This window comes from Myotis daubentonii, chromosome 17 (genome assembly GCF_963259705.1).
Source record: "Myotis daubentonii chromosome 17, mMyoDau2.1, whole genome shotgun sequence".
Taxonomy (NCBI): Eukaryota; Metazoa; Chordata; class Mammalia; order Chiroptera; family Vespertilionidae; genus Myotis; species Myotis daubentonii.
The window spans coordinates 31,670,899-31,815,077 of record NC_081856.1 but is presented as its reverse complement, the minus strand read 5'-3'; the positions used below and the strand labels follow the sequence as shown (position 1 = coordinate 31,815,077).

At 40.3% G+C, this 144,179-nt stretch overlaps 3 protein-coding genes across 4 annotated transcripts in view; 1 reads left to right on the top strand and 2 right to left on the bottom strand.

Moving 5' to 3' along the window:
* Nucleotides 1–27,315: 27,315 nt before the first annotated feature.
* EIF3H (eukaryotic translation initiation factor 3 subunit H) lies at nucleotides 27,316–111,481 on the bottom strand. Of its 2 annotated transcripts, XM_059671865.1 has the most exons (8): nucleotides 111,314–111,480; nucleotides 94,636–94,792; nucleotides 43,014–43,181; nucleotides 41,444–41,543; nucleotides 40,104–40,253; nucleotides 32,950–33,070; nucleotides 29,416–29,548; nucleotides 27,316–27,538 (listed from the first exon to the last, which is right to left on the bottom strand). In XM_059671865.1, the coding sequence occupies exons 1-8, from the start codon at nucleotides 111,443–111,445 to the stop codon at nucleotides 27,441–27,443; spliced, it is 1,059 nt and encodes a 352-aa protein (XP_059527848.1). In that variant the 5' UTR covers nucleotides 111,446–111,480; the 3' UTR covers nucleotides 27,316–27,440. The 2 variants fall into 2 exon arrangements, with proteins under 2 accessions (XP_059527848.1, XP_059527850.1); XM_059671867.1 differs by lacking the exon at nucleotides 40,104–40,253 and having other exon boundaries at nucleotides 111,314–111,481.
* Nucleotides 111,482–121,939: 10,458 nt separating this feature from the next.
* On the bottom strand, nucleotides 121,940–126,268 carry LOC132220132 (E3 ubiquitin-protein ligase RLIM-like). The gene is made up of 2 exons (XM_059673063.1): nucleotides 126,031–126,268; nucleotides 121,940–124,086 (listed from the first exon to the last, which is right to left on the bottom strand). The coding sequence occupies exons 1-2, from the start codon at nucleotides 126,266–126,268 to the stop codon at nucleotides 121,940–121,942; spliced, it is 2,385 nt and encodes a 794-aa protein (XP_059529046.1).
* Nucleotides 126,269–141,588: 15,320 nt separating this feature from the next.
* UTP23 (UTP23 small subunit processome component) overlaps nucleotides 141,589–144,179 on the top strand; it is a 6,791-nt gene continuing 4,200 nt past the window's right edge. The window contains exon 1 of the mRNA XM_059671864.1: nucleotides 141,589–141,892. Coding sequence (XP_059527847.1) covers nucleotides 141,705–141,892 — 188 coding nt within the window. The 5' untranslated portion in view covers nucleotides 141,589–141,704. The remainder of the gene's footprint in view (nucleotides 141,893–144,179) is intronic.

The following is a 144,179-nucleotide window of genomic DNA, read 5'->3' as shown; positions in this document are numbered from 1 at the left end:
GTACTGAATGCCAGAATATGGGGAGCAAAAATAATTAAAACTACTTAAGAGCACACGGATAGGGAATCAGTCAAATAAATTATGTCATAGCAACATGATAAAATGCCTTGTGATTGTTAAAGCAGTAATGAAAATTACTATATTTAAAAATTAATTTAATTTAATTATAAAATGAAAAATGTTGACGATTCCAATGAGCTACTGTTTACACAAATTGTATCTATGGCTTATTCTATTAGAAATTTAAACTGAGAATTTTAAAAAAATATTTTATTAACTACTTTTAAACTAACAATAACGAGTCCCTTAAATGTTAAATAAATAACCTATAGTTGATTAAAAAAGAACGTTGCTTTTCTAAAACAAAAAGATAGTGAAAAGCATGGTATTGTTTTACATGTCTACAAATCTCTTAAAGGTCTGGCTACATAGCAAACAGCTAGATTCTCAAATCTGCTTCTGCACTGAATCTGTTATGATATCCCACTTCATATAGGAAAATGTGGAAAACTCCCTTGTAAATCTGCGAAACCATGAGGCATCATGAGCCCCTGAGGAGGTCTCAGAGACGCCCAGGGGTTCCGGGGCCACACTTCAGAACTGCTGTTCTAGCAACACCAACTGCCTGCGATTGACTGCACACAACATTATTGTTCACCAGATCGGGAGCCGCCTCCCCGCGCCCCTCCTTATGTAGTGAGCTTAAGTTTCATTTAACACTCAGACAGGGCTTCTTCCAGAAAGTCAGCCCCAAGCCCTGCAGGCTGAGCTGGGCGCTCTTCCTCTGGCTTCTGGGAGCGCACCCTGGCTCTCCCTGGCTCTTGCTCTCGCTCCGCTCACATTGCCCATCAGCCCGGTTTTCATTCCCTGTGTGGGAGTCCATCCACCACCGCGTGGTGATACCTGAGGATGAAAATCATGTTCTGTTCGCGGTGGCCCCAGAAGTGCTGTGCTATAAATGTTTATTGAATGTAAAGTCAATGAGTCCCTCCTTCTGGCAACGTGAGCACCTGGCATGAGGAACAGAGCACCTGGAGGGAGCGGGGCAGCGCCTGCTGTTACAGACTTCCTCTTTCCATCTGGCCCAGCCCCAACCCAAGACGCTTACCGCGTCGCTTCCTGGGGCGCAGGCGCTGGGCCTGCAGGATTCCGGGCTCTGGGGAATGCTGAGCAGTCACTGGGCAGAAGAAGTGCTCGAGTCTTCACATCTCACCAGATGCTCTGCAGGGCTCTTTGGATGGCACGCGAGGGGCAGAGTCCACAGCACAGGACACAGGTTTGCAGCCCACGCCTGCCCTGCAGCCTTACTTAAGGGAGCAAGCAGAGAAACGTATGGAGAGGCAATGGCGAAGAATTAGCCCCATGCTTGTCTTTGGACTTTGCCTAAGATCTCACTTTATACAATTTCTAGAAAATGTCAGTGAGCTTACCCAGAAAACCTGTTGACTTGCCCCTAAACAAATGTGGAAAAGACGGGTAATGTGGTTGCTTTGATTCCATGGTTGACATTTAGGCCACGCCTATCAGGTGCAAAGACTGGACCCCTCCCCATCAAAGGGCACCTGGATCGCTTCAACTGCATGGTCAGTCCCCGCACAAAGATGTACCTATCTTGCCTACTTGTCTATAAAAACACACATAAATTACACAGGAGTGTAATTTAAATTACTGGTGCAAAAGGGCGAGAAGAGGATCGATGCCAGGTATGGCAGCCGTGAGAATGTACCTCGTAGACCTCTCACTGCAGGGAGCATAATTGACCACGGGGTTCAGCTCTGAACTCCCGGCTGCATTTGCGCTAAGGCCACACTTCCCATGGGCTGGCCCCTCCTGTGTCAAGGACACGAAGGCCAACCTCTATCTGTGATGGCCAACTGTGGTTCAAAGACACCAACAGCCTTGCGAGGCCTTCCTTGTGCTATGCAGCATCTACAACATTTCAACCCAACTCTCCCCACCCTCTCCTTCACTTGGTGTCAGAGTTGCATCATGGCCTGCCAACTCTCCCAAGCTTTTCTAGTTCCCTCCCCATTTTCTTCTAAGAAAAGCCTCACATATTTAATCCTGTCTTGGCATCTGCTTCTTGGGTAATCTGGACTAACACACCAGGCAAAGCCCATCAAAGTGGAAAGCAGAAAACCCAGATCCTTGTCTCAGCTCTTTCTAGCAGTGTCAGCCCATTTCTAAAAGTCTCATGGTCTCATCTGCCAAATGGATTCGCTGGACGAGGTATGACTAAACTCTCTTCTGCCTCCAACATCTCAGGTTCCATAGTTCCCATCCTGCCATTTCTGACGGCAGGGTTAGTGGCATCCTAGGAGACAGTGCCCCCAGCAAGGTGATAGCTCAAATGAGGAGTCACACTGCCATACACTCCCCTTCACCGGGACAAAGCACAGAGGCGTCCTAGCCCTCCCAGGTAATGTATGGTGTCCTTGGGCTGGGCCCTCCTAGAGAACCAAGTAAGTGGACCATATATTTTGTAGTCCAAGTTGCTGTGTAACTAGGAGCTCACCTTGACACCAGAGCATTGGCATGCTACCAGCTTGAAGGGATTCTACCCACCTCAGAAAGAGATGAGATGTGCCCCTTCTGATCCCTACAATCCTGTGTCAGACCTATCTCCAGGCCCTTCGACCCTGTACCTCACAAAGAAAGACCTTGGGGTCTGACACAGTGGTGGCGAACCTCTGACACGCGTGTCAGAGGTGACACACGAACTCATTTCTTTGGTTGATTTTTCTTTGTTAAATGGCATTTAAATATATAAAATAAATATCAAAAATATGTCTTTGTTTTACTATGGTTGCAAATATCAAAAAAATTCTATATGTGACACGGCACCAGAGTTAAGTTAGGGTTTTTCAAAATGCTGACACGCCGAGCTCGAAAGGTTCGCCATCACTGAGTTAAGATCATCAGTGAGCCAGTGAGAGTTTATATCAGTCAAAACTAGGTATGGCATCCTGTGAGAGAAAATTCAGATGAAGAGTGGCTTCAACACTCAAGATTTTGTTCTCTCACAAAAAGTGAAGCTCAGCAGTCGACAGCCCAGAGCTGAGAGAGTGACTCCACAGGGTCATCAAGGACCCAGGTCCATCCACCCTCCTACTCCACTATCTTTGGGGCCAACATGGCTGCTAGGGCTCCAGCCACCACATCTGAGTTTCAGACTAAAGGATGGAAAACAGAAGAAGGGACCGCCTTCTCCCATTAAAAAACCTGGCTGTGTCCCAGTGAATATTTTTTTAAAATATATTTTATTGATTCTTTTATAGAGAGGAGGGGAGAAGGGTAGAGAGTCAGAAACATTGATCAGCTGCCTCCTGCACACTCCCTACTGGGGATGTGCCCACAACCAAGGTACATGCCCTTGACTGGAATCAAACCTGGGACCCTTCAGTCTGCAGGCCGACGCTCTATCCACTGAGCCAAACCGGCTCAGGCCCAGTAAATATTTTTAAAGCCACCTGCAGAAAGAAACTATTCTTAAAATATAAACAGGTTTGAACTATTAAAATCACTGTTATTCAACATTTCTTTGCTAACCATGCGCTGCAGACACAGAAGTGAAAATGACACATCTCTGTATTCAAGAGTAATCCAAGAGGAGGCACAGACAGTACAAGTCATGAGATGTAATAATAGCTAAATAAACAAACAAACAGTGCTGTGGGAACACAGATGACACCCAGGAGAGAGAGCTTCCCACAGGTTCCATGTCAGGTCCTTGTGGTGCTGGCTGCTGCTGACCGGCTTGCAGGGGGGTTCCAGCAGCAGCAATGGCAGAGGTCTCAGTGTCCAATCTCGGACTTCAGGGAGGAAAGAGGTGGAGTAGGGGAGGTCCATGTTTTGCAGATGTGGATCTGGAAGCCATGGCAACAGTCTGGAGGCAACGGTTGCCGTTGTGATCCGTTCCTGGACCCATCAATGGCTCTGTCAGCTTCCTGATTCCCCGGCTGCCAAGGGGGCAGCCCCCCACACGGGCTGCTTCTGTAATGTTCCTCTGGAAGGCACTCCGAGGCTGAGCCCACTCTTCCCGCCATGTAAGGACCTTATGAGCGCCCAATTCCCTTTCTGATTGAAAGTAGCCAGAGCGGTTTATGATAGCTGCAACTTAGTCCTGTCTGATAATGGGAAACATTCAGGGGTATTAATGATTTAGCCAAAGTCTCATTGCTGAGTTACATTTGTGGGCAAGGCTGGGGCTGGAACCCAGTTCTTTCAACACTCAGTCCTTTGTGCTATTCCGAATGCACTCAGCTACATCCTGTGCTGGAATGGAGCGAGGGAATTAAGCCTCAGGAAAGAGCTTAGGTTTGGGGTGAGGCTTGGTGCCCGAATCTTCCTCCCAAGCTCCTCCTCTCCTCTACAGTTCTTGACTAAGGAAGCATTCACACAGAGAAATGTCAAATAAAAACAAAATATTATTCTTGTAAACGCAGAACAAACCCCTAACACTCCCATAAAGTGGAACCCTGTGAGAACTTGGGGAGGAGCGTGAAGGCTAGGCTTCTGCCCATTCCAACAGAGGTGCGATCTGTGCGCAGACCCCAAGCTTCTGGCCTGAGCAGCCAACTGCAGGAGGATGTCCAACTTGTAACAGGGACCTTTGGGTGCCGTTACCACATGGGAGCAGGACCCGCAGGAGACAAGAGAATCAGGCAGAGAGAAAAAGGAGGATGAGGTCCGTCCACGTCTCAGGCGCTGACCACCCACACTGGCAGTTCTTTCTCTTGTAGTGGAGTGAGGAAAAGGGCGCTAGGAAATGGGTGAAGAAAGCAATGGACGGGCAGACAGAATTCCTCACCCCCTTTGGGCAGAGGTGAGGCCATGGGGAGAAGACCCTGAGCATTCTCCTCTCCCCATGGAGAGAAGGCCAGATGGCGAACTCCCGGTCCTAGAGCCTAGGACAGTGATGGCGAACCTTTTGAGCTCAGCGTGTCAGCATTTTGAAAAACCCTCACTTAACTCTGGTGCCGTGTCACATATAGAAATTTTTTGATATCTGCAACCATAGTAAAACAAAGACTTATATTTTTGGTATTTATTGTATATATTTAAATGCCATTTAACAAAGAAAAATCAACCAAAAAAATGAGTTCGCGTGTCGTGTCATAGGTTCGCCATCACTGGCCTAGGGTATCTGGACAACCTGGGACACATGAGGGTATCGTGTCCTCAAGAACTGGGAAAAGATTCGAGGGGAGGAAGGTGAACAGAAAGCCACCGGGCATCGCAGAGATCCCATGGGCCCCTTCACCATCTCGCGCAAGATCTTTCAGAATTTAGAGCTCGAACATCAGCACATAAATGCCTCCATGAGCACCTTCTCCAGACTGATGGTGAGCCATGCAGAACTCCGGTGCCTCTTGATGGGCCAGCTTGGCTCCATTCCCTGCTAAGTGACACTTGTTAATAAGTTGGCATTCATCTTCCTCTGGTGAGTTTATTTTATCACAGGCTCACCGAGGAAGAAGAAAAAAAAGCATCGCAACTTACCACAATAAAGTAAATATCACAAGACAAATGACAACGTTGGAATGGAAACCACTTAGGGACGCGGAACGGTCAGATGCAAACAGTTTTCTAGACTATTAGCTGTTAAAGGTTATGCCTTGTGTCACCCAGAAGGGTTTCCCCCTGGATTTAGAGCCTGATCTCAGGGAAGATTGATTGTCATCTTAATTTTTCCCCCGCTTTTAACGTCGTGAGCCGTCATCCTGGAATTCTTCCCGAGTTATTTAGCAATGAGGAGCTGCTGGCTTGTAAGAAATGCTTGTGGTACATTTCCTGCATTATTAATGTCCTTATTATGAATCAGATTATAATGCCCTTGAGTAGGAACCAAATCATCTCCCATCTGCCTCTCCAGATTCCCTCTGTAATGCTTTCTACCTGGCTCTCTGGCCCAGGAAACTGACCTGGGAAGACACAGAATAAGCTCTCTTGCCTTTGGTTTCTAGTTAAGGATGGGCACAGGGAGAACTGGCCAGTGTTGGGGGAGGAAGGAGTCAGGCTTGGGGCATGGAGTCCCCCAGATGCTAGGTGCTCTGTGCTCCGTGCTCCGTGCTCCATGCCTGGCTGCACCCTGGATGCATGGTCACAGCTGCTGTCAGGCAGGCAGACCACTCCTCACAGTCCTCTCTGCCTCCAGGTTCCAGTGACCACTCCCTCCCTGTCACAGACTGCATCCTCTGCTCATAGATCTTCTTCTCTCAAGGCAGCCGACAGCCCCCACCCCACTGATCGTGGATCTGGCCATGTGACTTGCGTTGGTCAGTGGAACACAAGCAGGCACGGCATTCACCTCAGCAGAAGGGAAGCAGCGTGTGTGGCTCTTGCGTGCTCTGGCTCTGCCCTCCACGGTGAGAACAGCATGTCCCAATCTGAGTCAGCCTGGGCTCACTGATGAGCTCAGCCAGCCAAGCAGAGCTAAGCCCCGTGGAGCCCACCTGAGCCCAGTGGGGCCCAGCAGAGTGGAGCAGAAGCAGGGCTGGCCCCCCACCTTCGGGTAACATGCACAAGAAATGAACGTTTGTTGTCATACGCCCCTGAGGGTGATGGTAAGCTTAGGTTTGGGGTGAGGCTTGGTGCCCAAATCTTCCTCCCAAGCCCCTCCTCTCCTCTAAGGTTTTTGGCTAAGGAAGCATTCACACAGGGGAAAAATACCAAATAAAAACAAAATATCATTCATTCAAAAGCAGAACCTCCCATAAAGTGGAACGCTAAGGTAACGTGGGAGGAGCATGAAGTTGAGGCTTCTCCCCATTCCAACAGAGGCAGTTCGATCTGTGAGCAGACCCCAAGTTTCTGACCCAAGCAGCCAAATGGATGAGGGTGGCCAATCTATACAGGGACCCTTGGGTGTCCTTACCACGTGGCTGTTTGTTATCACAGCAAAAGTCAACTGGCACACTCTCGCTGCCCCTTCAGACCTAGGGGTATTACCAGCACCTAGTGCTCCTAGTTTCAGAGTTTTGCTATACCCCTTCTGCTTTCCCCACATCCTTCCCAAGCCTTTCTAAATAGCTCCTTTATTCAAGACTCCTCAATTTACCCAACATGATCATGTCTTCTGTTTCTTGCTGAGACCCTGACTATACCTGTCACGTTTAGAACTAAGACTTAGGATAAACCACAAAGAGGCTTGATATCATGTTTTCCAAACTCTAAGAATCAGTGATCATACGGATAAAAAGAAGAGTGGGAGGGAGAAAGAAAAGGAAGAGGAACACAAGGAGGAGGGAGGAGAGAAAGGGATGAAGGAGGAGGAGGAGGAATAAGAAAAAGGAGAAGAGGCAGAAGAGGAAGAGAAGGAGAAAGGAGAAGAGAAGGGTGAGGAGAAATAACGGAGGAGAGAGGAGGGAGATGCAGGAAGGAGGAGAGGGAGAGGAGAGGAGAGGAGAAGAAAGCTGTTATTGCAGGTTTGTCCACTATGTGCCAGACACTGTGGCTGAGAACTTGAAGATAATCTGAGATGATAAATACTAGAGTGGGCCAACGACCCACCGTCAGCTGGAGTTGGGTTAGAATCCTGTCTTCAGCACTCACAGCCTTGCCATGTGTCCTCTGGGCAAGCTGCTTAAGCATTCTGAGTCTTCGTTTCCTCGTCATTAAAATGAGGGTAACAACGCCTACACCTACACCTGTGAGGGGACTCACATTGAGATAACAAAGGTAGAGGCCCTCGCTCTGTTTCTAGAACTCCATAAACATCCATCCAACCTCCTCCATCCCTAAGTGCAACCTCAGCACACGAACATGTGTACACACACCCCCACCTCTCATCCCGTTTCCCCATTCATTCCCTGTGGGCCCGTTGTCCCTGTCTTGTCCTAACGTTCAGCGCTGACACTGTCCCCAGCCCTTCTCTGCACTCCCGCACTTTCTCTCCTGCTGCCCTTCTCTCTCACCAGCACCCGCTGCCCCCTGCACGCACACCCAGACATTCCTCTTCCTCTGACACTTTCCCTTCCTCCTTCCTCCAGCAACGACCCTTCCTCTAGCCACAACCTCCTCGCCTGCATCTGTAATCGTCAGTGAAATGCTGAGCACAGCCGGATTTTCAAAGCCAATGGTTCATTGCAGGGAGCTGAGGGTGACCCAATGGCAGTTTCAAGTATTTGGAGTGTGAAATAATGAAGACGCTGGTGAGCAGAGAGCCTGAAAATCAGGGTACAGCCCCCCCAAACCGCATCCAAGGGTTCTGATGAAAGCGCCTTTCCCCAGCTGGTGAGGTGTGGGTTTGAGCTGGGAGGCAGACAAGGAGCCAGAGACACCCCAGGGAGATGCGGGCAGGGAGAGTACATCCTCAGACCTGCAGAAGGATTTTGAGAGCTTCCCAGTTACCATGGCAGCTGGGCTCAGAAAGGATCACACAGGAACTAAGCAGCAAAATCTTTAATGAGGCGGTGACCTTGAGGTCCTGGGTCTGCCCTCGTCAGCACAGTGCTCCCTGAGCCCCATCACCATTAATGAGTGGCCCCACTAACACCCCCTCCCCAGGCCTTACGATGGATGAGAATGGAACCTGATCAAACATGTCCGAACCTCAGCTCAGTGTTCTGAAAACCATGGGAATACCCAGTTGATGCCCCCATGTCTTCCTATGCTGAATCCACAGTCCAGGCAACAGTGGCTACATCAATACCCAAGGAGACCACTCTACAGGCCTTTGTGTGTTCCATGGGTTGGAAGTTTCTTGAAGAATCTTCAACTTCTAAAATGAAGCTTTTTTTTTTTTTTTTAAGTCCTTACTCTGTGCGAGCCCCGGGGACAAAGCAATGAAAAAACTAGGTCCCTGCTCTCAAGGAGTTTATAGTCCAAGGAGGAGAAACACACACACACACACACACACACACACACACACACACACACACAAACACCACCAACAACAACAAAAAAAACCACACAAATAAAACCAACAACAACAAAAACCAAGCACTTTAACAGTGAGGCAAGCCTAGCTTGTGGGTAGAGGTAAAAAGTGTTTATCATATGACAAGTGCTTCACAAAATATTTACCATAAATAAATTTGTTAATGGTGGAAATAATCAACAAATGGAATCAACACACCAGGCACCTTTCTACACTTGTACCTGCTGCTTGTCTCTCTGGAACACTCTTCTCCCAGTTACATGTGTATGAGTTTCTTGTTGCTGTTGTAACAAACTACCATTGAGCAGCTTAAAAGAACAAAAATGTCTTCTATTTCCATTCTGGAGGTCAGAGCTCTAAACTCAAGGAATCTGCAGAGCTGTGTTCCTTCTGGGAGCTTCAGGGGAGAATCTGCCTCCTTAGCTTTGACAGCTCATAGAGGCCACCTGTATTCCCGGCTGGCTGGCTCTTCCTCACATCACTCCGACTTCTTACTTTGGTCATCATTTCTCCTCCTGCCGACTCTGACCTTTTTACCTCCCTCTTATAAGGTTCCTTGTGATGACACTGAGCCCACCAAGAAAATCCAAGATGATTGTCCCATTCAAATCTTTAGTCACATCTGCAAAGTCCCTTTACCATGTAAGGTAATACAATCACGGGGATGAGTTCTAGGGGCTTATTTAGCTTGTCACAGCCCTTGTGACTCCTGTCTTTAAATTCTCTGCTCAGATATTATAGTTGACTCTTAAACAACATGGGTTTGAAACATGGATTTTTTTTTCATAAATATTGTAAATGTATTTTCTTTTCCTTACAATTTTCTTCATACATTTTTCTCTAGCTTACTATGTTGTAAGAATACAGTATTTAATAAATATAACATATAAAGTATGTGTTAATTGACTGTTTATGTTACCAGTAAGGCTTCTGGTCAACAGTAGGCAATTCGTAGTTACGTTTTGAGGGGTGAAAAGTTACACATGGATTTTCAACTATGTGGGGGGATTGGCACCCCTAACCCAGCATTGTTCAAGGGTCAACTGCACTTCTTTCTGAGGTCTTCTTGGCCAATAATCTACCAGAAAATACACACACTGCCTGTGCCTCTGCCACTCCTTGCCTTCCTCACCTGATTCATTTTTCTCCACTTCTTACATCACCATCTGAAATACCATTATTTGATCATTTATTGATTTATCTCCCCTCACTCCCAACTAGAATGTCAGCTCCACGAAGGGAGGTATTTGGTTGATTCTTAGGCACCAGAGCCTAAAACAGTGCCTGGCATTTAACATGAAAGAATCCTACCTATAGATGAGATGGCACTGAGGATGAGAACTCAGCCAGGTAAAAGGGTAGCAAAGAGAAAAGGGGGCTCCAGGCAGAGAGCAAACATGGACAAGGCAAGAGACCTGGCTCGTTCCAGACGCAGAGACTCAGTCTCACTCGGAGGTGCACACTTTGGCTGCCCACCAGTGCCCATTCCCCCATTTCCCTCTAACAGAACCCCAATTTTGAGCATATAGCCACACTCATAGGCACATACACAATGTAACTCAGTACACACTGACCCCATGCTTGGTTCTTTACCTCACAGGCCCTGATCCTTGTGAGCTCATTTCCCAGGTTCCCATGGCAGCCATTGGCTTGACCCATGGGAGGCCCTGGTAGGAGAGAGGAAGTGTTATGGACTGAAATGTGTCCCCTGAAAATTCCACAGCTGAAGCCCTGACCCCCAATGTGACTATATTTGGAGATAAGGCCTCAAGGAGATAATGAAGGTTAAATGAGATCAAAAGGATAGGGCCCTACTCTGGTAGACTGGTGTCCTTATAAGAAGAGGAAGAGATACCAGACTCATTCCCTCCCCACCCACCCCGCTACACACACACACACACACACACACACACACACACACACACACGAAAGACCATGTGAAGAAGACCCAGCAAGAGGGTGGCCATCTGAAAGCCAGGAAGAGAGGCCTCACCAGGAACCAACCCTGACAGCACCTTCATCTTGGCCTTCCAGCCTCCAGAACTGTGAGAAAATAAATGTCTGTTGTTTAAGCGCCCCCGTGTGTGGTATTCTGTTCTGGCAGCCTTCCTAAGAAGGTTAGAAACAGGGGGGAGGGGAGGGACACACCTGCAGTATTTTTCTCCCTCCTTCCCTGACTCAGAAAGCTCTGTGTCATCAGTGGCTCCGGCTGGACAGGCTCATGCGGCTCCTGCTTCTGCCACGTAACAGGCCCCACCAGTGACCTTGGTCCCTCCACCTACGCCTTCGTGCTTGCGAACCGCTGGGCGCCACATCCCCTGCTGGCTTCTCCGCTCTTCTTTCCTGGTCTGACCAAGTCCCTGCATTTAACCCTCTCTGTTTTAAGAACGTGCAGGGTTATTTTCCTGGTTGGACCCTGTGTGGCACCTCCTATGGCACATAGGTGTGTCTGTGAGGGAAGCATTACCGAAAGGACATTCAAGGGTATTGCAGGGGCCAGGCCACCAAATTCCTTGCCTATCCCATGGCAGGGGCAATGGGGGAGCCACACAGAAGCATTTTCAGCCAGGAGGGCGGGGGACGGGGGGGGGGGGGGGGCACGGGGCCTCTTCAGAGTTCCATTTTAGGATGATCAAGTCACAAAAGGCATCTACCTGCAGCCCCTGGGAAATATCCCGGGGAGGTCACCCTTCCCACACGGTTTCTCTAATGCTGTGCAGACAACGCCCAAAACCTCTCTCTTCCCAAAGGAAGGAGACACACCCAAGTGGAGAAAGTGACTAGAAGGCGGGAGCTGGCCGCCCAGCCTGTCTGGGTCCGGGCATTCTGGCTCCTGTGTTGTGTCTGAACCACAATTCACATGGCGGGGCGTGCTAGGAAACGATGTGAGCCCTCACCCACCCTCCTTCCCTTTGTAAGGCCCTGGATTCTCGCTGCTTAAAAGCCAGGAACACGGGGGCTGCAGAGGCGAGCCAGAAGCACCCGGGCAACACGTTGAACACAGGACCTATCAGCTCCAAACACGGTGTCCCGCGGGCGACACAGCAAGTGCCGCTGGTGGCTGCAACGTGAAGGGCCAGCATCTTGGTCCTCCAATCACAACAGGCAAGCGGAGGTCTGGTTGCTCTTTGTCATTCTCCCACAGAACTTCTGTGGTTGTTTTCTTTTTCAATTTGCTTGCTTCTCTCCCTCCCTTTCCTCTTCCCTTTCTTTCCCATTAAATATATGTATATGCCCACGGAAGCACTTTTCTGCCCGTCACTGTCACTGTCAGCGGCTCCTCAGGCGGGGTAGAGCCGCAGCAGCTGCACAGTGAGATGAGGAGGCCGGGAAATGAGCCGGGGGAGTGTGGGTGGGAGCGCTCCTCCCTCCAGCAAGAGCCGATAAAACACTCGAGGCCAATACAGCCCAAGACAAATCCTAATCTAATAAGAATCATTCCTCAGGCGCACAGACGGGCAGAAAGCGGAATGGAGCGCTTCATCACGCAGAACTGATTTCTTCCCGGTGATACCAGCAAATGCTCTCCTCCTGCAGGCGACGGCCGCGGAGATGATACATATTGCTAATATGTTTAAGGCAGAAGCGGGAAAGACAACCGTGTCCCATAGGGGCGCGGGCACCAAACAGAAACAGGCGATGTCAGGGCTACAGGTGGGGGCCCCTGTCCCGAGAGGCCAGGAATATTTGAGCTGCTTTCATGACAGGTGTCCTTGCTAATCCAGATCAGAGGGGCCGGCTGCGGTGGTTAGGTGAGAGGAAACAGGTTTGAAGGAGGCTGGCCTATTTTAGAAATCAGCGGTTTCTAGTGTTTAATAAAAGCTGGGCATGGCTCAAAGGTGGAGCATCAACCTATGAACCAGGAGATCATGGTTCGATTCCTGGCCAGGGCACATGCCCAGGTTGAGGGCTCGATACCAGTGTGGGGCGAGCAGGAGGCAGCCGATCAATAATTCCCTCTCATCACTGATGTTTCTTTCTATCTCTCACCCAACTCCGACCTCCAGGAATCTGTGGGTGCACAGGAGCCACCCTCTGCCATCGCCAGGGTGACCCGGGGACGCCCAGAGCCGCCCACACACTGAGGACTCCACAGGGCCCCTGGCTGGGAGGCAGTGGGGGTTGGGTGGGCAGGACACCATCAGCCTCATGCTTAAGTTCTTACCGTCAGTCTCCAAACATTAAAGTGACAGATTGTGTCCTCCAGGTACACTCCCAGGACCGATTCTGTAACCTGTGTCGGCGTTTCACCATGTTTTCATAGGGTGGAGGTGGTTGGGGCCGCTCCTCACACCGACAGCCCTGGTATCAGTGACTGGTAGTCTTCATCAATAAGGCAGCATGTCCCCCAAGGAGCAGGTAAATCCAGACTCCCTTGATAGTTTATGTACAAGGGCTCAATCGGGTCTGAGAGTGTGCACTTGAGGGAGTTCAGGGGAGTGGTTCTTGTTCCTGGAAAAATAATGCAATCATGGAATCTCAAAGGAAAGAATATCAGGAAAGAACAGAAATGATCTTTCTAAAGTCTCTAGAATTTCTCTACTTCTATGACAATTTATCAGATGTCCCCAGAATTTCTATATTTCTATGACAATTTATCAGATAGCAACTTTGCTATCTTTCCTTCTCCATCTCCTCTCTCTCTCTCTTCCCCCCCCCCCTCTCTCTCTCCCGCCCTTCCCCCATCTGAAATGCCCAGGCCTCACTGCCCACAGGCTATTCCCAGCCACCAACTGAAGACAGCACCATCAGGCCATTCCTGCCAGATGGGGACTCCTGACAAGCCACCTCTCTCCTCCAGCCCATCTTCACCTGGCCAACTCCCACCTGTCTTCCCAGCCTCAGCCCCAGGAAACCCCTTTCTCCAGGAAGGTTTCCTAACCTTCCCTACTAGCAGCAGGTTCTCTGCTCACCACCATGGCTCTCATCACAACAGCAAAGCACTGACAGCTTGTCTGATGATTTGTTTAATGCCCGTCTCCCCCTCTAGACTGCAAACTCCAGCCCTAAAACATGCCACTCAGGTCCCCGGCTGCAGGGAGGGTAAATGACAGCCGGGCCCAGCTGCTGTGCTCTGCATCCACCATCGCACTGTGCCCAGGCCTCACTGCCCATGGGCTATTCCCAGCCACTGACTGAGGACAGCACTGGCCTCAGGCCATTCCTGCCAGACGGGGACTCCCGACAAGCCACTTCACATCCAGGGCTCCCCAACTTCCTTAGAACTGGGCTGCAGTCGGGGACTCTTGCTACCTGACGCTCGGTCCGCCCTCTCTCCTTCACAGGGTCATCTGCAGGCCCTCCCCACCCCTCCAGCTCCCTCGCCTTTTTTCCCTCCAAGGGCACCTGCTTCCCTAAGGACCCGGGCATGCGCACTGATGCAGGCAGTAATTCCTGCTTATTCCCCACTGTTTGCCCAGGGCTGGCACAAGTCCCGGTGTATAGAGGTGCTCAATGAATATGCACAAAATGAATAAATGCAGGCATGGTGAGGACCGGTGAGTGTGGATGGATCAGAGCAAAGCTAACTCATCCCGTGGGACCAGCTCCAAGGACGTGGCCCACGACTCCAGACCAGAGCCTCTCCGTTGGAAGAGTGACCATACTGACAGCGGAAGAAGAAAGCTGATACTGTGACTTTAGCATCAACACAGCCACCTTTATGGTTAGGCACTGACTACAATTTGTAAACACCCTTTGTTAAATTCTCACAGAACAGGATGAGTTACTCTGACTTCCATTTTGCAGAGGAGAAAGTAGAGGTTTAGTAAATCACAACCATTTACGTTTTGCTATGGCGACAAACCCTCCCCAGATCTTGGTGGCTTAAAGTCATTGTATGAAAATATGGGATTTGTTCTTGACATCCTTGTGCCTCCTCCCCTCCTTCCAAAGAAGGAGCTAATGCACCTTTAAACCGCTCCAGGTGCTAAGAGTGACCCCCACTGTAGGGCGCCACTACAGGTTTAAGCCTCCGACTGACCTGTTGGCAAAGCCACAAACAAGTCCCAGCTTAGAGGGCACAGTCCTCTTAGCACAATTAGGCTTGACCTTATGACGCTCCCTAGATCCTTCCTAGGTGGCTGATGGGCTGGGGGAGGTGCAGCAAGTGCTGCCCAAACAAGTGAAACTCACAAGAACATTGTAACTATGGTGACCACTACCTTGTTTACCTCTGGCTATAAAATAAAGGCTTAGCTTGCCTCTGGATCTGTCTCTGTGGCCTCAGCCGGGCACAGGAAGAGCCACCTAGTCCTAGGCCCAGCATATTCTCTCTGTCTGTCATTTCTTCATCCTTTCGCCAGCCTCCCTCAGGCTTGCGGAACCCTTGGCTGAGCTGGCTCAGCACACCCCACATCCTGACTTGGTGAGGTCCTGCTTAGCTCGGACCTCGTATCACCCAGGGACATCCACGACTTCCCTGCTGGACGCAAGCTCCAGGGACCTGGGGTCACAGCGATAGGGCTGCTCTGGACTGGCACCCTGGCTCTCACCAGGCTTGGTGAACCCAAACCAGTTGGCTTCCTGACGCAGTGCAAAGCCACTTGCTCACCATTATTGTCCCTGAGGAAAGCCGCCTCAGCCCTTTCCTTTCTTCTCTGTAGTCCTGACATGACTGCGGTGACTGTCCCAGAATGCCTTGCTCTGGACTTGTTGTTTCAGCCAGACCACTAGAAAAGAGCCTATTTTTATTTCGGTTTTCCTCTTTTTTTGAAAGAAAAATAAACATTTAAATCTTCTTTTGATAAACATTAAAATCTCCCAGCAATTTTTAGAATGACTGGTCATCCCCAGTGGCCCTGAAAATTTGATTGAGCTTCACTCTTGGAAGCGCAGTTTTGGCAAAGGCAAGATAGGCAAATTACAGTAGGTTCTCTTTCTCAATTCCCCCAACACAAAATTAAACCATGCTGTTTAATAAGCTTGTTCAAGCCCCCTGGACCTCTGTGGCAGGTTCTGATCTGCCCTCCTGGTTGGTGACTACCACCACAGACTGGGGAGAAGGAATAAGACATGTAGCTCCAACTCTGGGCGTGCTTAATCATTTAAAACTGGCCAGCCGGTGTGGCTCAGTGTTCGACTTATGAGCCAGGAGGTCATGATTCGATGCCCTGTGAGGGCACATGCCCAGGTTTTGGGCCCAATCCCCAGTGGGGGGGCATGCAGGAGGCAGCCGATCAATAATTCTCTCTCTTCATTGATGTTTCTATCTCTCCCTCTCCTTCTCCCTCTCTGAAATCAATAAAAATATATTTAAAATAATAATAATAATAATAACAATAATAATAATAATTTAAAACTGAAAGTGAGAAATGATATCACAACCATCTGAACAGGAATCCCTTTTGGTTCCAGTATATTTCTCCATGGAGAGACACCTCAATATGGGCCATTCAAGGGGCAAAAGAAACCAGCCTGAGAAAGGAAGAGAGACGGTTTCCACACTGTCCGCTCGTCTCTGACACACACAGCCTCCAACTCGCAGCAGATGCTGCCAAAATTCTCGCCCTGACCCAACATCTGGTTTCCTGATTCAAGCCTCTCCTTTGTCAAACGGGTTCTCCCCAGCAGGCTCGCGAGTCCCCCTAGTACTTCTTAAGCCTAATTGGAGTCGGGGTTCTGAGAAGTCCCAGGTGCTCAGAGAGCAGGGAGGCCCAGGGAGGGAGACCTTGGTCCCATTGCTAGGACCTCCCGTTGTGTTGGCCAGAGTCCTGCCGCAAGCAAGCTGTGATCTGAGCCAATCCCATCACCAATTTCCATACCTCAGTTTCCCCACCCATAAAACTTACCCCTGGGACTTGGGAGTCTTAGTGAGCATTGGCCTTTCCTGGATAAATTAACCAGGTGCCGGAAACATCTGTGGCTGGAAGCGGAGTCCCCTGTATAAACAGAATATAGTATTCTTGCAAGACTGTGCAAACGTTCAAATACCAGCGTGCAGAACTTCATCCCAAGTCCTGTTCAGTAAGTATCCTGGGAGAAGGCCCTCTCTTCTCCTCTGGACTAGGTTCTATTTAAGGAACTTCCTTTCTCATGTACCTTGTTCTGTTCTACTCGGGACAAAGCATTTTCTGTAAAAAGTGGAAGGATCAATGATCTTACAGCATACTTTCCATTTAAATCACATAACAATGCTCCAAAAATAAATACCCCCAAGAGAATGTATACACCATACGGAATGAGGGCAACATCTGTCTTACTCTCCATCACATCCCCAAGGTACTGGTTCAGAGGGGATGCTAAGAAAGAATTTGTTGAACGAAGGAAGAACCGCACAGTTAACGGCACTAGGAAAATACCACTATACACTTGCATAGGTTTTAGACTGCCTTATAGCATCTTCCTCCATGCTACCCTCAGTTTCTGAGTTTATTAGGACAGAAACTACCAAGCCACTTGACAAGCCAGATGAGGCTCCAAGTCAACTTCGTGAAGATCTGGAAACAAAACCTAGGTTTCCAAACATCCAGTCCAATCTTCTCACCTTTACCACTGACTGCTTTCTTGGGCTAAAGTCAGGATCTGAGAACTATAGGGAGGGGGCCAAATCCAGACCATGGCCTGCTTTTTGTAAATAAAGTTTTATTGGAACACAGCTACAAGCATTTCTTTACATATTGTCTGTGGCTGCTTTCCCACTACAAGGGCAGAGCTGAGTGGTTGCCACTGGGACTGTATGGCGCATAAGGCCTGAAATGTTCACTATCAGTCCTTTGCTGATCTCCCTCACCTCTCCCCCCATCCCCAGAATCCATATCAATCCTGGATCAACTGCTTGTGGTCATAGTTTTGGTCACACAGCCTTGCTACTTACTCTGAGTGCAAAGAGCTCTACCCACATACTTTTCCCAACAATCTAATGCACGATTACACAAATACATGGTGTGCTGATAAAATTGGGTGGAACCATATGAAATTGCTATTTTTTTCCGTAGGTCTAATACTGGCAATTCCACGGAGGTCAAGCTAATTCTTTATCTCCATTTTAAAAGTGTGGCAACAGGCCCCTAGGCACTCAGTTAAGTGAAAGGGTGCAGCTACTAACCAGATCTGTGCTCAGGGCAGCCACTAACTCAACTTTACACTTCACTAACGTATAAAAGGTTTTTGTTCTTTACTTTGGAAACAGTCTAATGCTGTTTCAGCAAGCTTTTCTCTAATTTATTTGACCAGAAAAGTTGTGGGTTCCCTGCCCCCAAGTAGCACCTATGAATATCACACAAAACTTGTCTTCCTTGGGAAACCCCTCCACTCCTTCCATCCCCATCAAAGAGCCTGCTGTCCCCTGTCCTTGGCTTTTGCCTCCCCAGAAGGCCCACACAACTGCTCTGGGCATGCCCAATTTGAGACACACTGTACCTTGCTCCACGGGCAAATGGAACTCCACTTTCACGAAAAAAACCCTGAATAGTTCATGCTGTTGCTGCGGGCTAATTCCATTTACAGGAATAACGAAGCTCCGTCCTGTGTGGCATTGGATGTGCATTTACTACGTCCACCATCCCATACCTCCCGTTTCTAATGCAAATAAACTGCCTCTTCCATCAAAACTGCTCCCTCTCCCTCCAAGTCCAAATTCTCCTTAGGATCGATGTACCAGACCAGTCAGCCTTTCCCCAATGGTAGCATCCAAAATCTGAGGCTGCCTTGTAGTGCAGGTCAATTGAGCAACCTGGTATATGCTTAGATGTCCTACATCTCCCCTCCCCCCCCCCCCCCCGCCCCCGCTTTTTTTTTTAAGAGAATAATTGCTACTCTATGTAAGGTTTACATCAGGGCTTCATTCACTGCAAATTTTCTTCGGGAATAATATAAGTCCCTAAATTGTCATAGGTGTCCTCCCCTACCCCCCTCCTAGAAATATTAACTTGGTAGTGGGGTTAGAAATCTATCAAAACCAATGACAGACATCCGTGCATAAAAATAGCAAGCCTCAAATTTAATACTTTATTGCCATATTTTTAAACAACTGGTTAGGCAGCTGCCACTGTTATCTTCCAATTACTTCTCATTTTTCCAGAGTTTGAAATGCAAGCTGTAACAAATTAAATCTAAATTTCTATATGCATACTTGAAAAAAAAAAGACATTTCAGAAAACTGCAAAAAAAAAAAAAAAAGTTTGAAGTAGAGAGGAAGGAAGAGATGTCAGCAGCAAGAAACCAGAACTCCGGTCTGACTGCCTCCCATGTTTACCGGGCCTCCGAGCGCAGACCCCCTTCCCAGCAGCCACAGTCCCCATTCTGCTCGCCTGGCCTGCAAAACCTTGCCCTTGGCTAAAAGTGCATGGCTCCTCGCCAGTTTTATAAGGTGCTCTGGAGGAACTCCCTTCACCAATGGGGGATACCCCTTGGGCTCTGGTGTTAACACTCTATCCATGGTGCTCCCACACACAAGAACTCTCCACAGATGGAATGGGCCATCTTTTGGAGATTTTCGTCCAGGCAGAACTGCACAGGCTTCGGACTGAATGAGAAGACAGAGAAGAACAGGGTGGCTGGCTCTTTGTGCCAACATCAACATGTTTTTGCCCTACATTACGGGGCTTGTGTTTAGCAATTACATTTTTGCTAGAAAAATAATACGTATTTAAATCTTCTGTTTTCTCTTCTTCTTTCAAATCTGACTCTAATTAGGGGGAGTTGAGAGTGAAGGTAGGAGGAGGCAGATTGTCTTAATCCCTCTCCCTCCTGCTGCCGGGTTACAACTCAGATCTCAGCACAGAACGCATCACTGAGGCTCCTCACTGTGCAGGGGCACACACTCCGCTGTCCTTATAGCTGCTGTGCCTGGTCCCCTGCAGTCAGCAGCCAGTAAGCAAAGCCCTGCTATCCTCTCGGGCTCCGTGCACACCTGGTTTGGGAAGCTGAGGCTCTCAAAGGGAAGGCTCGGGCACCTGCATACCAGGCTCCCGAGTAGGAGGCTCTCTGGACCTGCAGGGCATCCTGTCTTCTCCCTTCTCCCTCCCTCTCCCTTTTCTCCCCACCCCTGCCCCACACTCCCTTCCTCCAGGCCTGAGTTTCTTATGTTTTGCTGTGTCTAGATTCCCCTTCCTTCTTCATGACCTGACCTGCTACCCTCAACCTCTAATAGAGGTGGCTACTCTAAAATGCTTTATTGCATTATGTCTCCCCAAATCATCTGTTAACTTGGGGGGTGGGGGGATGATTTCCAGGCTTTATTTCACACCTGACTGTAAAAATTCCTCAGGTAATAATGACCCAAAGCCAGATTCAGGAACCACTGTTCCAGAGCAAACTTTGGCAAACATCCAATCACCTGGGGCGCCTGTGAAAGCACATGTGGTTAGGCCACACCCTCAAGGCTCCTGATTCCCTGTCTGGGTTGAGGCCCGAGAATTTGCATTTCCTACAAGTTCATAGCGGATGCTCCTCTGGGGGGCACTTAGAGAACCACAGCCCTTGGGGAAGCCCCTGTTTCAGGACTTACTGCCCTTTCATTCCTGATGTTTGTCTGCTGAGTCACCACCAGGAGGTGCTCTTACGCTAACATAGTGCAGAGGAAAACCCACAAGCAGCACCATTTTGAACCGGTAAGTTTGTGATTCCACTTTCATTCAACAGCGATGCTCCATGTGCAAAGTTGGAGCCCACTCGCCAAGTTCGACAGACTCCGAAGTCATGCCGCTCTTCCTGGAGGGCTGGCTGACTTTTCTTCCTGGAGCCAGAGCTCTAGTACATAAATAAGAGCATCAGGAGAAGAATCATCTTTTCATCGCAAGGTGCTTTAAATTGGGAGCCGGGGTTTACTGCTAACACGCATCCAGAATCCACGGAGGCCTTAGCCAGCCTCCAGCCACTTTCCACAGAGCACCCTAGTGCCACCGGTCGGTGATACGAGACAGAAGATTGTCATCTGAGATTTGCCCCATCAGGGCTTTGTCAAAATGCAAAATCAACACCTTCCCTGTCTGCCTCTCCTAGCCCAGATGACTGCGGAGCTTCTGTACATATGTGAATTCACAGAGCATGAACAGAATGACATGAACATCGCAAATGCAAATGTCTTTGTTCCTAACAAATCGCTACAGCTCTCTTCCTCCTGTAAGTTGGGGAGAGGGAGGGAATGGACTCCACACACCATCTCATTTCAAGTTCAGGACGCAGAGACAGGTTGAGTTTTCCAAAGCGTTTTGTCAGGAGTAGCGCTCTCTCTCACACACACACACACACACACACACACACACACACACACACACACCCCTCCTCAAGTATTCTTTTTCCAACACTGATTTGTACTTTCATAAACTGACATCTGCATCTCTAAAGAAATAACTTCACTGTCAAAAGAATCAAGCTTAATTTTATTTGCTTGAAATGTTTTCATCTCAGACCAAATTTAGAATCCCCGCCACCTGCTTATACCACCAATCTCAGCAAAGCAGCAGGAGCCCACCTCTCACATCCACTTCCCTGCCGGAACCGTCAGGGTGATGGGGAGGTGGGAGGGGGTTTTCATTAGCCCCCAACTCCCTGTTCCTTCTTGACAGTGTGAAGCCTTTGTGCGCCAAATGCTACAGGGAACACACCTGAACGCCACAGTGCATCCATGAGCAGTGGGCATCTCAACAATAGAAAGGCTCAGCAGGTAAGGGGCAATCATCAAACTCTAAGAAATGTGATTTGTATACCTGCAACTAATACAAAATAATAATGAATGTAAACTGTAATTGAAAAAGAAAACTTAGTCCAGTCAGTGTTGCTCAATGGTGGAGCATCAACCCATGAACCAGGAGGTCACAGTTGGATTCCCGGTCAGGGCACATGCCCAGGTTATGGGCTCAATCCCCAGTAGGGGGCATGCAGGAGGCAGCAATTGATAATTCTCTCATCATTAATGTTTCTCTCTCCCTCTCTCTCTCTTTCTCCCTTCCTCTCTGAAATTATAAAAGAAAAATTAGATTTTTAAATAATAACAATAAAAGAAATGTTGAGATGCAGAATAACACAAAAGCAGAGCAGACGATCTAGGCTATTTTGGAAACAATATTTAAAGCCCTCAGTGCCTGTTCCCATAGCTGTGAATGGGAGAGCTGGTGGTGGCCAAGAGGTCAGGCTAGGCCGCCTTCCGCTTTAAAATTCTATTAACATAATTGCAATGCAACTTTTATTCTCCCATTGCCTCCTATGGCTACACCTTCTCAAATCTATTAGGGCCTCATAGCAAATAAGCCTGGGCGCATACCTCAGTTGGAATCAGTATTTTTGAGGATGAAAGCAACAGAAACCAACATAAAGTGGCTGAAGGGGAAGACAAAAAGGCAGTGTTAAGAAGATTCAAACGTGGCTCTGTGAGACCCACGGGCAAGAATACAAACACGCCTCAGAAAGGGGCTGGAACCAGGAGATCCAGGTGTTGGGAACCGGGAAGCATCCCTCACATTCGCCCCTCTCTGCTTTTTCCTCTGTGCTCTTCACAGCTCCTCAGCCCTTGGTTACAAAGGGCTTAACCAGGGGTTAGATATTCTCAGAAGTGAGACGAGATGGACAATGGGCTCCCTCAATCTCAATTCTTGTTCACCAGAAAGGCCTTACTGATTGGGCGAGGTGTCCACGAGGGTCCAATGATACACATGGACACTGGGAACTCATCACTGGGATCCTCTGCATTTAGGGGGTGGGGTGAGTTAGGGAGTGAAACAGTTCCCCAAATTGGAAGCTATTTTGAAACAAAGTATTATTATAGAGGTTGTGCCACTTACTGGTCAGAGAACCCAAGACCTGAGCTCTGGTCCTGGCCCCGTCTCCTAGGAGTGTGTTAGCTCTAATCATGTTTTTGAAGTCTGATTTCACCATCCCTGAGCAGTAATTCTCCTCCCTTTAGTATTCTCAGTACCAAGCACATTGACTACGCAACACATTTGTGTCCCTTTCCCATTTCCTTCCAAATGAGAAATTATACAAGCAAGTGCTTTGTGAACTGTAAGATATTAATGTTGAAGATTGTTCTTAAAAGCTGCTTCAAATACAACGTAATTAGTCTATTCACTTTCTTCTCCAAGTATCAGGGTCTTCGCTTCCATAATAGGGGTCCCCCTTGGCAGATAGGAAACATCAGAAACCACAAGCCAAAACAATGGCGCCCATCCATTAAGACCAGACTGGATATTTTACATAGGCAGCACATGCATTTTGTATTTCTCTGGCCCATTGCCTCCTGAGAGTGTGTTTCTGTTATAGTACAGTGGCTAGAAGTGGAAATCACCAGCTGCAATTCCTCTCTGTATCTCATTAGAGGACTAGTTTCCCCTTAATGCACATGAAGACCTTTCATTAGCAATAATGGGAGCTGCACGCATCAAAGAGAAAGAGACCCTCACCATTGTGATCTCGGGGATGAGGTTATTGGGACACTCGCCCGCCTGATTGCAGAATTATGGCATTCGGAGAGGCATGATTAGATCAGGGCAAAAAAAATTAAAATCTTTGCAGCTATTTAAAAAAATGAAATGCAATTTAAAAACCTCAAAATAGAGAAGGGTAAAGAATCAAAACTAAGGAATCACATGCAGATTGACTTTGGGAATGAATTAAGCCAAATGACAAGATAAACAAAGGTGGGGAAAGATTACCCAGGGGATTTGACAAAACAAGAACCGTTTCCAATACATACAAAGTAAAGCACTGGCAATAGAGACTACGGTCCAGGAAGAAAAGGCAAGGACCATTTGCTGTCAGAAGTAGTAAACATTGCTGGAAGTTAAACAAACCCTCTGCCTCCATGTCCACAGAGGAAGATGGAAGATGCCAGAAACGGCTGTGCCCTGGAGAGGGGTCAATGAAAAAAAAATATTACGGAAGTAGAAGTGACACCTGAGTTTATGTCTTTGGGTTGACACAAATGCCAGAAGCAAGAATATATCCCTGCTGCAATCTGAGATGACCGAGTTATTTTACATAAGGATGCTTGGAAATGGGCCACCCTGCATTGTTACAGGTTTGAGGAAGAAATGGTAGGAACCTGGCTGTATGGCTCAGTGGTTGAGCATTGACCTATGAACCAGGAGGTCACGGTTCGATTCCTGATCAGGGCACATGCCCAGGTTTCAGGCTCGGGCCCCAGTGGGCATGCAGGAGGCAGCCGATTTCCTCTCATCATTGATGTTTCTTTCTCTTTCCCTATCTCTGAAATCAATAAAAATATATATTCTTTTTAAAAGAAATGGTAGAGTCCCTCACTTTTGTCCAAACATAAAATCAGTAATTTTTGGATTAAAACAGAAAGTCATCTTTTTACCTTTCTTTGTAGCACAAGACCAGTGGATCAGAACTTTCTTATACTTTTCAAGGGGACAAGATGCACATGGAAAGAAACTAAATATGTATCTGCAACCTGTTAAAAGGAACTTCCAAGAAGCATGGATTCAGCACCCCATCCACTATCCCTGCAGCTCACGAATGTTCCTGGGAATACTTACATTAGTGAGACCCGAGGCTGCATCCAATCTTTGGTAGATGGCTTGCCACTGATTCAAGAATTGAAAATGGAGGCCTCACAGTTGTAAGGAATTCCAACATCAATCCCATGAAATCAAATTGTGACTCTAAAAAACTTCATATGATTGAGTGGCCTATGAGAACGAGGATACAGGTCAAGAAATGTTTGGGGTAGACTAAATCCCTCCAAGGTGGTCCACACTCCCCAATGTGGGTGTGGTGGCCCTGGAAAGCCATTTCTGCATCCATGGACTGCATCCCTAAAATCACCACTGAGAAGTACAGCCATACTGGGCACTGCCAGGAGCTGTGGAACAAGCAGGCTTACGGTGCATTATAGGGAGTGTCATCTATGTAAAAAGCTCAAGGCTGTGGGAATGAGGCCACAACTGTTTGTTCCAATGCACTGTACCTCCTAGTGGCTCTGGATCTCCACCTACTCATGCCCAGTCTTGAGTAACTTGGAGTCAGATCAACCCAATCCATCCAGAGGTTCAGACACAAGCAGGTTCTCACTACTCCAGTGCAGCCCTGGGTCAGGGGATGCAGAAACCATCCACTGCTTTCCCCTCACCTGTGTCAGCATTAATATGATAGGCACACATCTGCAACCTTCCCTTCGCTACTTATCTACTAACCACCGTCAGCCCTTCCCTATATCCCAAATAAGGGAGGACGCTCTGTTAAAACAAGCCCTGTAGCTATTTTGGTTGGCCCCATTTAGTATTATCCCTTTAAGCACCCTTGCTCCATTTCTATGAAAGAACTATGATAGCAAAAGATGCCCAGTGAGAAAAGAAAGGGAAACAATTGATAAATGGTATATCATATATTTAAATGAGGCATGTTTACTATAAAAATGGAGTTTACAACTCAAATAAAAAGTTATTTCACAACATCCTGATATCCACACCAGAGTTCAATGCCAGCACAATTTGAAAGTGAAGCCAATGTAGGTTTTCTAAAGAACGTTATAAAAAGCATGAATGGAGTAACATTTTAGAAGACACTAAATATGGAATATTTAGATTCTGTAAATGAGAAATCACAACCTCCATTAATTAGGGCAATATTAGATAACCACATCTCAATTTTCAAAAATGAGGAAAAAAAGGTTTTACTTTACCTTGATATTAAAAGGATAAGGTATTTTGGGCAGTCTCAAGATTCATTATTCATTCCCTCAGGTAATTTTTAATGAAGCATAATCTGTTTTCTAAAACCTTATAAGGCATTATCAATGATTACGGGGTTAATGGCAAATGTTTTTACTTGCTTGACTCATAATTTTCGTTTAGATGAACATACTAGACTTCTCTGTCTTTTCTATTCTTAAGTGAATGATTTATTAGACCTGGTACTCAGTTTATGAGCTTTTCTCATTTCAACTTGAAGAAACTGCAAATATTTATAGAAAATGAACCACATGTATTTGTTCCTGAAAAATGTCAGAATGCAGCACTCACATCAAATGCAGAACAGAAGCTATTCCCTAACACTACATACTGTGGAAACTTAATTTCCATTGACATGTTTTCCTAAACAGTTTTCCCACCACAGTAATTCCTAATTCAAAAATGACTGCAATCTCCCATTAACCATGTACTCACGTATTACTGAGTTATGGGAATCTAAACAGTCATATGGAATTTACACACAAAAATATTTTTTTTAAATCACACCTTTAAAAAACATAATTGAATTTTGTTAAATTAATCGTACACCAGGAGGAAAAGAGTAATTAAGCTTATGTTTGAACTGATTTTTCTTCATTTTGCTGTTACTTGAAGGGTGCTTTGTTCAACTCAATAGTATGTATTCCAAGTCCAGGCGATTAGAATGCAGGGAAGTTAACCAATAGAGTATAGAGTCCACAAGGGCAGGGACCATGGCCAGTTTTGTTGATCGATAATACCCCTCTGCCTAACAGTAATGCTCAAACGGGTGTTGATTCAAATAAGAAATCACATGTGAGCAAATGTTTGGTTTCTACAGTGATCAAGGACCTGAGCTTTTTTAAAGCAAAAACCTGCTAATAACCCCATAGCCCAAATAGCCTCGAGTGGCTGCTAAATACCACCTCTGTGCTGTGTGCTTCACCCAAGCAAGGCTAAGCAACTGGTCTAAGGACACACTAAAGGGAAAAGAGCCAGACATTGATCAGGCTGCCTGATCCCAGAGCCCCTCGGTGCTTCCAAAACAATGTTGTTGAAAAAGAGAATTCTCACCTTCTTACCCTTTGTCCACTCCTTCTTATGATCTTCCAGCATCTACATCTCCAAGGTGAAAATCACAAGTAGCACAGGCACACCGCCACCAGCAGGTAAGTCTGACTGTGGAATTACACAAACAGCAGGATCTTTGATGACCTTTCAAACTCAAAATTAATAAAGTAGTTTTTCTCCAATGTACTACTGTCTTCCCAAATCTTCCTTCCTTCCCCAAAACCTGCTTTTAGCAGAATTTATATCATGGTATGAAAAGGATAAATATGAAGTTCTAAATTTAAAAATACACGCAGAAAGAATTTTGTTGTCATACAAAATACAGTCCTTTGGTAAAGTGATTTCTTTCAAATACCTGTGCCCAGTGGTCTATGGGCATGAGGACTGGCCAACCATCACCTGAGGAAACAAAAAGGTGGACCTCTGGGAAGCTCCCTGAGCGATTCCAGGCCTGCAGTGGGGTTGGGGGGAGGCCGATGGGGCGAAGACATGGAGCCTGGGATTCCAGGGGCTTGAGCGATGAAGTGCTAGGATTCACACTGGGTTCCAGGCCTCTGGGTCAGGAGTTGGGACAAGCAGTATTGGACTGTGTGGTTGAGAAGTGGCAGCTCAGGGGTAGCCAAAGTGATGGATGGAGGTCAGAGCCTGGTGAAGTTTCTGGTGAAGATTTTTATATTTTGGAAATAAACAGGTAGAAGGAAGACAAAAATAAGCAACTAATATGTCTCAATCCAAATGAGCAAGCACTCAAGATTGTTTAATCAATATTTTATTATTGACTAGAAGACTTTTCAAGATACAAATATATTTCTTCCAAGAGCTGCGCCATTGTGATCTCAAGAGTCCACATCAACTCCTTTTCTGGAAACTTCCTTTTCTTAGCTGTTGTATTCTTGGAGAGCCTGGGCCATGAAGAGTTTGCCTAAGTTCTGGGCAGTGAATTCCTTGATGTTCTGGCAGTAAGTGTTAATCTGGCCTGTGCATTTGGGAAAGTGAGAGAAAGAATTGTAATGTTCCTCAAATTATAAAATGATCTGGAACTCAAACAAGAAGATCAACACAGCACAGAACCACCAGTATTTTGTTTTGGGTTAAGAGGATATAAGAATCAATTCTATTTTTCCATAGAGATAATAAAGGTTAGAAGTTCTTAAGCAGTGGTTCTCAACCTTCCTAATGCCTCGACCCTTTAATACAGTTCCTCATGTTGTGGTGACCCCCAATTTCATTGTTACAAATTGAACATAATTAAAGCATAGTGATTAATCACAAAAACAATATGTAATTATATATGTGTTTTCCGATGGTCTTAGGCGACCCCTGTGAAAGGGTTGTTGGACCCCCAAGTCATGACCCACAGATTGAGAATCTTAAGCTATCTTCTGCTCTTGGTTACATAGAGAAGAAAAATTACAACTTTCAAAAAGATCATCAGTAGTTAAGAACATATTAGCTGTCAATCAAAATGTGCTGACTATGTAGCTGAAACCAACACTGTACAAGGTAGAAAACAGCACTGGTCTTGGTAGCAGGTGGAAAGAACAGCAAACTATGCCACCCAGCTGACCCAGGCCTGAGCAAGTACAGTGGTTTCCAGTCTGTGCTCTGGAAACACTGAGCACTCCTCCGCCCCCAAAACCACCACAGAGCAGAGCAGACAGAATCCCCATGAAGAAAGGACACACACTGCTTTTAAGTCATAAAACTAATGATCTAAACTGCTGCAATAATTACATATTTTCTGAAAGTATGAGAAATACAATTCTGCTTGCACTGGACCTTAAGTAAGGAATGTGTCTCAGTTTCCCAAATTTAATTTATGTCGGTACAAGAAAGCTTTATAGAATTTAGATTTTCCTCCACCCTAAAAATAGATCAATATAAATGTATCAATGGGAATTGTAAAAGATCAGCTTTTCTTTTTTTTTTTAAAGTATATTTTATTGATTTTTTACAGAGAGGAAGGGAGAGGGATAGAGAGTTAGAAACATCGATGAGAGAGAAACATCGATCAGCTGTCTCCTGCACACTCCCTACTGGGGATGTGCCCACAACCAAGGTACATGCCCTTGATCGGAATCAAACCTGGGACCCTTGAGTCCGCAGGCTGACGCTCTATCCACTGAGCCAAACCGGTTAAGGCAAGATCAGCTTTTCTTTGCGTAGGATTTTTACTCCAATAAATGCCTCTAACAGTATTTAACGTGTATATAGAAATAAGGTATTGAATCGAACAGTATTTAATGTTTATATAGAAGTAAGTTATTTATAGCTAGTACGATCATGAATGTTAAATATTCTAAATCAAGTCCTAGAGTAGAAAATAAAAACTCTACCACTTAAAGGAGGTGTTAAATGTTAAGTAACCCCAGAGCAAGTCCATCCAGAATTGCATTCATGTTGCTACAATTAAAGTCTAAGTAAGGGAAACACTCTGCTGTTGAGTCAGAAAACTCAATTCAATTCAAACTCCCACACAGACTTGGGCTCAGTGCTGTGCTCCAACAGGAAAAGCAAAAGGCTCCAGCTAAAGGATCTGCTACATTACGAGACTGTAAAAAGGTTTTCTTACTTCCCATGAAGATAACACAAATAAAACCTTCCCATTTTAGAGAGTTTATAATGCCATCTCAAAAATGTTCGGAGAAACACAGTGAAGCACTGAAAGGACCTGGAAAATAAAAGACTGACACATTCTTTAATTTCAGAAATTGCAGGTACTAGACTCAAATTCGTCATTCAACCATGTTAAATGCACTAGCTTTTATGATGTACATTCTGTTTTTTCAAATTTCTGCCGCCTACTTTCTAAAGAACAGAGAAAACGGCCACATTTGCGCTGGCTGACAGTACCTGCAATGAGCAAAGAATCCATCCTGGCTGGGGGCTGTGGTGGTTTGAAGAGTTTGGACAGATCCTCCTCAGGAAGTGGGGGTTCTCCTCGACTCTGGCGCTGCATGTTCTCCTGCTGGCGACGCTGCTGATACTAAAGTTCAGAGGGTAAAGGACTTGGTTATTTTTCTCTACCAGAGGAGAAAGAAAGACCTCCCTCAGTGTGACCACAGCTCTGAATTCCAATCTGGTTTATCAGGGTTAATTCTTGGTAACTCTTGCTTCTAAGAGACTAAATATTGCAATCTTAGAAGAAAATTCCTTTGCTGTAAATTCCAGTCACTCTGAGCTTTAAGAGTCTATGACTAACGATTTGGAAAAACACAACCGATTATGTGAGAAACAGGAGGCTTACAAGGCAAAGCAGCTCAGGATTAGTTAGTGCATCAAAGGGAGAAACATGACCATTTATGACAATGGGGTAAATGACAGCATTGTAAGTACGAGTCATCTTAATCTTAGTAACTAAGAAATGGAACTACCACATTGGGAATTCTTTCAACTTTATCCCTACTGACCAAAACAACAATACTGATGATAATGTTATTATACTAGAGGTACCTTGGGCTGGCCTGTGGGGATCAGGCCAAAACCAGCTCTCCGACATCCCCCATGGGGTCCCAGATTGCAAGAGGGCAGTTCTTGGGTGACGCACCCCAGAATCGGGTTCCCTCCTCTCTGGTTCCAGGTACATCACCCGAGAACCGCAGCTGCCATCACCACAGCTTGGCAGCTCCTGTGTAGAGCATCTGCCCACTGGTGGTCATTGTGCATCATAGCTATTGGTCAGACAGTCGGACAGTCGCTTAGGCTTTTATATATATACACTAGAGGCCCGGTGCACAAAAATTTGTGCACTGGCTGGGGGGGTCCCCCCCCTCAGCCCGGCCTGTGCCCTCTCACAGTCTGGGACCCCTCAGGGGATGACCACCTGCTGGCTTAGGCCCGCTCCCCGGGGGGGATTGGGCCTAAGATGGCAATCAGACATCCGGCAGCCCTCGGGGGATGTCCACTTGCCAGCGGGGAGCAGACCTATGCTGCAGTCGGACATCCTTAGCGCTGCTGAGGAGGCAGGAGAGGCTCCCACCACCACCGCTGTACTGGCAACCATCAGCCTGGCTTGTGGCTGAGCAGAGCTCCTCCCATGTGAGAGCAACCTGACCACCAGAGGGCAGCTCCTGCATTGAGAGTCTGCCCCCTGGTGGTCAGTATGTGTCATAGTGACCAGTCATTCCCAGTCTTTCTGCTGTTAGGGTCAGTTTTCATATTACCCTTTTACTATATAGGATAGAGGCCTGGTGCATGGGTGGGGACTGGCTGGTTTGCCCTGAAGGGTGTCCCGGATCAGGGTAGGGGTCCTTCTTGGGTGCCTGGCCAGCCTGGGTGAGGGGCTGATGGCTATTTGCAGTTGGTCACACCCCCTTCAGGGCGGGGGTCCCCACTGGGGTGCCTGGCCAGTCTGAGTGAGGGGATGACGGCTGTTTGCAGCTGATAACACCCCCTTCAGGGTGGGGGTCCCCACTGGGGTTCCTGGACAGTCTGGGTGAGGGGCTGAGGGCCGTTTTCAGGCTGGCAGGTGACTGAAGCTCCCAACCTCTCCTTTTTTTTTTTTTTTTTTATTCTGGGATTTATTTACCTTCTATGGCTGTCACTGGAGCTGAGAGTCGGCTTTAGCTCTGAGGCTCGGCTCCAGCTCTGAGACCTCGGCTGCTGAAAGCAGGAATCTAGGGTTTGTTTGGGTTCTATAATTGTAACACTGTTTCGGTCCTACTCACTCCAGCTCCGACGGCTGAAAGCAGGTTTCTGGGGACTGTTTAACTTCTATAATTGCAACATAGTTGCTTAGAGTGCAAGCTCAGAGGCCGGCAGCGGCAGGCGGGGAACCTTGGCTTCCTCCATCACTGGAGCAAGCAAGCCTCCTGTTCGCTTCAGCTGCCTGGCTGCCGGCCGCCATCTTGGTTGGCAGTTAATCTGCATATCTCGCTGATTAGCCAATGGGAAGGGCAGCGAAGTTACGGTTAATTACCATGTTTATTATTAAATAGGATATAGATTATTTTAGCATCATCACTATTATTATACTAGTAATTACTATTAGTATTAACAACAGATAAACCTGTGCTTTACGTCTATAGCTAAGAATGAATATTAGCTCAGATAATGCTTCCAAAACTTTCAAACTCTGGATTCCTATGATTCTCTGGAGAGAAGGTGGGGATATAAATAAAGGTATAAATCACCTACAAACTTATCACAATCAAGAGCTCATGGTTGTAGATTGCTTACAAAAGCAGGGGAAAATAACATCCCACACAGTGTCTTAAAATTTTACGTTCTTGGAGTCCTACAAAACCAAGAGAAATGACAGCTCTCCTAAAGTAGAGAAGTAACTTGCTTTGCAAAGATTCCTATACTTAGTAGGGGTTATGAATAGTCAATAAGAATAAACATCAAACACAAAAATTTAAGACAGATTAGAAATCTGAAAAATATTTGTAAGATTGGTTTTCAGAATCAATAGTCTCATAGGTGACAGATTTTTCAATTTGACAACCCAGGTTGAGTTTTTTCCCCCCTCAGTTTATCAGATATTTTCACCATCATCATCTTCACCACCATTTTTTTCAGCTAAAATACTTTATAGATTTATATGCGTGTTTACAATTCTAAGTATGGCAGAAACAAAGAATTTAAATTTCACTAAATAAATGAACACTGACATAAAAATATTTTTAATACAACTCTCTCAGAACCACTTAATCTTAGAATTCTACTATTAACATCTAGTTTAAAGTGCATTTTAATGAACACAAAATAGTTATATACAAACACTTTCCCATATAAACATTCTGGAATCCACTTATCTATGAATCAAATATTAAAAACATTGCAGAGCAATATAGCCCCAAAACAACATTCCAGGAACTGTGAAAATCATGTGGCCTTTAGCAACGCTAATAAAGAAAAGGTTAAATGGTCATAGCAGTATATGTGTATATGAGAGTCTTCAGGTAATTCTAGGGTTTTTATCTATATTATACCATCTATTTCACAGCAGTTGGTCTATTATTTCCTATCAAAATTGCTTGCTCTTAATCACAATAGCTCAGCTTTTTAAATGAACTGAAGATTGCTAACTATGCTGCAATGAGCCACTACCAAACCAATTATAGTTAGTAAAGAAATGAGCTGTGACACTCTAGAATCTCTTTGCCTCTGATTTTCTCAATAAATGTAACTCTTATTTGCATAACCTTGGCATTACACATTGAGCTTATACACTGGCTCTCTAAGACAGGTATTTTTAAGTACAACTTGTAAATAACATATTAGGAACATACTACATAAAGAATAATCTTTTTAGATATGATATAGAGCTACTCGCTTTATATCTCAATGCTTTATCAGAGTTAATTTAGGTCATTTTGAAGATGACTCTTGAAGCATCGTACTTAGAAATGAATTCTGTTTGTCAAATTTTTCTGTAATACCAACCTGGTGTTTCTGTTGCTGCTGTTTACTCGTGTTCCTCATGTATGTATTATATTTAACTATATCTTGGCTCATTTCATCCACTCTGTCCATCAGCAACTGTAGAGTCTTTCCCAAATGATTGCTGAAACGTAAAGTAAATATAATGACATGTCATGTTTTCAAGTTATGGTTCTGCCACTGCTCTGAAGAGTTCTGAGATATTAAACCTACCTGCCATTTGCTAAAAGAATAGGAGCCCAGTATACTTGAAAGCAAGGGTAGAGGAAAGAATCTGAGTCAGGTTGGTATTCAACCTTCCATATCTGAAATAGCTCAGCTTCCTACTGTCAGAGCATTCGCATGTCAGGTTAGGAACTGTTCAACACACCTGGCAGGATATTACCAATGAATACTTTCTTTACAACCAAGTTTCAGTACTCCTGAGCCCCTTTCCTTAGCATCCCCTTCCCCAAACTGTGCTCCAGAACATTTAAATCGGCAGCCATAGGAAGGAAGAACCATGCAAACAGACTAAGGCTTCTGGCACACAACATCTCTATCTAGTAGGTTCTAAATTAGCAGCAGCAGCAGCAGCATTGATTCTGTAAAGCCAAGTGAAGCAAGAAAGGGGGCTCCTTTCCTCTTGCCCTTCCTAGAATCTGTAATGTAGTCACTTATACTTCTTTCCTTCTCCAAACATTTCTACTGCATCTCATTTACCAAAACCTTCTTATAACATGATACTAATGCACGTCACTTTATGTGCGTCACTGATGTCCCAGCTAGGATGGCGACCATCATACTGATTTCTGCCTGCAACTACCTCCTGCCATGGGAAGGCCTGCTACTACATGTGTGTACTATAAAGCAACTAGCTGACAAACAGCACTCATTCATTCATTGAAGACCAATTATGTCCCATTTCAGTGTTAGCATACAGGGAGACAACAGTGAATGAGACATTCATGGTCTCTGTATTCACTGAGCTTATTAATTGATGGGGGATGAGGAGAAAGAAAGGGGGAAGTAGAGAGACACTTTAAGTAGTACGGCCAGAATATCACTCTAAGGAGATGACAGGGTGAAAGCAAGGATTAGAGGAATCAGCCAGGCAAGGAAGAATGAAGGTGGAAGAAAGCACCGAGCTGAAGGCCTGACATGGAAGAGAACTAGACAGATAAAAAGAAGAGGACGGGCATGGCTGGAGCACAGGGATAGGGTAGAGAACTCAGACAAGCACATATGGGAAGTCATCAGCTGCACCACACAGGGCCCATTAATTAACAGTGTGAATGAGACTCTTCACCTTCAGATGAATGGTGCCCTGGAGTTCTACATGTCTGTGACGTGTTTTGCCTTAAATTTTAAAATTACCACTCTGGCCCTGACTGTTGTGGCTCAGCTGGTTGGAGCATCGCCCCTTACACCAAAAGGTGGCGGGTTAATTCCTGGTCAGGCACATAGCCTGGCTGTGGGAGGCAACTGATCGAAGTTTCTCTTTCTCTCTTCCTCCTGTAAAATTTTGGACAGGACAGGACAGGAAAGGAAGAAAGAAAGAAGACCACTCTGCCTGCCATGCAGAGAAGAGACTGGACTGTAGGAACCAGGGAACCAGTTAAGAGTCTATTGTGGACCCTGGCAACGATGTAGAGAAACTGGAACACTCATACATTGTGGTAAGAATAAAAAAAATGGTGCAGCTGCTGTGGAAAACAGTTTGATGGTTCCTCAGAAAGTTAAACATAGAGTTAATAGATGACCCAGCAATTCCACACCTCGATATATTCTCCAGAGAACTGAAAACATGCTCACACCAAAACTTGTACATGCATGTTAATAGGTGCATTATTCATAACAACCAAAAAGTGGAAAAACCCCAAATGTCTATCAAAGGATGAATGGATAAACTGTGCTTTATTTGTACAACAGAATACTACTGAGTCATAAAAAGAATGCAGTACTGAACATGAGTGAAACTGAAAAACATTACACCAAGAGAGAAGCCAGATATAAAAGGCCACTTACTATAATGGTTCCGTTTATATGAAACGTCCAGAATAGGCAATCCATACAGACAGAAAGTAATCAGTGTGGCCAGGGGATGGGGAAGGAGGAGTGACTGCTTAGGGAGTAAGGGTGTCTGTTCAGGGTGATGAAAATGTTCTGGAATTAGTGGTGATGGTTGCACAACACTGTGAGTACATTAAAAACCAATGAATTGTACTTTTTAAAATGGCTAATATGGTGGGTTTTATTCTATGTGAATTTTATCTCTACTTTTAAAACTACACACGCCACCTCTCCTGTGGTAGTACAGAGACAAACAGAGCTGGCTTGGCCTAGGGTGGGGCAGTGAGCATGGAGAAAAGTGGGCAGAACTGAGCAGGGAATCAAGAATCAAGGCGGACTCCCAGTTTCCTGCTTTAAGCAACTGCATGGTTGGTTTCAGCATCCAGAGAAGGGGAAAGCTGAGGAAGACAGAGACTGGAAATACTGGGAATGAATCAAAGTAAATCCAGTTAAAATATGAATTCTATATGGATTCCATCTATAACTTGAAGAAAATTAGAAAGTTTTTGGCTCTTTCTTAAATAGAAGAGCATAGAACTGGTATGTCTGCTGGGGTATGTGTGTGTGTAAATCAATTTGCCGTTTAAACCCAGGTCTGGCACTACCTACATAACCTTGGCCAAGTGAATTAACCTGTCTAGGAATCAAGTGCTTTTTTTTCAAATTAAAGCTTTATTTCCTATTTATCTTATTTCATTGTAATTTTGTGAATCACTTTCAACTTTGTTTCCCCATAGCTAATCAAATGTTCTGGTCCATTTCATTATATAGTCACACTGTTTTCCAAGTAACTTCAGGGATAAAATTTAACAATATTGTGTTATCTCCCACGTATCCTTCCAACACGTTATCAAGTACATACTAACTTTGCCAGCACTGTTAAATACGAAGGGTTACACTCTGTATGCCACTGTTGCATTCAACACATTCTAGCGAGAGGAAGGCAAAAAGATAAATATAACACAGTGGTGATAACTGCTATAACAGAACAGAAGCATAAAAGATAGTTTGGTAGATCAGATGAGACTTTCTGAATTATGTGACTGCTGAATTTTGAGATTTTGAAGAGGAGTTGGAAATGGGAGTTGGAGACAAATAAGGAAGGCAGGAGGGGTCACTGCAGATACTAGGCACAGGCAGCATGTTCAGAGACTCCCATGAAAAAGCACAATGCACTTGAGGAACTACAATAATTCATACACCAGGAGAGCAGGAAAAGGGCAAGATCAGAGGAAATAAAGAGCAATGAAACTAAGGCAGACACAGTCACAGCACAGAGACTCTTAGAAGCAAGCACATACTAACTTCGCCAGCACTGTTAAATACTAAGGGTTACACTCTAATCCTTAATTGGAGGGAAAAAAGTTTAAGCAAAGGAGTAAGAGGAACATATAATTTGCATTTAGCAAGATCACGCCAATGAAAAAGGGAAAGGTTAAAAGCAGGATATTAGGAGACTGTGAGAGGAATGAGGAGCAGAAATAATGAGGTCCTGGCCGAAGGCAGAGATGTGGGAGTCAGATGAAGTCACTCCAGGAGTGCACACGGGGAAGACAGACCCAAGGAACACGGATATTCAGGGATGGGCAGAAGAGGGCTCACTATGGGGAATAAGGAGCTGAGGTTTCAGACTCCAAAGAAACTATTTCAGGAAGAAAGGGTTATAGTGATAAAAGCATCTTCTGGGACTTTAGTGAGAGCTCCAACAACACAGAATAGATGGAGCACTAAGTGTTGAAGATAAGTGGGAAATGAGAAAACACACAACATGTAGAAAATTCTATTAAAAAATTTGACTATAAAAAAAAAAGAAAATGAAGCAAAAGGTGAAAGGAAATGGATAATAATGGCATGCATTCAAAAGATGTTCTTTTTGTAACTTCAATTTTAAAATGAGACAGACTTAAACAAGTTTAAATGTCCTTATTCTTAAGAGATGCACTTCAAGTCTTTAGGGGTTAAGAGTCCATGTCTGTAATTTTCTTTCAAATGGTTGGGGTATGGGGGGGAATACACATTTTTAATGTATGTAGTAGATAGAGAGCCAGTGCAAATGTGGCAAGATACACAACTGGTGAATCTAGGTAAAGGGATATGAGTGTTCACTGTATTATTTTTCTGAAGAGTTGAACATTTTCAAAAATTTCTAAAATTGGGAAAAACAAGTCAATAAACATAGTAGAAAAGAAACAGCCCAGAGAAACTGAAGATATCTGAGAAAGGAGGGCAGAAGAAAAAATTCGGATACTGAGAAGGCAGGAGAGGCAGGGCTGGGGCTGGCCTAAGTTAATTACAGCATTTCTTGCATTTAATCTCATTTTAGAAGAATTGAGGGCCCCCAAACGATATTAAATGCAAGAAATGCCACAGTTAACTACACAGTTAGAGCTGTTAAATAAGTCATTTATGTCTGTAAGTGGAACCATTAAAAGAGAAAGTTCACCATCAATCCTATGAGCAGGTAACTGGGGAGGTGAGAATGGGGGTGCACATTGACAATGGAGAAAAACCATGAAGGCAAGTTACTGTCAGATGCAGAGAAAGATTTGTTTCTAGAGCTTAAATCTTGGAGGCTGACTACACTGTAGCAATGAGAAAGGTATTACTAGAATAAACCCTTCCTCTCCACCAAAAACTGTCTTTAAAGTACTATCATTATGTATTATAGGTAAATGCAATTATAGTAAAAGAACACAAACAAACAAAAAAGTCTAAAAAATCTACACAATAGTCTTTGTAAGGCAAAAGGAATTAAGTGTATTATATAACTATTTCACAGATACCAGGAAATCACAGGTCCATTACCAAGGGCAATTTTATGGGGATCTTTTCAGTACTAGTTCAACTAGAATTCTAAAACAGGGAGTTATTGTTAGGAGTTCCAATAAAATAGCCTTTTCTTTTATTGCCAAGGAAACAAAGAACTGAACACAGATAACTTAAACAGATGTCAACCAAGACATGCAGTGATAAGTCGGCTCTGGCTAGAGTATCAATTTATCTTTAAAGTATGATGCCCACCCTTCGTTTACTTTTTTTTTAAAAGCAACTAAAAACAATCATTTTTTTCATGTGTGAAAAGCTCAAGGCTTATGTAACACATTTTTAAAAAAATTAATAAAAGCTGTTATAAAATAGCTATTACTAGAACTTTCATCTAATAAAATTAGAATTTTTTAAATGAAAGGAACTGTAGTATGTTTTATTCACAACACAGGCAAATTTACCAGGTAAATCAATGAATTGGTATCCACGTATGAGTTGTGAAAAGCAAGATCAAGCAAAATGTTTAAGGAGATGCTTAAGAATAATTTCTGATGCGGTTTCTTAGAAAAAAAATTTATGGCAACTGGTCTGATTAATGTTATAAATTAAAATTTGAGATGAACAAAGTTTTTAAAGTAGTATTATCAATTTGGGTCAATTTAACAGTCCATTGATATAAGCTCTGCTTCAAGTTTTCTCTCCCAACAGGAATACCAATTTACTCTTAAAATAATGTAACATGAAGAGCAAAAGGCCTCTCTCCTTATTTCACACAAAATACAGAAGATAAACACTATCATGAAGTATTTGTCTAGAAGATCTTGGCAGCTATGGAGAATTGGGAACCTTTTCTTGGCCATTAGAGCTGACGCTTTGGATAAGCAAACATCACAGGCCACTGGTAATGTTAAAGCACAGAAGGGCTAAATGTGTTTTGTATGCTCAGTAAGGAAGCTTGGGAAAAGGTGAAGACATAAATTATATAAGCAAAAGCTTTCACATAGTAAATTCAAAATTTTTATATAACTATATACTTAAATTCATCAAATTGTAACCCTGCTGAAAAAGGTTCTTAGCCCAAAGCTTTAAATACAGGTGTGCCGAGTGGGTTTGTAAAGCAGTAAAGAAAAATATGACCTCCTTAAAGAGACGAACTGGAGAATTACTATGGCTATGTTCGCAGTTAAACGGCGTATTCTTTAGTGCCAAATTAGTCTCGAAACCTGGCTGTTTCACCTAGCACTCCTTCACCATCCAGTTTCCTTCTCCTTCCCCTGTGAAGACTTTCTGGGCCTGTGGCACAATCATGCAATGAAAAGTGGCACTTCAACCACAGTTCTGCCCATCCCAGACACTGGAGAAGACACCGGGCTCTCGGGTCCTTTGGGTTTATCGCACTTGTTTTATGACAAAGAATCCTATATTGTTCTGTTGTACAAGCTTCTATCTGGGATAACTGAAAACTGATAAATAATTGAGCTTTTGTTCTAAAATGGTTGCTTAAAAAAAAAACACATTCAAACAAATGCATATTGATTGATTACTGACTCTGTCCATTTAATTTCACTATATGTATCTGTTGTTAGCCTCCACCCACCATAAAACAATTACTAATATCACGCCTAAAGGGCTTTGAAGAGAAGCTATATATAGGAATCTATTCATATTTCTGTTAAGAGAATAAATGGGGGGGGGGGGGAACAGTAATTTCATAAAGGAAACTATCTGTTTTGGAACACTTCAGTCAGTGTTTTACCAATATAATAAATAACCTTAGCAACTACATAGCCAAAGCAGCCACTTGAAGGAAATTATGTCACCACTGTCTAAGATAGCAAGACAGTGTCAGGTCCAGAAAATTCTTAGTTTAGCTGGAAATCAAACGGGAAGCTTTCTACTAATAAAGTCTGCATCTGAACAAGGGCAAGAGCCACCAGTAAAAGAAAAAAGTACTTTTTTGTTTTTCTCCCGAGCATTATTAAATATCTAGACATAGTACCATAGCCTCTGAGGGCAATGTACAATAAATAACTCTGAGCCAAATAAAAACCCTCCCCTACGGGCATTTACCTTATCAGAGCAAAAATGATCCAGCAAAGGCAGCGGAGGGTTGCTAGAACAGGAACTAATTTGTATTCAAACAATGCTTCACTTTATCAGTTTGGCATTTTTCCTGGGATCTTAGCAAGGCAGGACAAGTACTACATGTTGTTACATGTCTTAGTAACCTCCAAATGTGCTTAAGTAATTCTTTTTTCTTGTTTGATAGGTTAGTCTAAATAAAAGAATCTTTTGCAGCAAGTGATAAAAAGGCACATTCATTAGGCAGGACCTCTTACCTGCTAGCAAGACTGAGCAATTCATGTTTATCTGCTACAGCTGACTTCTTCTCAAGCTCCCACATTAGGACATTGATTAGATGTGAATTTTTAATTACAATCGGCACTTCTTCAAACATATGCTCAAAGGTGATACTTCCCTTTTTCAATCTGTGAAGCGTGTTAAAAATACTTTAGCCTGGTGGTCAGAAATAAATGTTAAATTGACTACTTCATACATTTTCCCTTAATTACAGGCCCTCTCCAGGATCTTTGTTTCATTAGAGCTCTCTAAAAAGGGAGAGAATGTTTTACAGTCGAGCACAGCTCGAGAGATTTGGATAACTGAAAACGATCTGAGTTTGCACTATAAGCCCAGAAAATAAGATTCTTGGCAAAAGAAACTATTCCCTCTTTGTAATCAGGTATCTTCAAATTTTACTTGATAATAAAATGTGTCATAGGAAGTTATGTTATATAACCTATCTCTAAAACATTTAAAATAAATAGCTAGAAAAGAGAAATACTCAAGTTTTTGGCAAGTTCATTTTAAAAGCCTACTGAAATGGAGAGATTAACAACTAGCAGAATACTACTCATAGAATATTGCACATGAATGCTTCAGATGTAAATTTGCAAGAATGCAACTTCTCATAGTTTAGTTATAGCTACCATACCCAGAAACTCGTGAGTTAGCTTTTCTTTTTAAATTCTTTGCACCTTAATTTCAAAAGAGAAACTATCAATGAACTGTCTGTCGATCCTACATGAAGTTAAAGCCACTATAAGAAATAAAAATTCCTATAATGAACACAAAATGAAGAATTCTGAGTATTTCTTAGAATTTTTAACATAAATATTCCAATGCCATTGTGTAGGATCACAAAACAGCTTCATGAATTCTATGCATACTTGCACCCATAATATTTCCAGTAAGCTGCATTCCTTACTGAATCTTTAAAATGTTTACACACCCACCCATGAAACAGGAGCTCAGAAAATAAGACACACAGCTCACAACCAGACTGACACAGAGTTTCCAATCTGATCTGAGAGCCGATGACCGTTCATCCACCTCCCATTATTTAATCATTTTTTTCTTCAAGCCTAGTAGCTAATTAATTCCCACTCCAACTGAATCCGCCCGTGGTGAGAACAACAGATGAGATCCTCCATACAGAACAGTTTAAACATGGAAAGGAAGAAATCAAGTGGCACTCGGCCATGCAGAAAACTTCTTCCATCGACATGGCAAAAACATTTCCATGCCACCAAGGATTCAATAAATGTGGCAAACTAAAATCTTAAAAGAAAAACACCCAGCCCTTTACTGTGTGCCTTATAGGCCCCCAAACACTTACGCTTCAGGAGAAAAATCCTTCTCTTTGCAAACTTCCATCAGTTTAGGAGTCAGTCTGTATGCCTTCAGTGAGAGAGACCCTTGGGCAGTTTTTATGGGATCTCAAATGAGAAAAAGAGAAAAAAATTTACTAAGAATTTTGTCAGGACGAGTGCTTGAATGACACTGGTTCTGGGCACATTTTGTTATTTAGCATATAATCTTTACAAAATAAAGATCAAAATAAATAATCAGAACACAATTTGAAACAGATTCAAACCAGTATAGCAAATAGGAAGTGAAAATGGAGGAACTTATCCTACTTGTAATAGGTAAAATAATTTCCTCAGCTAGAACCAGCAATCATGATGAAAATCAAATATATGTTCTATACATTATATATATATATGTTATAATTAGAAGAAAAATGCTGATGAGTATTAAATATTAAAATTCAGTGCATGCAATTGTGTGGTTCTTCGGTCAAATAATTTAATTGAATAGCCCTGCAAACAAAATTTATCCATATTAATATGCATTATTTAAATTTCTTTGTTAAAGCAAATTTTTTTTTAATCACTAAAGTCAAAGTGCTATGACAAAAGTGTCTTTTTAGTTTTAGAGAAATTCATTGTGTCAAAACTAACTGCTTAAACAGTCCATGAGTAAGGGAGCTTAGCACTTGCTGCATGATAACGGCTCTGGCATGCCAATATTCGCCTAAAACCTGTGTTAACATTCATGTTGTCTGAAACTTAACACAGTGAAACTTTTAGCAATAGGTGATAAAATGAAAACCAAAATAGATTGAAGCAAGTGGAAAATTCATCAAGGTCTGATGATGCAATGTTTCCAGCCAATATAAGTACACTTTAACAACTTGTTCTTTACTGTAATCCAATTGTTAACATACTGAAACAATTTTGGGGCAGCTCATAAGATTGATCGTATTCATTAGTATTTTTTCTGACAGATACTCAGGACGTTACATTTACTTCTCAGCTGGAAACTATATGCAAGTCTGCCAGATATGGCAAACTGTGAGTGTGCGGGGAGGGGGAGGCTATAAAGCTGTTAAATTGCCTACAGTTCTGATACAGCACAGAACATCTGGTCTGGAGAGCTTGAGGAAACACCATTAAATCGGCCGAAAAGAAAAAAATCTTTGTGCTAAGAAACAGTCCAGGTTTTGTACGCTGCTGTCAGAGGTATAAAAAAAACTTGGCACGCTGTGTTATGATTGGTCAGTCACGTACAGAGCCAGACACTCCAGCAATCGGGGTTTGTTAGACATCTGGTCTAGTTCCACCAGCCCCTTCAAATGAGGGAGGGGAGATGGAGGAATAAAAATGAAGCAGCTACTCCAGCATTCCAAAATGTACACATCAGGGCTCTGATAGCAAGAAAAATAAACAGAAAGAAGGAAACCCTGTCTAGACTTAGCTGCTGCTGAGGCTGCTGCAGAAACAGGCTTGGTATTTACTTGAGAAGCCCTGCCAGGCTGCTCTTAGAGGCAAAAAGACAGAAAGCAAAAATAGTAGCAGTAATAATATTAAGGGAAGAAAAGAATAATAAAGGAAACTCCTACAAACCGTAAATGAGAACAACAGACTCTTCAATGGCATGCTGGTAGCTGAACTGAGAATCCAAGAGCGCCCTGGTGACGAACGAGCCATAGTATGTGGACTGGTACCAGCCCACGTGGAGATGGTCAATGTTGACATGGCGAAGGCTCCGCATCATCTCCATCTGATATTGGACTAAACAGGGGGGGAGGGGGATAAGAGAGAAATTATTGAATTCTGCCATCAATATAATTTCTGTACAACTATTTATTAGGTAAAGGGAACAGGTTTCCAGACTTAAAATTCATTCAGCTCACATACAAAGAAAAAAATAAGCTTTCAAATCATTTCAAATCACTGGGACTTTCCTTTTTTAATCAGTGAAAAAACATTTTGTAGAAAAGGTATTAAAAACACAGTAATACCTGTGCTAAACAAGGGATGATTTATTAAATGTAGTTTCCACTCCCCCTTTGAAAACCTTAAAAATAGTATATGCTTAAGAAAAAAAATTTGTGTAATTACTAAACTGGCTTTAAGAAATTTCATTGGAATCAATAAGTGAGAATTGTTATCAATGTCTTCTTCAACACAGCTTTGAGAACTGAAAAGTTAAAACCATTAAGAAAACTAATGGGGAAAAAACTACCACATTATTTAAATATGAACAGGATACAAGCTGTAGCCGGCTTAAAATATAAGAATTCATTTTTGCCTTCATCTGGTGCCCCCTGCTGCATATGCTAAATTTAAAAAAGAATTCCTTTTTCTTATTTCTGTGTTGCTTTGTGTTAAGTAATATATAATATTTTTATTAGACTAGAGCTTTATTTTAATCTCCATGTATGGAATAAAAAGATTGGATGACTTTTGCTTCTGTCAGATTAATAACTACAATGTATATAATAAAGCAGCATTACTAGAAAAATAGGTGCAAACTGACAATAAATAAAACGTTAGAAGAGCAATATAACCCAATAATGAATAGCAAATATGTGATAGAGTAGAAAACTTTATAGTCAATATAACATCTAAGCTCTTTCTACATAATGAAAGCATAACTATGTTGAGTAAATATATTTCTTAATTCAAAATCTAACCATTTCATTTTTAAAGCACAATCAGGTTTCAACAAAAGTAAGGTTATATGTCTATCATTTCCTTGGTTATAACACTACAATTTCACAAAGCAAACAAAATTCAGGATCATAAAGTGTAAAAGAACCTTCCTTGGATGGATACCGTCTTATTTTTCAACACTTGTTTCTAGGCAAAGAAGTTATAAATCTGCTTATTCCAAGGAAGGTTCTATACTTCATAATTAAAAAATAACAGCCAACTCATCAACTACTCAAGAATTACACTGATGCCCTAGCCCAGTGGTTCTCAACCTGTGGGTCGCGACCCCTTTTGCAGTCGAACGACCCTTTCACAGGGGTCGCCTAAGACCATCCTGCATATCAGATATTTACATTACGATTCATAACAGTAGTAACATTACAGTTATGAAGTTGCAATGAAAATAATTTTATGGTTGGGTCACAACATGAGGAACTGTATTTAAAGGGCCAGAAGGTTGAGAACCACTGCCCTAGCCAGTTTGGCTCAGTGGATAGAGTGTTGGCCTAGGGACTGAAGGGTCCCAGGTTTGATTCCGGTCAAGGGCACATGCCTGGGTTGCAGGATCGATCCCCAATGGGGGCATGCAGGAGGCAGCCAATCAATGATTTTCTCTCATCATTGATGTTTCTATCTCTCTCTCCTCCCTTCCTCTCTGAAATTAATAAGAATATTTTTAGAAAGAATTACATTGTTTTTTCCATTTTTCCTTTTATACACAGTATGATGGTCTCAAGAAGAGGAATAAAATTAATAATAATAATAATATATCAATTATCTTTCTCTTAAATTTTTGTCCCTTTAGCACACGAGACCCCTTTCCCAGCTAGTTTAACAGATTCATATCAGTCACATAAATTTAGGACAAAACCATTGCTATGGTTTCTTACTGCTTTAAAATTCCATAAGTTTTTGAAAGTAAAGTAAAATCATATTTGGCCAACAAAATTTAATCCAATTTAACTTACAAATAAAAAGTTTCAATATCACAAGTAAAGGGAGAACCAGACAAATTACCATTTATTTTAAAGGGACAGGGAAGAAGAGATGGGGAGAGATTACCAAGCAATTGACAGTACAAACATGATTTTCTAGGATAATTTTTAAACAATCAATACTTCCAAAGCACATGTTAGTGTACCATTTAGCTATAACATAGACCGAAGTTAGATTCTAGTAGAAAAGAAGAAAAGACTTGAATCTAGAGATCGAGGTTCTCATGCCAGCTCTGAGATTTCTCCCGTGGGGAATCATGCTGTCCAGTTAATGAGCCTTCTCTGATGCTTAGTTTTCCCATCTCCAGAAAGATCTGAGCTCATCCCAGGCAAAATGTTATGACTCCACACTGTTCATCAGATATGGTAACTATAAGTTATGATTTTTCTATAAACTAAAAAAGGCCTTGAGGCAGCATATATTAATACTTTAAAAAGCAATGCATTTCTCTGAAAGATATTCTGTAATATCTTACTAAGTCTCCCCAATAGCATTTTCAGGATGCAGGCAGTAAAGAACTATATGATTAGTAGCAAACCTCCAAATTCCTTCTTCATCCAGAGTCTTACCTCCCTTACAGCCCACTGGAAAAGGAAAAGAATGAAAATGAAGTGTTTCTCTCAGCAAGAGAAGAGACTAAGGGATGAGGCCTGCCATCCTATGGAGTTACCTACCATCATCCTCCATTGTATTTATTTCTGAGAATCAGAATATAGAAATAGAGAGATATTACTGGAGACAGAAGGAGACACTTCCACTTTCTGCTTCTACAGCTCAGAAAACCATGACACAGATTTTGCAATACTTTAATAAAAACTTGTTTTTAAGGTCATTAAAATTTTCATATGTCCTAAATATTATAGATGAATATAAAAATTTAACAGTTAAGATCAATGAGAGGCAAGTTGACAAAAATGCTTTTGAAAATCTACAATGCAATGATATTTCACTATTACACACACAAAAAATATGTGCTGGGCCTATTCTATGTGAAATTTCCAGACATTCTCTATCTTGGTTTGGAATTAACACCCCAATTTTAAAAATCAAACAAAAACACACGACTTAAAAAAACAACAACAAAAAAAGAAGATACAATGTCCTCTTGGAGACCCCACACGAAAAAACAAGGACTACAAGTGATCTGTGACAAGGTAAGGATGGGGTGCTTGAGCTCCAAAGTAAAGCTGGGGAGCACTGAGGGCCAGTCCTTTCCAGGATTATTCATATAAAACTCCAATAATTGCATGGTTTGAAAAGGTCATTTTGATTCAACAAAATTCTTAAGAAGTGATTTTTTTTCTATGTATATACAAGCCAAGGAACAAGAAGCAACTCACAGCCAAGTGAATTGCTTTATCTCTGCAGACTTTCAGGTCTGTGTCCTTCTGATATGTAGTCCTTGTCTTTCTTAATCCACTCAGTTTTTTCTCCTCCTCCAACCCAAGTTTTCAAAAGTACCAAAACCAAAAACCTGCAAACGAATCCTAGTAAACCTAAGTAGAGATAAGAAATGTAAACCAGTGGTCGCCAACCTATAGTCCGTGGGCCACTGGTGGTTGGTGAGGTCTGAAAAGTTGACGACCACTACACTAACTGTCTCAACAGTGTGCTTCCAGGCAGCACCATTAATGAAGAGATCTCAGCCACCACACCTACTTACCCCTCTGGCCTACAGAAGAGACAAAGAAAAAAATCCTGAAATGGTGACATGTAAATTTTATTAAAAAAAAATAAGGAATGGTCATTCCAGATTCTCATCTCCGGGACAAATGCTTGGGTGACTATGCTAGTCTCTCTCAGGAGTTATATTAAGGGTGGGTAGGTACACAAACAAGAAACCCAACTGAGGTATAGCACTAATTTCCCAGGCACGGGGTTCAGGCTCCTACTATCTGGAAGTGACTGACAATGCTGTGTCAGCCCACAGGCTCTGGCAAGTGGGAGCTGGAACTGTTTGCCTTCTCATGCCAGCCAGCCTCATGTTCCTGGGCTGGAGTTTTATTTAATAGGAGGATATAAAAGACGTGACTAGGCAGAGATAAGGTTCACTCCTATCTAGGGAGTGCCTCACACCTAAGAACAAAGAGAATCTCTTCAAAGAAACAAGAGGAAATGGAAAAATGGGGCCCTTTGACATAAAGTGCCTCAACTCCTGCACTGCTGAGTTAATACAGGTCAATGAAGTAAGAAACAAGCACTTATACGCAATTTTGTAGAGCTGGTCCAGGTTAGACACGCTTTCATTTTCGTTCTAAAGTTCTCTTATTTAACAGAAACCCAAGCAGCAATTTCAACCAATGATACTCACTTCTGAGTTAATGGCTAAATAATCCTGGGGAATTTCTCAAAGATGAACAGCAAGGGGGAAAAATTTTTAAGGGGGGACTATTTTAGAGTTTATGACAATATTCAACAGAAGGGCTCAGAATTGCATAGTGAAAAGTTTAGAAAAGAACTTTTGAAACATTCGTAGTTTAAAAAGCTAACACCCTATCGAAGTAGTACACAGCAAATGAAATCCAAAGACAAATTAGTAGTTACTACTAAGCCAATTCAATTTTCTACAAAAGCTACACTTAGATGTAACTGAGGTGGTGCTACAAAACTTCAAAGGATTGTAAAAATGAGCTGAAGTTTTAAAAATCTCTCCAACCTTTGCAATTGTCTTAATTTGTTAAGTCTCTCCGAAGCAAAGAAGAGCCTGGTTTACAAAACTAAATAATTTTCCGAAGTCTGGCATCAATATATTCATATTCACTTTTTCCAGATATCCTTTGCAAAACAGTCAATTTTAAATTGCTGAGAGAAAAAACTGTCTTAACTGAGGCAGGCTGCCCAATAACTATTCCTTTCAAAAATCCACCACAACCAGGCTCAGTGGTTGAGCGTCAACTTATGAACCAGTAGGTGAAGGTTTGATTCCTAGTCAGGGCACATGCCTGGATTGCAGGCTTGATCCCTAGTAGGGGTCTTGCAGGAGGCAGCTGATTGATGATTCTCTCTCATCACTGATGTTTCTATCTCGCCCTCCTCCTCCCTTCCTCTCTAAAATCAATAATATATTTTTTAAAAATCCACCACATTTGTTGGGCTTTCTCTGGTTTTGTCTCCAAATATGAAAACACTGAAAATAGTATGTTGTCCTATATTTAAATGCTATAGTTACTCTGCCAAACAATCACCAGGAGGACAATGGATTAGAAGCTTTTCAGTAGGAGTCGAATAATTAGCTAGCATTCTTTTCACCTTCAATTTCTCACTCTCATTTTTAAAATTATCTTTTTTATTTCATTATTTTAAGGGAGCCCTCATGAAACACAATTTCTCTCTGAAAAACAGGAACAAAGAACAGCCCATAGTTGGCCAGGCTAGGGATGAGCAGAAAGTAGACAGTTACTGGTACAGCTGCAGTATACTCTAAAACTCGAGCTCTCTCAGATCAAGGGGAAGAAAATGTTTTACAGATATCTCATTAGGGAACTCTTAAAGGACAAAGTAACCTAATCTAAATTTTATAAATTTAATGGATCTACTGCCGTAATGACTTAATACTGTATCAAATCCTAAAATGTTATAAAATTATATTTGAAATATATAGAGATAGTATAGCCTGAAGGGAAAGGGTAGAGCTAAGCACCAAGAAAGAAACTAGCACTTAGTGAGCACTTATTATGTCAGACTTCCTGCTAAGTGATCTACATATGTTATCTCACTTTATTCCTCACAATAACTCTAACGAGCTAATCACGATTATTGAAATCCTTTTAGAAAGCTGTTTCCCACAGCTTGTAAAGTGGCAGGACTCAATTTTACTTCAGAATCGGACTTCAAAGCCCAGGCAACCACCCATTTACAAAAATTCATCTCTTCTTACTGGCAAAGTATAAACTATTTCTGAAGAAATAAAGCATAATAAAGAAATACAACAGAAATCCACAATTTCTAAAGGTTTTCAGAAACCGCAGCATGTACCTGTTTGATACTACCACTAAGTTAACCAATAATTTACCAGTCCAGTAAGATTTTAAATGATGAAACTACCTTCAAAGATTTTTAAATGTCAAAGTTGATAATTATAGCAAATATGTAATCAAACTCCTAAAATATTTCATTCTATGTTACTATTTGAAACTTATGCCAAGATTGCTTTATAACTAAGAACTGGCTCAGATCACAGATGACCTGTACAAACACATCAAGTAAGGGAACAGAGACCAGATCTAGTACACACTCTTTGTAGCAGAGAAACAAATTAAGCCCAATCAAGAGATGGCTTTAAAAGCAAACAAACAAACAAAACTCCACAACTCTGAAACAAATCAATGATTTCAACAAACAGAATAGCGAAGTGAAATACATCAGAATCTCCTATGTGTTCTAGCAGAGGGCTAACCCATGCAGGACTGTTAAGAAAATAATCACAAGCCGCTTTCCCAGCAGCACCGTGGGACACCAGCAAGCACGGGGAGAGTAGGAGCTGTGAAGGCTCTGCTCCATTATTTAACAAGACAAATGATCCTGTACTTTTCTCTTCATATCAGATTTTCTGCCAAGCTGCACATACGTTTCAGGCAATGTTCAAAGCTAGTAGCAGATGTAGATTTACGCAAACAGAATGTGCATTTGGAAAAAGAATTAAATACGAGTCTTCTTTGGGTGGAGAGAACAATGGAGTACACACATTTCTTAAAACTTTCATATTATCTTCACCCAGTCTGTACCACGTATTCATCCTTTTTTCTTTCAATTAGTACATCTGTTATGAAGGCCACCCCCGTGACTGCCTAACAAGTGTGGTAACAGTTCAATTTTTCACAATAAAGTGTCCAATATAATTTCTACTCTACCTATTCCATTTAAATTGGAGTAACAAAAATACTTCCTTTCTTAATAATCGTACAGAAAATATTTAAATAGTTCATTTGTCCTCGTGATTTAATTTCTTCTTTAAAATGTTGATGAATTCTGACAAATAATCTCTTCTTAATACCAAGCTGAGAATAAGGGAATGGGAGGAAGGGGGTTGCCACTCCAGCTTTTAAACCTTTTAAGAGTTTTGAAAATTATTGGAAGTCAATAATTAATGTGTCTCAAGAAGTCTTCTATGAAATGAACTAGATTCTTCACAGAAAATAATAAAATAACACGTACAAACTATAACAAATTCATACTGTTATCTTCTTACCCAATTCATGAAACACATCCAGGAGATCCTGTTTCTTTGCGGTTATCAGAAGTTGAAATATATATGCCCTTGGTCATAAAAACACACGCACATAAGTGGATATTAGATAACAGTGACTAATTAATTGTACGATGCCATTTGAGATCTGTTTATACAAACAAAGTGAATTCACCTTGACGGTACCAAGAGTTTTAGACCCCTTACCTCTCACCACAAAGAAGTCTCATTTAAAGAATAACCTACTGGCCACTGCTATCTCTTGCAACAATTAAGAGCTTGATATATTAGAAGACCAAATGAGAATTTAGAGATTTAGAAAAATATATTTTTTTCATGCAACAGACTCTTTCAAGAGGACAGGTAACACCCGTGTCACATTTTCAGCTCTGTATCAGGTGTTAAAGTAATGCCGGCACAGTTAGGTGCTTATTAAAATACTAGAGGCCCAGTGCACGAATTCATGAACGGGTGGGGTCCGGGCCGGCCCACCCGGCCTCAATCAGCAGATTGGGGCTGGGCCTGTCAGGAGGAGGAGACAGTGGGAGGTTGGCCAGTGGGTCTGCCCCAGTCAGCCCGATTAGGGCCGGTCCAGCCGTGAGGAGGGGCTGTGGGCTGGCGGCCCTGCCCCTGAATGGGGCTAGGGGAGGGGCTGTGGGAGGTTGGCCGGACTGCCCCCGAATGGGGTGACGGGGGCCAATCAGGGGCCAGTGGCCTGGGGAAGGGGCCATGGGTGGTTGGCCAGCCAGCCCTGTCCGATTGGAGGGGGGGGGGGGCAATTGAGGACTCAGCTGGCTGGGGGGAGGGACCAAGGACCAATCAGGGGTGGAGTCGGCCAGGGGGAGGGGCTGCAGGAGGTTGGTCAGCTGACCCCGCCCCCTTTTGGGGCTAACCCTGACGGAGGAGGAAGAGATTGGTAGGTCATTAGATTTTTTTCCTCCCAACACTTAAAATTTTATTTCAACAAGCACTGGAACACTGCCTCTCAAAATGTATCATCTACAGATCATTTAATGGACATTTGACATTCATGAAAACCACCAATTTCAAGTTTTAGAAAGTTGTTACCCTAATTTTAATTATATAAGTTTTAATAAATTAAAAACAAAACAAAACTGCCGTATATTTCCGACAGAGACGATTTACATCCACCTCCAGGGTTTTAATAGACAGGGACCAAGTCAACAACCCAGGCATGTGTCCTGACTGGAATCGAATCCAGCAACCTTTCGATGAATGGGATGATACCCAACCAACTCAGCCACACCAGCCAGGGCTGATGATGACAATTTTAAAAAACTGACATCCAGTCCAGATGGCTCTTTACTTAATGAGCATTTTCAGGGGGCCTCATAGGTACTACATTCTGTAAAAGTATACACTGAATTTATCAATTCCACCTTCCACACCTGCCACTTCTATGTTTTCTCTCTCGTTGAGGGGCTCTGAGTCATCAATCTTGACTACTTCTCCCACACTAAGCTCATACCGTCATCTACCTTCTTGGAAGCTCTCAAATTTGTTTTCTTCAAGGCAAAAATCATTTAGAATGGTTCTAAAAAATATAACTGGCATGGAATGATGAGATGCTAAAAGAAAAAAGGCAGAACATAAAACTATGAATCATATAAAACCATTATGTAAGTCCTTTCTCCTAAAGAGGAAGACTGGAAAGAAATATACTAAAATGGTAATGGCAATAGTTCTCCAGGGAGTGAGGTCATATATTTACTCTTATTTTCCATGTTTCCTTTGGATGTGCGATTTTGTGTGTTTTTGGCAAAAGAATTGTGCAATACATATGATATTAAACGAGTATATACACCCATACTGATAGAATTCACTACTGCTGGCCAACTTGCCTTCTGGGTACCAGCACTTCTAAACTATGGAAGCAGGGAATAGGATGGTGTACCAGACTACTTACTTAGAATCTCAAGTTTCCAACCTGGTCTGAATACCATCTTCTATAGATCAAATTGTGACCCAACCCAAATTCATATATTAAAGGCCTAACCCCCAATATAATGGTATTTAGAAATGAGGCCTTTGGAAATAATTAGGTTTAGCTGAGGTCATGAGGGTGGAGCCCTCACAATGGGATTAGTGCCCTTATAAGGAGAGAAACCAGAAAAGCATGCAATCTCTCTCTCCCTCTCTGTCTCTCTCTTAGGTTTAGCTGAGGTCATGAGGGTGGGGCCCTCACAATGGGATTAGTGCCCTTATAAGGAGAGAAACCAGAAAAACATGCAATATCTCCCCCCCCCTCATTCCCCCCTCCCCATCCCCGCATGTGTGTGCACACGTGTATGTTTTCCCCACAGGCAGTACTGAGGACTGAAGTGAAGATACAGTGAGGAGGTGGCTGTGAACAACCTAAGGAGACAGCCCTCACCAGACACCAAATTTGCTGGCACCTTAATCTTAAGACTTCCAGTCTCCAGAACTATGAGAAATAAATTCCTATTGTTTAAACCACCCAGGCTATGGTATTTGTTAAGGCAGCCCAAGCTAAGAAAGATACCATCTTTATCACACAGTAGTTGTGTAACCTACTACAAATTATCTGAGCTTGGATCTGCTCCGTTGTAAAATGGGAGAGAAAACAGTACCTACTTCATACTGTAGTTAAATAATTCACAAGAGCTCAATACACTGAATAAACTAAAGAGCTCAACAGACTTGCAACATCACCTATTACTCAAAAATGCTACCTATAATCCAGTTTAGGTTAGTTACCAGAGTCAAAAAATTTTTGGAGAATTGGGTCTGACTACAGTGGTCCTAGAGTGTTGTGCAAACTTATCCCCTTTTTCCATCTCCATATTGGGAGTAGGGGGGAAAAATCAGGAAAATGGAGAAAGAGATTAGACACTGTATATGTGACTTAAACAAAAAGGACTATGAATTTGTAACATCCACTTTATGAAATAGAATTCATATGTACAAATGTGAATATGGTCAAAAAACAATCTACCATGAAAAGAAATTGTAAGAGGAAAAAATACTTCTTAGAAAAAAACCTATAAGCTAATTATATTCAGTATAATGAAGAAAAGATTCAATAACAAAGACAAGGTACAGAAATTAGATTTCAAGAAAAAGTAATCTTGGATGTTCTATTATTACTGTGCACATAACAATATAATTGCTTGCGCTCTGTAGGCTTCTATCTCCTGATCCTATTTATAAATCTTCCAAATAAAGGAAATAGCTCCCTGCCCTCTCCCCAACAGGTGACTTTAAAAACAACACTGAGAAGGGGGGGGGGGGGGTTTGGAAGGGAGGACTGAGCAGTAGTGCCAGCTTACCCAGAGGACTGAGTAAAGGTTATTGGAAATGCAGCCCACCCAAGTGAAGTAGCTAAACTCAAATAGATAACAAACAGCTTTATACCAATAATGGGCCGAGTATCACTAAGTGGGATGATCCACTCTGGTTGCCTCAAATATCCAAAGATAGTTTCCTTTACCTTCAAACATCAGGACAATTTGGATTAGAAAGTCAGTATTAAAGGTGCTATAAGAAAAAAGCCTGGCCTTAGCCGGTTTGGCCTAGTGGATAGAGCATTGGCCTATGTACTGAAGGGTTCCGGATTCGATTCCCAGTAGGGGCGTGCAGGAGGAAGCCAATCAATGATTCTCTCATCACTGATGTTTCCATCTCTCCCTCTCCCTTCCTCTCTGAAATCAATAAAAATACATTTAAAAAAAAAGAAAAAAGACTGAAAGGCAATCTTTTAAGAGTATCCTTAACTGCAAACAAAAGAAGAGAAAGCTAGCAAGAATTAAAAGTGACAGAGATTATAGAAAAGGTTAGTAAGGGCAAATAATTTCCTTTGAAGCATTTAAATCAGAGAAACAGAGGTACTTATAACCGCACTCTTCATTCACCCTCTCTTGTTCCCATCTTTTTCCCTACATGCTCCTCTATGTCCAAACTTATTTTTATAGGATAAGGAATATAGAGTTACCATGCTGAGAAAATGATCAAGCAGAAATCTTCACAGCAACCACAATAAATCTGAGGTTAGAAAACCTGTGGCTTGTTTTTAAGGAGGCCATGTTACCTTTCCTGTAGCAATCTCCTTTTCCCAAAACCATATGCATATGCACCTGTAGAAAAAGGATCCAAGGCTTTCACAAATTCTCAAAAGTCCTCAAGATTCAAGAGAGTAACCATGACAGATACAATGGAGAACCATCCAAATGTGGTCCTGGCTCTTAGGGAACTTCATTCCTTCGTATGTATGTGGTGGGGAAGAAGGGGAGTGGCTAAGTGTGCGTCAGTAATCAGTTCAGTTCAGCGGCAGCCAAACAGTAGCACAGACAGCACTAAGATCACCAAAGATACACCATAGAGAAGAGCAAGAACGACGGGCCAAAGGTCCAGAGAACACCCAGCTCTCAGCAGGAGACCCAACAGAATGTCACTCCTACCCTTGTCCTATCCAGACCAGGAAGTCTACCATGAGGAAGCTGGATGAAGGCTTCACCTAAATCACTCTGTGATCAAAACTAGTAATTCCCAAGGGGAAAAAGGAAAATACATGCCCTAACCCACAGGTGATATGACTGGAGCTAGCAAGGCAAGACTGTTCTAAAGGCCAGGAGTGGTGATCCTAACAGAGCAGCGATTTTCAACCTTTTTCATCTCAAAGCACACAAACAAATTACTAAAATTCTGAGGCACACACAAAAAAAATTTTTTTAAAGATTTTCTTGCCAATCTGACCCCCCCAAAAAAGGGGGTATTTCAATTCATTCACACCAAATGACTATTGTGTTGGCTGTTGTCATTTTAAAAGTTCTTGCAGCACACTAGTGCACCAAGGCACACAGGCTGAAAATCACTGCAATAGAGAGATAACCCTTCTCTATTTGTGGGAAAGTGGGTCTCTAGCAATAACGTTACATTATAAAAATATGCTCAGCACAAATGGTACTCTGCTAGGTAACAAATGCACCTTGAAGGTATAGGCTCTACAGGCACACACTAAAACCAACCTAAGCAATTCAGTAGTCCTGTTATCTTTTGAAGTTTTTACACATGTAGAGTCAGTTGTCATTAAGTAATCTGAAGCTCCTCAAGATGCTTTTCTGCGGAGGGCCTCTTGGATTAGAGAGGAAGATGAAATACAGTGTAAGCCAAGACAATTACTGCAGAAAGATGTTGGAAGGCTACAAAACAGACCAAATAATTCCCTTCCACAATTGGCAGGCAGGATCCTGCCAGATGTTTGAAATAGAATTAACCTCTACGGGCTGCATTGATAGGAATAAAAATAAACTGCACAACTATAAATAAATAAATATCTAGGGAAGCACAAATAACTCTATGGGGAAGGACTATCTTTGTTTTACTTTCACTGAACTTCTTTCAGATCATTTCCCCCACCCAATTCCACCAAAAAAATTGTCCCAGCCCTGGATGATGTTGCCAAGTGGGAGTGTTGGCCTGCACCTGAAGAGTCACAGCTTTGATCAAGAACATGTACCTGGGTTGCCGGTTCAATTCTCAGCCCTAGTCAGGGCGTGATGAGTCTATCTCACCTCCCTCCCTCCTTCTCCTCCCCCCCCTTTTAAAAAATCAATGGGAAAAATATCCTCAGGTGAGAATTAACAACAACAAAAAATTTGTCCCAGACACTAGTGTCCACAGGTACTGGGCCAGCAACTATGCTGAGGCTTTTGAAAATGTGCCAAAGGCTGATTAAACAATCCCTACTTAAAAAGCTAAGTTTAATCAGAGCATATGCAATATTTCAAAGCATTTTCAAACCAGGTAATACCACCGTAACAAACACCACCAACAACACCCTCCTTTATCTCCAAAGGATGTATGTCTGTTCCTTGCAGAGAAGATTACAACTCAGTTAGATAAAGGCATTACAAATGGCTTATAGATGTTTCCTCCTTTTATTTTGGGGAAGGAAATCTTGAACAGAAAATTCATACATTCACATGACAAGTACTGATTCCAAGCTCGTATGGGCCAGACTTTTAGGTGCTGTCCAGCACAGGATGATGAAGACAGAAAAGTTCCTGCAGCTGACATTCTAGTGGAGAGGAACAGAACACACAGAGTGACATTTCTGAGACTACGCAAATGCTTAATGTTCCCCCACCCCGCAAAAAAAAAAAAAAAAAAAAAAAAAAAAAAAATCTAGGTAATCCCACATAGCTATCTGGGCCTTTAAAGTGAACAAACTATTAATAACTACCAAGAGGAGATCAATCTTCGAAGTCAAAGGCCTGGCTTCTTACCTTGCAAAATAATACAGTGCAAAAGAGTAGTTGCAGCCTGAGAAAACAGGAGACCTGCACTGCAATTCTGGCTTTGCCATTAACTACAATGAAGCAGAACCCCTCCAAATAACCAAATTGCCTGAAAAAAATAAAGTTTCAAAATCAACCAATTTTTAATTTACCTCAAATGAAAAAATGATTTGATTGAATGTTTATCACATAGTGATGGTTATAATAGTAAATAATAGTCAAATTACCCTTGAAAGAAATCTGATATTTTAAAAGAGTTAAAGCAGGTACCAGATAAGAATCCTCCATAAATAAGTTTTGAAATTTGAGTTAATTATCTCTATTGTGTCTTCAAATACTAATAGTATAGATGGATAAATGAAATAAGTCAGTTTCACTAAAAATATGGTGTAGGAACTCTAACAACAAGGGTGGCCAGAAGAAGGGCAGCAGTAACAAGGACAAAGTTTAAGAAGGGGAAAGAGGCCCTGGCCTGGTGGCTCAGCCAGATGGCTCAGTTGGTTAGAGCTTTGTCTCATGCACCAAAATGTTGCAGATTCAATTACAGTTAGGGCACTAATGGGAGGCAGCTGATGGATGTTTCTTTCTCTCTCCGGCCCTTGGGGGGGGGGGGGGGAAGAGGGGGGAAGGGAGGGGAGGGGGGAGGGGAGGGGAGGGGAGGGGAGGGGAGGGGAGGGGAGGGGAGGGGGGAGGAGAAAAAGGTACACAAGTTCGAGGCTAACCCTGAAGGAGAAGGAAGAGAATTGGTAGGTCATTAGATTTTTTTCCTCCCAACACTTAAAATTTTATTTCAACAAGCACTGGAACACTGCCTCTCAAAATGTATCATCTACAGATCATTTAATGGACATTTGACATTCATGAAAACCACCAATTTCAAGTTTTAGAAAGTTGTTACCCTAATTTTAATTATATAAGTTTTAATAAATTAAAAACAAAACAAAACTGCCGTATATTTCCGACAGAGACGATTTACATCCACCTCCAGGGTTTTAATAGACAGCCTGGAGGTCAATGGCCTGCATTACAGTCAGGTTTCTTTTCTCATTCTATTTCTATGAAACTGGAAGCTCCTTACTCAGACTAGGTCATAAGGAAAAGCATCAAGCATTTTCAGGATCCTACATATATGGACAACAGAGACTCCAAAATTATGGAGATTTCTCATTAAATCTCTGTCCAAGGAACACACTTTACTTAAAAATTAATATTTCAATTGGAGAAATTCTGGGAACTAGATTGTAACCCTTGATTTCATTAAGCACTGGAACTATTCCTAACCTACTGCAGTATTTAGATGCAATGGGAACACTTTACTCATCCCAGTATCATAACCTCAAAGTTAAAAGTTGTAATACTTTCACTCACAAGTAATTCTGTAAAGCTACTCAGGGTACTACATGTTTGGCTAAAACATGCCGCCTTTAGCAAATTATTTGAAGGATGGAAATAGCTCTTATTAGCAATGACTGTATCCTAAAGAAGGTGTAACAATGTAATCTCTTCTCCCATGTCCATGACTCATGCAGGCATCTTTCTTCGCACAGGCAGTATGAAATAGCAAGTCATTCGATCTCCTGCCACACATTTCTCACTCGGCATAGACTTAAGGTAAATACCCTCAGAGATTGCAATTTTATTTTATTTTTTTTACTACTTCCTTCTGTGCAAAGTAAGATTAGAAAGCATAACAACATTATTTTATCAAGTTTAAAATTCCACCGAGTATAATAAAAGACAAGAGGGCTGGCAATTTTAATTATAAGATACCATGCATTAAAAATGCATCCCAATTTCATAGACATTCAGGTGCAAAAATAGGAGTGGAGAATGCTAGAGCCAATGAAGCTAGACAGTGGGGCAGTGGGCACTGGTACCAGTGACCCTTTCTTGCCAAAATATAGAACTGCCCTCTAGCAGTACTGATCCGAACAGTCCTTGGGTTACGTTGGACTCAACGTACATCGTTTCGTGGTTACATCACCATCTCCCATTTATTTATTAAAAAAAAAAAAGTTCCGTCATTTCGACGTATGTACATATGTGCTTTAAGTTTTTTATTATTTATTTTCCACAAGTAAAGGTCAGGAATTATCTTTCTTTTAAATTTTTTTTACTGTTTCACTTAATTACTGCTGTGCATGTGCTCCATGTGAGTGACATACGTAGGTGCTTATGTAAGTGGGTTCCGACTTACAAGAAAAATCACGTTGCGTCGCGCCATAGGAACAGAACTCAGACATAACCCGAGGACCTACTGCATTCTATGAGCTATAATGAATAAATAAATAAATACTCTTTTCTCTGGATAACCAAAAACTTTGGGGACTAGAGGCAAATGACTCAAAAAGTCAATAAAATCTATTTCCAGGCATGTGTCATAGTAATTCTAATTCCTATTCACTTTTTTTTTCCAATTGCTTATGTAAGTCATCACATTCTTAGATTCACCATATATAGATCCACAATCCACTTAGAATAGGGTTTCTCAACCTGGGTACTACTAACATTTGGGGCCAGAAAATTCTTTGTTGTGGGAAGCTGTCCTGTGGAGTGTAGAATATTTCCCAGCACCACCTTCTACCCACCACCTGCCAGTAACACACTCCCAGGTGGTGACAACCAAACGTGTCTCCCCAAACACTGCCTAATGTTCCAGGAGCAAACCCCAACTCTCCTCAGGACACTGATTTAGGCACTGGAGTCCTGTTCAATTGTCACATTCATGTTATCCTGGGATGTGGTGATTATGTTACCATTTTCATGATTGAATTAACCACTCTCCCCCCATCTTTGAGATGGAATTACAACACAATAATAAAAATTAAAAATCCAAATTCAACAAAAATATGCAAATGATGTAACCAAAACAAACTACCCTATTAAACTATTACCTGAGATACAATGACCAACTCACTATACTTTGAGAATTTAACCATTTCTAAGAATGTAGAAGAGTCTTCTAGGAAAGTTGTAATCAATCTTATACCTTAATATGTAAAATTGATATGTACACAATGGTTTCAATGCCTCAAATTTGAGGGTAAAAAGTGAAATTTTAAAAAATGTTTCTTTTAAGACTTAACTTATAAATTCACTACTATCTAAGTGTGATATAGCCCAAGAACAGGCAGAATTTTTAAAAGGTTTAGAAAAACCAGAAACAGATACATGTACAGTTGAGAGCCTAAAGTTGGGAACCAGTTACAGCAATCATACCATCTCATAAGCTTGTCTCTTGGTATATTACTAATACTAATCATAGAAAGGACAAGAGCCCTAGTTGGTCTGGCTCAGCGGATAGAGTGTCAGCCTCCAGACTGAAGGGTCCCGGGTTTGATTCTGGTGGAGGGTATATGCCCAAGTTGTGGGCTCTATGCCCAATGGGGGGTGTGCAGGAGGCAGCCAATCAATGATTCTCTCTCAACATTGATGTTTCTATCTCTCTCTCTCCCTCTCCCTTCCTCTCCGAAATCAATAAAAATATATCTTTCTAAAAAAGAAAGGACAAGAGGTGGGTGGACCACAAATCTGAACCATATATTAATTAATACAGCAGTACTAATATAAATGGCAGCCAAGAGAAAAGCTAAACATATACTACTCATCTTCCAGGTCTTAGCTTAGAAGTCCCTTCTTTCTGGAAACTTTTCAGGTTCCCCAAGTTCAGGTTAAGTGTCCCCACTTTGTGCACCATACAACTGCTTTCACAAGATTAGCCCACTATGCTACAGTTGCCTTGCTATAGCTACATTTTCCCAATGAAGCCACTGTGTCCCGAGCACTAAGCAAAATGCCTGGCACAAATGGGTGCTTTAGTAAATAAGCCCTTGTTAAAAAAGATTTGGATGAATTGTATAACAGCTCTCCTTATGGTACACAAGAATAATAATAAAATATGCAGATTTATCCAGAGTAATTAATTTTAAGGAAAGGAGAAAAAATATTCAAAGTAATCTGGAACACTGCAAAGATGCCAGGTTATTAGAAACTTCAATGAGCACTGCTCAAGACTGTCTATGAATTTAGAAAGGATGACTCGACATTACATAGCAAATTTTACTTACGTCGCTCTTAGAATAATGCACTGTAAAAAAATAAAGATAATATTTACAATTACTTTTAAATGAAGAATTTCACTCCATTGGGCTTATTCAAAGCAACCTATAATTCAACAGTATTTGTAATCAAATAAATTTGAACTAAAATGTGTAATTTTCACCTGAAAAATGTGACTTTAAAAAAAAAATGCCACTTATGGTTAAGATGTGGTTTAATCACAGGATGGTGTATATTTCAATATAGCTGGATCCCAGTTTACATTTGTCCTGATGTTCCACATGATTTAGCATTGGTTTGGGACTGAAGTGCCCAGATCGTATAATAAAGTATATGGTCACACTCAAATGGTACTCTCATATACTACTAAAAGCAACAACCTCTAAGGAAAAAGGCTGGTTCTGCCCGGCCAGTGTGGCTCAGTGGTTGAGTGTCAACCTATGAACCAGGAGGTCAAGGGTCTGATTCCTGGTCAAGGCACATGCCTCGGTTGCCGGCTCAATCCCCAGGAGGCAGCTGATCAATGATTCTCTCCCATCATTGATGTTTCTACCTCTTTCTCCCTCTCCCTTCATCTCTGAAATCAATAAAAATATATGTAAGAAAAGAAAAAGACTGGTTCTAAGAATAGCTTCCACCTACTGAGCATTTTAATTTATTGTATTTTAATCAATAAATCAGATATTCCCCATACTTCTTAAGTAAGGTATTAGTTAAGTGACCACCACAACTCAAAGGTAGACTTTCCTTTGCTGGGAATCAGTAAAATTTGGGGAAAAGGGACAATACCAAGTTATATTTTTAAGTGGTCATCAAAAATGTTTATAATCACAAAAAATGCTATACTACCTAATTCACAGCCATGTGTTCATACCTTCAAAAGTTTATAGTACCACTTCCACAATGGTGCTGAAGATCATTCAATAACACAATATGTAATGTAATGTGAAACAGATACAAAAGAATAAGAACATTAAAAATTTTAAAGCATATTTTAAAATTTTAGAAGGAAAAACACCAAATTATTTAACCATCATTGTGCTAAAGAGACAAGATGGAGAATTTTTCCTCTTTTCCAAATTCTCTGAAATATTGTTCTATTAAATTTTTATAATCCAAAAATCATTTAAAAAAGAAAAACTTAGCAAGGGTTAAAAGTTCAAATAGAGTACATTCTGTTCTCTAACTCATAACAAAAATCACATGCTCACAAAAGTGATAGTTAAGTTTAAAGATATAGATAAGATAGGAAGAGAAAAACTAAAGAGTGGTGCAAGAATTTGAGGAGTTCAGTAACAGAAGCATTTCAAGAGGTAAACCAGATGTTTCTAAGGAACTGCACAGAGGGTCCAAGACACAGAAATTCATAATGTCGAAGGCTATGATCTGATCAAAGAGCCTAAGAGTCGGGTCTATTTGCTGCAGAACTGTCCATTACACTGAAGGGATCAAGACACACTAAGCTCTCAGCAAAACTCAAAATTAAAATCAGTTGAGGGCTGTTAAGAAAGTACAAGAAAGATGAGAAGACTACTTCCTCAAGCATTTCATTGGGAAAAGGAAGCTTGGCAATCAGTTCAAAACAGAGAGGTCAAAAGCCTAATTTAAGTGAAAAAGTGTCTCATTTGAGGCCATAAAAATTTACTAAGAATAATTAGCAAATACACATTTTATTTGATTTCACTACCACCATGTCTTTCTCTCCAAGCATCTCTCTCCTGTTTTACTTCTACACAGATTAGAAAATGTTATAAACACTTTCTCCAAGGACTTCAAAAAGCAGATGGAAAACTTTAAGAAGATATTCCTGTCCCCAGAGGCAGCCCGGTTCAAATGTCCTCAAAACACTTTACAGGTCACATTTCAAGACGGTAGGAGATCCATGTTCTGGTTGAATTACTCATAATAGGTAAAAAGTAAAAATTATTCTAAGTGTTTGGTCTATATATAATAAATGTACCTTCCCTACAAAATTAAAATGAAATTTGATTAAGGACATGAAGAGCAGTATGAATACACTTGAGCAGGAAATGTTTGATATGGGGCAGTGAAGAGCGAAGTCTTATCTTCCAAATGCCCATTATTTCTCTTCAACAACCTCACCAAGGAGATATATAAAAATGAAATGTTGCGATATATTGTTTGCTATGGTTGTAACGCATGAACTTTTCCACAGAGACCTCTGCTTAGATGATAATCATCTGACACTGAATTATGACTAGTACATTAAGTGCCTATCTAGAAAAAAATCAACTAAACTTGCATAAATATTTAGGGTCAAAATATCTCAAAGTACCTACCATCCTACTAAACAGTAACATTTTACAGATGGAGTCATAAAACAAAAATTTCAATAGATATCTGCTCTCTGATCAGGAATAAAAGTGGTCAGAGCCATACCCCATACATTAAACAGAACACCTTTTCCTGGCTGCAATGCCCTATATAATGCATTTTATCTCCTTAATATGCCCACCATTGTTGAACTTCACTTATTTATCAGTCTGCTTGGGCTGCCTTAACATAATATCATAGACTGGGTGGTTTAAATAACAGAAATTTATTTTCTGTTTTGGAAGGCAGAACGCACAAGATCAAAGTACTGGTTCATCTGGTTCCTGGCAAGAGCCCTCTTCCTGGCTTACCTGCCTTCTTCCTTGTGGAGGGAGAGAGGGTATCAGCTCTCTGGTATCTCTTCATATAAGGACACAGGTTCTATGGAACTAGGGGCCCACCTCATGATTTCATCTAACCCTAGTTACCTCCCAAAGACCCCAAGTACCATCACATTAGGGTTAGGGCTTTAACATATAAAATAAACTTTGGAGTGACACAAACATTCAGTTCATACCAACTTCTATTTAACTTTCTCAACTTGGCAATGGTGTGTATACATAGGGTTAGATGACATAAGCTAAAAAATTTTAAATAAACTACAAAAATTTTTGAATTAAAAAAATGGTTGATGTCAATAGTTACAGAAAGGACTATAAGAAAACAATATCAAAGTTAGGCAAAGCAAAAAACATAATCTTTGGTTATCGTGAAGATGGCTTGTTTTGTAAATGCTAAGGTCGTGTCAGCACTGAGTAATGTACATATAACCCAATCAGGTTACATATATTCAGTTCTTTTTCATTTTAGCTATCGTTATCTTTTCTTTTAAGGCACAAAGTGACTAATAGCAGCCTACATTTATTATTAGCGTACACACTTCACATGTATTTATGATAATCCTCTCAATAGTTCTATGATGTGGGTACTGTTACTATCTCCATTTAACAGACAAAGGAAGTGTAAGTATTGTCTACTACAGTAGTATAATTTTAAAACACAGAGTTTAAAAGAAGAAAATAATACCTGTCTCTAACAATTCCCTGTTTTGAAAAAGGACTAATCACATATCTGTAGTCTTTCGTTTGATTATTAATAAAAGAGCCTGTCGCTGTTCTGTTTTAATCTCAAAGAGAAGCATTTATGCTACAACCACTACAGAGAGCCAGTGACTGATGGAAAGGATCAAGTTCTCACCAGTGGAAGTCTCGCAGACGTAAGGGCTTTTTCCAAAATATTTTATTCAAAACAGGAAGAACAGAGAGTGTATCTTCTGAAACACATCCACTATAAAACTGTTCTTGCTGGAAGCCTTAAAGTGAAGATGTACAGCAAACACGAATAAAGCAAAGTTCCCAAAAGAAAAGACTGTGATTCTTCCCTTCCTTCAATTATTAAATTACCCAACAGCTATTCTATTCCTTTTATTCCTAAGAAACAAGATGATACATTTCTCCTTAGATACTACTGCTGTTTTTTCAAAGCAATAATCCTTAAAGTTACATAAAACTGCTGGACCATTACTGATGGGAAGGAAAACCACAGAAATTTGGAATATCATGAAATCTCTTCCAGGCTCAGAATTATGACTAGTGCTAAAAATCAAAGATTGAAGGAAATAGATAAGAAGATACTTCTTTTGAACTATAAGCATACACTACAGGAAGTATGCATAGCACGAAAAGAACACAGTATTTTATAGTATGTATAAATCAACATCCCGCAGATGTTATGATTAAGAATATCCACAATTTGTTCAATTATGAAATGTTTTAAATTGTCAAATTAGCAAGAAACCTTTCATAGCTGCTTCAAATGCTCATTTGGAAAGAGCATGTAAATCATAAATATTTGTTGCACAATCAACAAAGAATATGACTAGTGTTTATTTCATAAGGGGTACTTCTTGAAATATATATTTCCCAAACTTTTTCATACAGAATGTAGACACAATATCAACTAGAAAAAGATTTATAAAATGTAGCTGCTGCAAATTCATTTGATATTATGCAAATCACCCAGTTTTTCAGGTTATAAAGGACTGTGACTTTTCTCTCTTATTTATAAACAACCACAGTATGTCTAAAATAAACATCAAATTCTGATTTCTTATAGTGTTTGATACAAGAAACTAACCAGAAGTTTGCCCTAAAGAGAAACAGAACATCTGGTGAATGTGTAACATGCTTCAGGATCACATCTGCTGCGAAGTTAGCATTCCAGTGTGATAGCTATAATCTCCTTGCTAAGTGGTAAAAGCATAACGGAGAATAAAAAGGTACTAAAAAGCATCTTCTTCAGCCACAGAATGCTTTCTTTTTCTAGGCAATTGTGCTAACAACTGGGCCTCACAGAGTGCTTGGAGAAATATTTCTGTAATAGGTACACACCAGTTCAAAACATATCTATTCAATATACTGCTTCTACCATGTGAAGGCTGATTACAGCCCTCTCCCAAGTATATTAATCAAGACAGGATGTATGCTATTTCTTGTCTGTGATTCATCAATCTACTTTGCTTTTATTTTTCAAATCACAATAAGACAATTGGGAGAAAAAAGAGAAAAGGAAAACAGAGAAAGTGCAGATGACCAGAAGAGATGGCATTATTAACTCAAAATAGGCTACTTTCACAAGCACACCAGACTCAGCAGCCTTTCTCCTCCATTTACTTTTAACTTTCAATGCTCTGCTATAAACAGCAACAACAAAATTCCATGCTTACTGCAGTATAAATTGCCTTACATTTGTGACACTTTTAAAAGCCCCTACTGTGCCATGAAAGGTTCCCAAACAAGGAAAGATCTGCACAGCAGGGGAGGAACCCACTTACATTTTCTAACAGCTGTGAAGGATCAGGCCCCTAGAGTAACAGAAATCAACTGCAAACTGAAAAGTGTTTAGAAATAAAATGTTTCCATCACCTCACACTATCAGCTACTTCCATTAGTACCCATGACAGAGACACTGGATTTTACCCAGCATTTTAATACAATAAACTTTACTGGCAGTAAAAAAAGAGAATACAATTACAGACTAGTTCTACTATTAAACACAGGAAGTCATCAATGAAAAGAATGAATAGATTTCCCATTTCTGCCTCTTTACTACTGGATGAAACAACTAATTACAAAAGCCTTAGAGAATAGTTTACAAAAGTTACTTATGAAACTTATTTTGGGTCCCATATTCGGAATTAAAACCATATTACTTAAGTATAAAACATTTATCATCACATCAGGAACTGATTTTATACCAAGTTCAAAGTCAATGATAAGCTCTATGGAGTTAATTTTGTATGTCTGTGGTGGTTCTGTGGATATCTTGACTACCTACTAATCAGAAAGGATAACATATCCTGGAAAATAAAAGATGAATGACCACTGGGTTCAAATCATCCATATTACATGAAAAATAGGAGGATGTGAAAAGATATTCAAAGTCATTACAGAGTGAGTCCCAACTCCAATTCCAGATGATCTCTGCCAGTATTTCCTATCTCTATTTTTAGGCTCTGAGGTAAGAGCTGACAGCCAGCTGTAAATTAAGACTCAGTCCTTGCCTTCAAGCATTTCACAGTAGGTAAGAGAGCCACATGGTAGGCAACAATATCATGCAATAAATTCAACCGAGTATAGGGTGCAGAATTAACAAGAGGACAATGGGAACTGGGCATTAGAAAAGGTTTTCAGAGGTTCAAAAAAGCCTGTGCTAGGTTTTGAAGGATGTTTAAGAGTTTGCCAGGCAGAAAAAGTGAGAGCAGTCTTCTGGTCTGAGGAAACCACTATGCAAAGGCATAGAAGTGTGAAAGAATTTTTAGGGAACTCTATAAGCAATCTCATACTATGGAATGTACACAGGAGAAAGAACACGAAAAAAGACAAAAACATAGGCCTGAGCCAAATTGCAAAGGGCTCCATCCAAGCCAGGGATGCTAAAAAGGGGGTTTAGGTAGGGGAGTGACACTCTCAGACTCCTGTTTTAAGGTATCTCTTTGGAGTCCATGAAGGACTAATAAGAAAATATTTGGGCAAGAAAACCCATTAAGAAGCTATCACAGTAATTCAGGCAAGAGATGATAATGAAAACCTGAAGTTAGTTAATGTGAACAGACTGAGCAGTTAACATGAAACATGGAATATTCTCAACAACTTTACTTGCAACCTGCAAGTTTTCAAATAAACAACTGCTACAATTTATAATTACACTAGAGGCCCAATGCATGAAATTCGTGCAAGGGGCTCAGCCCTCGCAGCCCTGGCGGCTCTCATCTACCCTCGCAGCCACAGCTTCGTCCGCAAGGTTGTCCAGCTGTCCAGTCTAGTTAGCATATTATGCTTTTTTATTGTAGATTCTTTTGTTACTATATCATCTAAAGACAAATAAATGTAGGAATTCAAGAAAATTGATTCAGCCATGTGATAGGATTTATAAAGTGTTTTCTACTTGGCTCTGATTTTTTTTTTTGAGAAGGCCAGGAGACATTTGTTTAATTGGGGCATTTTTACAGGGTTTTTAAACTGCACATTTCCAGGGTTTACCATGATTGCTCTTTCATTTCTGAATAATTTTCAAGGCTACTGAAAACCACCTACATTTGAAAAACTTCTAACTATGTACTTCATGATTCCTTCTAAAGATACTTATAATAGAAAGGCAGCCACAAAAGCAATCATTCATTCAAATAAGAAACCTAAAATGCCCAAGACACTAATCTAGAATGAATCAGCTCTGGCTACTGCCTGCTTACACTTATAATACAAGCTAAGGATAGTTAAAAATAAGTACTTCAGAAGGTCAGGGGACACATTCTGACTACAACTTAAGTGAAACACAACAAAATGTTACTGGTCAATGCAAAGCAATGAAATACAAAGATAAATATCATTTTGAGTTGGCTCAATTTAACACACAATTTCCCTCATTTTTATCTATACTAGAGGCCTGGTGCACGAATTCATGCACGGGTGGGGTCCCGAAGGGGGTGAAGAATGGGGGGGGCAGGACATAATCGGCTCTCCGGTCGAGCAGTGAGACACCCTTGCCAGCCCGGGATCCAGATCTATCCCACTGACATTTGTGCAGTTGTCAGGAACCACCTGGCAGCCGCTTTTATATTGTTTCTTCCTTGAGGAGCGTCTAGGGAAGGGAAGAAGCCATGGTGCCCGAGGCCAACTTCCAGGAGGCCAGCAGCGCTGTTGGGATTGTGCCGGTGGCGCTGGTCCATCGATGCCTGGCCCGACCTGCAGGACTAATGAGGGAGTGAGTGGCTGCTGCCGGGCTGGTGGGCAGCCAGGACAGGTCGGTCAGCTGAGCAGTGCTCCCGCTGTGGGAGCACACTGACCACCAGGGGGCAGCTCCTGCACTGAGCGTCTGCCCCGTGTGGTCAGTGCACATCATAGCGACTCATCAACTGGTCATTCTGGTTGTTTCGGTCATTCGGTTGTAACAGTTGCTTAAACTTTTATATATATATAGATATAGATAGATGGTATTCACTTTACTGGGAAAAACTAAAGAAACACCTGAACACCTGAAAGTTCCAAAAATTTTGCAACAAGCAGCTACTGTCAAACTCACCACAAACAAATTAGACAGTAGTGAAATGTCTTCTCAAGTACGAGCTCTAAACACAGAATGGCATCTAATCTCTCCAGTATTCAAACCTTAAATAAGGGTTGTAAATGGCCAACTTTAACATACAAAATGTTTTGACATGTCCAGGGCTCTTAAAAATCTAGAAATTTTACATAAAAATTGGAAATAATCCAAATGCCCACTGAGGATAGAATGAATAAATAATGTGAAATAGTCATACAATAGAATGTAGCAAGGAAAAATGAATGAACTATAGTGAGGATGAACCTCACAAATACAATGCTGAGTAAAAGAAGCAAGACATGAAGAAAGTCAATACATTTATAAAATTCAGAAACAAAATTAAATTCATAATGCATACAAACATAGCTGATAAAATTACGAAAGATTAAGCTTCAAAAAAGTCAGAATACTCGTTACTTCTAGGGCAGTGGTCGGCAAACTGTTGCTCGCGAGCCACATGCGGCTCTTTGGCCCCTTGAGTGTGGCTCTTCCACAAAATATCACATGTGGGCGCGCACATACAGTGCGACTGAAACTTCGTGGCCCATGCGCAGAAGTCGGTTTTCGGCCTGGGCGAGTCTATTTTGAAAAAGTGGTGTTAGAAGAAGTGGGGGGTGTCGGTCGGTCGGGTCGGTCGGGCAACGGAGACACAGCGCAGGCAGTGAAATGGAGAGTGAGTACGCAGATCTGCTGCTGCATAACAAGGTATGTTGGTTATCAATAGGAAACGCTTTGAAACGTTTCACTTCCTTATTAACAGAAATTAAAGCATTTCTCCTTGAGAAGGGTGTTCCCTATCCAGAACCTAACGAACAATCAGTGGATCCAAAAATTTTATTTCATGGTAGACGTTAAGTCTCATCTAAATCAGCTTAATCGTAAACTACAGGGGAAGGGAAACACGGTTTTTTCGATGTTAGAAGAAGTTATTTCATTTGAAAACAAATTATCTCTTTTTGCTCCAGATTTTCAAAGAGAAACTTTGATTCACTTTCCAAGCCTGTTGAAACATCGCCAAGAAAATAATCCTGATATTGACATTTGCTATTTCAAAACAACACTTTTAAATATGAGGGAAGCTTTTCTCAACAGGTTTCAGGAATTCAGAAACAGCAAAGTGACATTAGCCTTTGTTAAACCTCTCAATGCTACTGTAACAGAATTAAATTTTTCTTCCTTTAAAATTGACATTGGCAACTTTGAAATGCAATTGCTGGATTTAAAAAACAAAAGAACTGTGGAGCTCGAAATCTGAATGTCTTTGTGCTGATATAGAAATATTGGAGAAAAACAAATGTGAACTTAGTTCACAGCACAAGTGATCTGCTTTGAAAGACCTGGAGAAGGAAGATATGTTTATTTTTAACACCTGGAATAGTATTCCTGACACATATAATCAACTGAAAAAACTAGCGTTAGCTGTTCTTTCCTTATTCGGGTCTACATATTTATGCGAACAATCATTTTCAAGCATGAACCTTATCAAGAGTAAATTGAGAACTCGTCTTATTGTTGAGAACCTGGAATCGTGCCTAAAATTAAAAACAACATGCAAAGCTGACTTACCCAAACTTTCCAAGGAGATGCAAGGCCATTGTTCACATTAGTGTTTGTCAGTCATTGTCATGATTTAATTTTATGGATATTGTAGGGTAAATTGTAAGGAATTTAATTTTATCAATAAATAATATCGTTAGTAAGTATGATATCAAGTTTTATTCAACGTACCTATAGTTTAACTAAGACTTAAAACTTTAAGTAAAGTTTATTAAGTTCATTTTAGGGAACGTTGTGGAGTGAAAGAAGATGTAGTGTCGAGGATTGAGAAAGATATGTTGAGATGGTTTGGACATATAGAGAGGATGAACGAAAGGAGATAGACGAAACAAGTATACAAGACAAGTGTAGATGGGAGAGTTGGAAGGGGTCGACCTCAGCGAACGTACCTCAATCAGACTGAGGACGTTTTTAAGCAAAGGCCAGCTTAGGAGTACCCTAGTTAAGTTAATAACAATGTACCTACCTATATAGTTTAAGTTTAAAAAATCTGGCTCTCAAAAGAAATTTCAATCGTTGTACTGTTGATATTTGGCTCTGTTGACTAATGAGTTTGCCGAACACTGTTCTAGGGGAACACAGGGAGATGTAATCAGGCAGCATAACAGGGAGACCTCTGATGCTACCCGTGTTTTATTTCTTGACTCAAGAAGTAGTGGCTATGTGGATATTTGCTTTATAATTAGTCACCAAACTGCATTTGTTGTATGAACTTCTCCTGTGAATATATTCTGCAATAAAGATGTTTTTAAATGGTATATTTAAAAACTTTTTTAAATGAGGCAAAAAGCTCAGAATTAATAATTTTAATAGATTTTTTAAAAAATGTCCACACAGAAACATGTATACAAATGTTCACAGCAGCATTATTCATAATAGCCAAATGCCCATCAATTGATAAATAGTAAATAAAATGTGATTACTCAGCCATAACAAGAGATAAAATTCTAATACATGCTACAATATAGATGAACCCTGAAAACATGCTAAAGAAACTTAGCCAGACACAAATGGGCAAATGCTGCAAGATTCTACTTATAGGAGGTACCAAGAGAGGAAAATAGATTAAAGATTACCAGGGGCTTGACAGGGGGAGGGGTGGCAGAGAAGGAATGATACGTGACAGCTTAATAGGCAGAGTTTCTGTGTGGAATGATGAGAAACTTGAGGAAACAGTGGTAATGAGTATAAAACATAATGGCTATAATTAATGTCACTTAATTGTATACTTAAAATTGTTAAAATGACAAATTTGTTTTTGCATTTTACCATAGGTATATAAAAAAATTAATGAAGTACTGATACATGCTACAATATGGAAGAATTTTGAAAACATTATGCTAAGTGAAAGAAGTCAATCACAAAAAACCATATATGATTCCATTTATATATGTAATGTACAAAACAGAAAAATCTATGCAAACAGAAAGTAGATTAATGGTGGTTTAAGGCTAGAGGTGGAGGCTGGGAGACAGAGATGTGACAGCTAAAGGGCACAGGTTTATGAGGTGATGAAAATGTTCTAAAAGTGACTGTAGGGATGGCTGTACATATCTGTGAATATACTAAAAACCACTGAATTGTACACTTTAAATGAGAAAATTACATGGCAGAGAAAGTATACTTCAATAAAGTTGTTAAAAAATAGTAATGTGTAAAATTCATCAATACAGGTGAGAACAATTTTTCTAGCCTCAAGTTTAGAAGTAATAATGTAGATGGAACAATCCTCCAAATTATATTTGTAAATGAATATAAAATTCTGAATTAAATAAATATGCCCATCAGCAGAATGTAGGAACAAGTTACATTCTTTCATCCAATCATTAATTACAATGAGTGTTTTTAGAACAAATGGAGCCAATGAAAATAAGCTTAGTACACAAGAGCTGAGTAACACAGATTGTATATGTTCTGCTAAGACAGATACAATGTGATGCAGATAGTTACCTTAATCCTTCAAAGAAGGAAGCATTAGCTAAAACTAACTCATGGACCTGTATTCCAGCATAGTAACAGAGAGTGAGAAAATAACCGTTTCTCTCCACATTTCCTGTATTTATCCCATGATCATGTCCACACTGTCTTTATAGCAATAAGAAAATCCCATCAAATGCAAAGGTCTTAAAAACTGGAGTTAATCTCCTTAAGGCATGTGCCTAGTTGTTCATAGGCACTTTTTTTTTTTCCCCCTAAAGAAAAGGTCCATACCTTGGGAGAGAGGGGTGTGTAATGGCCCAGAGCAATGTCCAAGCCTAAACAGGGTAAGAAAGGTGGTCAACAGAGGGTGGCTGGCATGGGGAGTCAGAGATTCCGTCAAATGAAGAAGGTGGGAGAGTGGGGAACAGTCAGCATCTGAGCAAGGTAAGGCAGGCAGGGCAACTGGGCTAAGGAAGGTGGCATAGGAGATTGGATGGCATGTGGAGAGCTTGAGAAGGGGAGGAAGGCATCTGCACAGATAAGGTGCAAATGCAGACATGCATCAGTCACATAAAGGAGAAATTAACCAAATAAATAAATGTATTATAATTTGGGCCAGTATTTTCACTGCCAAAGAAGGGAATTACTTATATGGAGAGAGAGAAAACTAGAATAAACTCTGTTGTAGTACATTGGAATTGGACATTTCAGTGTGAACTCATGGTTTCAGTATAGGTAAATACAGAAGTAACATATTTATCTGTATGTTATTGGTGAACTTAAACACATACATTCCATAGGTCTGTCAGCATAAAAGGTCCAGAAGAAGTGCTACTTTAATAGCAATGAGCACACTCAGTGCCCAGTTCTTATCTCTTTTTTTTTTAAATTTATTGCTTAAAGTATTACAAAGGGTATTACATATGTGGCTTTTTTTCCCCCCAGCTCTTGACAATCCCCTGGTCTTATCTCTTAAATAGCATTCTTCTCCAGGAGGATATAGGGCTCCTCTGAGAAATAACTGTGACACAGAAAATATGAAATGAGTCCGGATATCATGTTATGTCATACAGCAAGGAAATGCTTGAAAAATTGACGGGGACATTGCAAAAGGACACAACTATCCTGAACGGAATCCTACTGATCAAAGCAGGGATAAAACAAACATCAAAATAAATAATAACTATAACAACCCATTGAATTAAAGAGAAAACCATTCGTATTTATAGGTATTTTAAAATATCCCTCCCCAAGCCCGGCCAGTGGACTCAGTGATTGAGCATCGACCCATGAATCAGGAGGTCACAGTTTGATTCCGAGTCAGGGATCATGCCTGGGCTGAGGGCTTGATCCCCAGTAGGAGGCAGCCGATCAATGTTTCTCTCTCATCATTGATGTTTCTCTCTCTCCCTCTTCCTTCCTCTCTCTGAAATCAATAAAAACATATTTTAAAAAATATATGTATATACAGATATATGTGTGTGTGTGTGTATACATATATATATCCATCCCTCTCCCCAAATACTAGAAAATGGTTCTTGCCTGACACTATTCAAACTTTTCTAGTTCTAATATCCTCCTATATAATAAAAGCATAATATGCAAATTGTTCCCTCGACTGGGAGTTCATCCAGGAGTTCAAACAGGGGACAGGGAAGGCTGGGGGAAAGGAGGGAGGCCCTGGACACAGCCGCTAGGGATCCTACCAGTGCACAAATTTCATGCACTGGGCCTCTAGTAATTAGTAAATAGGAATAATGATTGAAACTTAATAGAAGATAAGCATATTTCATGACTGCATCAAGGATCATACTCCATAGCACAGTAGAAAGTATTTCTGCCTAAAATATAGAGTTCCATGATTAGGGCTTCAAAATACTTACAATACAGTTGTTTTTTGTTAGCGTGATATTGAATTTCTATTATACACTCATATATTTCATCACTGTATCATGCTTACCCTTCTTGAGGGAAAAAAAGCAAAATAATTTGTGAGGGTAAAATCGATGAAGTGTAAATATGATTACAAAATATATGAGGCAGAACAGCCTTGCTCAAAAACAGAATGAAAAGCACAGAAACCCAAAAGGTTTAAAAAAAAAAAAAAAAAACAACAACAAATAAAAACCGTATATGCAGCCAAACACAAAGGGCAAGCACACCAAGCCTCCTCATCATATGTTCATTCATACAATAAGGGCGCAGAAGTAGTAGTGGCTTTTCCAAAGAGTTGCAGATTTCCTTAAAGGGCCTGAATAAAATTTTTTAAAAAGAAGACATTTTTAGATTTTTAGAAAAACGTGTATTTTTTAAATGCATGCCTATTTGAAGACCCATTGTTGCCTTTACAGACTCAAATGCTGGTAGTTGCTGGCTTTCCACCTCTGTTCTACTATCAATTCAAATACCTTCCTACAGACTGGAAACAGAGTGAAGTTCACTCCACCAGTGAGCTTAAATTAAACTGGAATTGTCAGGATGACCACAACCTTCTCTGTCGGTACTCAAGCCATTGTCCCATTTCCTACAAGGAGGTGAGGCTCCCCTTGCACTATGTTACAAACTTATTTTTTTACCCCCTTCTCCGGAAACCACTAGCTGAGCCTGTCCTCCTCACTGAATTAGTAATGGTTTATGTTTCTTCCCTCAGGGCCTAAACCTTTATTTGTTCCTATTAAATATCACGCTATTTAAAAATCTTCTAAATTTTGACTTGCCCTGATTACTTTGAATTATACAATGCAAATTAGTCTACTCAATAAGGCTTGATCTTGAAATTTGATAAGCATAATCTCAATTGATTAAGTTAAATTATGCTGTGGTGGGAGATAAGGCCCTATACATTTCATTTGCCTCCAGGTGTACAATAAACCCAAAATTGATGCCAAAATGTACCCAAAATTATGCATTTGTAAAAGAAAAAAAAATTTCTAGTATGCACTGCCTTTATGTTTTACATACATTTTCACTTAATTCCCAGAACAACCCTAACGGGTAAATGTATTATCACAGTGACTATCAGATCAGATACAAGTCTAATTCCAGAGCTTATGCCTCCACTACCACTCCTGAGGGCCACTATCATGACTACTAGATAGCTATGATTTCACATACAAAATAAATATAATAGTAGTTATTTTTACCATAGCTTTAACATGTTGATCAATCTGATATAAATTTGACATGACTGATTATTCAAAGAAGTAAACCATACACATTTCTTTTAAAATGAACTTATGCCAAAATTTTCCCAATCATAACAAGTCCAGTCTACAAGTCAAGTTAGGTGTCACTCACTGATGCAAATTACTGCTTTACTCAGAAGGCATCAAATTTCTCGTATCTACTCCTTCTCTTCATTCCCATTACCAATGCTCTTCCTTCAGTCTAATATTTTTTCTTAAAATAGATCTGAGTATTGTCATAATACTCACAAAAGCCTGCATAGTTGCCCACTGTCAATGGTACAAAAGGCCAAACTCTTGAACAAAATGGTCACAACTATCTCCATTTTATAAATGAGAAAACTGAAGCTTAAAAGACTAATGTTTAACATAACTTCTCATGCAGTAGCTCTTATTTCAAAACCTCTCTCTACCACCTATCTCTTTCCTCATTCTGGGAAATCCCAATTTCTCATGTCAGCTCCTACTTCTTTAATGTCGCCAACCCCTAAATTTCATTGTTTTAAGTTTTTTTTATACTGAAAGATTAAAAGACAGTGTTAATAGCAGTAGCTCATCTTAGTAAAGGACAGAGTGGGGGGCTGTGAAGAATTTGTATATAGAAATTTTGACTTGCCCTGATTACTTTACACACATATGTGTATGTGTATACACACACACGGGTGTGCATACCTAAACCCACTGAGTTACAGGTCCACTATTCTTAAATCACCCAACTATTATCATCTTATGAATTATAAACTATATATATAGTATATACGGCTTAGATGATATACATTTACATTTTATTACATAGTTCAATTTCCCAATACTTTTTGTTATCAGTAAAACACTCAACATCTGATTCCTCTAAGCTCAAAAATCTTTTCTTTAAATATCACCAAACAGTTTCATGAACACACAGGTGCTGTTATTATGCTCTTCTAAGGGCAAGGGCCCATAAGATCAATGGCAAATGACAATGCAGACTTTTTTTTTAAATGGAAACAATGAAACAGAAGGCAGAATATTTTAACAGTCTTAAGTAGCCATTGATAATCTGGCACTAGAGCAAGAACTGCTTAACTGCCCAGGGAAAAGAGCAGGTGAGAAAATTCATCCTTCGGGCTGGTGGCAATGGCAGCTGAAACAAAAGATTAAAACTCACTTATTAATCTCCTAAAATCTTCAAGTTCTTTTAAAAAATTCCTCTTCACTTTTTAGCTACTACGTAGCAAAGAAATCAGTCAATGGTCAAATGCAAGCATGACTTACTGTTTTTGTTTCCAGTGGATCAACCAACATGAAAGGAAGAAAAGGAAGGAAGAGAGGAAAGGAAGAAAGAGATTTATACAATTAGAAGGGAAGCCAATAAGGCATCCATAAGTAAAATGGGCATCCAACAGGGAAGTTAAATTTAGCACACTTAGGGTTCAGAGAGGTCCCTTTTTAATGCAATAGCGAGGTTAAACTTAACATTGGCACTTTTAAACACCTTTTTTGAGAAATAGGAAGGGATTTTCTATCACTGCTAATTTACTTAGAAATTATATGCTTTCCCAAGTTAAATCCACCCTTCTAAATATAAAGTATGCTCAAAACATTTAACCAGCTATCTTTAATCATAAAATAAGACTTCTGGTCTAAATTTGTTTTTTAAAATTCCTTTCTTCTAATCAGTTCTCCTTCAAAGCTAACTAGAAAAAACACTTTTTCTAAATACTGTATTAAAATTAAGAAAGAAAATATTCCCTAATCACAAACAAAATTAAAACAAAGGAAACTAGAACAGTAAAATTTTTTGTCATGTTATTCAAACACTGTTAATACTGTTCCACTTCCTACAGGATCAAGTTTAACTACTTTAGTTTTGTATTCAATTCACAAACTCTTTTTTTCAGTTCTAGCCATTCATCAAATATTTTATTGAGTTTTTACCATATGCCACTATTCTACATACAAGGGAAATAACCAATCAGTCTTAGCCCCTGAGCTCAATGAGCATCCAGTCTAGTAAAAGTGAACGATAATTGAAAAGATAATTAAAATGTAGTCTGATAGTACTCAAAATATTTATTACTGGGGTGTTTTTTCATACATCTCCAGAAATTGTTAGATATTCCTCCCACCAAAAGGTGCAACTTAGCTCCCTTCCTCTTGAGTATGGATGGGCTGGACTTAGAAGCTAACTCACTTCTAGGGAAAATCAGTAACTCTTCAATGAAGAAACCTGGACGTCACCCCTTAAACCAAGTGAACACGGTTAATATCACCAATACTAAGACATGTTGAGAGAATGTGATGAGAAGGCACTTCACTTCTATTCTTCCCCCAAATCCATAAACTCAACCTAATCATAAGAAAACATCAGACAAGCCCAAATTGACAATGGACAAAATAGCTAAGAGTACTTTTCAAAAGTGTCAAGGTCAGAAAAAAGAAGGATAAGACACAGATGGAAAGAGACTAAAGAGACCATGACAACTAAATGCAATATGGTATCCTGAATTGGACCTTGGAACAGAACAAACTCTAAATAAAGTCTGTAGTTTAGTTATGGTGTTATACCAATTCTTAGTTTTGACAAATGCAGCAAGGTTATATAAGATGTCAGTCAGTATTAAGGGAAGCTGGGTAAAGGTATACAAGAACTCTTTACAAACTTCTGAAGGTCTAAAATTATTTCAAATTAAGAGACTTAAATGTATATAGTCTGATAAGTACCATCAGGAATAAGCAAATAGAGCATGCAGCGAGGGCAGTCTCAAGGATCCTGGGGGGGGTGGGGGGGGGGGGGGGTGTGTGCATGTCTGAGGATAAACCGAGTCCTGAAAATAGAAGGAGTTAATCAGCAGGGGTGAAGAGGAAGGATACCATCCAGGAACAAGACAGAACAAAATGGCTTAGTACAGCTGATACTTTCCTTAGCAGTACAAGAGATAAGCTCAGAGAGAGATGCAGGAACCACATCTTCAATATGCAGCTCAAATTCCACTAGTTTAACCTAGTGCTGAAGTGACTTCTCTTCTGAAATCATTTCCTATACCAACCATTTGGCTATAACCACATACTGCCTGAAACAACAGTATAGTACTTACTTCATAAAGTAGCCACAGAATTAAATGAATGCATATTAAGTGCTCAGCACAAGGATTGGCACATGGCAAGTGCTCAATAAATGTTAGCAATTACGACTGTGGTTGTAATGTTATCGTTACCAGTAAAATAAACACTAAGGATGAAAATGACAACATTGAGACCACTGCCTCCCAGTGGTTAACTTTCAAGGCTTTTACTTTGTAAAGGTCTTTCCCAGTTAAGAAGACAGAGGAAAAAGAAAGCCTGATACTGCTCTAATAACTAGTAAAAATATCTATTTTACTGATATTAAACTCTTGATGTAAGTTGCTGTTTTATGCCATACACAGAAGAGTGAGGATAGTCAGCAGACATGAAGAGATCCTTGGAACCAATACTCAAATAAAGTTTAAGAGCTGCATAAAAGGGAAGTCAAAGGAATGTCCCTAAAACTTCAATACATCTTTTCCTAGTTTCTTAACTTTGATCCTTTAAAAGCTGGAATATTTCAAACATCCAAGAGAGACCAGAGAAGCTATTTAAGGCTATTTTAAAGTAAATTATTTCAAGCATTTTTTTTCTTCGTCTCTTAAATAAGTTCATAGGTTGTGTGCCAATATGTAGCTCTCACACTGGTAGCATACTCTGTGACAGTGGTCAAAGTTGTATTTACCCTAAATGTAAAATTCCAGGGAGTTCCTCTACTCAAAAGGCACTTTGCAGTGGGAAAGAACTATGCCAGTAACACTGCATCACCCCAGAAAAAGTTAACTGCTACACCAAATATTTCTGATACTGAAATGCTGATGAGCTACTATGAATGTTCTCCAACATCTGATTGGTATTCTGTCAGAAATGGATCCTAATCCACCTGCATGATCTCAGATACCCAAAAGTATATTGAAGATGGTATAGTATATAAGTAAAGCAAATGTCCTTCTGTATGAAAAGTTACATATTAAGGCACATAATATATAACATATACCCAAATTTTAAAAATAACAAAAAACAGACACCAGAAAAATTTATTTATGAAGGTAGCATGGATAAACTTCCTTGGAAAAAATAAACCAACCTCATTTCCCATATTTCAAATGCAACACCAAGAAGAAAGTCCTGATTAAGTTACAGAATTATAAAGAGCATGATAGTCATCAATTCAGCTAGTTTACTACATATAACTTAAAGCCCTTGAGTTCCGTAGTCTCTTGCTGCCTTAATGAGTTAAGACCCTAACTCCTATAAGGCTCTGAAAGACACAGCCCTTTAATGTCTGATTTAGCAGGATTTACAAAAACTAGCTTTCGGAGAGTTGCTGAACAATGCCAGGCTCATTCCCATTTCAGGAGTGGCCTGTACACTTGGTTTGCTTCTACTCCTAGCTTTTCACAAAGAAGCTCTTTCTTATCCTTCACTTCAAATAAATTCACTATATCCTTCGGTTAATATATCTACTAGAGACTCTCTGAGGGACCTGTTTATGGTGGGGCACCACCCATTAATGCATCTGTTTATTTCTTCCACAGTACTTAGCACAAGTTACAAATATTTTATTTGTTTAACTATGTATTATTGTCTCTCTCCTCCACGTATTCATCATGTTCTCCACTATCTGGCAAAGTTCCTAATACAGCTGGCAAAGTTCTGCTAAATGAATGAATCCAACAAGTTGCAAAAACTATCCTTAAGATGGGGCACAACAGTCTAAGGAAACCCACCCATGAATGGACTATTCTGCTGGATGAGTGAAGTACATTTACTTCACTCATTCCTATTTTTAGCAGATCTTAGTTCTACCCATTGGAGCTTTATAATAAAGATTAATTCTCTTTCTTAAGACAGCCCTAAAAATATCAGTTCATATATATATATACACACTATTCCAAACCACATATGTACTTTCAAAATGGCCCAAGCGGCTCCCTGATTTAAAATCTTTTTTTTTAATTTTTTTAATATATTTTATTGATCTTTCACAGAGAGGAAGGGAGAGAGATAGAGTTAGAAACATCGATGAGAGAGAAACATCGATCAGCTGCCTCCTGCACATCCCCCACCAGGGATGTGCCCGCAACCCAGGTACATGTCCTTCACCGGAATCGAACCCGGGACCTCCCAGTCCGTAGACTGACGCTCTATCCACTGAGCCAAACCGGCCTCGGCTAAAATCTTAAATATTTAATATTTCAGTAAATGTGCAGGAATCCCCCTGGTGGTTATCAACAGCTTACATTTTCTATACCCATCTGCTCTGCCACACATACTGTTATCACAGAACAAGTGCTTTTCACAGTGATTAAAGAGGGAAAGGGATGACAAACAGGAATTTAATTCTCCTAGAATATGTCAGATATTAAAATTACTTGATACATGAAGCCAAGCGCTCAAAATGTGTATATACCCTTGAACTCAATCTTTTGCCATTTCTTCCATATCTCTCTCTAGTATTCACCTTTTCAATTCTTATTGCTACTATCCACATTTCATCCAAACCCTCATTATCTGCCTGTTTTTCCTGCCTTTAGTCACAAAATATTGATTTTATACTATCACACCTCTGCTGGGGAACCTAGGATAACTCACAACTGCTTCAAGTTTTAAGCTTCTTTTCCATGCATCAAAGCCTTCCGTAATCTGACCCTGTTATTATTTCAGACCATTCCCCTAAACTAACTCTTTGCTGTAATCAACGTATCTTCTCATTTCTCTATGCTTGTACCACATGCTTGTTCCTAAATCTATCCCTCTGCCTCTTACATGAGTTCATTTTGCCTAAATCAATGAGTGTTCACATACCTCTAAAACTTAAAGTGCTACTACCTTATTTTCAAAAAATAAGAATGTTACAAATTCTTGGTAAACAATCTTTCCAAGGTTCAAATATTTTCCTATTTTTAATACTTTTTTTCAACAAAAATGCTGTTGTTTCACTGCCAAGGGCAAATCATTATTTAAAAAAAGACCATTTTAAGTTAGCCCTTAACAAGATTTAGAAGTTACACTGGGACATGGAAACTTCTAGCCAAATTACAACAGTTGTAAGAGTACTCAAAAATCAAAACTGAAAATTACTGAGTATGCGAATAAATCTACAAAGCATTTTACACGTATTATTCAAAATGGCACTTAATAGTGATTATCATTATGCTAGCAGTAATTTAACATCTTAAATTATTAAATATTCCCTGTCCTTCCTTTACTAGTCAAAATGGAAATTTATTTTCCCAAGCTAAAACATTTGCTTAAATACATAACAAAGATACCATTAAATACCTGTAAAACACTACTTCTATAGTAAAGAAAATTAGTGGAAAGTCTGTTGATTTTGATGACTAAAAATTTCATTCATCTATTTTGGACTAACTAAAGTATAAAATTTCAAGTTCAAAGACAAAGCAGGATGATTTATCAAACAAATTAAATTCTGTGATTAGTGTAATTCATTCATTATGGGTGAAGTAGTTAAAAATCTTTCCATAAATTCTCAAAGATGTTCATCAAAACCACTTAATATCAATTAAAGGGAAACCGATAGCAATACTATATTCTCAAAACATGAAATATATATTTTAAGTGTATACATTAATACCAAACAATAATTATACCCAACATCCTTGTAGTACTCCATTACCACATGATAAACAAAAGTGTGATTATGATCCAAGCAAAAACTAAAGAGAAGCAAGGTCAGAAGAACTTGATATTCAACTGCTATACTTTCAGTTTTTCATTTTATGTTTAACAGATTTTCTCATTCTATGATGACTTGCTTAGATGTTAACTTGTACCTATGCAGAATTTTTGACTTGGCTAGAGCCTTTCTTTTCCCTTTTTTTTTTTAAAAAATCTCTTTGCAGTGAAAGAAACTATGATCTAAATCACAAAGATGACAAGAAAACTTAGCAATTTAAATAGACAAGCCTTGAAATAATATTGTGATCAAAGTATCAAGCAGCCTAATAAAACCCAGGTGGCTCAGGCTTATCATATATGGTACTCATTACCACAATTGCACTACTTAATCTACTTCCTGGTGTCAACAAAAACTCTCTGCTATTAATTCCCCCCAGTTATGGATCTGCTTAAGTTACTGAAGGTTGCTGATAAGACAACTCTTTGTCTAAAAAAATTTTTAAAGAGAGCAGGTTTCATTTTAAATGTTTTAGAACTGGAGCCATGCTTGGTAAAAACCACAGAAACCACAATGGCTTTGTATTATTAGTCATCTATATAAGGTTATGTTAATTTCGAAGGAGGTACCAGATGATTCATAGTTAACACAGTTTTATAGGGTTCACATGTTTACCTCAAGAAGGTAACCATATGCACACAAAAAAAACTATTTTACAAGTTATACACCTCAGATTGAAATGAGATTTATCCAGTGACAAAGGAATACAACAGGTTAGATTCTGCCAGTCATGTCCTCTTATTCATACACAAATTCTCCATCATATGGTTCCCTGTTGGTAACAACTTTAAGATTTTTTAAAAGTATTTAAATGTTTCTCAGAAAACTTGTTTTATATCATAATTTGTTTCCAAAAAGATTCCATTCAGGCAAAGTAAAAATACTGTGATTATCAGATCTACCTCAACAATGGTGCCAAATACTGAAGCAATAAAAAGATTACAACAACAAAAATAGGGAAAAATAAAATAATGGAAGCTTAATCATTGTTACTGTCCCTGGATTCCCCAGTTGGTCTCAACCATAGGCACCAAGATATCAGAAAAGGTGAACTGTGTGCAACTTGCACACCTCCCAGTTATAGACAGCTAGTTGTATTGGTTACAAAGGAAAATCATTAACTGCTCAGTGTTTCATGAGTGGCACCCAGTGTTCACAGGTTCCTTACAACTAACTGATCCATTTCCTTTCCATGCTCGCTTCTCGTTTACTCTGCTTGTGCAGATGGCAGTCACAGCAGTTTGGAAGCACTGCACAACAAACCACTAACCATACTGTGTAAGGAAGGAAATTCACATGACCAGATTTATCAGTACTGTCTAAGTCATCTGCACAGCAATGGATTCTACAAACTCTTCCCGTGTCATCAATCAGACATTGATTTCTTAAATCAGATTAAACCATCTACTCAAACTGCTTATAACTGCATTCAGTAGCCTTTAATAAGAATACACTTTTCTCCTGAACCTACCCAGATCAATCTACATTTTCAATTAGTTTCTTCATTCCATGTAACAAAAAACCAGAAGCTGTGTTAACTTGCAGTATATAATTGGGTTTAGAGTATCTGAGCTATTTATACTTAACTACCACTAATTTCTGTTGAACTGAAAACTAGAATTGCCCTTTATTTTTATTTAATATTTGGTGTATATACATTCAAACTTAGGAAACTCTCTTAAGTCCAGTCTTAAATTTAACAATCATTTAATTCCAACTGTGCTGATACTAAATGATAACACCAAAAAGTAGCCTTTTAAGTTAATATATCATACCTACAAGTCACAACTGCAGGCATCTGTATCACTCAGTGATTTTGACAAAATACTGAGATTACTGACAACCCTTCTAAATTGTAGGGTTTCTAGTTCAGGATTTGCCACTAATTTTAGAGTTGGGCCTCTCGGGGCCTCAGTTTCCCACCTGCTAAAAGAATTACAGAAGTTCCATCCTGGCCGAGTGGCTAAATTGGTTGGAGCAACATCCCATACACCAAAAGGCTATGGGTTCGATCACAGTCGATCACATATCAGAGGCAGCCAATCAATGTTTCTCACATCTCTCTCCCTCAAATCAATAAACATGTTCTCAGGTGAAGATAAAATAAAAAAGAATCACAGCCCAGCCAGCATGGCTGAGTGTCAACCTGTGAACTGGGAGATAACAGTTCAATTCCCAGTCAGGGCACATGCCTGGGATGTTGGCTCAATCCCCAGTGGAGGATGTGCAGGAGGCAGCCGATCAATGATTCTCTCATATCATTGTTTTTTCTATCTCTCTCTCCCTCTCCTTCCTCTCTGAAATCAATTAAAACACACACACACAGACACAGACACACACACACACACACACACTCTTAGTATAAAAAGAATCACGGAAGTTCCTATTGTGGTTTACTCCGCGAAAGTGAAAACTGAGGCTGGAGAGACCCATTGTTACAATCAGTGGTTAGCCAACTTTAAGAGAACTTTCGCCTGAACTCAGTCTAAATTTCCTTCCCATTATACTTTTCAGAAAGTTTGCAAGATCTGTGTATATATGAATGATTTTAGGAATTTTCTCAATGAGAGCTATAATGGTATATGTGTGCAGACATCATGTCCATATATACAGAACTGGCTACTATAATTTTTTACCAGATTGCCCATAGTTTGAGGAGACAATTTGGAAACACAAATCTGGTTTGTGACAAAACATCAATCTCTGTTAGTTATGTCAAGTATCTTCTAAAGAGCAGGAAAGTAACCGAGTTAAGGCTTACAGTGATTTTTATAGTTCATGTTATGTCTATACCATCCCATGACCCATTTTATCACCAGAGAAAAGGCTAATATCCATCAAGGTATTACATTACCTCATTTCACACAACCTTTCACTCTCTTCTAGCACTGAATCCCTTTAATGTTTTGTTTTATCTGTGTAGTAATGGTGGGAGTGGTAAGAGGAAGAAAAGAAGAAACTGTAAAAGTAAGCAAAGTCTGGACAGAGTCGTTCAGTTGATTGAGCATCATCCTGTGCACGGAAAGGTTGCCAGTTCCATTTGGGTAGGGGCACACATCTGGGTTGTAGGTTCAGTCCCCAGTCAGGGAGATGGGGACCATACAGAAGGCAACTGATCACTGTTTCTCCTCCTCCTCTCCCCTGCCCTCCCCTCCTTCCCCTCTTCTTCCCTCCCCTCTACTCCCCTCCCCTATCTTTAGGCATGTGTCTTCTTGTCCCCACCCGCCCCCCTTCCTCTCTTTGGGCATGTCCTCGAGTGAGGATTAAAAAAATAATAATAAATTTAAAATAAAATTAAGTAGAAATAATTCATATTACCTTAAGAATTTTGGTAATATACTTTAAAAACTGAGTACATTTACTTACAAATTCAATTACTGACAAAGAAACTTTAAACTTTTGGGAGTCACTGCCAAGTGAGCTAAAAAATAAAAACAAAATATTCCTAATATGAAAATGAAAACATGATGAATAATTTTTAGAAACAAAATTACTTTACAAAGCAATGGAATCACTTTGAATTGCAAACTTTGAAATGTATAGATTTGCATATATACATTTGTAAATCAAATCATTCTCCAACTACACAAAAATGTTTCACCTGAATAGCTGCATAATCTCCACTTTATACTAATAATCTGACTTCACTAACATAATGTGCTAACAAATCTTCCTATGTTTCTATACAAATATACTGCTTAGAATAGCTAAGTTGTTTAAATAATGAACAGTTCAAAAAACAGCCTTAGCAGAGACATAGGTATGCTATGACCAGTGGAAATGCCTGGCACGTAGTTCCCACAGAAATATTGATTTAATGAATAGATAACAAAGGAATAAAGAAAAGAAAAGGTGAAAAGTGAGAGCAGATGAACCTAGAAGCTATAGTGGCTTGGGGACAACTGGTACTTGTGGAACGGGGCTGCTGCGGCCACTGCTGCCTGCTGTGGTTAACAGCATGCCACAAGTCCAGAGCCCCAAACAGGACTGTGCTGCCGGGCTCTTACAGCCAATTACTGGTGGGGGTTATAAACCTGTCCCCAAAAGATGTCTCTACAAGGTATCTCCTACCCAATTCTGCAAAACAGAAACAAGACAGGTACATTTCTGCAAAGACCACTGGAATAATATTATGATCCTCCCACCAATCAAGCAGGGAAGAAAGGGTTTCTTTATGTAAAGTGTCCGTAGGTTAAATATTAGAGAAAACGAAGGGTGAACGTGAATGGGGGTGAGGGTAGGGTGGAGATGCAGGGTTGCATTACAAACCTATGCCATTCTGTTGTTATTTAAGTCAAAATAAATATTGCCTTTGTTTTCAAATATATCAGAAAGCATCTAAAATGTACTCAGAAAAATTACTGATTAAAAAAAACAGCAGCCCTAACCGGTTTGGCTCAGTGGATAGAGCGTCAGCCTGAGGACTCCAGGGTCCCAGGTTTGATTCCTGTCAAGGGCATGTACCTTGGTTGCGGGCACATCCCCAGTAAGGGGTGTGCAGGAGGCAGCTGATCGATGTTTCTAACTCTCTATCCCTCTCCCTTCCTCTCTGTAAAAAAGTCAATGAAATATATTTTAAAAAGAAAATAAAAATCATCATTCTCCCCTTAAAAATCCTATCTAATAAAAGAGAAACATGGTAATTGGCGTACGACCGATACCCTTTTCATTGGCTAATCAGCGAGATATGCAAATTAACTGTCAGCCAAGATGGCGGCCGGCAGCCAGGCAGCTTGAAACTAACATGAGGCTTGGTTGCCTCAGTGACGGAGGAAACCAACGTTCCCCGCCTGCCACTGCCTCTGAGCCGGCAGTTTAAGAAACTCTGTAACAAATACGCCCAACTTCAGCCAGCAGATTCACAACATTGTAAGCAAAGGCCAGAAACCTACTTTCAGCCGGAGGCCGAAGAGCTGGAGCCAAGCCTCAAGCTAAAGCTGGCCCAGAATTAAAAAAAAAAAAAGGAAAAAAAGGAAAAAAGGAGCGTTTGGGAGTTCAGTCACCCCCAGCCTGAAAACAGCCCTCAGCCCCTCACCCAGGCTGGCCAGGCACCCCAGTGGGGACCCCCACCCTGATCCAGGACACCCTTTAGGGCAAACCAGCCGGCCCCACCCATGCACCAGGCCTCTACCCTATATAGTAAAAGGGTAATATGCCTCCCGGCACCGGGATCAGCGGAGCCACGAGGCCTCCCGGCACTGGAATCAGCGTGACAGGGGGCAGCACCCAAACCCCCTGATCGCCCTGGGGCTCTGTGTGTGACAGGGGGCGGGGCCACAACCTCCCTATCCACCCTGCTCTGTGCCTGATAGGGGGGAGCTCCCCCCGCCCCACGGGCCCTGCTCTGTGTGTGACGGGGTAGAGCCATCACCTCCCCATCAGCCCTGCCCTGAGTGTGAGAGTGGCGGCGCCCCAACCCCCTGATCCGCCCTGCTCTGTGGGTGATAGAGGGCAGCACCCCAACCCCCTGATGGGCCCTGCTCTGTGCGTGACAGGGGGTTGCTCCACAACCTCCCCATCGACCCTGCCTTGAGTGTGACAGGGGGCGGCGCCCCAACTCCCCAATCAGCCCTGCTCTGAGCCCGACCAGGGGCTGCACCTAGGGATTGGGCCTGCCCTCTGCCACCCGGGAGCAGGCCTAAGCCAGCAGGTCGTTATCTCCCGAGGGGTCCTAGACTGCGAGAGGGCACAGGCCAGGCTGAGGGACCCCCCCCTCCCCCCCCGAGTGCACAAATTTTTGTGCACCGGGCCTCTAGTAAATAAATAAATACAAATTTAAAAAACAGCAAAAAGTCCTCATGGTGAAATAGAGATAAAGGTATGAAAACACCTCTGAAACTAATAATAGGTAAACCATGAGGAGTAATTTCAAACAGGTGAAAGTTTCAAGAGATATGAAACTTTCACCTAGTGAGAAATATAAAACAAAGAGAATACTTCATTAGCGTCACTAAAGTACCACTCTTAATATAAAGGGCACTTTGGAAAACTCAGTATTGACAACATAACATCATATTTCATTATAATTAACCTATCAATCTACAAAAGTTGCAAATTAGTTGATGTATTTAATTGGGGAGTGGAGCTTGGTAGCACTTCTGGGTAAGGTAGAAAGCAAGCTTAAATTGTGTTGGTTAGAACAATTTTTGAAGAAAAAAAACAGAAATAGCGAAGATCTTTGGTCACACACTGTAACTGGCTTTCTGACACTTTAATTAGTGCCAAACTGTTCATTTTTAATGGTTATTATCTTAAAGTTTAGAAGTAAATTCAACTATCTATACATAATGTTGTTGTTCAAAACTAGGACCATTTTTATTTAATTAAAATTTAAACCCCTGGGAATAGTAATTTAGGTATTACATTTTTAGACTTGGAAACTTAGGCATTTTAAATACTATTTAAGTACTATAGCCACCTGTAATTTTCAAATCTTAAAGTATTACTTTAAGTCTGCACAAAATTTGAACAGGTTTTACTTGGCTTCTTTCCAAACCATAGCACTTACACTTTAGGGACCAAGGGGAGGAATAGCGTAAAGCGCTTTAATTTCTTTAAGCAGAAAATTCTTTACCTTGACCACATTTTCAGTAGTATATCCTTCCATGCACAAGAGTTTCTAAACTCATTTAAACAAAAAGAAAACCCTAAGTTTTAAAACATGAAGTAAACGCAAAAATAGTTTCCAAGCTTTCAAAATGAAGCTAGACTTTGTTCCTACTCTTATCTTAAGACACCCAAAAAGAGAACCAAAAAGCATAAAAATACTGGAGTTGATGCTTCATATTTGGATTTTACTTCTTGTATTCTAATCACCTTAGTAGACCAAAAACTGATCATACAAAGTAAGTTTAAGGTTCTAAGTTAGTTTTAAATCAATCAAAATAAGTTAAGCAAGCAATAGTCTAAAGTTCATTGCCCTATGATAAATCATTAAATGTGAATGATTTAACATTTTCAAAATAATATCATGAAAAACAACAGAGATCAGTTTCCAGAATTATAGCCTAATTCAGTGTACAGATTCTCTCCAGTTACTGGCCTACACAATGTTTCATTTTAAATGAAATACATGTATTTTATTAAGTATTTAAATTTTATTAAGTATATATACTAAACATTTAAGTACAGCTAAGTGCAGCATGGGTCCAAAGTTTGTATAAACATGTTACTAAGTTCTTGTCATGAGTCCCTTCATAGATCAAGAGCCCAGACCTAGAAAACAACTTTTATACTGGATATAAAATCAGCAACAAATTTGAAAAATACTGTCAAAAAAGTTATCTCAACAGTAAGAATGACAAGTTGAATCTATATTACAGAGTTTATTCTTTATTTCTAGAGATGATTGTGTTATTTGAGGGACTAGAAATGGGAATAATTATACATATCTCACAAGACATAACTTCCTTAAAAAAATACTTAAAAATACAATTGACATTCACCTACAAAATCACACTTTACCCCCCCCCCCCCAGCCCAAGGCACTCCAAGAAGAATTAGTAGCTCATAGCTGGACATCCCCATCATTTTTTGTTTCTTTCCTCACTCTAGACTTGTATCAATGCTGTTTCCCAATTCTTTATTTACATACTTGTCTCCCCCAGTTAAAATCTTTCAAAGCAGTAACCAGAATTTCTTACCTTTGTGTCTTTTTCACCACCTACTCATATGTAATTTTCTGGAAAAAGCTGAAATGAATTACTAAGATATTTTTTCTGAGATATTTGAACCATTTTATCATACCTCCAACTTAATGATTTGAGGTCACAAAGTAAACATGTTCCTACTTATCCAGTATGTTTCAAAACACTCCAAAACTATCCAATTTATCCATTATTTCTACCAAGAAAAGCTTTTTTATAAAAATGCAATAAAATAAACAGAATTTTTAAAATTTTCTATTTATTAATTTGAGAGAGTAAAAGGGAGGGCGAGAAAGAGAGAGAGAGAGAGAGAGACAGACAGACAGACAGACAGACATCGATTTGTTGTTCCACTTATTTACGCATTCATTGGTTGATTCTTGTATGTGCCCTGACCGGGGATCACACCTGCAACCTTGGTGTATGGGGACAACACTCTAACCAACTGAGCAACCTGACAGGACCAGAAACAGGATTAAAAAAAAAAAAAAGATTCTGTCAAACAGATCACAATGCTCACTGATCAATACAGATAGAAGATAATACAAAATAATAAGTAAACATCATGTCTTTTCACAAAATGTACCCATCTGTCTAAAAAAATATGAAAAGCTTTCTCTATCCTGATTCAACACTTCGCTGAACTCAAAAGCAATACAAAGCCAAAATAGTAAGCATCAGCTATGTTTCAAGCAGTTTTGCACTGGGTGTGGATTGCAGGCAAACTAAGAAAGGTGAGTCTTCAGGAAGCAAGTAATTAAGCAGAGATTTTTTCCAACTTAAAATATAACTTACTTATATAGAAAGTATTGCAAATAATATAACTACACAAACCTTTTCTCACTGAACCCTGTGATACAAAAAACAACACCTATGCTGTGAAAAATTACGCTGAATACATTTTATTTTAATTACATTTTTGCCAACTCACATTTTAGCCTTTGAAAAATCTGTTTAAGATTCTTCACCATTGCTTTTCTTTTGGAAGCTTAATAAAATAATTATGTACAGCAGTCAGCAGTATTTCTTACTCTAACACCAAATTTAAGTTAGAAAAAAAAGAAAATAATTTTCAAGTACCTAAAAAGGAACAAAAAAGCTACTTTGTTCATTTTATATATTTTTGCATATATATTACATCATTGTGTGGAATTATTTTAGTAATTACAAATCTTGCACACGTTAATACTATCTGAGTAAGACATCAATTCATTCCCCTAACTGCATTTTTTCGTAGTAAAATACAGCCTCCATGCTTCATTTTGGAAGGAAACTTATTTAAAGTCAAGGATCATCCTTTGGGCTGACTTAAAGAAAGCAAAATAAAAAATTTGTCCGCTCCAAATATGAAAATTATGGATTTGGCTCTGATGCAGAATAAAGTAGGCTTCCTATATCACCTGCAATATTAAATTGATTTAGTCTGCTGAAAAACAAGACAGTGAGTTATTGGATCTGTGTTTAATTCAGTGCACTTTATAACATATTTAAGGAATTCAGTTGTATAAAACAGTATCTGAATCTTATCAGATGAAAATATTTTTCCCTTTTAGCAAGCCTCAGGTTGCATGTCTGAGAAAACAAATTAGTCTCTACTTCTCCTAAGCTTGATAATAGTGCCCCCTAATGGGAATTTTAATATGGGTTTTTCTCCTCATTTTTTTAAGCCTATATTTTCTAATGTGATCTTACTTGCAACTGGAAAAGTGAATTCTGTTACATAAAAGTGTATCCAAGATTTAAACCACTCAAAGGAGAGTTTATCACATGTTCAACAGCAAAATGTGAATTCATGGCAGAAACAAAAAGAGAAAAGCTTCATGCCCCAAGTTTCCTTGATTTTGATCAATCTATTGAACATAATCTAAGGTAGCACTCTCCAAAATGTTAATAATCTTATAAGGAAATTATCCTTCAGCTATGTTTCCAGTACTCAGTAAGAACAATATGTACTAAATCAATGAAAAATATTACGAAGTCAGAAAAAAAATCTGATCAGAAGTGGAATTATTCAGTGTCATACAGATCCTAATAAGTAAAGAGCTTTGGTTCCCACCCAAGTTTATAGGCCTCACACCATTTCCTTTCCACAATATCTGATCAGAAGCCTGCAACCATGAATTCATTGCCTTTCTTCCCTATTATATATACGTATATAGACAGTTCCCCTAAGCAGCGGCAATTCAATATATGGGGGTTTTCTTAAAGGCAAAAAGGATTTAAATTAAAGCAAATATTACCTATTCTTATACTTTCCAGATGTACCAGTGAAACAAACATCCAGTAATAGCAACATTTTAATTACAGTGCCCACAATACATTCTGAACTCAGTCAATGTTAAGGGAAACATGTAGAAGAAATAAACAACAAACAAAAGGTCATCAATTTGTGATGAAAAGAGAGAACTACCACTTTATTCTTCAACCTAATGAGGGAAAAGAAGAAAAAACTATATATAAAAAAGGGGCTGGTCAATATTTCTTAAAGGGTCAGACATTTAAAAATTCAGGCTTGATGCCCACATGGTCTTTCTCAAGTACTCAACTACCCCACTGTAACAGGCACGCAGCCACAGAAAATACAGAAATGAATGGACATGACAGTGTTCCAATAAAATGTTACATGTAAAAGTAGGTCCAAGAATTCTAATTTGCCAACCCCTAATTTAAAACATCTCACTGTTGGATCATAGATTTAAAATGTATACTTTACCTGAGGCACAAAAACAAAATTTTTAATTTAAAAAAAGAAGAAAAAGATAAGCAACTCAAAATACATAATCACTAAAATTATGAAGTAGTTGGTGAGTATTTTACTTTCAATAAGGGAGAAGACAGAAGAAAAGATCCTTCCCTGAAGCTGGTGGGCCAGTTGGTGCTTGCAAAACCTTGAGAAGGTTGTCCCTTCTCTGGACCTCAGTTTCCTCACCTATAAAATGAAGCCAAGGCACGTGCTTCCTACACAGGGAGGCAGAAATCAATGAGAAAATAAACATTGCCCCAGCCAGCGCCGCTCAGTTGGTTGAGCGTTGTGCACAGAAAGGTCTCAGGTTTGATTCCCAGTCAGGGCACATACCCAGGTTATCAATGAATATTTCTCCCTCACATCAATGTTTCTCCCTCTCCCTCTCCCTCTCCCTCTCCCTCTCCCTCTCCCTCTCCCTCCCTCTATCTAAAAAGAATAAATAATAAAGAACGTTTTTAAAATAAATAAATAAAAATAAACATCAAGTGCTTGCTCAACAACAAAAAAATCATTCCCTGAAGATAATAGTTTGAGCTGGCACAAAATAAAGGAAAAGCAGTAAGCAAAACAATGGGTTTTTAGCATAACTTAAAATAGCATGTAAAAGTATTCTATTCCGGGATATACCCATACAATAGGAAAATTTGGGGGGGGGGGGGGGGAGGATATGGAGATCTCACACTTGTTGATTTCAAAACATATTACAAAGCAACAGCAACCAAAACGGTATAATCCTATATAATAAAAGAGTGATATGCAAATCGACCGAATGGCAGAACAACCGGTCACTATGACGTGCACTGACCACCAGGGGACAGATGCTCAACGCAGAGTGGTCAGTGCACTCCGTGGGAGCGCCGCTCAGCCAGAAGCTGGGCTCATGGCTGGCAAGCCCAGCAGCAGTGGCGGGAACCTCTCCCGCCTCTGAGACAGCACTAAGGAGCAGAGAGCCAGGCTCACGGCTGGCGAGTGCAGCGGTGGTGTCTGCTGCAGGTGGGCAGTAATAAGCGAGGGGTCCCAGACTGTGAGAGGAATTATCTTTAATACCACCTAAGCCAGCAGGCGGACATCCCCCGAGAGGTCCCAGACTGCTGCAAGAGGGCGCAGGCTGGGCTGAGGGACCCCACCCCCTACCCCAGTGCATGAATCTCATGCACTGGGCCTCTAATACTAGCATAAGTGTCCTAGAAAAAAATAAAGGGAAGAAGCATCATAACATTGGTCTTGCAATGATTTCTTAAATAGTATACCAAATGCAAAAATAGATAAGTTGAATTACATGAAACTAAGAAGCTTCTATGCAGCAAAGGAAACAACAGAATTAAAAAACAATCTATGAAATGGGAGAAAATATTTGCAAACCATATATATGATAAGGCATTAATATTTTGCAACAGAAAAAGAACTCATTCAACTCAAGAACAAAAAAAAAACTCCTATAAAATGAGCAAAGAACTTGAATAAACATTTCTCCAAAGAAGTCATGCAAATAACCAAGAAACATATGAAAAGATATTCAACATTATTGTCAGGGAGATTATTTTCCACTAGATTTTTTAAAAATTTTTAGATTATCACCCTTGGCCTTTGGTGAGTTTTTAACTATTAGCCTTTGCCAACAAAGCAATTATACCTGTAGCACAAAACTGAAATGCTCGAAAAGAATCTTTCTGAAACAGAGAGCTCAGCTCATCTCTTCATAAACATTGTCAAAATACCATAGAAAAAAATGGATGGACACATAATGATGATCCCTGTGCTTCACAATGTAAAGCTCCTATCCAAACTACTAAAATAAGAATCACAAATTCCAAGTAAGTAAAGGCCAAACTAATAAAGTTTTTCATATGCATCCTCATTTCAGAGAATTTATATAATTTTTTAAAAAATCTCAGAAATCACCGAAACCGGTTTGGCTCAGTGGATAGAGCGTCGGCCTGCGGACTGAAAGGTCCCAGGTTCGAATCCGGTCAAGGGCATGTACCTGGGTTGCGGGCACATCCCCAGTAGGGGATGTGCAGGAGGCAGCTGGTTGATGTTTCTCTCTCATCGATGTTTCTAACTCTCTATCTCTCTCCCTTCCTCTCTGTGGAAAATCAATAAAATATATTTTAAAAAAATAAAAATAAAAAAAAAATAAAAATCTCAGAAATCAAGTGAACTAGGCCACCCTGATAGATTATTAATTGTATTAATAATCAAATGTTATAGTGGGAATTATATTAATAACCATCTGTGTGTACTGCAAAGACACATTTGAGATGAGTATGCTTACCTTCATCAAAGTCAGCATCATCTTCTGTGTGCTGGGGGAAAGGGAAGCAGTTGGTGATTTCAAGCCGATCTTCTACAACCAGGCCCAAAAGCACTCCTTGAACCACCTCAGTGCCTTGTCCTTCTTCTTGATAATGTTTGATTATCTTTAATACCACCTAAAAGAAAACACAGAAACGAGCTTAAATACCATTCTTATAGTTACATTTCCTTTATTTCAAAGAAAAAAATAAATCATACTAGTGGGTTTCAAAAACCACAAAATTATATAATAGGACTAACCAAATGTCTTTCAAATCATTTCCTTTACCCTTACACAAACAATAAAGTGCACACAGTCTAATTGTACATCTGAAACGCCTCGAGTTTGAAGACATGTCAAAAATATCCTCATGCAGCACTCAAGCCTTTCAGGTCAAGGCTCCCTGAGGATCTGGCATCCAGGAGTTCGTTCAGTCTAATCAAACAATATCACCTCGACCTGAGGTTATTACAGAGAAAGTGATCCCGTTAACTTCCTGACAGAACCATCAATAAGACAGAAATAAAGACTTCAATTATCTGAATGTCTGAAAGCAGAACTGTTCCTCTTACAAGTTCTCAACATCTCAAGACGGCTCCTGAACAGAGCATCTCACTAGTCAGAGGAAGCACCAACAGGAACATAAAACAAAGAGGGACCTGACTGGCAACAGAACACAAAGCAAAAACCAACACTCCAGCACTACCTAATTTTCCTCAACCAGAAAGATACACCAAATAACCTCTAAGGATAAAATAAACAATTCTTATATTTCCTGTAATATTTCCATAAAGATGAGGTAACCACTGTTCCATTGGACAATTAAAAGTTCACAGTAACAGTAACCATCTATATATACAAAAGCCTAAGTGACCGTCCGACCGGTAGCTATGACATGCAACGACCACCAGGGGGCAGACACCGTAGTTATGAAACGCACTAACCACCAGAGGGTAGACGCTCAGTGCAGGAGCTGCCCAGCTGTGGTGACTTGGCAGCTGAGGTTCTCGAATGACACACCCGGAACCAGAGAGGAGGCAGCCTGATTCAGGGGTGCGTCACCCGAGAACCACCATTGTGCAATCTGAGACCCCCTGGGGGATGTCAGAGAGCTGGTTTTGGCCCGATCCTCCCAGGCCATGCCGAAGGACCCCACCGGTGCACGGTGCACGAATATATGTATATATATATGAGGTGCTTAATATATGTAAAGCACTCTGAATAGTACTCTCCCCCTCCTCCCTCTCCTTCACTCTCTCTAAAATAAGTAAATAAATAAATAATCAATCAGTGGGAAAATATCCTTGTGTGAGTACAAATTTAAAAACAAACAAAAAGTCTTCTATTTAAAAACTGCCTCAACTGAAACCGGTTTGGCTCAGCGGATAGAGCGTCAGCCTGCGGACTGAAGGGTCCCAGGTTCGATTCCGGTCAAGGGCATGTATCTTGGTTGCGGGCACATCCCCAGTGGGAGATGTGCAGGAGGCAGCTGATCGATGTTTCTCTCTCATTGATGTTTCTAAGTCTCTCTCTCTCTCTTCTTTCCTCTCTGTAAAAAATCAATAAAATATATTTTAAAAAAATAAATAAATAAAAACTGCCTCAATGTAACAAAAATGAATTTTAAAGGGATTGAAGGAGGGGCAATATAAACAAACAGCACAGCAACTTGATATGCCTGCCCATAGTCAATGCAACTTTTATCAGCATCAACACAAGTACAGTGCTCCAAGAGAAATTATCTCATTTTGCAGCACAGCTGACCTGTTATATTCAGTTCTCTACGATGACCAAAAAGTCAGTACCGAAATGGGAAATGCACAGTGGTTTAACTACCTGGCAAAATCAATGTGTGTGAATAAGTACACACAGAAAGGGGTAATTATAAGACAGAAAGCTTAAAACCCTGTGAGGACAAGTTCAATGAATTAAAATTTCTCTCGAGTAGGGACAATCACAATGAGCACTTTCCAAATACTGAGGCACCAGAGGATGTGTCTTAGAACAGCGGTTGCCAACCAGTGGTCCGCGAGGTCCGAAAGGTTGGGGACCACTGTTTTAGAAGGCAAGCTTAGGATAGATAATCGTTTCAGGAAAGAAGTTTTCCACTTTAAGGATGAATTCTCTCTAGCATTTGTGGCTGTCCAAAATAAAAAGCCTTCAGGAAAAGCATAATGAGCACTAAAATAATTTCCAACTACAGTATACACTGAGTGGCCAGATTATTATGACCACTTGATGTTTGTAGGCGAATTAGCTACAATTTCGCGCTGAAGTTGCTAGAGGGCCAGAGTCCAGGGATCCTCAAACTACAGCCCGCGGGCCACATGCAAATACAAATATTGTATTTGTTCCCGTTTTGTTTTTTTACTTCAAAATAAGATATGTGCAGTGTGCATAGGAATTTGTTCATAGTTTTTTTTTTAAACTATAGTCCGGCCCTCCAACGGTCTGAGGGACAGTGAACTGGCCCCCTGTTTAAAAAGTTTGAGGACCTCTGGGCCAGACCATTATAAATAGGGAAGCAGGTTGTTTACCAGCCTTTGAGGCTGTTAAATCGCGTTGTTTACCCGTATCTACAGAAAAAAAATCACTTCTACTGTCGTGGTAAACAACCTGCTTTCCTATTTATAATGGTCTGGCCCTCTAGCAACTTCAGCGCGAAATTATAGCTAATTTGCCTACAAACTTCAGGTGGTCATAATAATCTGGCCACTCAGTGTATTATGATCTTGCCATTTTAATATAATCTGATGAAATAAAGCATTCTGAGGGGAAAAGTACCATTTTTATCAAAACTAAGCTGACATTCTTCAATCTGACATTTTATGGCCTTCCTATTCACATACACTAAAAATCTCAATTCTTTTGTTCAAAAATAATGTGGTGGAATTATATTACAAACTTGAGAGATGTTCAAAAGAAATACCTGATCAAAAGTAACTAATTGACATACAGGAAGGGCTTTTAATATTCTATGTAAATAACCAGAAATTTACTGTATACATAAAAATGTTCCATAGATTATGGGTACTTAAAAGTGACTGAATCAATGTTCTGCTCATGAAGAGATGCTTTACTCACCTGTGCCTACCACAGGTACTGGCACATGAAAGATACTCAAAATACATTTGCTGAAGGGGTGAATGGTAAACATTTATCGATCATTTATGTTATGTCAAGCAGTCCTCTATCTTGCATGCAATGACTCAAATAATTCTTATAACCACTCTATGAAGTCAGTAATATTATTTTCCCATTTATTTGACAGATAAGGAAAGAGGTTCTCGTACAGGTTAAATCAGAAAGGTGATCTCACTTCTGACTCCCAAAGTACTTTTAGTTACAGTAGCTCACAATAAATGAGTAACTTTAAGTGTCCCATAAGTGTTTATAATAAGAAGGCTAAAACAGATAGAATGCAGTGGCAATAGATCTGGAAGAAATCCCTGTGACTAGGTGGCAGAAGCAGCACTTTGTGCATGGAGTAGTTCAGTGTGGAGTTACAGGGTGAGGGAGTAAGACAAGACTATAGGCAGTGATGGTGAACCTTTTGAGCTCAGCGTGTCAGCATTTTGAAAAACCCTAACTTAACTCTGGTGCCGTGTCACATATAGAAATTTTTTTATATTTGCAACCATAGTAAAAAAAAAACTGACATATTTTTGATATTTATTTTATATATTTAAATGCCATTTAACAAAGAAAAATCAACTAAAAAATGAGTTTGCGTGTCACCTCTGACACGCGTGTCATAGGTTCGCCATCACGGCTATAGGGAATGGTGCTAGAGGTCAAATTTGTCCTGCCCTAATCACTAGAAGTCAAGTAGCATCAGCAGGAAACCTCCATTAGTTGCAAGAATGCAATGCAGCTTTTAATCATCACCAGCACTATTCTCACAAGCCACACGTTCTGTCACAGAAGTTCCCTTTCTGTCCTGCTCCATGTCTTTTTTCTCCCTCCAACCAATCACATGCTTCTATCCATAAAACAGTGCTAACGCTTTTAATTAATCTTGTTTATTGAGTCCATGCTGCTTTTGTTCTTACTTAAAAATAGATATATGGAAAGCTTAATAGTTATCCAAAACAAAAACATGCTCCTATATTAGATTTGGTTTATAAAGTGTCACAAATGACCCCACATACTCCGGAACTTTAGAACAGCACTTGTTCTCAGCTTATCAAAATGACCTGAGGAGCCTTAAATGAAGAGGAGTCTTATAGTCACCAGTATTTAAAAAACAAAACAAACAAAAAGAAACTGATGCTGAACCCAACCTCTGAAACTCAGAGTTAATTGACCTGAGCTGGGACTCCTATATTGTTTTGTTTTTCTTTTTGTTGTTGTTGTTGTTTTGGGGGGGAAGGGGAGGTGTTTCTTCCTATTTTTGGTTTTTGATTCTGCAGGTTATTCTAAAATTCTACTTCATTCTAACTTTTTAAAAATATATATATATTTTTTTAATATATTTTTATTAATTTCATAGAGGAAGGGAGAGGTAGAGATAGAAACATCAATGATAAGAGAGAATCATTGATCGGCTGCCTCCTGCACACCCCTTACAGGGGATGGAGCCCACAACCTTGGGCATGTGCCCTGACCAGGAATCGAACCATGACCTCCTGGTTCCTTCCTCCAGGAACCATGACCTCCTGATGCTCAACCACTGAGCCATGCTGGCTGGGCTTCATTCTAACTTTTAATGAGAGTATGGACCAGCCTTCCTTTTCTGTTTTAACTCCTCAGGTGATTACAATGCACATAACTGGTTGAAACACAACTTTCCTTTCCTGTTTTAAGACTCCCTGTGTTGCTGAAAAGTGAGTACACTGAGAATTGCAGGCATAAAAGTGAACATTTTATTTACTAGTATAAAAGCATAAATATCACCCCCTCATGAGCGGTACTCAAGCCCTTGGAAGAATCTCCACAGTACAGAAATGAGAGGAAAAGTGCTGCTGCAACCCATCTGAGAAGCATTCAAGTGTCCCATAACAAAGTCTTTTAGGCTTCATGGCTTGACCCATATTTAAGACTGCTTACGTATTAATGCTGACCAGGTTCCTTTATCCTATAAAACTGTGGGTAAATAAGGATTTTTCTATAAATTATGCTTAAAGGAATGGAAACTGAGCAGCAGAACCTTAAATTACCAACTTCTTCTACACCTCCCAAACTGTCATAGTATGGCTCTAAATGCTTATTAACCTACCTGATTTGCCCCAAAGAATATTGTTCTATGAATAGGTCAGCTGTCTCTAGAACTATCTCCAGCTTTGAGGTTTACACATTCTCAGGCTGAGAGGATCTTAGCAAGGAATCCCAACTTGCAAAATAGTAAACAGATGTCCTGTCTGCTGAAATTACTCAAGAAGAACCAATTTTTTCTATTATTATTATTCAGTGCAGACAATTTGAAAGAGCAAAGCAGACTATTTTGTAATTTCTAAGGAACACATTATTTTTTAAAGTGTGGGGCTTTTTCCAAAAAGGCTACATACAAGCAACACAGTCACTTCTAAGACAGAAAGTATTCTTGATATTATAAGATAAATAAAAATAATAACATAAAATATCCAAATTAATTATACCAGAAGTCAATAAACCTAAAATCTGAGTTAATTAATAAGCATGAGGAATAAAATCTTCCATCCGCCCTAAAAAGGAACGTTTATCAGAATCACTAAGACCTTTCTACCAAAATCTTATCAAAAACTTTCACGTACCAAGGAACAATTTAAATCTGGCCAAAATAAAAATTATGCTGTCTGATAAATTAGAATAATTTTCTATCAAACATGATGTCTACAAAAACTAGTTACTACAGAAATATTTGAAAGCCCCGCCCAGAATCACCAGAATTCTGCAATTTTCAAATTCTTTTGTTCACTCTTTAATACATTCATCTAGATATTTGCTTGCTGAGTGACTCTGAAGGCTAGTTACTTCTGCCAGGCCCTGGGAAAATGAAACTGAAACACATAAGGCCTTTGCTATCACAAGGCTCATATTTTAGAACAGCTGACTTTAAATTCTAATCTCCTGTTTTTATGGTTACTCTTCAACTATTCAAATTTGCTACTGCACACATATATACAAATTACCAGAAAATATGTATATGTATACACTATCAGGGGAATATAGATTGTTTTTTAACAAGCAGAGAGATCTGTTTAAGAGAAACCTAACATAAGCCAATTATAAATCAGCAAACTATGAACTCAAACTTTGTGCAAACTAATGATAATAAATCTTCACCAGGAAAGCAGTGGGTTTCCCACCATCCTTGTAATACACATAAAAAGGATGTTGAAAACCAGTAAAATTATTAGGGACAAAGTAATTTTATATTGTATAATACCATCTATCATTTTAGCCTACCTTTATAAAGCTGAGCTCATTGAGAATGCTCAGAGATTGCAACCTGTATGGTGTACCTAGCAAATGCTGACTCTACTTGTTATCTTTTTAAAAAACTCACAGATGAAGAAATGCTGAAACTATTAAAACATTTTACCACTAAAACTAATAAAAAAAGAAAATCAAGTATTTTGTGATCACAACAGTATTTTAGATATGATCCTATTAAATATTGTTAGACTCTGGTTAGAGGAAGATGCTATTAGCTAAAATAGGTATGAAAATCCTATAGAGATAAGTCAGTCAGTGACTACCTATAGCATTATTGCAAGGATTAAAAAGACATCCAGAGTACACAGTGCATATTAAATTCTCAGCAAAAAGTTACAACTACTATTATTAGAATAAATATTCCATCTAACCTCCTCCACTCATCCAACCATCTATCCAACAAATATTTAGTGAGTGACTAGAATATGCAAGATATGGCACTGAGACTTGTCTCCCCACAACGTTCAGAGTCTATTCCTCAAAGGATGTAACTTAGTAAATGCTTATTAAAAATCAACCACCTGACACCAACTTATATTTTTATAAAAATTTATTAGTCATATCAACCTACAGGGATTTAGGACATTTTAAAAATCTGTCTTCAAGTCAAAAGTGAGATTAAACTGATTTATTCAAAATATTTGTGTGTACATGTGTTTGTATGTATGTATATATATTTTAAATATGTATATGTTTCCTTATAAACATCATTATCCTTGCTAAAAACAAAGACTAAATCCACTCCGAAGATTCTTAAAAGTCTGAAATAAAATGACAAACCCCAAACTACACCAGTTGCTAACCAGTTGAAGAGGTCAGGGCAGGATGCATGATTCCTAGCAGGCTTTATTCCAGTTTCATAGATTCTGGGAGGTAAGATCCACAGCCTGAATTTCTCACATCAGTCACCATCAAAGAACAGCTATTACTGTAAAAGAATTTTAGTCTCAAAGAAACTGTAATGTCACAGAATCTCCCCTTAGCATGTTCTGTAAAATCAATATCTAGACTTTCATTTAATTCTGGCATCTTTCAATGACTGATCTGTGAACTTGGCAGTTTTCTTATTTGGTTAAGCCTAGATCATTTCTTCTAACACTGAACAAAGAAGGTAGTTATTGCCAAAATGTAAATTCAAAAAGCAGAAAGCAGCATTAGCCTTAAATTTAACACATTTTATGACTCGAGTGGGATTGGGGTTCCATTTCATAACTGGCTAAGTCAAATAATAAACAGGATTTAAATCATTGCTGTTAAGTTTTGATGTGAAAGAATTTTAAGGAACTTCAATGGGGGGGAAAAGATATTTTGCTCTGACACATATGGGATTAGTTACAATGCTCCAATACACTTAATCAATATCACTTCTTCAATATTTCAGTTGAAAGAGCATATTTCATTATTCCTCTCTTGGATCTAATGCTCACTGATAGTCCACAGTTTTAAAGTTAAATCAACTAATAATTGCTGGGAAAAGGGGGAGAAAGGCAATGTAGCCACAAGAAAATTAAACAAAATAGCACTGCTCTCATCATAAAAATCAGTCATGACAAACTACAATGATGCAATCAAACATATAAATGTATAATCGCAATTGAAACAATTAAATGTTAATTGATAATGATGTTCAATTAATAACATTAAGTTTTTACTTTACCAACTCAACATAAACCTGCAAATTTTCCCACACGTAGCTGGAAAGTAGTTTTCTAAAGTAAAAAGAGTGCTAAACAGGCTTAGCTGGAACAAAATTTCTTTCCTCCATCAAACAAAACAAAAAAATGTCAAAACTATTATGAACTAGCTGTCTTCTTCCTAACACATCTAGCTCATTAAATTCAGAAGCATGGATATCTGAATTGGAGGGCGGGCACACCAAGAACTACAGCAGCCCCAGGTGGAAGATGCAGGGCAGTTCCCCCATCCTGACAGAGCAGGCACCTATGAAGACCGCGTGTGTCCCCCACAACTGCCGCATGCTCCACTCAGCACGGTCTGGCAGTCCCCAACCGCCCCTCACCGCCCTCTGCCAGCCCCTGCCACTCTAGCAGAGCCTAGCGAGAACAGCCAGGTGATCCAGGCCCACTCTTCCTATATTATTTCTATTTTCTCAATTAACATACATATGCACCCACGCACACACAACCAAACACACAGTACTCTAGAAACGTGAGTAAACTCAGACACACAACAACTAGAAACATGCTTCCATCGGAACTCATTTCAGTAGACCAAAAAATTTGGTTGGAAATCCTGAAATCTTTGTAAAATCAATAGTTTATATATGTAAGTGCTTTTTTTAACCATAACTTAAAATTTACCATCTCAAGAATTTTTGTGTACAGTTCAGTAGTATTAAGTATATTCACACTGTTGTGCAACAGATCTCTAGAACTTTAATCCTGAAAAATTGAAAGTATATACCCATCAATACTCCCCGTTTCCCCAGCTCCCATTCCCTGGCATCTACCCTTAACTTTCTATCTCTATGAGTTTAACTTCTTAGGTACTTCATGTAAGTGATCATATAGTTACAATATTTTCTCTTGTGATAAGAACTTTTAAGCTCTCTCTCAACTTTCAAATATGCTTTACAATATTAACGATAGTATATTAGATCCCCAAGACTTACTTTATAACTGAAAGTTTAGAGTTTTGACTCCCTTCACCCATTTGGCCCACCCCCAATCTCACACACACCAAAAAGCATGGACCACTGCATAATTAAAAGGCCTTTCAGTGACTTGGGTTGGTTTTTATTTGTTTCTTTAACAGGAAGCAGTGCTTCCTAAAACAGGTCCAGAAGGAAACATTAAAGAGTAATGTGACTGCCTCTGGGAAGACGGTGGTTGAAGACAGAAATGAAAGTTTTCACTACGTACTCTTTTTCATCTTTTGATTTATGTACCATGTGTATCTAGTGTAATGGCTGTTTCATTAAATAGGTTTAATAAATTAAAAGGGCTTTAGTTTTTCAGTATAAGAAGTATGCCACAGTAATCGCAGGAAGTGATTACTCACCTTCTTTCTCCTGAAGAGGATGCTGGGCTTGAGACAGGCCACCCCAAAATGTCCCCTAATGGCATATTGATTACTTTGAATTAAGGTTACTTGACAAGCAGCCAGTGACAGAAGAGCACCTTGACCCTCCACTGTCTCCTTGAGTGCAGGAAATAAATCTCCTCTGTGAAAGGTGCCCTCCCTGCTCCAGGAGGGCTGAGAGACACCCTTATCACTACAGCTAAGAGATCCAGAGCCAAAGAGCTTCTATAAACACTTTATTAATTTACTACCCAAGCCCAAACTTTGTTCAGACTCCTCACTAATACCCAAACCTTGTTTAGATTCCTTTCTCAGGAGCACTAACTTTTTGTCCTGTGAATTCTTCACAAATTGTTTGTCTAAAAAATATTAAAAGGTGCCTGGTTCAATCACTTCTTTGAGCCTCATTTTATGATCAGAGGATCATATTGTGATTTATCCCATGTACATGTATTAAATCAGTTTTTCTATGTAGCTTGTCTTGTTTTATCTTTAGCTTCATTATTAGTCCAGAACTAATTAGTCTAGAAAAAACTAAAACGGAGTAGAGGGGGAAATTCTCCCCCTTGCCAATGAGGTCATTCGAAACAAAATTGAAGATTAGGCACATCTGCACAAATTTTAAAACAGGGGTTTTCTTATAGCAAAAGGAAAAAAATCTTGGTTTTAATTGTTTCAAAGACTACCCTTAAACCAAACTTGAAAACAGTACCTACAGCCATCTCTTGGCAACTAAAAGCAAAAGGTAAAGAGGATCTTAAAAGTCAAGCTATAAAGTTTGATTTTGTGTAGTGAGAATTTCCAACAGGTTTTTGCATTCTAGAACTGTAATTGTCCTTTTAATATGAATATGATTATTTATTCAGCAGCACTGTGTGTGATGGTCAAGTACAAAATGGAATCTATAAGGCCAGTCAGTCACATGAGGCCTTTCCAATAGTTCAGGAAAGAGACCAAGGCTCGGCAGCAGCCACTGAGCAGATCTGACTCCTCTCGTTCTCGGCCTCACTCCACTTCTTCTGCAACCACGTCTGACAAACCTGATATGGCTGAGATTGAGAAATTTGGTCAGTCAAAATTGAAGACAGAAATGCGAGAGAAAAAAACCACTGCCTTCAAAAGAAATGACTGAACAGGAGAAACAAGCAAGAAAATCGTACACGCACCATCAGTATGCACTATACATTCCACAAGTATTGCACTCTTCTTTTAACTGCTTAACTTTGTAAAATGCAAAGAGGTTCCATCAAGTTTAAATGACTGAGCTGCCCCTTTTCCCATCAGAGAATTACTGACCAAGGAGGAGGCACCTGCCTCTCCGTCTGCCTGTCTGGCTGGCAGGGAAGGAACAGCATTCATGTGTTGGTGAAGAAGAAACTCGGTGGGACAACAGTGAAATCCAGAGTAAACATCAAGCTGGTCCAAGATGTCCTGCAGGCTGTAGAATGCAGAGTAACCAGAATGCCATTTTCTTTTGGTTAAGATCCTTTTAATTATTGGTATGCACAATTTTTTAATATGCAAATAAAAACGTTTTGAAACCAGAAAGGAGAGCAAGAAATGAAGAGTACAGACAATACAGTTATAAGATTAAAATATAAGAGACCTCAAGAGAATCCAAGGAAAACTAAGGAAAAATCAAAGATAATACCAAAAGTCTGGGTAACTTGGTGTTACCACTAACAGACAAGAAATATTTACTGAATTGAATCACTGTAATAAGCATACTAACAAGCATGGTTAATTTTTAAAATAAAGACAAAGATTTTTGAAAATCACAACTTTCAGTGCCAAGAAATAGCACAGCACTCCAATACTCGGTGGGCGGGGGGGGGGACTGAACCATATATACAACTATTCTGGAGAACAATTTGGCAACACACTTAAGAAAATGCATAACCTTTAACCTGCTAACTTCAATTCTAGGCATTTACTAAAGCATAGGAAAAACACTATGCTGTTTTAGTAAAGCCCAAATCTTAATGGTACTAACCAACCTCCTGTTATGAGCTTATAATCTAGCTAATTATCGCTGTGTTTTTTTTTTTTGTGATTTTTCCAAACTTTGCTTACAAATAATGGTTTGTGGTTTTGTTTGTTTTTAATATGTTTTGTTTTTTTTTTCCAGAGAGGAAGGGAAAGGGAGAGAAACATCAATGATGAGTAAGAATCATTGACAGGCTGCCTCCTGCACGCCCCCTCCTGGGGATCGAGCCCACAACCTGGGCATTGTGCCCTTGATCGAAATAGAACCCCGGACCCTTCAGTCCGCGGGGTCCACGGGGCCAAAGCTCTATCCACTGAGCCAAACCAGGTAGGGCTGTCTTTGTTTTATACCCTTGACATTTAGGTACTATTTGGGGGGAATATAAATCTTAAAATTGTATGCCAAAATACAGCCTATATTTAGGCTCAAAAGAGTAAAAAAGTTTTGTATTTTGACTAAATTAATACTGAGTTAACATTATTTTGCTGAATCAATTTTTTTTTTCTTGTATGCTTGGGCTTGGTACAAACATAAAAAAAAAAAAATACAGAACACTATTCTGGCACAAAGAAGTATCCATTTCAGTCCTTTCAGGTTTAATGAAACAATAGTTTGCCATCACATAGATGGATGTGTAAATTATACTATACTTTGCTATTAAATCTTGATCTTTACAGGATATAACCATTTTATAGAATGATCTAAAAATAGAAGCTTATGAGAAAAACTACAGCTTTCAGTATATTTTGCCTTGGAGTATATTTTTTCATAAATTGCCAAATGAAATAATATCCAAGCACCATACTTTCAATATTTAACAAAAACAAACTTATAGACTAATTTACAAGAGGAAAGCAAATGCATCTAAATTTTCATGTAAGTGCTGAAATCAGAAGCTCTCCTCAGAGAAACCAAGGTGGAGTTGGTAAATTAAAAGTGAGAATATTTGACCACAAAAATAAGAACTGACAAAAACCCTCTTCAAAGCCCAATGCTCTGTAGAGGCTTTTCTCCCCAATACTGGGGCTAGAACTGAGCTAAAAATCCAGAAAATGCTGCCAAGGTGTAAAACACCTCGAATTGCTTAGCCAAACTCATGAAATCCTGGGTATAAAGCAGAAGATCAGAATTTATAATTTTATAGAAACTAGTTGAAGCCAAAAGTGACAAGAAATAAGAAGCCAGGCTGGAGGCAAGAGGGTGGGCTCGCGGTGAGCAGACAATCAAGGAAAAAGATTTGAAGAAAAAATGCTTTTAAAACTTGCTTTTAAGAGCATTTTTTTCTTCAAATCTTTTTCCATACCACCTAATAAGCATCTTGATTCACCATGGCCGTATCAGCAGTGAAATGGGTGATATCAAACAGAACTATTCTGGCCGAAACTGGTTTGGCTCAGTGGATAGAGCGTCGGCCTGCGGACTCAAGGGTCCCGGGTTTGATTCTGGTCAAGGGCATGTACCTGGGTTGTGGGCACATCCCCAGTAGGAGATGTGCAGGAGGCAGCTGATCGATGTTTCTCTCTCATCGATGTTTCTAACTCTCTATCCCTCTACCTTCCTCTCTGTAAAAAATCAATAAAATATATTTAAAAAAAAAAAACAGAACTATTCTGAAACATTTATTTCCAATCCAAAATGGAGCTTTATTCTGTGTTTGTTATAAATCCACATACTCTTCTCCTCCAGATGACTATAACTGCAGTAGAACTTGCTTTGACATCTGATGGCAGGATGATAGTTTGCTACCATCCTTCTGTGGATATTCCATATGAACACACCAAGCCTATCCCTCGGCCAGATCCTGTGCATAATTATGAAGAAACACAGGATCAAATACTGAAAACCAGATTAGAAGTAAAAGATGAACACTTGGAGCAAGGACCCATGATAGAACAACTTAGTAAAATGTTCAATACTAAGCACCGCTGGTACCCTTATGGACAGTATCATACACATCGTAGGAAACTGAATCCTCCAAAAGACAGATGATATTGAGGTTTTCAGTAAAATGCTGTCCTGTTCTCATTTGCCATTTGAGAAAATGCAATCAGATATATTCACTACTATGTGCATGCCATGAACAAAGGAGGCCTGTTAGAAAAAACATTTTTAAAGGCAATAGGTTTCAATTTCAGTAAGCTCTCTGACCTTAAGGAAAAGAAACAATGGCCAGAATATCTGCAGGATTTATCCAAATCAGATGGACTTAGTTAGGAAACTACCTTAATTAGGAATACCTACCAATACTTCTTCCCTAACTTCTCTTAATATAACTTGTTTTCCCAATATGTTAATCTGTATGACCCAGAGACTAAAGGTTGCCTTTTTCCAACTTTAGATTATTTACTAAATTGATTTCTTTTAGCTACAAATCTTCTCCTAGAATATGACAGATTATTAGAAAGATTATACTAGCTTTCTCATACATTCCTGAGATCACAGTTTGACTGCTGGTCAGGGTACATGCCAGGTTGTGGGCTTGATCCTCCAGTAGGGGGCATGCAGGAGGCAGCCAATCAATGATTCTCTCTCCCTCTCCCTTCCTCTTTCTGAAATCAAATACGTATTTTTTAAAAGAAGTATATATAACTCAGGCTTTTTCATTTATTAGTAACATTCTCCACCTTACTTCCAATAAAGGAAGGATGAGATAGCTAATAATTTTAAACAATAAGGCAACTTTTTACATAAAAAGGAAAACAAAATTTAAAAGTTAATAGATTTTTGCCCCCTGATATGGCTCAGTTAGTTGAATGTTGTCCCATGCACCAAGAGGTCGTGGGTTCGATTCCTGGTCAGGGCACATGCCAGGGGTTTCAGACTCAATCCCCAGTACAGAGCATGCAGGAGGAAACCAATCAGTGATTCTCTCTCATCATGATGCTTCTATCTCTTCCTCTCCCTTCCTCTCTCTCTAAAACTCAACAAAAACATTTTTTTAACAAAAAGGTAACGGATTTTAAGCACTGGAACTATGTAAGACACAAATGTTTTACACTTTAGCCTTCAGATTACCATCTCAGAGACAAAGGAAAAATACATAAACAGTAAACCATTAATTAACTGTGTATGATCACATGCCAAGATGAACAATACAAGCCATCATCATAAAAAGTTCAGAGAAAGGAAAAGATCAATGTGGACCAGAGCAGTACTTTTCAAACATTAATATGCTATAAATCATCTGATACACTAGGTCAGGAGAGGGGCCTGAGATTGTGAGATACTTTATCTATACATTTCTAACAAGCTACCCGAGGCCAATTCTGCTTGTTTTGCTGGTCCATGGACCATACTTTGTAAGTATCAAAAGTGTAATGCACATAAGAAAGATAAGATTCATTCTGGTTTGGGAGAACAAAGTAGGTTTTATATAAGCTCAACAGGAAGAATTAGCTTGATCTTGTCTAGGAACAATGAGACCATTTGACTACAATGAAGATCCACTCCTCCATCCCCAAAAGATATGCTGAGCACTGATTCTGTGCAGGGTACAGTAAAAGACACATTGACAAGTCTAATAGAATGGACAGTTAAATGATGATTGGGAGATACCATTTCACACAAGGAAAAAAGCCATGTAGTTGTCCATTAACAGTCAGATAAAGAAATTTATGTTATAGCCATACAATGAAATGCTATATAGCAATGAAAATGAATGAATTACAATTACTCACTCTAGAATGGACTAATCTCAGTCATGGTGTGACTGTGTGTGTGTATATATGTATATATACGTATATACACACACACAGAGAGATATATATATGACATAGGAAAACATACTATGATTTAATTCACTCATATGTATTAATATAAACAGGCAAAACTAAACAAACTGTTTAGGAATACTTGTGTAGTGAAGCTACTAAAAAAAAATTACTGAATCAAAGATCACAATAGTGATAGATAATAGGGTAAAGAGAAGGGATAGGAGAAAAGGATGAAATGGAAAGGGGCTTCAAAGATATTTGTAATGTTCTGTTTCTGAAGCTGAATAGCAGGTGACTGGATATGTATTTTGTGATTATTCAAATCACTAGAGGCCCCATGCACAAAATTCGTGCAGGAGTAGGCCTTCCTTCCCCCAGCTGCCGGCACCAGCTTCCCTCTGGCACCCCAGACCCAGGCTCCCTCGCAGTCCCAGCTTCGTCTGAAAGGTCGTTGGGAAGGATGTCCAGTCTAATTAGCATATTAGGCTTTTGTTTTTATAGAAGATGTATTATAGACACTATTTTGCAGGTATGACATTTTGATTTTCTTTTTACACTTCTTTGCTAATGTTATCAATTATATTTTTAAAGACATAGGAAATTGGTGGTGGCAGATTCTAAAAGCAGTGACTTAAAGAAAAGTGGAAGACTGCTACTATAGACAATTTTTAACCACTGACTTCAAGAGGAAAAATATGGGGATTGAGAAGGGAACACAGAATGCTAAGAGACAGAGCTGAACATTTTACTATGGGAATGTCTTGAAAATGTTAAGACAGGAAGGGAAAGGTAATATTAAAGAAACAGAGGAATTGATAAATAAGACCAAAGGTAGGAAAGAAAAGGTTCAAGAATATAAGAAAAACAATTGGCCACTATCAAGATGTCAGGAACGAATACTATTCAACTTCAGGCTTACCAAATAGTTCTGTGTGGCTAGAATGTACAGTTCCTAGGAAGTTTGGAAATACTAGGAATTAAACCTAAACACAAAAGCAAGGACATCTTGGTGGGCCTTGAGCTCATTGCAAAGCCACTGAAAACATTTCAGAAAGGCAGTTATCAAGATTGGACTTTCACACACTTTTAATAAAAGTATAAAAAGCAGACGGAAGCCAAGTTTACCCTGCTCTCCCTTTCCCATAGCCCCCGAGTGCTAGCTCCTTCTCGACACCCAGGGGTCACCTACCTACCTGTCGCCCAGAAGAGTTTTTCCCCCAAGTCCTCTCTCCCAAGCACCTCAAAACAAGGCCCCAGGGACCTGTCACACACGGCCCGAGCCTCGGTCCCCTTTCCCAGCCCTCAATTCCCCCGTCAGATGGCAGAGAAAGCTGCAGCGCCTCCCGAACAAAAAGAGACGAAAGAGGAGGATTTTCAGGGAAAACCTTGGCCCAGCCTCACGTGGCCCAGAGGGGAGGCTGCCGGCAAGCGCGCCGGGCGGCACCCAGCTGGGAACTGCGCTCCCCGCGGGGGCCCGGGAAGACGGCACCCCACTCACCAGGCCGTCTATCTGCACCTGCTTCACGGCCGAATCTCCGGCCCCGCCTTTGCCCTTGCCTTTCCCGGCCGCACCGCTGGCGGAGGTGGAAGAAGTGGTGGCCGGGCCGGTGCCTTCCTTGCGGGACGCCATCTTTCCAGCGGGACAGGAAGAAAGAGAAACGTGAGTGATCGGAAGCGGAAGTACGCGCGTCACGTGACGTCATACGCAGTGCGCCGTCCGAGGGGCGGAGCGGGGAGGAAAGGCTAGACTAGGGCCCCGCCTCCCTTCAACTCCTTCCCTAACGGAATCCTGTGCGCATGCGCATTGTGTGTTTGAGGCTTTCCCCCCCACCCCCCCCCCCCACCCCATAAAATGCTTGAAGTGGACTTTTTAAAAAAAAGACTTTGTGACAAACGCGGCAGAGATTGGAGTGATGTGTCTAGAAGCCAAGGAGCCCAAGGATTGCCGGGAACACCGGAAACAAAGAGAAAGGCATGGAAGAAAGGCATGGAACAGATTCTCCCTTATTGCCTTCAGGGAGAGCATGGCCCTGAGGACACCCCAACTTCAGACTGTGAGACCACACATTTCTGCTGTTTTAGGCTATGCAGTTTGTGGTACTTTGTTACAGCAGCCCTAAGAAATTAATACCACTTATTTATGTGCTAGTGTATTGATGTATTATGCACATTATAAAACATCCACTGAAATAGATATTGAAAAATGTGTAAAGTTGAAAAACTAATGTTTAAAACATTAGTCTTATTAACTTATAGTCTGCAAAGAGATTGAGAGCAACGATATTGAATATTTGCCGTTTTAATCTTTTCATTTTGGAGAAAAAATAAAATGTTTCCACTTTATGTTTAGTCAGTCTCTATTAGGCTATTGATAATAGCATTGTAATTCACACTTACATGATGTCTCATGTGTAAAAATGCTTTCCCTTCTAATTTTTTTATTAATCCCAATTCCCAATCTTGCAAACTATGAAGAGTTTCACTAACTCCCATTACACACATTAGAAAACAGACGTGAGTTATCCAACCTTATTCTGTTCATTACTGGTGAGCAGTATTGCATTTTGTCTTATGTAATTTTAGATAACTGTCTCTAACCACTTAGAATTCAGGGGTGGGCAAACTTTTTGACTCGAGGGCCACAATGGGTTCTTAAACTGGACCGGAGGGCCGGAATAAAAGCATGGATGGAGTGTTTGTGTGAACTAATATAAATTCAAAGTAAACATCATTACATAAAAGGGTACAGTCTTTTTTTTTAAGTTTTATTCATTTCAAATGGGCCGGATCCTGCCTGCGGGCCATAGTTTGCCCACGGCTGACTTAGATTATACAGAAATTAATTTTTTTTTCAGAATTACCAGAATAGCCCTTTGCTGATATTAGTTTCACGTAAGATTACGTAAGGACCAAGAAGTTATTTTATGCAAAGTGTTGAAGTATGATGCCGAATATATTCTGTAAAAATAACACTGACTTGTGTGAAATACACATCTAAAGTATTTATTTTTATTTATTTATTTAATCCTCACCCATGGATATTTTTCCATTGATTTTAGAGAGAGTGGAAGACAGAAATATCGATGTAAAAGAAACTCATCGATTGATTGTGAGGAGCCTGCAACCGTGGTATGTGCCCTTGACCAGAATTGAACCAGGGACCCATAGTTCCGCAGACCGATGCTCTATCCACTGAGCCAAACTGGCTAGCGCCAAGTCTCAAGTATCTAAAGAAATACTTGACAGCTTTAGAAAATCATCTTAGATAAGGAATTTATAACTTTCTCTGCTTCCAAATACATTTTGCCTAGTCCTTATGTTGGAAATGTTTACTTATTCAATAAATATTTAGGCAGAACTGATGAAGTGGTTACACCAATGAAGGGTATTTGCTGCCCTGAGATTTTTGTTGTGAGGGTCTGGTTTCATATTACAATCTGTGAACAGAAACAGTTACACCTGAAAAATTCCTAATGATACAACATAAAAAGTTGTATCCATTATTTTCAAGTACGCATGAAATATTTATCAAAACAGACCACAACCTGGGCCACAGAGAAAGTCTCCACAAGTTTAGAACTATTGAAGGTTGATTGTAGTAGAATTACACTAGAAATCGGTAAGAGGAAAATAATCAAAAAGAAAAGAGAAGGAGAAAATCCCTCATGGAAGAACCAGATCTAGAAGTTTGTGCCTGTCATTGGCTAGCTGGAATGATGAGCACCAGAAAGCATCCAGGTTACTTACAAATAATAATACATTTACTAATTGCTTTATCCTACTATATATATGGTTTCATTTCAAAATTACAATACCAGTATTACTAGTCACAATAAAACTGGTAAGTAAAGTTTTAAATTCCTTTGTAATATTTTAGCCTTGGAAATATCCCACTAAGATTTTCCAGACATGTGTGCTAATCACACTACATGGGTTCTTTCAACCTGACCCAAAACAGTGCATGTGGCCCCCTGTGCATGAAACAGCCCACAGCCAAGAGATATAAATACAGACACCCCCAATTTACAATGGTTTGACTTAAGATATCTTTTACTTTATAATGGTGCAAAAGTGATCCACATTTAGTAAAAACCATACTTCAAATTAATTAATAAAGCAATTAATACTTCAAATTTTGAATTTTGATCTTTTTTCAGGCTAGCAATATGCGGTATGATATTGACAGCTCCCAAGTCAAATTGAGATCTAGATGGTAAGTAATCATCAGTATACTGTGTTGCCACCGTCTTATGCATATTGTGTTCTGAGCATGTTTATGGTAGGCTAGGATAAGCTATGATATTAGTTTAGGTGTAGTAAATGTATTTTCAGCTTAGATATTTTCAACTTATAATGGGTTTATAGGGTCCTAACCTCATAAATCTAGGAGCATCTGTACAAAGAGAGGAAGGGAGAGACACATGAAGTAGAATTTGAAATAGGAAGTCAATATAGAAGCAATATCACTTCCTTCATTTGGATTTCTGGTTTGTTTCCTATCTCACTGGCTACTCCTTTCTTCTGTCACCATTGATGATTTCTCTACCCTTCCCCAACTTTTTAATATTGAAGAAACTGCACCAGAGTTCCATTCTTCTACATCTTTGTTCCCTTATCTCTACTCCCTGTCATGGTGATCTCATCCATTCTCAAACCTCTAAACTTTATGCATTATCCTGATGAATCCAAAATTTATATTTTCCCAGACCGCTCTACTTGCCGGGGTCCAACCCCAGCAGGTCCAGGGGTCCCCAAAGGTGTGGACGGAGTCGGTGAAGAAGGAATGACACGGAGACAGCGTTCAGTTGATCAGCAGCCTTGCCAGGATCTCTAGCCACAATCTCCAGCCAAGTTCTGTAGCCATGTTCCCTCGCTAGGCTCTCCAGCCAGGTTCTGTCTGAGATCTCCAGCCAGGTTCAGTCACCAGGTTCTAGTCAGGTTCTCTTGCCAATTTCTGTAGTCAGGTTCAGTCCAGGATCTTTTGCCATGTTCTCTCCAGCGAAGTTCTTCTGTCTGTAGGTTCTGTGTAGGTTCTGTCTTCTTGGTTCTCTTCTAAGCTCTGTCTCTTTCTGTCTTGTTACATCTGTATTTATACCAGTTGATTCAATCCTATCAATCTCTATTACAAAGGTTAGGGCGTTTCTTATCTCTATTCCAGGGAGTAAAGATTATGTAGCTTAAGCATGATTGTTCGTAGTGATTAACTACCCGCCTGGCCCTTAGATAAGAGGTTTTATTCCCTCCCTAACTTCAGGGGAAAATCCCTACCTGGGGAAACAACCTTTCTCAGAGACCTTGGTTAAAACACATAGTGCCAAGAAGGTAAGCAAACATATTAAGAACAGTATGCCATATATGCCAGGTCCCTTGAAACAGCAAGCATGGACCGGCTCCCGGCATCTACTGAACTCCACACCAGCATGTCTATCTATCTGCCTATTCAACATCTCCACTTAAATGTCCAACAGGTACCTCCAACTTAACCTTTGCAAAATTGAGCTCCAACTTCCCTCCCCCGCAAAAAAAAAAAAAAAAAATTGTTCTTCACATAGTCTTCCCCATCTCATTTGATGACAGCTCTGTTCTTCTAGTTAATAAGACCAAAACCCTTGACTCCTCTGTTTCCTTCTCACCCCACCCCCTGATCCATCAGTTACTCCTCTAGGCTCCATCTTAAAATGTATTCAAAATTCAGACTTCTTCTGAGAAGATGTAAAAATATTTTTCCCTACTTCTCCTAATAAGTGCATCGAAACCCCTGGGCATTATAGGTAGAAGAAAAATGAGAAGACTTTGCAAGGTGGGAAGAAGAAGGAAGACTGGCTAGGGACACTGGGACCCAAAGAACAAGAGAGGTGTGATTGCCACGTATGTTCCATGCTTGGAGCTGAAGTCCAGTGACCTGGAAACACCAACAGGTACAAATAAAACAAAATAAAACACAACACAAAAAGCCTCCAATAACTGCACACTGTCAGTGGCGATTATGTGGAGAATTTGACCTTTAACCCTTATCAGACAATAATGAGGCAGCCACTCCATCCCCCATGGCAGTAAGGAGACCAGCAACCCCATGAAGGAATCCTGGAAAGCAGTAATAAGGCAATCCTCCCCCTTTCATCCAGGAGGTATCACTGGAAGCCTAGTTGGAGCTGGAACTTCCATCCCCCACCAGTGACAAAGAACTGTTCCCACGCCTGAGAGAGTCAGTGAAGGCTGAACATGGAACTTCTATTTACTGCCCTCATGGGGCAGTAAAAGGAAGGACTCCCTCCTTCCACTGCCAAAGCTATGTCAGAGAAAGCCAACTAAAACAGGAGGCCTTGAGATCCAAAGTGCCATAACAAAATATGCAAAAATCGATGCTTCAATTGAAAAGTCATCATCTCATCAAGAACCAGAAAGATTTCAAACTGAATAAAGAAAGGCAATCAATAGATGCCAACACTGACATGACAGAGATGTTAGGATTACCTGAAAAGATTTTGAAGCAGCTATCATACAATGTCTCAACTACCAATTATAAGCAAACTTAAAATGTTTCAGCAAAGCCTTAACTGGTTTGTCTCAGTGGATAGAGCTTTGGCCTGCAGACTCAAGGGTCCCAGGTTCGATTCCGGTCAAGGGCATGTAACTTGGTTGCGGGCATATCCCAAGTAGGGAGTGTGCAGGAGGCAGCTAATCGATATCGATGTTTCTCTCTTATTGATGTTTCTAACTCTCTATCCCTCTCCCTTGCTCTCTGTAAAAAAAAAAAAAATCAATAAAATATATTTTTTAAAAAATGTTTCAACAAAGAAATTGAAAGTCTCAGCCAAGATATAAAAGATATAAATAGGAACCAAATGGAAATTTAGAACTTAGAAAATACAATAACTAAAACTAAAAATAAAAACCTGATGGGCTTAACAGCAGAATGGAAAGGACAGAAGAAAAAAAATCAGTGACTGGAGATGCAACATAGAAATTACCCAATCTGTACACAGATGAACAGAATATAAAATGGTACAGCCACTGTGAGAAAGAGTATGACAGTTCTTTAAAAAATTAAACATAGAATTGCCAAATGCGCCCTAGTCAGCTTGGCTCAGTGGATAGAGTGTCAGCCTGTGGACTGAAGGGTCCCAGGTTCGATTCCGGCCAAGGGCACATACCTGGGTTGCAGGCTCGATCCCCAGTAGGAGGCGTACAGGAGGCAGCCAATCAATGATTCTCATCATTGATGTTTCTATTTCTCCCTCTTCCTTCCTCTCTGAAATCAATAAAGAAATATATTTTTTTTAAAAAAAAAATAATTACCAAATGATCCAGCAATTCCACGTCTAGGTATATACCCAAAAGTATTGAAAGCAGGGACATAAACAAATATTTGTACACCAGTATTCATAGCAGCATTACTCAAAATAGCCAAAAGTTGAAAACTATTCAACAGATAAATTAATAAACAAAATGTGGCATATACATAAAATTGAATATTATTCAGCCTTAAGAAGAAATGAAAGTCTGATACATGCTACAACACGAATGAATTTTAAAAACATGCTAAATGAAATGTCAGATGCAAAAACAATTGTTATAGGATTTTATTTACATTAAGTACCTAGAATAGTCAAATTTATCGGGAAAGTAGAATAATGGTTACCAGGAGGTGGGAAGAGGGAGGAATAAGGAGTTATTATTTAATAAGTGGAGAGTTTCAATTTGGGATGGTGGAAAAATAGTAATGGTTGTACAATAATGTGGACACAATAACACTGAACTGTACATTTAAAAGGGGTTTAACCTGACTGGTTTGGCTCAGTGGATAGAGCGTTGGCCTGCGGACTCAAGGGTCCTGGGTTCGATTCCGGTCAAGGGCATGTACCTTGGTTGCGGGCACATCCCCAGTGGGGAGTGTGCAGGAGGCAGCTGATTGATGTTTCTCTCTCATCAATGTTTCTTCAGTCTATAGGCCGTCGATCTATACACTGAGCCAAACCAGCTAGGGCACATCAATGTTTCTAACTCTCTATCCCTCTCCCTTCCTCTCTGTAAAAAAATCAATAAAATATATCTTTTAAAAAAATAAATAAATAAATAAAAGGGGTTTACATGTTAAAGTTTGTGTTATTTTTCCACAATAAAAAAAACAAGTGGACTGAAACAAAAACAAAAAAATGAACAGAGCCTTGGGGAACTGTGGAACTATAAGAAAAAAAAAATAACAGTCCTGCCCTATCCTAGTGGCTCAATTGATTGAAGCATCATCCATGCACCAAAAGGTTGTGGGTTTGATTCTGGGTCAGGGCATATACCTAGGTTGCCAGTTTGATCCCCAGGGTGAGTACAGCAGGCAACGATTGATGTTTATCACATTGATGTCTCTCTCTCTCTCTCTCTCTCTCTCTCTCTCTCTCTCTTTCTCTCTCTCTCTCTCTCCACCCCCCCCCATTTCTTCTCTCTCTAAAATCAATAAAAACATGTTCTCAAGTGAGGATAAGTAAGTAAGTAAATAAAATATAACAATCCTATCATAGAAGTCTTAGAAAGAGAAAAGAAAGGGAGCAGGGGTTAAAAGTTATTAAAGAAATAGCGCCTGAAAACTTCCTTAATATTAGGGGAAAGTCAGCCTACAGATTCAAGAAGCTTGAGCAAACTCCAAAGAGGATACATCCATAGAAATGCACACCAAGTTATATCAGAGTGAAACTTCTAAAAGCCAAAGAAAACATCTTGAAAGCAGCAAGAGACAAGGCCCTACTTTATAAGGGAAAAACAATTGGAACTAAAATGGATTTCTCAATAGAAAACAAAGACCAGAAGGCAGTTGCATAATATTTTTCAACTGCTAAAAAAAAAAAAAAAAAGAACGCTCAACCTAGAAACCTGTATTCAACCAAAATATTACTAAGGAATAAAAGGAAATCAAAACATTTTTTAATAAAGAAAAACTAAGAGAATTGTTACTAGCAGTCCTACCCCAAAAGAATGACTAAAAGTAGTTCTCTAAAAGGAAAAGGAACAATAAAAGAAAGAACCTGGAATATCATTAAGGAAGAAAGAGCACAATAAACAAAAATGTGGGTAATTACAGTAGACTTTCCTTCTTTTGAGTTTCCTAAATGTTTTAGGGTTAAAGCAAAAAATTAGGATAGCAAGAAAGCCAACTACTGTTATAATTATTTTACTTACCTTAAATGAAGTAGACCTGGTATGAGAAATACTTAATTTAAAAAAAAACAGAATATTCACACAACTTTTGTAATTTAATGTGAAACTTTAGAGGCTTGATCTAACTCTACATTTCTGGCCATGCACGTATCTTCTGAGTGAAAAATATGCTAGTTCAAAGACACATTAAAAACTTCACCTCCGCTTCCCATTATGTTTTATAGTTCTGTGCAATTACTGTGGCTACTAGCAATTCATATAGGAAATAAAGGTCAGAGATTATTCTGATTAAATTTTTAGAGCAGGTTTATGCTTAACACTATCCACACTTACATAGGTTTCATACTGCACACAATTTATGACTATTATGATTATTACTGTAGGTCTTAATATAATGTATTCTCAACTAAACCAGGATTGAAATTTTTAAGTAAAATATTCTGGACTGGCCAATATACCCTTCCCTGCCCACCCCCCCCTCCAAAAAAAAGGGAGTTTTTTGGCTGCATTATTAGAAAAACCCTTAACTATGTTTGGATTGGAAAGGAAGCCTACTCTGAAATTTGATTTTAAGTAATGATTTGGGGTGATACTTTTATTTTTACTGGGGACAATTAACACTGAGTTAGTAGACATGTTTTAATTCGGGCTTTATTTTTAAGACTTTCAGATTGCAACTCAGGAGGCTCCAACAGCAACTAGGTGCTTTGGGATCATTCGCACAAAGACTAAGAGGCATGTTTAAACCATAAAACCCTTTATAAGAAATAAGAATCTATCTTAAAATAATCATATGAACTAAACTTATATATAAAAACATATTGAAACTTAAATATACTCATGTGGCAAAAATTAAAGAGATACCTATATTGCCCTAGCTGGTTTGGCTCAGTGGATAGAGCGTTGGCCTTCAGACTGAAAGAGCCCAGGTTCAATTCCGGCCTAGGGCACATGCCTGGGTTGAGGGCTTGATCCCCAGTGGGGGGGCGTGCAGGAGGCAGCCCACCCATGATTCTTTCTCATCATTGATGTTTTTATCTCTCTCTCCATCTCCTTTCCTCTCTGAAATCAATAAAAATGTATTTTTTTAAAAGAAATACCTATACTGCCCTTTTTCTTTAGTTGTTAACAAGCACAGCAAACCAAAGTGCAAACCAATGTTTAAGAGAATTGAGTTCTAAGGGTTTCTCACCTCATCACTTCTAAAGATAAAATGTACTTGTCCTCTCTGTCATACAAGGTAGGAGTATTTAAGGGGGTTGTTAAACTGCTAAGTCAAAAAGAACAAGAGGAAGCAGCAAGAAAACATGGACAGACTGGGTGTGAAGAGAGTTGGGAATGCTGGTTGTGGTAGGTGGTCTCTGATTTGCTCTTCAGATACACTCACCATCCTTCTCTACCCTAATCTGTGATTCCAGGAGGCTGACCAGTCTTTATCAACCAGTCTCTCTTGCTCTGTGTCTTCAGATTGGGTTTAGCTAATGTGAACTACCAACAGGAGATTAGAAGTCAGGAGGAAAGCAAGGTAAGAGTATTTACTTCCATGAATCCCCTCAGTGGCTGCCATTTGTCTACTTAAGGTCACAGCTCTTGTTGGGTGGCCTTCTGTTACCATTACAGCACATTCTGAGTTGCAGTCTGTATGCCCCCTCAAGCCTAGTAGTGATAATACAGGCTTCCCACAGTTGCTAGCCTCAGGGTACTTCATCATCTCTTGCTTTCCCTCCATTCCTTGCACATTTTAAAAAGTAGTCTCTTTATTAAATGCTATTCCATCACTTTTTCCAAGTGTGTTGTTAATGTTCAGCCAGGACTCTGATTGATACATTGGTAGTGGGGAATGGGAGAAAAAGTCAAGGTAGTATTAAGGTGTGGTAAAGAGAGATAGGAGAGAGAGATAGGAAGAGGTTTTCAAAGCTTTTTGCACCATTCTATGAATGTAACACGACTTACGTGACTCCAATTAATTCCTAAATTGCAAAATTATTGTGGCTGAGTTCCTGTTTCTTTGCATCCATATCCAATATAAGGGCATGGCTATAGATAGATGTCTGGAATTTACATGACTAGGTAAGACTCCCAGGATCTATGTGGGTTGATTATGTCATATTAAGACATTTCTCTTATGAAGTAAGGATCAACCCAACCCAGTGTATCCGCTAATTTTTTTCTAGAAATTCCGTCACTTGCTATAGTATGAATTTTTACTGTCAATTATGTCAATATTATTTGACTTTGTAACATTTCCTTTTATTCTCAGTGTACTCTCCCCCTTAGGGGCACACCTACACTTTTCCCTTCCCCTTCCCAGGTACATTGCCTTTGCCTTTCTTTTTCCTAAGCTCCATCGACCCTTCTATTGCTTCTGTAACTTGTTTCCTGAGCCTATGCAGCCCAGCTGGCTCGCTTCTACTAGCTCTGTAACTTTCTAAATAAACTTTCTCTTATAATTTGAAAAATAAAATATTGCCCAGAAGGTGTGGATCAGTGGTTGAGCATCAGCCTATGAACCTGGAGTTCATGGTTCAATTCCAGGTCAGGGCACATGCAGGGGTTGAGGGCTCAATCCCCAGTAGGGGGGAGTGCAGGAGGCAGCTGATCAATGATTCTCTCTCATCATTGATGTTTCTATCTCTCTCACTCTCTCTCGCTTCCTCTCTCTGAAATCAATAAAAACGTATTTTTAAAAAAGGATCTTGACACCATTACTTAATAAAAAATATGCAAGTAAATAATTAATTTGAAAAATATATACAGTTTATTTTATTCTCAAACAGAAATTTGGGAAAGTACAATAATTCCTTCAAGAACCAGTGGTTCAGTACATATTATTCCATTTAGATTCACAATTAAATTCAGATTGTTATATTTAAGCATCACTCCAAAAGTGGGTATAAGCCAGGTGACTGTTGTTTGTCCATCATTATAACAGTTTATATAGCTGAGAATTCAGATCTCAATTAAAATTTTCTCTCTAATCAGAACCTACTACTTCCCTGCGACAAATAGGACAGGTAGAGTTGTCAGACAGCCAGCGATCAATACAGTGCACATGATATTCATGGGAGCAAGGTAGTATGCGAAGCTTGTTGCCTTCTGTGTACTCTGTAATACAAATTATACAGACTTTCGATGTATCATTTTCAGAAAAAGGTCTTATAGCCAAGTTGTCAATCTCTGCTTTGCTGAGTCCTGTTGGATGGTTATCATAATCATTCACGAATAAAAATTGATCAAGAGAGGCCCAAGAGTCACTTTCATCTGATGTTATTGGGGTCATAGATCTACTGTCACCCCAGATTTCTGATGAGTATGGTGAGAATCTTTCATCACTGCCTTCAGAGAACAGGGTGCTAATTTCTGAATTTTCATCACTGAAGGAGCTGGAACTAGACATCGGACTGGAGCTGGAACTGGACATCAGACTGGAGCTGGAACTGGACATCAGACTGGAGCTGGAACTGGACATCAGACTGGAGCTGGAACTGGACATCAGACTGGAGCTGGAACTGGACATCAGACTGAAACTGGAACTGGATGTGTAACTGGAGTTTGAACTAGAAGTCAATGTGGAATGTAAACAGGAATCACAGCTAGAATTTGAGCTGGAACTAAAACTCCTACCATGAGAACTCTCTCTTCCATAGGGTGACTCTGCCCTTTCCATGTATCGACTTGGTGCTGACTGAATACTCTCTAAATCACTCTCACTGTCCATAGGATTACTTGAGCCACTAAAATCTGTCACTGTCTGCCTTAACGTGCTTTGAATTGCACCAGGTATTGTATCACTTAAACCTGTACTTAAAATTCCACAAAAGGGAATTCCGATGGTACTAACATAAGCTCTCATATCTGCCGGTTCATAATGTGAAAACATATGCCTAAGTTCTCCTTGTTCACTGTCTAAAGCGGCAGTGCTATTTGGTATCTCAGATGTTATTTGAGTTCTATTTGTTATGCTGCCTCTCTCAGAATATGCTACAGGATGAACTTGTCCTACTGCAGAACAGAGGCATATGTTTGGATATGTCTGTCTCAATCCACAAGGTTCACCGTCACTGGTTATGTCTGGAGAAGATTCTCCTTGAACACCATTCCTTGTCCCAGACGTTGCAAAAAGATGCCTGTTTTGCGATTCAAGTGCAGCTGTTCCCTGTGTCGATGTTTCTTGGTGCCGAGTTCTAAAAAATCTCCCAGTCTCACTTACGAAAGGCTGCTCAAAAGTTGGAGATGATGCACTGTGATGGAATCTTTGTGCAAGTGGACCCAATGAACGTGGAGGTGACCCACTTTCAGTTCTTGCTCTGGTTCTACTGTGGTCTGGGCTTCTGCTTCTTGTTCTTTTCTGGCCTCTAGCAGGTGTGACTCTTATTGATGGCCTTGGTGTACTTTGTTCCGATTTAGATGGTCTTGTAAATCTTGGTTCAGCTTGTGGGTTTTCCACGTGACTGTGGCTATTTTCCATATTTTCTCTTCTGGGAAGTCTTGTAGATGGTACGTACTTATTCTCTGCACTTGGACGGCCAGAACTGAATCTGAAATCACCGTGTGGATTAGCCTGTCCTACTTCTCTCCAAGGTTGGTGTTCTCCTTGCCCAAATATCACATTTTTAGTTTGCTCGAAAGCATTAAGCTGGTCTCTAATAGAGCCACTCGTTGGAGGAGAGTGACTCTGATGAAGTCTTTGTGCAAGTGGACCCAGTGCACGTGGAGGTGACCTACTTTCGGTTCTTGCTCTGGTTCTACTGTGGTCTGGGCTTCTGCTTCTTGCCCTTTTCTGACTTCTAGTGGGCGTGACTCTTATTGATGGCCTTGGTGTACTTTGTTCTGATTTAGATGGTCTTATAAGTCGTGGTTCAGCTTGTGGGTTTTCCTGGTGGTTGTGGCCATTTTCCATGCTTTGTCCTCTGGGAAATCTTATAGATGGTACATATTTACTCTCCACACTTGAACTGCCAGAACTGAATCTGAAATCACTGGGAGGATTAACCTGGCTCTCTTCTCTACAAGGTTGGGGTTCTCTTTGCCCACTGGTCACATTTTCCGTTGGTTCAAAAGAGATGAGCCAGTCTATCAAAGAGTCGCTGCTAGACACATCGTCCGGAGAGTCTCCTTCACCTGTTAACAGAAAGTGGGGAGCTCAGAGAGGAAATACCAAGATTAGAGCCATCGTAGGCTCGCACTCTGAAACGCTGTTTCAAACACAAACTAAAATGGTGATAAATACTCAGATCTTGTAAACAAATTTTACATTTATAGAATGAATATTTTGTAAACCATGCTGCAAATTGACAAGTACAGGCAAGGAAGTTTCAATTCTATCTGAAAGACAGAGATAATCCTAGATAAATTTAGAGAATTGTTTTATTAATGCCGTGACTGGTTTGGCTCAGTGGATGGAGCGTCGGCCTGCGGACTGAAGGGTCCCAGGTTGGATTCCAGTCAGGGGCATGTACCTTGGTTACGGGCACATCCCCAGTGGGAGATGTGCAGGAGGCAGCTGATCGATGTTTCTCTCTCATCGATGTTTCTAGCTCTCTGTCCCTCTCCCTTCCTCTCTGTAAAAAAAATCAATAAAATATATTTTTTAAAAATGAATATGGAGGTCTATTTTGAATAGTTCATCATATACACATCCTGGGAGAGGACTGTCAAGTGACAGCAATTTTTTCACTCCACTGTCAAAATTTACTAATGCAATTAAACAAGACAAATACCAGGTAAGGTACAGTGCTTGTTATTTTTCTTCAGTTTACATTATTAGGTAATTTTCACTAGTCCACATTACTTCTAGGCTTTTGACTTAAGTGCTTTTGATAATATATAAAGTTGTTTTAAAATACAAGACTATTATAGCCATTACCCAAATATAAAGAAGGTTTATAGGTTTAAAGTATTGGAATACTTATTAATGTTCCCAAGATTTTGAATTGACATGAAATTGAAGGTTAGATAAATGAGTAGACTAAACCTAGCATACTGCATATAGGACCATGTTCAAGAACCAAACTATTTCAGTATCCTCTTCAGTACATAGTAAAAGTCTCTACTTCACACTGGGAGAGAACCACTAGCCCTGCAGTTAGAGCAGGGTTTCTCAACCTTAACACTACTGACATTTTGGCATGATACAATTCTTTATTTAGGGAGCTATCCTGTGCCTTGTGGAATGCTGGGCAGCATTCCTAGCCACTGCCCCCAGGATGTCAAAAATATATTTAGATATTGTAAAATGCCTCCAGTTGAGAACTACTTGATTCGGATATGAAATACTTGTTTTTGCTGGTGAGGAAGTCATATGTCTATATCAGTGGTTCTCAACCTTCCTAATACCGCAACCCTTTAATACAGTTCCTCATGTTGTGGTGACCCCCAATTTCATTGTTATAAATTGAACATAATTAAAGCATAGTGCTTAATCACAAAAACAATATGTAATTATGTGTTTTCCAATGGTCTTAGGCGACCCCTGTGAAAGGGTTGTTCGACCCCCAAAGGTGTTGCGACCCACAGGTTGAGAACCGCTGGTCTATATAGAAAAAAAATAATTCAGGTAGAAGGAGGAATTTTCCATTGAGGTGGAAAACCAAGGAAAATATCAATAGGCTATTTCACAAATAAAACAACGCAAATGTGAATGGGGGGGGGGGGAGGAGAAGTACCTTGACATTCTCACCAAAAAAAATGAATAAATGCTAGGTTTGTGGTTTGTTTGTTTGTTGAGAAGTTACTTAGCACTAGATTAATTTGTGCCACTCTATATAATCCAGCTGTGGGCAAACTACGGCCCGCGGGCTGGATCCGGCCCGTTTGAAATGAATAAAACTAAAAAAAAAAAAAAAAAAAAAAAGACCACCCTTTTATAATGATGTTTACTTTGAATTTATATTAGTTCACACAAACACTCCATCCATGCTTTTGTTCCGGCCCTCCGGTCCAGTTTAAGAACCCATTGTGGCCCTCGAGTCAAAAAGTTTGCCCACCCCTGGTAGAATCTCTGGTTGACACTCACTGTTATGAAGTTCCTTATCCATCCCATCCTATTCCCCTCACAAAGTATACCTGTATTTTCATTTGAGTTTCCCAGCAGTTTGTCTTTAACTAGGTGAAGTCTTCTCTGCAACTCCTCTTCTGTACTTTCGCCTGGACTGCCTAGCCAATTGTTACTCTCCATGAGCTTGTACTCATCTTCACTCAGGTTATTAACAAACCGATTAAAATCCGGAGCTAATCGGTTTGTCTGATTTCTGCGCGGGGCCGCAGATTCATCTCCTTCATCGCCAGAATCTGAGTTTTCCATCTCGACGAACAAGTGGAAAATTATCAGACTTTTACAAAATGATGGTGATACACAAACACACACTTCCTGCTTTGGTGTCAGGATACGACTCAGTCGATCCACCGATCCACCTCAGCTTAGGGTTCTCTCAGTTTCTCTCACCTCTCCTGCTGCTGCAAGTTGTACAGCTGCTGGTGAGTCAACTGTTGAGACCCACCTTTATACCAAGCATTCTAGTCATTGTTGCCTAGGCAACCATGATCTTCACCATTATTACCAAATAGGGACCTCATTCAGGTTGGGTTTCATTTCAGTCCAAACCAGCAAATGTTGACAAGGGCTTATTGTGTACCCAGCACAATCCCAAGCCTCCTTTAACCCACATGAACCTATTCTCAGGCTTTCGGGCGGGTTTTCAGGTTCTGATAAGCTATAGCTATTTGTATGTTAAATTACAGAACCCAGATGCAGCTAGTCCCCAAAGGTGTGGACGGAGTCGGCGAAGAGGGAATGACACGGAGACAGCGTTCAGTTGATCAGCAGCCTAGCCAGGATCTCTAGCCAGGATCTCCAGCGAAGTTCTGGTGTTTATTGTCTTGTTACATCCGTATTTATACCAGTTGATTTTAATCCTGTCAATTTCTATTGCAAAGGTTAGGGCGTTTCTTATCTCCATTCCAGGGAGTAAAGATTATGTAGCTTAAGCATGATTGTAGTTAAAGTGATTAACTACCGGCCTGGCACTTAGTTAAGGAGTTTTATCCCCTCCCTGACTTCAGGGAAAAATCCCTACCAGGGGAAACAACCTTTCTCGGAGAGGTGACCTTGGTTAAAACACACAGTGCTAAGGGGAGCAAACATATTAAGAACAGTATGCTATATACGCCAGGTCCCTTGAAGCATATGCTGTGCAGATGTTTCTTTCCCGCAGCGACTGTGTCAAGCAGCAAGGATGGACCGGCTTCCAGCAGTTCTGTTATGCCCAGATTTCAAGATCCCCCAAGACAGACCACTAGGGAGCCCAGTCTGATACAAAAGCATAGAGTCTTTTATTCAAGCCCGGGACTTGGTCCCCCCTCCCCCCCCCCGCCTCCATTACTGGATGCAAGAGAGCCCCCCGAGTCCCAAGGGAACAAAGAATTTATAGGGTTTGGGGCGGGGGGGGGGGCACACTCTGACCACTGATTTGGCCGATTCCGGTTGGTTGAGTGAGGGCCGGGGCTAGTGACGCAAGGGAAGGTGCAGCTAGGGTCTGGTTACACAAAGACAGGGGGGTGGCTAGCATACTCTTGGCCTTGGGCTAGTTTCCCCCACTTTCCCATTGGCTGAGATAAGGGCAGGCTGAGTAACTGATACATTCTGCGGCTTTTTCTTGGAAGAGGGGAAAAGGACACAGCTATCAGTCCTGTTCTGTCCTTTCAGTTCCATCTCTGTCCATCTTGCCATGGAAAATCAGGGCCAGAAATAGAGTCTATGTGCAGAGGTTCTGTGCCATATTAAAGCTTTTCAGTCCAGCATTCAGCTAACTTAGCTTGTGCTCCTGGCTGCCATCTATTGCTGTGCTGTGGTATCCAGGCTCCCACCTGGAGCCGTGTTTGGAGTCTGCAGGGCTCAAGACCACATGACTATGGAGAGAGAACAGGCGAGTGCGTGGAAGAAGGCTGGGTCACGAGCAAAAGAGAGAGAGCTTTGGTCACCTGGACTTAGGTATTCTCAGGCTTGGGGGGAACCAGAGTTTTTTCAAAATAACCAGTCAGCCCCCAGGTTAGATTGAAGGGCCTCTCCCCTGTGCCATTTTTACTTTTACTGAGCATGTCCCTACCTCCCCATGCTCCCCCCACCCCTACAATCCAGTACTGGAGGAGAGAAGTGAGGGGTTTTAATCCCTTGGAGGGACAATTCTGCAATTTCTTGGGGTGTCAAGCTGTAGCTTCCTGGTGAAGCAATCAGGCCTCTGCTTCCCAGCTGAACATGCTCAGTGATGGCTCCCCCTTTGTTTCCTTTCCCATCAATAACCAGCTATAACTATGGTGACACTTCAAGCTTCTGTTTACAAAAAACAAAAACAAAACCCCAAAACATTAATTACAAATTTGGCTGGTTTTCTCTCATGCAAAGAATCCCTTAAGGAATTCTCCACAAATGCATCCCGTTTCATTTTTGTTTTTTTCTCATCAGTATTATTAATAGTACTTAAACAAAACTAGCCAGAACATCACAGACACTTTTTAAACAGATCCACAATAGTTGTTTTGCCTGCCATAATTCATGCTGACCTTTGCTGATTTTATTCCATGTACGTTAGTGCAGCCAGGATGGCTTGGTAAAAATGACGCTCCTTTGCAATCCTATCTGAAGGAGACCGCTAAGAGTTTCTGGACTCATTGATATTACCAGAACTTAACACTTGCTTGGAAATCCTTCATTCAGGTTGTTCGTGGAAAGACAAGATTGGGCTGCTAAATTTGAGACATTATGGCATTTGATTTATTTAATAATTAAATCGTCAAACATAAACTGCGTCAGCACCCTAGCCTTCAGAGATGTGTTAACTGTTGCAGCAGTCTGTACTCCCAAGTAATTCACAGTCCAGGTGAGGGAAATATCACATAGAAACTATCAGAATACACTATATGCTGTAATAGATTTATTTATGTAGTATTGTGTAAGTGTGAGAACTGTCTGATTATTTCATGGGAGTTGGGGAATGTTTCATAGTGATATTACATTTAAATCTGAATCTTTAAATAGTATTGTGAGTTTCTACAGATGGAGAGTGGCAGTTGGGTATGTGTTGGTGAAGGGAGACTATGTCAGACAAAGGAATAGACTTAAGAGACCTTGGCTTGTTTGGGTAACTGTGGCCACCATTTAGGGGTTGAGGTGGAAATGTTTTGAAATTAATCCCACAAGGAATAATTGACACAGAGTATAAATTGAGGTATTTTTTTCCCTGTAAGAAATAGGACACTGGTTAAGATGTTTTGTTTTGAGAAAAAAAAACAGTGAATTTTGTTTTTGCCTCCTTAGCATCCACCTAAAATACTTATGATAATAAGACCCTGATTTTCCTGGGAGAAAACCCAATTCTCCAATCTTAGCCCTGTTTGTTTAGGTTTAATTGAATTCACTGTCATGGCTAAAGGAAGAACACAGCCATGTCCAATTAATTTATCTCAAATTTCTGGTTCTGGTAATTGTTTAAGCATGGGCATGTGACCTTATGTACATTTAAAAATTAAATTTGAGATGTTAACTAAAACGAGAAGTCATTTTCACTACGGTTGCTAAGCTGGTAGTATGTAAATATAAAGATACTCATGGCTATCTTGTGTACATGAGAATGAAGAAAATCAACATAAAGAAACAGAGGAAAATAAAACAGGAAAAGAGCCAGATACATAAGGAAAAAAAAATGACTTATATGTGAAGCTAGTTGTGTCATAGGATGTTTAGATCTTGTAAACATTGTATTTCATTTTTTTAATATAAGGTTGCGAAGGAAGTTCATCACTTATGATTGGAAGGATCCTAATAATTGCAACAGGGGAGTGATATAATCAGTAATCTAATTAGATATCAAAAAGTAATTTTAAACAAATTTTCCATGTAAGACTCATTGGCTGTTGCCTATTCTATGAAATTAGCAAAAATTTATAAAAGCAAAAATTAGCCCTAGCTGGTTTGGCTCAATGGATAGAGCATCAGCCTGCAGACTGAAGGGTCTCTGGTTCGATTCCTGTCAAGGGCACATGCCCGGGTTTCGGGCCCGATCCCCAGTAGGGGGCATGCAGGAGGCAGCCGATCAATAATTCTCTCTCATCATTGATGTTTCTATTTCTCTCTCCCTCTCCCTTCCTCTCTGAAATCAATAAAAATATTAAAAAGGCAAAAATTATAACAGTACCAAGTGTGGTTCTAAAAACATGTAGAATATTTAAAACAATTACATTATTAAAAAACAGTTGGATAATGGGCATATTGAAGTAAAGTTTCTATACTTCATTGAAACTGGTGAAATGACTTAACAGTAAACTAATAAGTTATTCAAATCTAATATAATACCAAGGAAACCACTAAGAAGTTTTACAAAGGTCTACACTAAAAACACTCTAGATAAATCAATATGAAAATTTAAAGAATGTTCAATAACCACAAAATGCAATAAAAAGAAAACAGAAATAAAATGCGAGAGAATAGGAGAAAAAATACAAAATAGCAATTTTAGTCTAAATATATTAATAATTAGATTAATATAACTATTCTAAATATACCAATTAAAACACAACTATTGGTTGAATGGATAAAAATGACCTAACCATAGGCTCTCTAAAAGAAACTCACTTCAAATATAATGATAAAGGCATAATGAAAGTAAAATGATAGAAAAAAGATATCATGCCAACATTAATCAAAAGAAAGCAGGAATGGACATATTAGTATCAGATAAAGAAGAATTCTGAGCAAAGAAAATCACCAGAGACAGAGGAAGACACTTTGTAATGGTAAAATGGTCAATTACCAAGGCCACCTAGGAATCCTAAATGTGTACGCCCCAACAACAACATTGAATTTATGTGAGGAAAAATTCATAAAATGCGAAGGACAAATACACAATTCCACAATCATAGTTGGAGATATCAATTTCCCTCTCTCAGCAGTTCACAGAACAACTAGAAAGAAAATCAACAAGAATATAAAGGAAGTAAACAACATCAATCAGTAGGATCTAATCAACATTTATAAAGCATTCTACCCAAAGACAGATTACACATTCTTTTTTAATGTATTTTATTGATTTTGGAGAGAAGGGGAGAGGGAGAAAGAGATAGAAACCTCAATGATGAGAGAGAATCATTGATCGGCTGCCTCCTGCACAACCCCTACTGGGGATCGAGCCCACAACACAGGCATTTGCCCCGACAGGTTCATAGATCAATGCTCAACAACTGAGCCACACCAGCTGGGCTACACATTCTTTTTAAATGTCCATGGGATATATAGATCATATCCTGAGCTATCAACAAACGTCAACACATTTAAAAGCATTGAAATCATTCAGAAATATGTTCTCTAACCACAATGGATTCAAAATAGAAGTCAAAATGTAAAGATAACAAAAAAAAATTGCAAGTACTTGGAAACTAAACAACATACTTCTAGTAACCCATTGGCCAATGAGGAAGTCTTGAAGGAAATTTAAATACACACACACACACACACACACACACAGTGAACTGAATGAATGTGAAAATATAAAATGTCAAAATGTATGGGACACAGCTACATGAGTGCTGAGAGGGAAGTTTATAGCTCAATGCAAACATTATAAAAGAGGAAAAGTCTCAAATCAATAACCTAAGCTCCCTCTTGAAGATCCTAGAAAAATAAGAGCAAAAGAAACCTAAAGGATGCAGAACAGATTAAGTAATCTAATGAACTAAAATAACAGATTAAAGCAGAATGCTGAATATATTCTCTCACCCAAAAAAGGTTGGCCACAACTATAAGTTGTACTTCTGCCACCCCCGTCCCCACAAAAATGCAGTTTGTTATTGTGGGTATTAATTTCACTGTTGATATTCAGTTGGTGGATAAGACAAATTTACCATTTCCCAACAATATGTTTTTCATTATCTCTGTTACAGGAGCTAAAGTTTTTAATGTCCTTCTATATGTGCTGGAAATAATTTCAAATTTAGTCAGATGCAAAAAGAGAAAGGATGGTGAGGGCCTTCCAAAGCCAGCTGTGGGCCCTGCCCATGGGTGAGTACTGCATGGGGACAAGAAGCAAAGGATAGCTTGCCATACCTGAGTGAACAAAATGAAATAAATAAACAGTCTGCCTAGTTCTGCTTTTGGGGCACAGTAACTCTACCCACAGGGAAAACAGCCCAGTGAATGTCACACTGGACCATTCCATGCCTTCGAACCAGTCAGTGCTGGAGCTGCTTCTCCTTGCTTGGCTAACACTTACCGAAGTATCTTCAATGCAATAAAATGAAGGAGTCAAGACACCAAAGAGGAGCCCAAGGATTTCTCAAAATGTCACTTTATCCCTACTCAGCAGTCAGATGAGCAAGAGAATTTTTTAAAATGTCAATTTATTCCTATTCAGTTGCTGCCTGCTTCCAGACCTCTGTGGAAGGCAAGGTACCTTTGAACATCTGACAGCTTTGGACCTGAGCTGAGCCTGCTCTGCTCTCAGTGGTGTTTCGATAGACATAGAGCACTACTGCTCAGAGCTCCCAGCCAGCCTCCATAGGACCAACTTAGCATCTGGTGTGAAGGAAAAGGGTGGAAAGTAATCTGACCTTTCTAACTACTGTCTCCTTGGGAAGTAACTGCATTCATGGCATACGACCCAGGGGTAGTTCTTCTCAGGTACCTATTAGAAACAAAGGAAGCACCATCTCTCTATAAAAGCCTAAGTGACCGAGCGACCGTTTGGTCGCTATGACACGCACTGACCACCAGGGGACAGGCACTCAACACACAGGATTGGGCTCCCTCCTGTCTGGATCGGGCCTGTGGGGATTGGGCCAAAACTAGCTTTCCAACATCCCCGGAGGGGTCCTGGGTGCAGAGGGTGCAGGCCAGGCTGAGGGACCCCAGGGGTGCATGAATCTGTGCACCATGCCTCTAGTATTCAATAAAAGTTTTAAGTACAAGATTGTATTTATAGCTCTTGTGTTAATTATTTTCTAGAAGGAGCACAGAGATCTTTTTTGAGAAAGAGAGAGTATTATGTGATGGTTACTGGAGCTTCTAAAACATTAGATTAATCCCTTCTGCCTTAGGGAGTCACAAGTTAACAGGTTGAAGTCTGCTATCGAACACTGCTCACTCATGAGAAGGAGGTCAGAAACTCCTACTCTGTGGGAATAGTAGGAAATGGCAATAACTTTCCCATCACCCCCTGCCCAAGAAATACATGGTGCCATCACAATTAATGAGCCAGGTCTAAGAAACAAAAACTAGACACAAGCAAAGCCAGAAGAAACAACATATAAATAGGCCAAAACCAAAATTCTGGATTCAATTACTACACGTTTTAGAAGGCCATAAATATTCATTTGACCAAAGAGAATCATTTGGCTTAAAACACTGAACACTTTGCTTAATATTTAACTTGAGTGGAAAAGACTCCTTTGGGAGACAGTTGAAAGCAGCTAATTGCAACAGCTACTTCCGCATCGCAGCCTCTTCACAATAAGGATAAAACAAGAGTGCACGCAGAGCATCTTAACTTTCCTTAAAACAAGGTATCAAAAAGGTAATACCATCATTTTAAATACATTTTGTTTGCCTAGATTTAACAAGTATTCCATTAGTTAATATGCTTCAGGCTACGAGTAACCAAATAAGTGGGGGGAAATCATTTTAAACAAGAAGGGGATATACTCTATCACTAACTAAATGTCTAGAGGGGAGCATACTCCAAACAAAGCAGCATGAAGACTCCAGTTCCATATCTTTATGATTCTCTTGACTCTGTCTTCTGCCATGTTTTGGTTCTGTCCACAGATAGACTACCCCACAATCTCAAAATACCTGCCAGTAACAATGGACACAACACACTTTTTAAAAATGCCGAAACCGGTTTGGCTCAGTGGGTAGAGCGTCGGCCTGCGGACTGAAAGGTCCCAGGTTCGATTCTGGTCAAGGGCATGTACCTTGGTTGCGGGCACATCCCCAGTGGGGAGTGTGCAGGAGGCAGCTGATCGATGTTTCTCTCTCATCGATGTTTCTAACTCTCTATCTCTCTCCTTTCCTCTCTGTAAAAACTCAATAAAATATATAAAAAAATAAAATAAAATAAATAAATAAAAATGTTTATTGCAAGAAAAAGAAAACCTCTCTCTTGACCATGGAAAAAGAAAGTGTTTCTCTTTAGTCTAAATGGGATCAATTTGAGTCATATGCCTCCTTTCTGTGTACTTATGTGGAATGAGACTACGAGAGGTTACCCTTGGAAAGGCTAAGTGATTTGTTCAATATTATGAAAGGAACATTGGGGAGGGTGAACAGGGAGCCAATAAAAAGAAAAAGCATTCATACATACGACTCAGCATGTGGATATTTTCTATATATTTGCTAAAATAATAATGTTAAAAACGACATTTGACCTCCTCATCCCGGTATTTTGATTTATGACTTACAACTAATATTAAAACAAAGTGATCTCGCATTGAAAACATTTGCTCAGATTCTAAGGGGAACTTTATTTAGTATAATATCATGAAATTAATACCTCGTATTGGTGAAATTCAATAATAAGTGTGAGACTTTGAAATAATATTCTACTGGATTATTGAAAGCCTGTTTAATGTCTTGCCACCAGGAGTTCAGTTTCTGCCCTGAAGTCCTCCTGCTGCTTAAAAATATATGTGAAACCAAGAGTGAAAGGCTTGTCTTCAACATTTTGTTCAATATAAATAAATGGTGTTTTTAGAAAATCCTTTTAATGCCATAATCTGACATAATTTTTAATTTTTAAACTCCTTTAAGTAATAGTAATAATATTTGCTGACCTAGAGTAATTTTATAAGAATTCATTAATCTTCTAAAGTGCTTTGATAGGTTAAAATAAAAGGTCCCGTACAGTATGACCAGTTTCAGTTATTATTTAATTACATTTCAAATGGCAGTTTGTTATGTATCAAAGTAAAACATTTTGCTCATTGCTGCCACTTCCAAAGTTTTTGCTCCTCTCTAATAGCTCGTGTTACCACTTTAATTATTACCATTAAACATGTTGTAAAATCCCAGTGGAGAGCACTGTTCAGACCTATGACAGTGAACTACTGAATTCCTTTCGACTTACTTCACTTGGTCTCTGTGTGATTTCGTTCAAATAAACTATTATAGCAAGAAAAGTTGCAGGCCTGATTTTACAGCCACATGACAACTGTCGTCTGATCCAGTTACTGTCTGGTTTAGAAATATTTTTGACCAACAGACTTCCCTTGAAAATTTTTTTTCTAAGAGACAGCTTCTCAGTGGCCATTTACCTCCAGTAAGAGCTGCATACCAGCTGGACCAACAGACAGAAAATCTTGCTTGCTTGCTTTCATTGACAACTGGATTGTCACTAATTACACTAATATTTCCTTGATGTTTCTTTTGCCCAAGCAGCTGGGTTTTTCATAATTAACTAAGGTTCCTCAACAGGAGATACATCTCACTAACATACCCAGTTCAAATCAAATTTATACTTACAAAAGAAACAAATGTTAAGATAGCTTCTAGAATATATAAAAAGGAATTAGTTTATTTTTCTTTGAGAAAGTATTCTACCTTTAAGAGAAAACTTATAAACTAGGGCTTTGAACCTATTCAAAGAAAAGGCAATTGTATTGGCAAACACTAACTAACTTCAAAGTTTCATGGAAAAATCTGTTAGCATAAAATTCTCTAATTCTGCCAAGTAGTTTTAACTTTATCAATTAGGATTGGGTTTGGCTGCATATAAAAGAAGTTTAATGTGTCAATGTAGGTTTATCTTTGGGAGGAGGAGAAGGAGGAGGAGGAGGAGCAGGAGGAGAAGAAGAAGGACGAGGAGGAGGAGGAGGAGGAGGAGGAGGAGGAGGAGGAGGAGGAGGAGAAGGAGGAGGAGGAGGAGAAGGAGGAGGAGGAGGAGGAGAGAGAGAGAGAGAGAGAGAGAGAGAGAGAGAGAGAGAGAGAGAGAGAGAAAGAAAGAAAGAAAGAAAGAAAGAAAGAAAGAAAGAAAGAAAGAAAGAAAAAGAAAGAAAGAAGAGAGGGAGGGAGCAGGGAGGGGAAGGGGAGAGGAAGGGGGAGAGAAGGGGGAGGGGAGGAGAAGGAGGAAGAGGAGGAGGAGGGGGAAGAGGAGGAGGAGGAGGGGAAGACAGAGGAGAAAAAGGAGATGGAGGTGATGGAGGAGATGAAGAAGAAGAAAGGAGGAGGAGGAAGAGGAGGAGGAGGAAGAGGTGAAGGAGGAGGAGGAGGAGGAGGAGGAGGAGGAGGAGGAGGAGGAGGTTGTCTCCATCCTCAAGACTACCTCATAGTCTAAAATGGGCTGCTAGGGTTCCATTCACCACATCCAAATTCCAGGGAGTAGGAAGGAAGGGGTTAGGGGGAAAATGCTCAGCACCAAGCTAAGCTGGCTTCTTTAAGCAGCCTTTCCAGAAGTCCCTTGTAACACTTCCATAGCCTTGGCTAGAACTTCATCATATACTTTTAACTACACAGACTCTGGGAAATGGATTCTCTTTTTCTGGCACATTACTGTTCAAGATAAAATCAGGGTTCTGTTACTAAAAAGAAGGGATGAGATATTGGGTGGCAATTCACAGTTTGTACCACATTTCCATTATGTGGTGCTTTTGTAGGAAATTTCATGTCAGCCATTAAAAATAATGAATGAGAGCTATGCAAATTCCCCAAGGAATATTGGGTGAAAAAAGAAAAATGAGTAGAAGTGATAAAATATGGTTTGATTTTTAAAATAATATAGGATGACAAAAATCTCTACATATGTATGCATATACATATGCAAATGATAAACAGTTGACTCTTGAACAACACAGGTTTAAACTGCATGGGTACACTTATATGTGAATTTTTTTCAATAAATACACAGTCAGCCCTCTGTATCCCCAAGTTTCTAATTCTAAGACTCAACCAACTGTGGATCAAAACCAGCATTTTCCATCTGCATTTGGGAGTCCACACATTTGCAGGGCTGAGTGTATGCAATTGTTCTACGTCATTCTATATAATAAAAGGGTAATATGCCAATTGACCCTAACAGCAGAATGACTGGGAATGACTGGTCACTATGATACACACTGACCACCAGGGGGCAGACGCTCCCACAGGGGGAGCTCTGCTCAGCCACAAGTCAGGCTGCCAGCTGCCAGCACAGCAGTTGTGGCGGGAGCCTCTCCTGCCTCCTCAGCAGCACTAAGGATGTCCGACTATAGCTTAGGCCTGCTCCCCGCTGGCAAGTGGACATCCCCTGAGGGCTCCCGGGCTGCCAGAGGGATGTCTGACTGCCAGCTTAGGCCTGTTCCCCCGGGGAGTGGGCCTAAGCCAGCAGGTGGACATCCCCCGAGGGGTCCCAGACTGTGAGAGAGCACAGACCGGGTTGAGGGATGCCCCCCCCCCACCCCGACCCATGCACAAATTTTTGTGCACCGGGCCTCTAGTTTTATATATGGGACTTGAGCATCTGCAGATTTTGGTATCTGAAGGGGATAGGGGGTCTCCTGTGGATACCAAGGGACAATCATAATTAAGATTTTGAGGATTCAAAAGTTATACACAGATTTTCAACTGTGTGGGAGTTGACACTCCTAACCCCCAGTTGTTCAAGAGTCAACTGTATAAGTAAATGAATATGGAAAAATACACAGTAGGTTGTCAACATGTGTTATTTGGGCAAGAGGAGAACAGATGAATATCTTTGTGCTGTTCCATTGTTCCAGTTGCTATAATAGGCGTGTGTAATTTTTGTAATTTGTAGTTGTTTTAAAAGATTTATTTACAGAAATCTTTTGCAGCGGTTTTCAACCTGTGGGTCGCGAACAATGAAAATACATCCTGCATATCAGATATTTACATTACGATTCATCACAGTAGCAAAATTACAGTTATGAAGTAGCAATGAAAATAATTTTATGGTTGGGGGTCACCACAACATGGGGAACTGTATTAAAGGGTCGCAGCATTAGGAAGGTTGAGAACCACTGATTAGAGAGTGTACTAGCAAGATAACATGAGGAAGAACATTGCATTCTTTTTTGAGCTAATGAATGTTAAGTATAAATACTTAAATGTTTATAAGTATTAAAATATAATGTAAGGCAGAATAATATCATAATAGATATCTTTGCTGAACTACCTGGTATTCTAGCATTTATGAAATTAAATGAATAACCTTCATGAATTGAATTTGTTGTTTACAAATAGGTAAATGACATTTAGGCCATGAATCTTTGACGAAAAAGTCTTATTTGGGAATTAGTCACACCTTATAGGAATAAGTCATTCTCATGTCAACTTGGCTTCATCAAAATTTCATGAATAAAAACCTTGTAAATCATGTACAACAACATCACATTATAAATTATATTTTATCCAGACATAATAAAGAACATGAAGAGTACAAAAAAATGAAGAAAAATAAATCAATCCCCTACCTACCTAGATGACTGTTTGTTTAGCATAGAAAATGTCCTGTGTAGTGACCTGAGAAAAGAACTAGCAGCTATTAATGCTGAGACATTATTGATCCTGTGCCATCAGGTCAAAAAAAAAAAAGACTATTAAACTTTTTAATAATAACATTATAATAATTTCAAAGTAAAATCTCAGATTTAAACTTATATCAAAATACATCATGAAATAATGGCCATATTTGGTTTCTGCCTTGGTTGTGGTCATACTAGGTTATTTGGCATTAGGCCAAAGAGTGCTCAGTGGACCACTTAATAAGCATATTATATTGGATAAACAATGATGCTTTACTGAAAGCTGTCATTTGGAAACACTAATATATATAATAATGACTTGGGGAAATTGTAATAAATGTCACTTCCTCTCTAAATAGTATCCCTCTCCCACAATACTTATTCTGAATCAGAAATGGGCATTTTAGCCCTAGCTGGTTTGGCTCAGTGACTTAAGGTTAGGGTCCCGGGTTTAATCCCGGTCAAGGGCACATACCTTGGTTGCAGGGTCCTCCCTGGCCCAGGCTCTGTCCAGGGCGTGTGCAGGTGGCAACCAATCTATGTGTTTCTCTCACATTGATGTTTCTCTCTGTCTTTCCTTCTCTTCCATTCTCCCTAAAAGATCATTGGAAAAATATCCTTGGGTGAGGATTAACCAAAAATAAACAAAATAAAAGAAAGAAATGGGCATTTTAAACAACCACATCTTTTCCTGCCTGTCTCAGGATCACGTTTTGAGAAACACTGATATTAAAGAAAACTGTTTTAAACTTGATCGTCACCATTATAAACTGTCTTCATGTTTGCAAAGTAAGGATCAGGTGTGCAAATGGCACTGCTATAAACATAGAGCTTGAAAAAAGTTATGCTCTAGTTTAGTAAATTTAAAAAAAAAAAAAAAAACTAGAATATGACTCAAATTCTTAGTCCTGGACCACATTTTTCTCAGTAGTGAAACATGGCCAATGTGATGGAGCTGGAAGATAAATCTGTGAGCCTATTTTTATAAATGCTTTGACTGTTTTTCAGGGCTGGAGTGGTATAATTTCTGTGGTGGATGTATAGTTAGAATGGGGGTTTGGCACACAGGAATAAAGAGGGGATTCAGATTGAAAAGTAGTGAGTAATTATACTCAAGAACCACCAGCCCAATCCTATAATAACTCTTCATGGCTTCCAATTCCTAAATTTATTTTCTGTTAAATGAAAGCAGTCATCTAAGTGATGTTGTGCTGGGAATCAGGACATTATAGAATATCTTAGTTCCAGTTCCATAAATCTATATCTTCAAATAAAACCCCCAAGTACAAATAATACATCTCAATTCACTTTGTAAATCATTTTTCTGTGTTGGTTCTTTCCCTGAATCTTTAGCCAAAACTTAGAGCTGGGACAGATTCCAGGTGAGGACAAAACTGCAAAATTCTATACTCCCCATTCTTTGGTTATTTTGCCTCGAACTGAAGCGGATACTTGGCAATGAGCCACTGGGGGGATTCAAATTTTTCTAATTCACTCTCTTCGTTAATCAAGTTGACCAAGTAATTTCTAAACTTTCCGTCAGCTCTGTACCTCCCTGTTACTAGCCCTGCATGTCGTCTTCCTGCCTCAGAAACTATAGACATAAAAAGGGTTCTCAAAAACAGTCTAGTCCTGCCACCCTGTTGGACAGTGTGAAAGCTACACCCAGCTTTCCTGGGTAGTTGTTATAAGTCAAGTGGGCTTGGGTTGGGAGCAGAAAATGAAGCTCTTGATGGTTCCTCCCACCACACCTCCTGTGGGCGATTCAGGAGGGTCTCAAGGGGAGGAGACGCAAAACAGTGGGACTCTGCCCTGACTTTTGGCTCCGGATGGAGGCTAGTTGGGGGTGGGGGGAGGTCAAGCCACAAGAACATCTGCATTTAGGGCATGTGACCTGGGTTCCAGTGATGGTTCTGACATTAAAGAACCCTGTGCCCTCTGTAAAGGTATTTAATATTTCATTTCTTTATATAGGGTGTCCCAAAATTCACGCAAGAAGTAATTTTGATAGAAAACACAGGTTTGCCCTAACCGGTTTGGCTCAGTGCATAGAGCGTCGGCCTGCGGACTGAAGGGTACCAGGTTCGATTCTGGTCAAGGGCATGTACCTTGGTTGCAGGGCACATCCCCAGTAGGGGGCGTGCAGGAGGCAGCTGATCAATGTTTCTCTCTCATCAATGTTTCTAACTCTCTATCCCTCTCCCTTCCTCTCTGTAAAGAATCAATAAAATATATTTTTTAAAAAAGAAAACAGGTTTATAATTAAAAATTGTAAATTTTTTATTGATTCATAAAGTATACAGTATAGGGCTATGTATGGAATAGCACATCGCGTAAATGGCCTCCACGGCTTTGCTGGCACATACGCAAAGCCGTGGCCTTCTTTGGTCTTCATTGTCCCTGCTCCTGGGCCATAATTGGTACTTGGTAATGCTTATCAAATTGAAGGGATTGAAATCAAAGGGCAACAGATATTAGAATCTGATTCAATAAACCAAGTAAAATTAGGCTTTTATTTTTTGTTGTTATTGTTGTTAATGCTCACGCAAAATTCAAGTCTTGCGTGAATTTTGGGACACCCTATAGTAAGACTAGAGGCCCTGGTAGGGTCCCGAGTGGCTGCCTGCCAGCCGGCCAGGTATTCCCTCCCTTCCCGTGGTCGGCTGGTCGAACTCCCGGACTACTCTGGGTCAAGGGGACAATTTGCATACTATGCTTTTATTACATAGGATAACCAGTACAAACCTGCGCATAGTTGTCCAATATACTTCCATCCCTTTCCTTCCCTCACTTGGGAATTATAAACACTAAAGAGACTAAGATAGGTTAAGTTACTTAGACTAGTGCCTGTAACGTATTAAGGCTCAATATTACCACTGACTCTTATATGGCCAGTCTCTGAGAAGCTGACTGCACGCCGGTACCGCGCTGAACGCGGTGTAAAGGTTTACTCTAGCCCATAACTGCGCGCGTGCGCCCCGTCCCCAGTGCTGGTCCTTCCCCGGCCCAAGCTCCGCCCCCGAGGGGGCGCCCCTGAGAGCGCGGGCACGTGGGTGAGGCGCAGGCTCGCTCGAGGTGAGGTAAACCGGAGGGCAGGCCGGGGAGGAGGGAGGCGTTTACTTCCGGGTCCACGGTCGCTTCATTTCCGGGGGAAGCCTGCACCGCCGGCCGCGGGCAGTGAGGAAGGTGTTTGCGGCCGCCGGGTGGTCCCGCGGCCTCGGTGGAAGCCGGGGAAGCCAGGCATGAAGATCACGAGGCAGAAACATGCGAAGAAGCATCTCGGCTTCTTCCGCAACAACTTCGGGGTCCGCGAACCGTACCAGATCCTGCTCGATGGCACCTTCTGCCAGGCGGCGCTGCGGGGCCGCATCCAGCTGCGGGAGCAGCTGCCCCGCTACCTCATGGGGGAGACCCAGCTGTGCACCACCAGGTGGGCCCGCGGGCAGGGCGCGGGGACCCGCCCCCGGGGAGGTGGCCGTTACGGGTGGCTCCTGGGAGGTGGGGCATGTCTGCGACGTGGGCAGAAAGGACCACGTCCTGGAATAGTCAGGACTCGTCAGCCCGGCGAGGAAGACCACGTGCTTTGAGTCTTGGTCCCAGCCCGACCAGCTGTCATTCTGGGCAAGTTCATCTCCCTGAGCCTCGGACTTGTCATCTGTAAAAAAAAAAAAAAAGGCCAGAACTACTTATAATGTCGCTGAAGTATCAAATGAGGAGGCAGAGGGTACATAGAGCATTTATTGGTATCTGAAACCTACCCCCTTTTAACGGTTGCTGTTACTTGCATGGCTTTTCCTAATTTAAGTAAGTAAAACAATCTCAAGCTTCACAACTGACCTGTGGGGTAACATCTTCGATTCCCAGAAAGGTAAGTCAGGGCTGGAGGGGAGGAACTTGGCCTCAGGTCATTTGCGTATTCATCCGTCCTTTTGCTTTTGTTAATCCTCACCCTGGCATATTTTTTCATTGATGTTTAGAGAGTGGAAGGGAGTGGGAGAGACACACACAGAGAGAGAAACATCGATGTGGGACACACGGACGGACTAGAACCCAGGACCGTGCACTCCGAGGACCAGTGCTCTGTCCAGCGAGCCACACCGGCTAGACCAGTGGTTCTCAACCTCGGCGGCACATGAGAATCACCTGAGGATCTTTCTAAAATCCTGATTTCTGGGCCTCATCCTCCGGAAATTCTGTTTCTTTGTTACTAATGTGGTGGCCCCCACCCCATAACAAAGACACAGAATTTCCGGAGGATGAGGCCCAGAAATCAGGATTTTAAAAAGATCCCCAGGCGATTCTAATGTGCAGCCAAGGTTGAGAACCACTGGGCTAGGGCTCTTCATCCGTCTTTTCTTAAGTGACCAGCCCTGTGCCAAGCACTGCAGCAGCAGGACACACTCCCCGCCCTCGAGGCCAGAAAGTGATGGTGTGCTTGGACGCCAGGTCCAGCGTCCGCACCTCCTCAGTGCGGAAACAGGATGGAACCTCGTGGGGGTGGGGTGGAGGGAGTGTGCAATCATGAAGGTTTCGTGGAGGACACAACATGCGAGCCCAGTCACGGTGCAGTTCTGAGAGGAGGGATGTTCTGAGTGACCGAAAAGAGAGAAGTGAGGATCTTGTGAGCATCTTTTGGACAAAGGAATGGAGTTGTGAAGTGCCTGGGAAAGAGATCAGTTGGAAATGAAGTTGGGGAAAAGGTAAATGGAGGCTAGATTATGAAGAACTATTATTAAGAAACCTAAGGGTTTTTGTTTTTTTTATTGTACAATATTACTTTAAAAAATATTTACTTGAAAAGAGAAAGTTAAGCCCTAGCTGGTTTGGCTCAATGGATAGAGCGTTGGCCTGCGGGCTGAGGGGTCCCAGGTTCGATTCCGGCCAAGGTCACATGCCTGGGTTTCGGTCCCCAGTGGGGGGCATGCAGGAGGCAGCCAATCAATGATTCTCTCTCATTATTAATGTTTCTTTCTCCCCCTCTCCTTTTCTCTCTAAAATCAATAAAATAAATTTAAAAAAATAGAAAAGAGAAAGTTAAAATGACCCGTAATGCCCCATCAGTGAGTAACCACTATTCACACGTGTGGTATCATACATTCAGTGCTTCATAGCTACACAGATACACAAGAGTGCTCTTCCTGTCCATACGGTGTTCATGGCCGGCTTTTCTCACGTAACTACTCTGTGAACAGCTTCCCATATTCGGAACTTCTCAAGCAGTGCCTCAGATAGGGCGTAGATACCCCAAAACATTTGATCCCCCAGCCTTCAGGGCTGCCAGACAAGTCCTTCGTTAACCTGTGCCCCTGAGTTCCTTGCTTGTCCATTTATCACCATGTGGCATAGAAATGTGAACATTTTTAATACAGTGCTATGATCTAAAAAAAAAAAAGAAAAAGATTGAGAAGTACTGCAGGAAATTATATTCTATAGCATTTCTTTCCTAAAGAATCTATTTTAACTTCTGAAATATTTCATACATACACAAAAATAGGATCGTATAATGAAATGTCTGTCGCCCAGCTTTTACAGTTATTGCGACATGGACAACCTTGTTTCATTTATCCTCCACCCCTTTTTATTGATAGTTTATTTTAAAGCATATTATGTAGTCAATTTTTGGTTATGTATCATGAAGAGATAAAGAAGCCTTTTCAAAGTCAGGATTCAAACAAAGTACATAAGTTGCATTTGTTTGCTATGTCTCTTAAGCATTT

Bases quoted from the DNA above. Each gene is read 5' to 3' on its own strand.
- EIF3H (XM_059671865.1), bottom strand. From the start codon at position 111,445: ATGGCGTCCCGCAAGGAAGGCACCGGCCCGGCCACCACTTCTTCCACC. The intron at 94,793-111,313 runs GTGAGTGGGGTG...GTTTTCTTTTAG, and splicing joins AGGTGCAGATAGACGGCCTG to GTGGTATTAAAGATAATCAA. The intron at 43,182-94,635 runs GTAAGCATACTC...CCCCCTGTTTAG, and splicing joins TGATGCTGACTTTGATGAAG to TCCAATATCAGATGGAGATG.
- LOC132220132 (XM_059673063.1), bottom strand. From the start codon at position 126,268: ATGGAAAACTCAGATTCTGGCGATGAAGGAGATGAATCTGCGGCCCCG. The intron at 124,087-126,030 runs GTATACTTTGTG...TTCTGTTAACAG, and splicing joins AAACTCAAATGAAAATACAG to GTGAAGGAGACTCTCCGGAC.